The following is a 125,892-nucleotide window of genomic DNA, read 5'->3' as shown; positions in this document are numbered from 1 at the left end:
CGTGTTTCCGAAATGGTAACCGTTCTCATAAAGAGCCTAGGTACATTTATGATTTAATATGTAGCTTATGGCAGACATCCTGCAGAAATACTTATTTTTCAAAGCGGAGTCCATGCGTTTTAGGTGAATATCACACAACGCGAAAAAAGGGCATCGGAAAAATGTTGGCCCGAAGTTCACGCGAGTTCCTAAGCACAGCCTCGAATGTATTTATAATAAATGTTTATTTATAATAAATGTTTATAGTAAATGTTTATAATAAATGTTTATTCAGCACGTGGTGAGTGCTTTGCAGTGAAAAAGCCGGTCGCCAGAGTTTGAGTCCCAGATCTCACTCCACACCCAGTGGCAAGTGATATCTCGACCCAAGGCCGTATTATAATATATATTGGGGGGGGGACGACACCCCCCCCCCATATTGAAATATGCTCAAAATGTCCCTCCCAATATATTGCTATAAAATAGATTTTTGTTTATATGATTGTGATTATGGTTGTACTTTATTAATCCCTAATCTCTGCCATTACATACAATGAAACAAGAAAAGGTAAAAAAGAAAAAACACAGAGCAACATAATACAATACACTATTAGACATTGTTGTAAAAAAATAATAAAAAGTCCATCCTATGTGTTAGTGAAATTTTTCAATATTTTAGGCAGGAAATGGCAGGAAATGAGTTTTCAAATTTACATTTTTTTTCTGGGGGGGGGGGGGCCTCCAGACCCCCTGGAAGATTTGATCCCACCCACAATGTTGACTCCATGGATACGGCCTTGTCTCGACTTATTTTTGGGCCACAGCTTGGTCAACCTAGCCCGGGACTCTGCTTCGTGACGCCGTTATTTGTTAAAGACCCATCTCGTATTCCCGTACATTGCGGCTTTATGAAATATAGAGGGTTTTTTTTACCAAATTTGAAAAAAAAACACAAAGCTGCTCTTCTTGTTATTTTGGTTGCCGATCTCTGACCTAGCCCAAAGTAGAATAGCCAGTGCGGTGTGTAAAGAATCTGCATTGGGGAGACAAAAGTGGTCAGGCTTCGTGCTGACCAAACCACGGCCTCGTGCACAGTGCTTACCCTTTGTTAACAGAACTTTTCTCAAAAGTCTGTAAGGCTTCGAAGCATGTCTCGTGTGCGCGGTTGTGTCACAGTAAGCACGCTGCACTATGAACTCGGCGAGCTGAGTTCCGTTCCCACTCATGGCCAACACCAGTGATGATTATCTGAACCGGTACTGGGACTCCCCTAGGTCGACTCAGCCTCAAACGTGGTGCGGTGTGTAAACATCGCCGCTCGGGAGACAAAGGCGGTCGGGCGTGGTGTTGGCTACCCACCCCCTCGTGTGCCGTCCCAGCCTTCATAGGTGCTGCTCGCGAACAGCACTTGCCCCAACAGTCTGTTAAGGCTATACGGGGATCTTTGTCTTTTGTGTGCGCATCTGCCAAGGCATTTCAGTCAGTCAACCCATGAACACCTGCGGCTTTCCCTTGACCTCCTGCCAGCGAACCTTACACACTTCTCGTGGTCCCAAGGTGCACCCAACCTGGCACAAGCGCCGCGGTGACATCACCACTACTCGTGGCAAACGGTGACCGTTGCGAGTACATCGTTTGACTTTTGCACCTTTGTAACTGTAGCGAAGGTCCTAAACTTTGTGAATTTAATAGATTCACGACCACGTGCTCTCGTCCACGGGCCACATCGGCGCAGCGTAGCCGTGTCACGGGGCAGGGCACGGTTATGAACGTCGGCGGGATGCTCATTACACTTCGGCAATAAATCACCGACGTGAAGTGCTCCCGTTGTCTGTTGCCCCCACAAAGCTTCGGACGGCGTCAATGGAGAATGCCCTCCCCTCCCTTCCCCCCCCGGGAGGAATGGGCGACAGGATAGGGAAAGGCCGCGAGCCCGGAATGCAAACACGTCTTTTTTTTGCCGTGCCAGATATAGTGTTACTCGGTCGCGCTCAGACGGATGGTTGCTGGTGGGCGTTGAAGCCAGGCCCCTTTGTTTTTTTTTATCTCACGGCCCTCTCTGGGCGACACGAGGGATGAGCGAGGATGGGAGCACACCGCATCGCGAAATAGTCGCTGTTTTTTTGCAACCAATTTACGCAGGACGTGGGTCGCGACGCACGTTGTGTGTATCCACAGGGTGCAGAGAACACGTTTCCATGGCATTTGTAATAAATGTAATGGACGGTTGTGAGACCATTCCGGCAAACTTATACAGTTATTCCCACTGAATTCGTTTTTACACACAATGTCTTTCAAATGGCAGTGGCATCTCTAAAAACGTGCATCGCTGTACACTTAAACATGCCGATTTGTAAAGTGTATTTTGTATCTTTGCAATTCAGAAAGCAGGTGTTGATGGTATTTCATGCCGTTTTGTTGCATTCGGATATAAAATCTACGCAATTATAGGGGACAGTTTTACATATTCAAAGCATTAATCGCATTGTTGCCATGAACGTATGGTAATTTCACAAACTTTCCATGTACATTAGTGAATAGAATATCATCAAATGTGACGAACATAAATAGAATAAAATTAGAAAAGATGCGCATTCCTTGTCGTGTAATCGAATACAAACAAATACAACACACAAAGAGGTAAGGGAAGTCAAAGAAGGAAGAGGTCACATAGGAGTAATACATTTTATATTTGTACGTAAAAAAATCGATTCTGCCATAGTGCAATGGTTAGCACGCTGGACTTGCAATTTATAGGTCAACGGTTCAAACGCTCATCGTAGCAGTTAAAACAATCGGCAAATGTCTTCATCCTCTGGTCTCTATCCACCCAGCAGTAGACCTGGGTTTACCACGACGAGTCGATAGGTAGGTTGCTTGGAGCTTCCTGTAGTGAAAGCCCATCCACATGTAGTGCCACGAGCAGGCAATTGCATTGCAATTCCTTACCTCTGAAAAAAAACTGCAATTCGCATATTCTTGGTTCTTTCGCTAAAAGTCACGTAGAAGGGAAACAATAAAATAATAAAAAATACAAAACGATAAAATTCTCACGAAGTTTCGACTGCAACACAAGCAATCATCATCAGGCGACTTTACCGAAAGAACCAAGAATATGAATCCCTGCAGTCACGAAAGCTTTAAATCACAATTACAATTCACGTGTGCAAGCGGAGACATCTCAAGTTCTCCTCGGCAGTCCCAACACCAACAAGAGGGGACAGAAACACATCCCAATAAATACGTAAAAAAAAATACATCTTAATTTAGTAAATTCCCAGGTTTCTCTTACAAAGTAGACACCATTATCTTCTGTCCTGTAAAAGAAAGATCGCTGAGCTGAACGATTCCTTTTTTGTTTAAGCATTCACAACTTGCACACAGCCCTGGAGACTTCTGGGTAGGCGAGATTGAAGCCGGGAGCGGTTTTTTTTGTGTGCCGAATTTGCATGCCAGAGTGAGAAAGAGGACGAGTGTGTGTGAGTAAGCGAGCACGTGGGAGGCTCCCTCAGCTTGACCCCTGCGAGTTTTTGCAGGCCAGACCTGGCGATGATGAAAGGTAAAACCTTCTCAACGCGACGACGAGAAGGAGGAGGAGGAGGAATGACAGCACATATATTGGCTGGGCCCGTGGAAGAAAAGAGGGAGAGAGAGAGAGAGAGAAAAAAAGTCCAATGGCATGCATGTGTCCCGGCATAGCGACAGACAAGGGCACAGACCCACAGGCCAGAGCAAACACACCCAGCCTGGGAATTGTGAAAGCGTGGAGGAAGCCGTGGGCAAGTCGGGCAGCTGCTAAGTTTGTGCAGCGAACTCGGCACGGAGGATTCTGTTGGTGCCGGCTGACGGTGGGGTGGTGGTGGTGGTGGGGGGCGGGGGGGCGGTCAAGGCTGTGGTGCTGCTGGGCTCAACTGTTACCATGAATGGCCCCGTTCATGCATCACGATTAAATCTATTTGCGCTGCTGACAATCTGATACATGGCCTAACACAAGGGGCCCAAAACGCCACCGAGGTCGGGCTCCATCACGAGGTACCCCCCCCAACTGAAAACCGGTGGACGCTTGCCGAATGCTTAAGCAGGAGGCGAGGAGAGTGAATTCGGTGGGGGCTTTCATTTAAATCAAGAAACAAATGTGTTTTGGGCTTAGATCGGCCACCGCAGGCTTGTGATGGATGTTGTTGAGGTCGTGTGGAGGTGTCTTTACGGAGACGGCGCACAACCCGATGTCCACTGTGCGAGAAACCATTAAGCAGAGAAATGCCAATTTCAGCAGCTCTCCACTCCCCAGCCCGTTCGCTTCGCCGTTCAGCCCTTCTTCATAAGGAACCAGATTGTCCGAATATTAGTTTTCTCATCATGCAGCCAAACATTCCGTCTGTCAGTATTCTCGTGGAATATTTGGCTGTGGACGTTGTGTGCCCTTCTCTGGTCTCTTTGTTTGTGAATAGAATAATGCCGTGTTATTGTCCAGGTGGCTCGGTGGTGGTAGAGCAAGCGGATTCGCAATTGAATCAGAATCGGAATCTTTACGTAGACTGGAGGAATCCGATGAGCGATGGAGCTCTTTTTCACGGAATCCCAGGATGGGAGCGGTCGGCAAAGTTGTCAGAAGGTGTCTAGCTCAGATCCTGCTTGGGCGGTTGGCTCAGTCCATCGTTTTTTCGGAGTTGATAAAAATGTGCAACACTCTGTGGGGAAGTCGACAGTGGATGGAAATGCCTCGACCAAGGAATGGGTTATTTCCACCACCGGCTCGTTGGCAGTAAAGAATATAAGGGGTGAGCACCTCCTCAATCCTCATTTGAGCAGCAAATCACGTTGATCTTGACTGGACTTTATTTTCTCGTGACAAACAATGTTAATATAATTGTAAAGTGATTGAAGCATGGTGGTACAGCACGTATATACATTCTTGTGAAAATAACACGAAGGAAGATTATTGAACAAAGTGGAAACGTTGAGAATGTTTCTCCCACACTGTGCTCGAGGAAGTGAGCGAATGTATATGTTGCTCATTCTCATGCAATATGCATCGACAACCACGAGTTTACGTTTCATTGCTCGCAGATAAACCCATTAAATATCTCCCTCGCAAGTCGCTTTGTAAACATGCGCTTTACCTGAATGCGAATTCCACCATGATGAAACTTGGAGAGCTGAATGGAGTTCAAAAAAACTCGCATGCAAACACCTTGTGAGAGACCCCAACGCAGAAGATACAAGGGTTTGATCTTCCACGAAGCTCGTGGTCTACCCTAAATCATATCCGTACAAACCATGGCGGATGCTGATGCACAAATGGAAAATTAAAAACTTTCCAGTGTGCTCATATGGCCATCCAGAACAGACCATACAACATAATGACGCAATGTCCGATCCACAAATACGAAGGAGACGTCACAGGGATTGCACTCCGCTGCTCTTGACGCAGTTATCTGGCTCGAACACCTGCGTGTGAAATGATCGTTGTTGCTCTCCATCTACATCAGCCCGACAGAGGAAGAAAAAAAATAATTGGACTGAGATTGTGTTGGCTCTTTTACCATAATTGTATGCTTCAAATGCTCAAACAAATGCATTCCAGCAACACAAGTACAGTACTACCCATCAATACACACGGATCATATCATGCATTTAATGTTGTTACTTATTGTGCTTTGGCATCTGCCTTCATCGTTAATTGACTGCAGGCACATTTTTTTAAAGTTATTACTTATGGAGGTGGCTCGGCGCTCTGATCTGGCATCTCTGTGGTACAAATCCAGACAGCTACGCGTGGTTAAACTGAGTTCTCAAATATAGCAAAATGATCGTAACCGCCTGGTCACCATTGATCCCCACAACATATACGGTGTTTCAACTGTATTTAGCTTATCCCATTACTTGACAACATGTGTAGGCCTTGTAGCCAACCGTGCTAATCAGAGGTGCGGGGGAAGGATGACAAGCTAAACACACACAAAAAAACGTTCTAGAGAAATGTGTTTTCAAATCTATATTTAAAAGTGCATAGCTCCAATGGCTTCTCAATATCGGAAGGAAGCGCTCGTTTCAGACGCCCGCAGAAGCGCATCTGAAAGCGCCGCGCGATGCGGTGACCGCCTTTGTTCGATGGTGAGCCAAAAGCCGCTACGAGGATGATCGGAGATCGCTTGATGGTTCATGGTCCTTGACGATATCAGCAAGGTATTGTGGTTCATTTGTGGCAAGCAGTGGATAAAGAGGCCTACTGAAGTGGCTACAGAAGTAGCTGTGATATTTCGATTTAAAGCTTTCGTGACTGCAAGGATTCATCTTCTTTGGTTCTTTCGGTAAAGTGACGTAGAATGAGAATTAAATAATAAAATAATAAAAATAAAATAACAGGCCGTTTGTGTTGTGGCCGAAACGTCGTGAGAATTTTATTGTGTTATTTTATTTTATTATTTTATTATTTTATTCTCATTCTACGTGACTTTACCGAAAGAACCAAAGAAGATAGCTGTGATATTTCCTGATGCAGGGTGTTGCACTGCTGGCTTGAAGAGTGCAAAGTGGAAATTCCCTTATCTCATGTGAATTGACTACGAGAGCACGTGGAATTAATTTGAGAAGTTATCATTTTTAACATGTCTATCACCACACACTGGTGATAGACCACATTGGTGATAGCAAATTCTCATTTAATAACAAACAAAAAATCGTTACATTAATACTGGAGTTTCTCATTGACATTTTCATCTGGCAAATGTTCCACCAGATATGCGGGAAAGCGAGCACTCATTTTGTCCTGGCTTGTGTGTGCAAGTACATCTTTTACCAGCCCTGCTTGATTATTCACACAGTGCTACCGAAAATATAGTCCACCTATTGAAAGACCATTTATAAACACACCTAGGCTCACACTGACGCTTCGATAGACGCAACTTGTCCGCAGGCAGACTTCTGACAGCGAGAGCCTGCAGCCCCATGTATGTACTCCTCCTGTACTAGTGGATATATACTTTATATAATGCATCGAATGCTTGAATTTGCATCTGACAATCATATCTCGAAGTCTAAGCCTGGTTATGACAGCGCTCGGATGAGAGACACCGAGTGTTGGAGGCTTTGGGCTACGAAATGGCCAGTAGCTGACAGCGTAGCAGCGAATTCCTGAATCTATGTATATGGAGTTATGGGTGTTCCTCCCTCGTATTAGTTGGATTTTTGTCCGGGCACTCCGTTTCCTCCCACACGCCGTTTGCCCTTAATTTGTTTGGTAAAACATCCCAATGCATGACCCTCCTGACTTAAAAAAATAAAATAAGTCTCGAGGCTCAGTGACCCTTTTCTGAATAAACGAAGATAATGTTGAAGAGAGAAAGCGCCAAGTGCAGTGCGGTAGCGGTTCACATTGTGCATGAGCAAGCAGCCTTGTGACCAACACACATTTCTTGCCATAGAATTAAATCAGGCTTCCCGTGTAAATTGAATAAAAGGGGCTTGGCCTCTCACTAAGTTGACTTGGCATAAAAGAATACTCAGAGCGGTCATGGGGAGACATGTCTAGCCAAGCATGCCATGGTGCTGGTCACAACATTCTCATGTGCGTGTGTCCCCCTCTTAATAGTTTCTTGTTTAACAACGCTAAGCCTAAGCAGAGAGAGAAGCTGGCTTTGTTTTTGTATACACAATGTGCATTTCAATTATCTGTAATGAAAATACCCATTTGGAACATGTCTAACATTTTCAATCTGTTTGAAAGTTCTCCAGTATTGTGATGTCTAGACAGAAAAAAGAACATGATACGACGTTTATGGTAATTTGTGTATATTATGAAAAGAAAACTCTGCCAGGCAGAAATTGCCGTTAATTTTAACATGGGCAAAATGGGGAAATGTACTTATTCACTTTGTAGCCAACATATTTTTTGTAAGCATTCACACATTTGTTTCATATATATAGATATCCCAAGTTCTATTTTAACGTTGGATGAACTGCAATCTGGCAATCCCTAAACATGTTTTTTTTGTAACTACGTGTTTTTTTTTAGATGGGGATGAGGTATCATTGTCACATGTGGGGTAAGTTCGACATGCTGCATTGGCCAGGGATTGACGGTATGCCAAGTAACGGTTGCTGACTGCATGCAGATTGATCAGCAATAATTACAAATGCAGAACCATCCTCAAAATTAATCTCGAGACTGAATTCGTCCCGGACGATTTTATCTCCCCGACGTGATCTCGGCACAACGTCTTGCGCGCTGTTCGGCACGGCAGCTTCTTTAGTCACTTCCTAAAGAAGCTTCCGGCACGTGGGGCGAAACGTCGGACGTCGCGCCGAACAACACCGTGGGTTGCCACCTGAGAGCACGAGCGGAGAGGGCCGCACGGCAGCGCAACCGCGACATCCATCGCAGCGGCGTTCACGGACCACTTTAATAAATTCTCAGCCATCGCCTGCCGCCGCCCTTACTTTGAACGTCTTTCACCCTCGCATGAATGGGCGAGCTCGGGGTAGCTGGGCTACGGTTGCCCTTGCCCCTGCGCTAAACGAATGTTTAAGGAACCCTCCCAAGTCCCCCTCTATGGGCTTGCTTGATCGCCGTCAATGCCTTTATTTGTGTTTGGCTTCGGAGGCTGCCGCAGGCAATGAATGCAAACTCTCTGCTCGGCAAACAGCGCGGTATGAGGGGCTGAGTGATACACACGCCCCGAGCTGGATTTCAGACTTAAACTTTCTCTTTCTTTTGAGCGGTGCTTTTTTTTATTCTCCAAAGCAGCGGCAGCACAGCCACTGTGACTGTCCTTGGTGTGCGGACACCCATCACAAATATATTCAGCTGTGGCTCAGAGACCACCCCCCCCCCCCTCCTTCGTCCGCCAATATTGTGGACAAAAATGATTGTTTTAGATTTGAAGCTTTCGTGACTGCAAGGATCCATACTCTTTGGTTTTATTCGGTAAAGTCACGTAGGTAAAAAAATAAAATAACAAAAAATCACGACGTTTCGGCCACAACACAAGTGGCCTTCATCAGGTGAAGGGACCGGACTGTCCAGACGACAGCGCTTGAGTGAACACAGCCAAGCCCAGACCGCGTCCTTCAAGCTGTGTGGGAGGAAACAGAGCGCCTTGACAAAGGAGTTAGCATAAACATGAGCATGTAATTGGGGGATTAGCTTGGGGAGTTTACATATAAATTAGCATGTAACTGGGGGACAAGCGTAATGTTGGTGTGAAGGGAAAATAAGCAGCTGCGAAAGTTTGGGATACCACTACTTGTATTTTAATCTGCGTCTTTCTCCCTTTAACATGGGTGACATGAATGCTGATCATGCTCGAATATTTAAATACAGAGTAGCACATGGACAGCTGGCTCGGTAGTTAGTAGTTGCGTTGATTTCTTACAATTACACGGCAGTAGGACTGCTTCTTGTCTGTGGCGAACTGGGGAGCCAACTTTGTTGATCCAATTTGAATCCAATAACCAACAAAATAACAGACTCCAGGGGCTGTATACCCCAGTATTAATGCGTAGGACGGATGAAGTGTTCATGTGAATTTCAAACGCATTGGCTATATTTTTGGTTCATATAATTTGCACTTAAAAGACCTGGGAATGGAATGCTTAAGCATTCGCCTCAATGATATTGTTTCAGTCAATTGACCGCCAATGTTTAGATTGTTACACTGTATAAAGAGCTTCAGCCCACATTAATCTGGTGTCTTTTTCGTACTGAATTTTAAATCTTCTACGGCCTTTCTTGTGCACTCATGCACAGCACAATGAGCCTTCACGATCAAATTGGCTTCAGTTAAACATTGTAAGACTTTCATAATGCGAATAAATTAGCATCTTTGTCGAATATCATAAGATGCACTTAAATTTTTTATATGGAAAACTAAACGTAATTGTCAGAATTATTCATTAATATCTATGCAAGAATGACCTTTTGACATTGATTTGTACACAGCGGATGCTCCTGTGGCGTAATGCTTACCACACTCTGCTTCCCAGAAGTCGCCGGTTCAATCGCCCGGTGCGGCAGGTGAAGCCATGGACAGGTTTCTCCACATCCCTCCCCCCACTACTGCCGCCTGTGTCAACTCCACCGTGTCAACGATTCCACCACTGTGAATCGACCGGCAGGTCACGTGTGGCTGGATGTACGTTTGTGGGTACTCCCACGGTGGCGAGATGTTAACTACCTCGCCTCGTATACAGGATGTCGTGGGTTCCATCCCGACCCCGGGGTTGTCTGGTTTTCCCCTCCACGTTAATAAACCTGCTTTTAGAGTATTTTTCTGTTACAAATGTACACGTGATCATCCACTTTGTTGAGCTATCTGGAAAAAAAAAACCCGATATAGCTCGATGAGCCTTATCTGGTAAAATAAAATATATAGCTTCGTTTTAGTTCTTTTGAGATCCCTGGTCCGTGTGGAAGAGTAGGCCAAGTACCCTCTAGAGGAGCTCTCTTTACTTTCTTTTGGTAATGGCCCTCCATCAGCAGTGGCGGCAGTAAGCAATTCGCAGGGCTGTGCGTTTAGCACATTTGTATGCAATACTCTTTTTGGTGATTTATTTTTGAAGTAAGTTGAGCCGGATAAAGTCATGTGGCAGAGTGAACATTCTTAATATTGCTTTAGCTTCAAAATATTTTTTCAATGGTTGACAAGTACCCCCAAAACTCACACGACGCCACAAAGTGGCACATTTTTTTGATCGGTTTTTCACTCCCAATTCCGCTGTTTTCCTGCCAGCCTCCCTGGACCGGCGAGTGCCGATGACACACTCAGCAGTGTGAATTTGCTGGGCACTTTGCCGGAGACAAGTCCGGAGGAGAGATGTGTTAATGAGGGCATTGTGAAGCAAACGCGGTCCCCTCAAACAAAGGCCTGGGCCATTTACAAACAGCTTCCGGATACTCCTAGGAGAGACCACCGGCGGGAAAACACATATCTACCACACTGAGCCATTCTCGGAGCAATTTAATGATACGGGCTTTTATAATAATGACCCTCACTTACGAAAGACCCCCACATATCACTTTGCTATAGAAGCCCGACGGTGTTTTAGGCTGCTTTACGATACTTTTGTTTACGCTCAACACAGCCTCGCAAATAGCGCCGTTAACAACAAAATCCCACCGCAAAGTGCCCATAAACCGCTATTGAAGGTGTTGGGTTTTCTCGAGCTTGGCCCGATAGCCGTGTCCTGATATCGCAACGTCCTCATGCCGGACACTTGTCTTGTCTTGGCAGTGGGGTCTCCCTTATAGCCAACACCCCCAGCCCCCACCCCCCCCCCCCCCCCATACTCCTTTAGAGTGCACATTAAGCGACTGCCAAAGAAGGGAAAAAGGGACGATAAACAGCAAGGACCTGGGTATTCCTGAAGCAAATTGACGCTCGCCACCTTCAACCCTCCCACCAGCAGTTTAAACCTTGCGCAATAATACCCCCCCCGCCCCGCCCCGTCGCAGGAAACCGCTGCCTCTAATGAAGCGTGGGCCCTGGGTCTCCGAGGCAGAAGTCATTCCGCGTCGATTTGGACGGAGACCCTATTGAGCAGATTGCCAAGCAGCTGGCTACGTGCACACACACCACACCCACACATACACAGCACCACACACAACACCACGCTCACACACCACGCACACACTGCACAGCTTGGCAACCCACCCCCCCGCTAAATGTATGCCATCAGCCCAGCGTCTACCGTCAAGGGATCCTCGTGGTTCGGGGCCTCACGCTCCCCGGTGTCCCTGGGCTCCAGTATCTCCGCAACACACGGAGGTCTCGCCACAGGAATTGGTTTTGTTTTTGTCTATTCGCCTCGCCGTTCAATCACGTTCGCGGCTGCCCTGCTGATTTTTGTGTAGGGCTATGGCAATGATTAATTAATATTGCTGGCAGGAAGGAAATATCCAAACATATCAACCTTCCACACAGTGAATTTTCCCTTTTCAGTTTTATCATAGAACGTTAAACAAATACATTCAGGAATGAGCACACATTTTATCTTTACATCTGTGGCCAAGTACAACTCTTAGAGGTCTACTGAATAATTCACAGGCCACTTCGATCAAGATAGCCACGCATCAATAAGAGGCTCTTCAGTCGAACAGTCAATATCTTTCTTTCATTATCAGTGACAGTAAAACACTTTACATATTTTAAATATCTGTAATTCAAGCTTTAGCCTCACTGAATAAACACTGTAACAAATTATTAAAGCTAGGTAGAACTAATCCTCCTATCTGAAATTTAGTCCTTTTGAGTGTGCAACACTGAGACCATCAACCCACTAACACTGAACCCTTTCCCGTTCTGATCACGTCGTATGTCATCAGTTCATCGGTACCGAGGCTCCCACAAGGCAATGCGGGAAGGCGTGTGGCACAGTTTGGCGCAAATTATCAGAGTGTGGTCGTGTCGCTACAGTTCTCTGCGGTGCGTACAATGTCTTTTTTTTTAAAGCTACGCTATGCCTCTCTAAATAAAATGTACGCTAACCGCTTGCGTGTTTCCGAGATGAAGCGGTGAACGGGACCCACCCTGCAATTTGCAGTCGTCTCGGAACGGGAACGGGTTAAGAAGGCAGGTTAATTACAGGCAGCTGCATGGATTCGAACCCAGGACGTCATGAGTGCCAGCTCCTTACTCTGACCTCTGAGCAACCCAGCCACCTCTTGGCTCATATCATTTTAAGCACTGGGGTATGCAATGACTTCCAAAAGAGAGCAACACACGAGGGAGCAACATTTAAATTTGGGAGCGGCACCATCAATTTTAGTTCCTGCAGTCACTACAGTCGTGCAGTCAATTTCGAAGGGGACCTTTCGGGGTAACGATATTTACGTTCACATGAAGTTTGCTCAATAGAATCGTACTTACGTTTCCAACTCACGTACACATTGCAATACAACCCACGAGACATGGGCCTCCCTGTGCCATGCGGGTTGTTGAAATTATTTTAATTACATCTCAGCGCCATGGCCAGTGCAGGCTGGCAAATGCTGGGAGCATAGATGCTGTTGAACTGCCCTCTGCTGCACAGAACACTGCCCAACGATACTGTATATACCAACCCCGTTGTGCATGGCGGTCACCCATGCAAGCAACACCCAAGCTCAAATCCCTGTTTGGCTTCAGAGATCTGACGAAGGAAATCGTTGCATTTTCGTTGATGTGGCCATAATAGGCACCAAGTCTGAATATGACTCCGTTAGAGTTATTCCGGCATGGTGACAAAGCAGTGAAACCAATCGGATAGATGGCGTCCGGTGCATCGTGCAATTCTGCATTGCTGCAAGTGGCTTCGACTCTTTCTTCCTGGCGCTCGCGCGTGCGCCCTCCTGCATAGCTGTTTGACAGATCGATGGCAGAGTCGTGGATTTGTTGCTTGCGGTCAATGCCAGATGGTGTGGTTTTAAAGGCTTAATTTCGATAAAGTCTAGCACGTGGAAATTGATCAACTTTCACGCAAAGTTGGCGAATGGCACTGATCTCGTAATAATTAAAAGTCCTTTTTTTTTTTACATTTTTAGTTTTGCAAAGTCAAAAGTCAATTTGTATTTGGGGAGGTGCTCCTATCAGTTGGTGGCCCGGAGACCGTGGCAAGAGTGCACGCTTCCTTGACAGACGCTTGCCTCTCCACAGCACAACTGCTGTTGAATTCTCACAAAGTGCCGCAGTGGTGAGATGTTCATTACCTCGCCAGGTATACAGGAGGTCGTGGCTTTCGATCCCGAACCTGACGCCTGCATATTTGGAGTTTGCATGTTCTCATCGTAGTCGTGTGGATTTATCTCCGGGTCCTACAGTTTCCCCCTCCACATTTAGAAACGTATGTTTAAGAGTATTTGGCTGTTACAAATATCCACCACGTACGAAGCCACTTTGTTGAGTCTTCACTTGTGGCCAGATAGCTTCTGAAAAAGAGCTAAATATAGCTCAGTGGGCCTTACCTGGTAAAATAAAAATAGTTTTTTTTATTTCTCCCTTAGTTGCATCACACACACACCATATATCTTGTTCTGATGAGGGAAGACATGACAAAGTAAAAAAAAGAAATGATCATTAATGCAAAATAGGAACATGCAGGAACATCAATAGATAGTAACAGGGTTACACACCAGCGTGCGTTTTGCAGCGTGGTACAAAAGCCACATTGAAAGGGGTTGGCTGTGTGTGTATGCATGTGCTGCGTAGGGCAATTCTCTGCCTTAATGCCATTTCATGCTTCAACCGGTGTCTGGGACAGGCGCAAAGAATGCATTGTGCCCCGTAACTGATTGGCAAAGTCTGACAGGGCAATTTGTTACCGCTGGGCATTGCTGTGGGGCTGAGCCGACGGGGGAAGTAGAACGCCCCCGGTACTGATTAAGCGTTCTGCCCGTGGTGTCAGTACAGCCCTGGCCGTGCCCTCGCTGATCAACGCCGATGCCTGGACCCTGTCTTGCACGGCAAGATGTACGCCAATGCACTTAGGCAGGCACACCTGGAATCTAGCGACGAGGAGAGCTTGGTGGATTATTACCGAGAATGTGTTGATTCACCGGAACAAGATGCAGAATTAAAGCCATTTCTTTAGAATTGAAAACATTTCCAGCTTGGTGAGACATGGTACCTTCTAGAAGGGGCTCTCTGGAACGCGCTGTGGTTGGAGGTCTTTCGGCCAACAGTGGCAACGAGCAAATACCTTAACCTTCAACACAAATGAGCATATTTACGTACCATAAGTGAGTCATGATAAATATAATGAATTACTGTCATCATTTCACTCACCCAGAAGTGCATTTATGCAATGAAGTTGAAAATAAACTCGCAGCGCGACGCATCATTGTTTGCAGCCTTTATTAAAACAAGCTGTTGAAATATTTTGTTGCATCTGCCTAAAATGCTTCGAACCCACTGCAGAACAGTACACTACCAAAATTCAAGCCTCGTGTTGATGGCTTTGCACGGGACGAGCCAACTGTAAAGCCAGCGTGATCTCTGCTTTGCCACGTGTGAAAGACCTCTGCTTTGAGGCACGTGGCATATTCAATATTAATGCATGAAAGAGGGGAAAATTGCCCGTGTGAGAGCTGGTGCCTGTCAGTGCGCTGTCCAACCAAACGCGGCAGATGTGTCGGTCAGCACCGATGCTTTTCCCAGAGACGGTGGCTCGCTAAGCCCCCAGCAGAAAGTATTTGTTTCTTATATATATGGCTGCTGAGGAAGAGATGGTGGCCACAATGGAGGCAACAACACCGCAGCCTTTTTTTGGGGCCGACAGAGTGAGCCGAGGGCCTTGGGTCAGCTTTCTGGTGTCCCTGGTTCTTGCTTCGATGTGACGCGGAGCTTCCATGTACTCTCTCCTACTTGGCCGTACATGTTCTTACGTTAGTCTCGGAAAAAGAAAAACATCTCGGAAAAAGAAAAAAAATCTCGGGGAAAAAAAAACAACGGAGTAATTTCCTTCTGAAGATGTGAAACGACGCGTACCTATTGTAAGAAAGATAATGTCTTACTAAAATAATGACAGTTTTGCGTGGTCGAACAGTGGTGCAGTGATTATTGCACTGCGCTACATACCTAGTGCCCGAGTTTGATTCTTGGCTGTGGACAACTTCAGTGGTTAGTGATATGTGTATCCGCCTTTGGCGCATACTTTTAGCAACACCGCACTGGCGAGCATGGTGAAGTATGGTCAAACAACTCCCATTACCGCGACACTGTAGGTTGACAGAATTCTGTGACTTACTATTATTCAGTGCTATGTAACATGTTGTTATGCAATTTATGAATAGATAGTATTTCAGATAGATTAATAAAGTTATTCCATTCAATTAAATATCCTGTTAATTTTTGTCATGCCTTTCAAATGTGTGACCTCAAGGAAACTAAAACATACCTGTTCATATGAACGCAAACTCAATGTAATTTCATTACCACCAACATCAAGATTTGTTTAAATATTTCTGATTGCGATGGAAATACAGTCATCGTAACATATTTAAAATCTGCTGCACACAGAAATGATTACCATCTTGCATTATCACCGTAATTGCCTCCCTCTCAATAAACACACTTTAATTAGCGTCGGGCCCATATCTAAATCAGCCAGGGGCCGAATTGGAAAGCGATAACACTTTAGATCAGACATCAAAAGCGCTGACCTCCGAGAGGAAAGCATGAACCTCTCCTCTTGTTTGGGCGGAGAGGGATGCTGGTGTAAAGAGAGGAGGAAGAGAGGCCCAAGCACAGGACATCTGGGCTCCTGCCAGCAGCCACTGCTGCAGGCTTTGAATGCCCTGGAGGGAGGAGATTGGATTAGTATGGACCGATTAGCCGACCAGATTAGCTGGCCATTCAAGCGGCTGTCTCATGTAATAACATATTTCCTTTTTTTAGGAATAATTTCAGAGCGGTATTTACTTGGCTAATATTTATCATTCGTGCATTTCGTCATGTATGTGTGTGCGTGTTTATTGAATTTGTCCACGTGTATGTCGATATACACTCATACTTACACGTACGCCTATAAACGTAATACAAACATTTTATTTATCAGCAGCAGCAACAACAGCAGCCATTATCAATCCACAGCTGGATGAAGGCCTCGCTAAGCCATCACCACATCTCACAATCCTGCAATGTAATAATCAACCTCGCACCTACACACGAGCTGACTTGATCGCCCATCTCCTCGGTGGGCATCCTGTAAGACATGTCGTAAGTTGTAAACAAATATATAACATTTCTTTTTTATACATCACAGGTAAGATTGTGTGTTAAAACAAGCCAAAGTGGTTTCTAGCTAAAACGAGTGTGGGATGGTGCCCAGCTTCTGGTAACCCAGCAGTGGAAATCCTACGTTCCTATGATGGGAGCAAGCCCAGCCGTAGGACAACTGCTTTTTACAAGCGATAACTCACTGTATTCACCTCGGCAGGATGAAGGGCTGAGCCAAATCCTGGTCAGGATTTTAACTCTCAACTCTCCGATTGTGAGCCACTCACTTTAACCACAGCACCAAGCAAGTGCAAGTATACAGGGTGCCACGGTGGCAAGATGTTAACTACCTCCCCTGGTATACAGGGGGTCGTGGGTTAAATCCTGACCCTGACGCCTGCTTTATATTTGGAGTTTGCATGTTCTCTCAGTGGTCGCGTGGATTTTTCTCCGGGTCCTCCGGTTTTCCCCTCCATATTTATTTAGAGAAACATGCGTTTAGAGTATTTGGCTGCTATAAATGTCCACGCAAAAAAGCCACTTCGTTGAGCTATTATTTGTGGCCAGGTCACTTCTGAAAAATAGCTATATAGCTCAGTGGGACTTATATGGTAAAATAAATGTTTTTATTTTTCAGTAATATAGGCTAATGTGATAGGTACCGCATCATGCAGATGATAAAATTGGTCCATGGCTTAACGAAGCATACTTTTTGCCATGGCAATGGAGGTGGCGACGTTGCTTGTTACCACCATCAGATTACATCTGACCGTGACGCCCACCAACACACAACAGAGCCCTCACTTCTCTGCTACGGAATCTTTGTGATGGCAAATGAATGGGAACTGCACGCTCAGGAATCCCTTTATAAAGGAAGAGACGTGCTCTAAATTTAGTCACGCGGCGTACAAGGCCGGGTAGAAATTGAGTTACAAACCACTGGAAATTAGAAATATTCGGAGATGAGTGTGCTTTGTGAGTTGAGCACTAAAAAACAAACACTCGCCACATTCGTCTATAAGACTGCCCGAAAGAGGAAAAAAAATAACTATTAAATAAGCAATGTTTTGGGTAATGGCCATTTTTCATAGCAGAGAGATGGAGGCCAGAGAGATGCCGTGAATAATAACACTGCAATGACTGATATAATTGTACGAATACCCGACTGATGCACGGTGCATTCCACGTGACATGAAGCATCCGATTGAGTTTGAGCGGAATCTGCTCAAAGAGGTGGCAACGCATCTAAAGCCATAAGTCATTTTGTGAAGAGACGAGAGTAAATGTTACTTTATTTGGAACACGGTCGCAATAAATACGACTGCAAACAGAACAAATGGTCCTGGAGGCCGAGTGGTGGGTGGGGATGTGAAGTAAAAATTGCTGCTGTTCAGCATGACCTTTCTCACAGTGATTGTGCCCACAGGGTAGAGAGGAGACAGACTCAAGTGAAACCTGACCCTTTGGCAGAGTAGGGGGCGGTTGGATGAACTAAAACATTTGGGGGGTGGTGGGGGGGGGGCTGAGGTCCTAGCTAGACCAGATGTAGCAGAACTTCCATGGCAGATGTGGATACTTAATGATGATGATGCACGCATGGAAAATAATTAAATAAAACTATCCGACAATGTGCGAAGACTGTGGTGACCATCTGGAACAGAACCATGGAATATATCACGACTGTCAATGCCCGATTCACAAATGCGGAGGAGGCACCGTCGCGGTGATGCACCACTCCGCGACTCCTGATGCAATTATCTGGCTCGAGCATCTCGATGTAAAATTACCGCTGTTGCTCTGCATCAACATCAGCCATATGAAGAAAATACAGATGCCTGACCACAATATCCATGTAACATCTCAATTCATTGGTAGCAGAAGAACAATTGTATCCATTGCATTTGGACAAATAATTAATCGCACGTGCAGTGTAAATACATTTCGCCGATGGTGGCAAGTGTGTAAAATAAGATGAAATGCCCCTCCAATACCCCGTGCCCTATATCTTGTGGTGCAAGCCGTGTTTGCAAGAAACATATTTTGGATGCAGCCGGGAGCAGCGGTTTATGCCTGTGATGCAGCACTTTGGAGCGAGGCTGCCTTTGGCTCCCCGGTGCAAATGTTCGCACGCGGCACTGTGTATACTCATTGAAGGCTGAGTCAACCTACCAGGGGCCCCGGGACCGGTTCAGCTATTGCTCGCTATCGATGTAAGCCGTGATTGCGTGTTTAAACTCGGGTCGCCGGGTAAAGAGCACGGTGCGTTAACCGCTGCGCCACCACTCCCCAAGGCACGTCCACACATGCACAGACATGCATGGAAAGTCCACTAAACATGTGCATGCTGTTGGTATCCACATGCTTGCGTTAAGATTGGGAGAGGCAGATGGGGTATATGCTGAAGACCATCTGTAGGGATTGAAATTAATAGCTGTGTGACTCTGGATAATCCTGTGTTCACATGGAAAAAAAAAACCCACTATAGGTATACACATATCACCCACCTAATATCGGAGGTGATATGAACACGCCGATGTTGAAATAAAGATGACACGTGGCAACCTTTTTCCTTGAATGCGGTCACAATAATAAGGCACTTAGAGAAAATGAAGGAACATTTAAGCACTCTTACCCCAGGGTGTGTGTGTGTGCGTTTCTTGCGGTGCAATTTGTGGTAAGTTCCACGCAATGTGCCACTCTCCCCCGTGGTCCCCTTCCGCAAGAGAATGGGATCTTGGTGCGGGGGGGGGGGGCGGCGGTGGTAGAGAGGTCCCCTTGGGAGTATAAACTACAGTGTTGGTGTACAATGTGTTCTAACGCTGAGTGGCGTACACAGCGGAGGCGCTTGGCACGCAGGGAGATCACAGCAGAGCCAGACGTCCCATCGTCCAGGAAGTGCGACGATTCCTATGCCACTCCGCAATTGAAGGGGCATTTGTGCGGCTCTAATATCAGGATTCGTCACCCGGCAAAATGTGCTTAAAATTCTTGCTGTGAGCAGTCAATCCTTGCAAGCTGCGTCGAGGCAAGTAAGCTTCCCCGTGTAACTTTATACGGTAATACCGCGGTTAACGTCGGACATGCGTTCCTGAAATGTGCGACGATGAATATCGAAACGATGTAAATCAAAGTGATGTACATGGTCGGTGGAGGCGAAAGCTGAGATGCAACGGACACGCGAAAGGATGGGCAATGCTGTCAGCGACTTTAGCGTGGGTTGAAGCGACGCAAATCAGGTCATGGTATTAGTAATAAAGTGACGCCGTATTTGTGAAATGACTTAAAAGAGGGGCATGTAAATCGGCGTATTACTCTAGTTATAGAAACCCACACATTTCGAATTACCCTCTATACTTTTCAAACGGTGATTGAATGTTGTGAAAACAATGATTCCATATCTTACAGAGGGTTAAAACATACAAGATCATTTGAAGTTAAACGTAATTTAGAGTTTCTACAATTTCTCCTTCTTACTTTTGTGGGCATCTGTAATTATATATGTAATTGGATCACGCTGCATGTTAAATCAATGAATGACACATTTTAATGTACACAAGAAAAAACGCATATGCATGGTTTCTCTAATACTTTCCAACGTGATTGTATTCGGAAGTGCGGTATTTAATTGGCCATAGTGTTCCTTTCAGAGCCACACATCGTGCACGACATCACATGTTGTCTCAAGATGAAGTCATACGTAATAATGCCGTAGGGGGAGAAGTCCAGGTCCAGTTCTGGGCCACCCTTTGATCAATTTGGCCAGTTTTCTACCGGGCAAGTTACCTTCAGTAAGGTGACTTTACAATTAAATTGCCTGTATATTTGATCATCTTTACGAAAGTTGTTGTGACCCCTCTTCTACAGAGAGGAAAAACAGACTGACGGACAGAGCTAGTGCTTCAGTGTTGTTTGCCTTGGTTGGAAGTGTTACATTTGCACTTACGCATGGATAAATCATTTTCATAAGCGCAGCCTCAGTATGAGTAAACGCATTATTTGGTTATATTGTGTTGGCAGGCCTGCACAAGCACAAATACCACACTCGACCAATTCATAAAGATGTATCAATAAAGTTTCTGATTATGAAGATGAGTAATGTGCTATGCAGAAGACCCATGGGCCTGATATGGTCACCTAATATATTTTTCCTGTTAAGGTCATGGTGTCACTGTGGAATGTATAGGTAACTCGTGGGCAGACTGTCCTTTGGACGGGGTGACACAATTTTGACATGTATATTTTAGCATTTGACATATAAACCGAGAGTATAGTTACATTGGTGACAGCATGAATATATAGCCAAGGAATGTAATTTACTGGTGTATGATGGAGTTGTTCTTTTATTAATCAGGGAATTTATAAGGAACATATAGGATAACAATGACCCACATTTGCAGACAAACCCCACCCCCCCCCCCCCCCCCCCCACATATTTGTTCATTTCCACCAAAATAAATGTAAAACATCAGATTTTCCATGAATTTGCTGTATTCTAAAATATAAAATATGTGCAGTCATGGTATATTTACCAGGCATGGCCAATTACAACAAAAGCAGATGTCTCTTATATATGTTTTGAAGTTGGAGCCAAGTTTTTTGGTTCTGGCTGGGCAAAATTATAGAATAAACACACTTCAAAGTGTAACAGATAAGACTGACCAATTAAAATGCTTTTTTTTTTCTAAGAAATATCAAACGAATCCGTGGCATCGAATGTATGACCGCACGCGTTTGTAATGCGTGCAGTAAAGCCTTTCGGTCTCCCTATTATTTTGCAAGGTGACCTTAAAGGCGAGAAATACTTTTATAAGATGTGACCGTTGATTGGAGGACCGTGCAAAGCTGTCGGGAGCGTTTCAACAGTTTCATGGAGTGGCATCGGGAAATCTGCCAGGTTGTGCGGGTAGTCTCGGGATTACTCTGTTCTCTCCTCCAAACGAGACCAAGCCTTGTTCAAGAGATAATCCGTGCTGGAGAGCTGTCACGTGTGCTCTCGTCTCGTGAGTTTAGTCTTCACGTTTGCATCCTTTAAAATTGTAATTGACCAATATTCATTGTAGATTCCATACTTGAATATTTTGTTATACGTGTGCTTAACCATTACTGCGTGTATATATATTTCGTTGTAAGTGCATAAGGCATTGTATGTGTGGTACGTTTGTATATGTTTACATTGTAACGTGAGTCTATTTTGAATTTAAATGAAAACACGTTTGCCACACACCGTGGAGAGAAATGTACTTCGTTCAGAAGGAAATAAAAATAATTCCTATGGGGTGGATAACTGCTCTGGAAAATCTCTCCTGTCTTAAACGTTTGTTTAATAGAGTCAAAATGGGCAATGGAACAGCGCATCAATTTATACTGTTAAAAACTAAATAATAAAGATTTCAGAAATGACCTGGCCACACATGATAGCTTCAACGAACTGGCTTATCGCGTGGAAATGTACAGCAGTCAAATACTCCAAACGCACAATCATCTTCCTGCCAAGTATCCAATTAAAAGAGTTGAAGGTGCAGCCCTGCAACGTCTTGTACTCATGCCTGCTGGTGGAAGAGCCTCCACTAGAGGGAGCCTCTCGAGAGCAGTCCATCTTAACTTTTACTGCAGCCTGCACCCCCCTTTGCTTCAAAATCGTACCTTTTATATCTTACTAAATACATGGGATTGACGAAACAAAGCAGTTGTACTCACGTGCCCGCGCCTAATTTGTGTTTTCGATTATATACCTTCTAAAAAAACAATCTGGCCGTGTCTCGCACCCCCAGAAAAGGCATCTTGTACCTCCCCCACCCGGGAGGATGCAGCGTGCACCCCAGGGTAAGAAGAACCGCTGCTCCGTAGGGAGCTGTGGTCGAGAGCTCATCTCGAAGAGGGTGTTCCTTCCACGCCAGGCAGACGTCTTGGAAGACACGGCACACTTTACCGCACCAGATCCCGATCCTGTGGGCTGTACTCACCTACACTGCTGGGTGGACGCAGGCGGATTTAAGAAACGTGTCCATTTGTTTCAGCTGTCGGGAGCCGAGAGATCAAACGGAACCTCTGTATTCCAGTGTGCCAAAACATTTCAACCTGGCACCATCCCCGCCACCCTCCCCCACCACCAGTTATAACAGCGATCATAACGGAACTACTGTGAACGATCGTGTCCTGTACAATGGAAGCCTTCCTCCGATCAGCCTGCTCCGCAGCTCAACGCGCAAACAATCGGATCGGCGTTTTCATTCACCCGTTTGACGCCTAATCGCTGACGAAGAGACATGCGACACACGTCTCTCCTCCCCCCACGCGAAGCTTCTCCCTGCAGCGGACCAGTGGGGGAGAGCTGGGAAAAAGACCGCCGTTGCGTTGCCAAGTCGGCCGCTCCCACGGTCGTTAGCGGTCGACTTCATCACTGCCACAGGAGCTGTCGCTCGGCAGACTCGGACGTTGACACGCGCGGGTCTCAACCGGTGCCACCCTCGGGGCTGATTTTGTAAGGCGAACCTTCTTCTTCATCTTCTGCTTCATCTTCTCCTTCTTCTTCTCCTTCTTTATCTTCTTCTTTATCTTCTTCTTTATCTTCTTCTTTATCTTCTTCTTCTTTATCTTCTTCTTCTTCATCTTCATCTTCTCCTTCTTCTTTATCTTCTTCTTCATCTTCTTCATCTTCATCTTCTTCATCTTCTTCACCTTCTTCATCTTCATCTTCTTCATCTTCTTCATCTTCTTCATCTTCTTCTTCATCTTCTTCATCTTCATCTTCTTCTTCATCTTCTTCTTCTTCTATAAACTTTGCATTTTTAAGAACGCGTTTAGGATGCGCGTACAAACGAATGTGGCATTTTGTTGATTCAAACAAACAAAAAAGGAGAAAAAGCTTTACCCATCTCTGGCAATAATTCAGGTGTTAAGATGTTCAAACAGGGTTCCCGTAGATAAAGCTGCTTTACAGAGCTTTTAAATCTTTGGCATTTGCATTGCCCTTGGGCTGTTTGGCTTTCGCCTGTCCTTTGCTCTATGCCACAGGTGAGACAAAGCCATAAAATAAGCTGTCTCTAGGTGTAGGCCAATCAATTTCAAGGACGACACATACATTACCACAGCACATGTGTTTCCACGTGTGGTTCGTGCAAATTTGATGCCTTGTACATTAGGGTAGAAGCTCTTATCAAGACAACATCAGCAGCAGTCCACATTAGTAATAAAAAAAACACATCTGTTAAAATTGAGCCCGCATATATGCCGAAAAGTTTGTAAAAGAAAGTTATAAATGATTGTACTGTACTGCACATGTTGTTATTATGAAGCACTGATTTAAGTTATTTATTCATAAGTGTTGCAGTAATGCCACCTACCACTTGCTCTGAGCGTATACGCACTCGTGTTCTCAACCATAATGTAACTATATTGGTAATTTTTTTGGTGAGATTATTTCACTGCGACATCAAATTAATGATTTAAAATACTGTAAAAGTGTTGTTAGTATATATTCAGTGTAGGAGTTACAATATGAACATTTTGAATATAAAACAGTAATCTTATTGGATGGGTTAACATTTTAGTTTCGTGATGCCTAAAAAAATACATTTTAAGACCAAATTAGTTCACACTAAGATAATTATTCATCACAACAACAATACAATTGTGTAAACCTCACCAGAAAAGACGCGCGCACATGCGGTGTGTGTGTGTGTATATATATGGGCCAAGAAACATAAGTGTCAACATTGATCGACAATAATAGTGCCTCTCTGCGTGGTGCTCACAAAATGTTCAGAATTGTTGACGAATGGGACGCTGCCTCAAAAACAACAAAATACGCCGTGGCACGCGTGGAATTTTTTGCGCGCTGAACGCAAACAGCGTACGTCGGCAAATTCATCCTCGCGTTCCGTGACCGGCATTGGGCGCCGGACAACATCGACGCACGCCGCGTGTGCTCCCCATGAACACGTGGCCCGCTCATCGTCACACTTTGCTCTTCATTTTGGCTGCCAAAAGGGAACCCGACGAGAAGTGTGTGTCGTGGTGGTGGTGGGGTGGTTTAAGGTCATTCGGAGTGACTGGAGAATACGTTGTTGGGTTTGCGTTGCTCGCTGGTCGTGCTTCCTCCTGGCAAACACTCCCCCAACCCCACCCCCACCCCTGCTCTTCACCAGACTAGTGATTCGACATTCCCACAGGCAAATATTTTTTTTTTCCTGCGAGGTATCCAGGATATCCTGAATGGTGGACTGGTTACTTGGCAGCTCCGTCCCTACTGCTGCGAGTGGCTTGCTCTGCTTTATGTGTTGTTCGGAGAGGGATGGTTGAGTGACGGGTGGTGGGGGGGGTAGCTTTTAATCAGTACCCCTCCCGGAGCAAAGATTAAGCGGAGTGAATTGTCGCTGCCCGAGCTCTCGATTTGATTAACGTTTCCCAAGCTCTCGATTTAATTAAAATTGCAACGGCGAATAGTGTAAAGCATAAAGGCTTTCTGGTGTTCGGGCTCGGCTGGTGTTTGAGAATATCCTCAACTGAGACATTGGGTGCCTGAGGTCAACCACTGCCAAAGCGTCACACCGCCACCTACTGGCAGGTTTTGTAAGTGACCATCGTGGCGAGAAGAGCCCCGTTGCCAACGAGCATCAGCGATCAATGGACGGTGAGCACGATCGCCTGACTCCTCTGATATGATGAACCCATTGATGGGGAAAACAGTCGGTGGCACAGATTGACACGGGAGCAACGCCGTCTAAAGAATTGGGCCCGATGAAGCCAAACCACCAGATCGCAGTGGGCAACAAGGGACGATCACACTCTGGCAACTCAGCGCGATTCGAAGGAAGTTTCGCATCCAGTACCAGGAACAAAAAAATAGGTGAAGAGATAAGTTTGAATGAAAAACCTGAGAATTTGAAATAGCTGAAATGTTTAACATAACAGGCTTTGGTGCTGAGCGGTGTTGATGATGTGCATTACCTACCAGTGTCAGTTGAGTGTTGCGTGAATTGAATGTTGTTTCTTTGAATGTTTGCGACTCACCGTCTGCATTATTTTTATTCCGTATAAGGCCCTCCGCGGGGTATACTTGTAAAATTAGCTCAGTTGAATCATCTCTCATCTAACTCTAACACAGTATCCGCAACTCTCCTCATTAATAATAATAATTAATGTCCTATTTTTCTCTGAATATTGGTACATCTCTGGGCCATTGCTGAATGACAGGATGCTTAAATGTCACGTGATCAGAAACGTAAAACAAAGATCCAAATGTTATAGGTCTTAGACTTGTTTACGTTCTGAAATTTGCTCTAGATTTTAGCGCTTGATTAATTACAAATTATGTGTGACCAATTCTAGAGATCTCTGTTAAAGGCTATCATGGGATGAGGAGATGGGCACAAAAGGGGAGTTGTTGAGAGGTAGTGATGGGTGAAGAAGGGTGAAGGAAGGAGGGATGTTCCGGGAGGTTAAAGGAGGAAGTGATGGGGGGCATGGGAGATCATTGGGGATTGATGGCTGCAGAGTGAGTGTAAATGGCAGGGCTGTAAATGCCGAGAAAAGCCACTAAAAGGCGCTTATCTGAACTTTCCACTCTAGAACTAGTGTTCTTCCAGCATATAGCCTATCGGAGAGCAAGTAAGATAATGATGGAAGGGGTGCTGATTTGCATTTGATGGAGGTGAAGGGCTGGTGTTTGTGACAGCGGATGATGACTGTAGTCGTCCAGTAATACTCCGATTTACGTCTCCCCCAGCCCCTTTGACGTCGTTTTGCCAAATTCATCGTCACTTTATTTCTTAATGCCACGACTATAACTGGTTTGCGTCGCCTCTCTACCCCACACTCGCCTCGCTGACAGCATAATCATCTGTCCTCTCGCTATCTGTCGCCTCCGCCTACCTTCTAGCCTGTAAATCGCGTTGGTTTGCGTCCGTTCAATATTCGTCGCAAATTTCATGAACGCATGCCCGACGCAAACCGCGGAATTACCGTATAAAGGACATTGTTATACAGATTTTTTTTTTTAATGCTGTTGTTGTGTAGCTTTGAATGCATTATGGTTAAGGTTGAGTTTTACCTGTTAAGCGAAGTTCAATCCCCTGCATTTCCTATGTTGATCCAGGTTTGCGATAAGTTTTAAGTGACCTATTGGGTAATAACTGTTTTAATGGTTTTTATCCATATGAACAGTATGAGTCTAATTCTGAGTACTTTGAACAGGTGTTGTATGAGTTTTGCATGAGATTTTAACCTTCATTTGCTTTAAGCCCAGGTTGACCCCGCATGCTTTTGCACTAAACACAATGTTTTGTATGACAAGGGATTTTAAATTCAACAGCGCCCCCCCTAGTCGTGAGATTATGTAATTTCTTCAACTAAAAAAAATAGAAAAAATATTAATTCACCATTTGTGCAATGTTGTACACTGTATACTAAAATATAATGCAGACTCATGAGTAAATGGGACTACATTACACATCTCCTTTGTGCCAAACACAATGCGGCAAGATGCTCTCATGTTACTGGGGGATGACAGTGGCATTCCGCAAATAATAGTACAATAAATTGCAAAAAACTACAATTAGATTACATGCATTTACTACTTCACACAATTACTTCACATTCAATAAAAATTGCATTATTTACAATTAAGCAAGACGTTTAAAAATCACTGTCGCTTAAACCAAGTTAGTGTCACCATGTAAGAGAGGTGGAAGGCAGGGGTTGACTGGATGTGGGAAGGCTAAATCACAATTTGATACTAAGTCGTCGATGCTTTATAACTTGCGATAGCATGACCGTATATCCTTGTCTGTTAACATATTAGTACACGTCCTATATATGTTTAGTTTTTCTGTAACGTAATTTGCAATTGCACGATACTCAGTCAAAACATGAACTGCCCATGCCAATTAACGCCAGAAGGAAATTAACATTTGCGTAATATTTGAGATTTGTCACGTGACACTTTTTTTTACTCTTGATTACTATTTATTTTAATAATACCGTATTGTTTTGGTTTTGTGAATTTCGTGACCTCAGGTCACCCTTGAAAATAAGATCATTGGGTCTCCTGAGTTCTCACCTGGTTAACTACAATGGTTTGTTAGTGACAGGTCCAAGGAGGTGATTATTATATATCCACAAAGGCTTCAGTGTGCTATGTGTTTTCATGTTTCATGGGAATATAGCAGTGACCTATTTACAAGATGAATTAGACCCAGTCTTGTACAGGAGAACTAAGTGGAACATTCATCACTGCTGCCATGAAGGGCACATAACCACTGCAATAAGAAACATTAAAATGATGCACTCCAAAAAAAATGTTAACCGATAGCCTGTTTATTTACAATATTTTACAGCAAATTAGCAAATATAATCTATAAGCAAAGGCCATTAGATTAACAGAGATAGATGCTTAAATCTGAATATGGTCAGAATATGCTTAGGCTACAATAAACACAGGCAAAACAAATTAAAGTTGATGAACTGAATACATATAAACAGCTAACACTGTCGGCCACCTTTAAAAGGGACTTATTTTCAAACATATTGCTTTAAAGATGCAGAACTAATGCAACGTTATTCAACATTAACCCTGTACATTTAGGCCAACTTACAAAAGCACCTCACGCAAAAAAAATCATTTCAATTCACAATACAGAAACAATCTTGGAAACCAGTTGGGGAAAGCATAAACACGTGCACACAATGCGTGAAACTAGTCTAAACGAGTCATTGTCTAAATCGTACACATTCGAGTTAGCTTTTTTTCCTACACAAAAAGAACAATGATATCTAAAATATTAAAAAAAAAAAACTCAGAAACACTACCAACAAACTATAGCAGGATTCGATTCACTTACTGCTATGGAGCCAAACGCATGTAGCAATGCTCAACTTGACTTCTTGAAGGGTGCAGGAAGTTTAATGCTCATCTGACTAAAACATCAATGGAAATAAAAAGCATAAAATATGATAAATACAGTATTATCAATAATTGTCAGTTTCGACAACTTAGCTGCAAAATAAAATTCACATTCTGGTGACCAATGACGGTCAGTTTTTTTTTTTCTAGAACACGAAAAAAGGACTAAAATGTTGACTCCTCCATTCTCATTTCTACGCAACCACAAGTTTAAATAGCAATGTTCAGCATGGATATATATTTATATATAACTCTAGCGTAAACACAGATTCTGAACGTGAGCATCGACTGCATCAATACCCGGATGAACACAGCACAAGGTGCGTTGCACTGCTAAGACGTTAAGCTTTAGGGCAACAGCATTTTTAAGTCGGAAATCACGCCTGTTTAAATTTGTTCATACGTTTACCGTCAGCGACACCCAAGTGTTCGCCTTTCGTGCTCTATCGCCGCGACAGTTCACTTTACCAGTCGATTTGCATCTGTAAAGAACCTGGTTTAAAATACCCGCATCACCGATTGCTGCACAACGAAATGCGCAGCAATGCAACCGGCCATCACGTGATTTCTTTGTGCCTTAATTTCATCTGCATTCTTAAGTGTATACAAAGTGACATGACGTCATTATGCCAGCTCAATAGAACAAAGTGGAGCCTCATAAAAAATAAATTACAAAACGCAAAAAATCTATAATACAATTGGACGTGTGTTATGCAAGAAACTGGCAACACATTTTGTGACTCGTGATTCTGCAGATCTTACACAAAAAATATGGGGCTGTTCAATTTCTTTCGTATTCCAGAACTGGACTAAACCTTTACTTATCTTGGAATATTTTTTTCATGAAAGTTTATAGAAGTCACAAACTGAGTCATTCTGTAAGAGCCAAAAGAATAATCGTGCACAATGCTTTGCCAACCAATCGATGAAGGCCTCCCCGTGCCCAGCTGTCATAGGAGTTGCTTGACCATAATTCACCATGCTGTTCAGTAAAGGCGGAGGGGGGGGGGGATACAGGACTGGTTCTACAAATTCCCCTCCGATGTTAGCATTGGCTGGGAATCGATCTCAGGTCACTGGGTTCATAACAAAGTTTCACAAACTGCTGTACCACCCCTTAGAGTCGTATCAATTTCAATCAAAAGATGAAATGACCTTTTTGAAAGCAGCATTGTAGTGTTTAGTAAAGGTAGTTTTTTTTCCTGGTACAAATCAGGTGAATGCTTGTTGAGTTTAAAGCTGCCTTAAAAACATACATTCTTTACTTAACCTACTTAAATACGCACTTTACGTTTTTGGATTCAAGGGCCCAGCACCAACTGGTAAAGTAAATCGGCACCTTAGTGACCAATGAGCTTGTGCTACTCTTGAAACAATTGCCACAGCTCAGATGAAATACCTTTTAATTTGCCAGTGATGGCGTAAGAACAATGCGAGGAAAAAAATATAATCTTAGCTGCCCTTATGTAGTTACACAGTGGCTATACACCAGGTGTACCTGTGTGGGATACAAACACAACTTAAATAATGTTTAACAGTGGATGTTTACGATCGATGGCTTTTGAAACCTAAGATATATCAATGAGCTAAGGCATCATCTCAAGCTACGTTACCTGGCATTGGACAACAAAAATGTCAATGCATACGCCAAGTTTGTATGCCTCGCAAAGCCTCGCGTTGAAACTATCCTTTGAGGCGCTTCTGGGACAAAGGGACATTTATCGCTTGTGCGGTCACCTATGTACAAAAAAACAACAACAAATAAAACCATGCTCATTAGGTTTAAACCCTGCCTTCAAAAAAACAAAACAAAAATAAATTAAACATCGTACTTTATCGCACAGCTGTTGTAGCTCGTACATTTTGAACCTGTGATTGGTAAACAGTTTACAAACGGATCCGATTGTATAAGCTACATTGAAAATTATTGCTTGAGTGTCATTTGTTACATGGTACAAAATGTGGACCTGATGGCATAGTCACAGCTTGAGTTTTCATAACATCTTCCTAACTTATTTGTATATCTTATGCTCTAAAATTATTATCAACAAAAGCTTATAATGGCAAGCATAAGCTTCAGCAAATTATTTGTATGTGCTCTATAAAAGTGATTGTAGTATATTTGTTGTAATCATACAATATTGACTCCCACAGTAAACTGGTCTTGTGATAATTTTAAAAGCATTAATTTGCCAGGGCCAGGCTTAGACATGTACTCTGTATTAAAAAGCAGACAATTTGGTTTACTTCTGACTGGCTTGACAAAATCTACAACCCGATACTGTGATTGCAGAATCTGCGTCATTATTATTATTATTATTGAGCAACGCTAAGCAGATGTAAGGGCATGGTGATGGCAATGGGGAAACTGGGGTATCGGCCACTGATTATCACTGGCAAGATTCCTGGAAAGCACGGATCCAAAGTCATTGCAAAAGTTGTAACGCACCAAGCTCCACTATACAGCTGCACCGATCAATCCCACTGCTGCGTCAGTTCACGTGGCAGCACTGATGGCAGTGTGCACCTCTCTGATGTCTAGGCTTAATTGACCACAAGCATCGCATCATAAAAGAGTACCCATCGGTTTTGGGTATGGCCTTTCCTACAACACGCACGCCATTATAAAAACACGGTAAATAGAAACCCATGGGGAAACACACTTCCTTAAGCACAATATTGCTCCTTGTAGGAGAAAGGAACGGCTGCTTGGCAGAGTTCAGTTCAAGTGACCTATGTCTGGTTCTGTCAATGAAAATGTGCAAGTGTTTTTATATGGTTACTAAAAGTCCAGAGGTTGGATTGGTCTCTCTACTTAAGTATATTGGCCAAGGAAATGAAGACGAATTAGGCTAGCACTGAGACTGACAACCGAAGGCAAATGCACACTAAACGTTCACTCGTATACAATTTAATTGTGTATTTCCATAGAACTGCACGAGGACACTGGATTCTGCAGCCTTTGGGTGACTGCCTACGTGAGACGCTTAGAAATATTGTCAAGTTACATCGAGAAACGCAAAAAACCTGTATGTAAAAAGGAGGAAAACTTGTCATCGTTTCAGGTAGTAAATTGTCTCTCTTCTACAGCAAGAAGGCGGTCTCTGCTGGCAAAACGCCTCGGTAAGTCACACTTCAGGTGAATGCATATATCAGGGAGGGTAGCAGCCGGTTTCAACTCCAGTCTCCATTCGCTACGGTTTGGTTACTCTTTTTATTCACTGCTGTGGCCCAAATTCCACAAAACAAGCAACCACTTTTTGCAGACGCACTTTCGTGAAAAAGATTCAGATTTCATTCGTACACCACTTCCTCCAGCTCTTTTCAAAATTACGTATTTGTTTACTTACTTGACGTGTAATATTTAAGAACATTAACGATTATGCACAACAATAATTTACAAAAACTTTTAAAGTATGTACCTGTTAGAAATAAGTGTCATACTGCCTCTATCGTACATGTGTTATGTTCCGAGGAGGGTTTTCAGAAGTACATTTAAATAAGGGTTTTTAAATTTGAGGTTTAAAGCCATGAGGCCTGTAAGACTAAACAAAAGGCAGTTTCTCAAAAGCCACTGTCACTTGATATTTTGCTTACAACCAAAAGTGGCATTTCTCACATGGGTGACATTAACATTATACACACATCATTTTTTAGCAAACAAGCTCCAGTTTTTAAGAGTTCAGATTATTCACGAAGTTAAGAAAAAATTGTGTTTGTGACATCCCAATTACTTCATACAAAGGTAGAAACACAATGGCTATTGTGGCATGGTGATAACTTTTTTTTTAGCTTTGTTTCTACTACAACCATCTATCTGAGTTATGTAAGCCACTGCCATATATTATACAAAAAAAAACCATGTTCACAATAACAAGTTACTACTGCACTGCCAACAGTCACACATCACAAGCTAGCAGAAGCTCCTCTAAGGGCATTAAAGCTCACTGCTATAAAGTGTCTTGCTTTCTGTTTTAAATTCATCAACACCCTTCACTTGCATATACAGTGAGGGAAAAAAAGTATTTGATCTCCTGCTGATTTTGTACGTTTGCCCACTGACAAAGAAATGATGTATATCATTTTAATGGTAGGTTTATTTGAACAGTGAGAGACAGAATAACAACAAAAAAATCCAGAAAAAAGCACGTCAAAAATGTTATAAATTGATTTGCATTTTAATGAGGGAAATAAGTATTTGACCCCTCTGCAAAACATGACTTAGTACTTGGTGGCAAAACCCTTGTTAGCAATCACAGAGGTCAGACATTTCTTGTAGTTGGCCACCAGGTTTGCACACATCTCAGGAGGGATTTTGTCCCACTCCTCTGTGCAGATCTTCTCCAAGTCATTAAGGTTTCGAGGCTGACGTTTGGCAACTCAAACCTTCAGCTCCCTCCACAGATTTTCTATGGGATTAAGGTCTGGAGACTGGCTAGGCCACTCCAGGACCTTAATGTGCTTCTTCTTGAGCCACTTCTTTGTTGCCTTGGCCCTGTGTTTTGGGTCGTTGTCATGCTGGAATACCCATCCACGACCCATTTTCAATGCCCTGGCTGAGGGAAGGAGGTTCTCACCCAACATTTGACAGTATATGGCCCCGTCCATCGGCCCTTTGATGCGGTGAAGTTGTCCTGTCCCGTTAGCAGAAAAACACCCCCAAAGTTTCCACCTCCATGTTTGACGGTGGGGATGGTGTTCTTGGGGTCATAGGCAGCATTCCTCCTCCTCCAAACATGGCGAGTTGAGTTGATGCCAAAGAGCTCCATTTTGGTCTTATCTGACCACAACACTTTCACCTAGTTGTCCTCTGAATTATTCAGATGTTCGTTGGCAAACTTCAGACGGGCATGTATATGTGCTTTCTTGAGCAGGGGGACCTTGCGGGCGCTGCAGGATGTCAGTCCTTCACGGAGTAGTGTGTTACCAATTGTTTTCTTGGTGACGATGGTCCCGGCTCCTTGAGATCATTAACAAGATCCTCCCGTGTAGTTCTGGGCTGATTCCTCACCGTTCTCATGATCATTGCAACTCCACGAGGTGAGATCTTGCATGGAGCCCAGGCCGAGGGAGATTGACAGTTCTTTTGTGTTTCTTCCATTTGCGAATAATCGCACCAACTGTTGTCACCTCACCAAGCTGCTTGGCAATGGTCTTGTAGCCCATTCCAGCCTTGTGTAGGTCTACAATCTTGTCCCTGACATCCTTGGAGAGCTCTTTGGTCTTGGCCATGGTGGAGAGTTTAGAATCTGATTGATTGCTTGCTTCTGTGGACAGGTGTCTTTTATACAGGTAACAAGCTGAGATTAGGAGCACTCCCTTTAAGAGTGTGCTCCTAATCTCAGCTCATTACCTGTATAAAAGACACCTGGGAGCCAGAAATCTTTCTGATTGAGAGGGGGTCAAATACTTATTTCCCTCATTAAAATGCAAATCAATTTATAACATTTTTGACATGCGTTTTTCTGGATTTTTTAGTTGTTATTCTGTCTCTCACTGTTCAAATAAACCTACCATTAAAATTATAGACTGATCATTTCTTTGTCAGTGGGCAAACGTACAAAATCAGCAGGGGATCAAATATTTTTTTCCCTCACTGTATGGCCAGTGGCTACAGGTATCTCGTAACATACATAATTGGAAAGTGTGTTTTATGTCTATTTACAGTTCCTGTCAAATTGCCCTCGCATTCGTTCACAAACTTCAGTTTCTACAAACTTAATCATTAGGTTTTGACTAAGTCTGATAACCAGACTGTGTTAAATAATCTATACACATATAGCTACAGTCTGGCGGTCAGAAAAAAAAGGTACGATTTGTGTAATATCACGTGTCCCATCACACTGAAGTTGAAGACAAACATACAGATTAAAAGATATAACACTTCTGAAGGCATTTTAAGATCCAACTGGTCTTACGTGAGAGCCGGGTCATCTTTGAAAATAAATACGAGTGAAAATTCCATTGAGACAACCTGCAAAGCTGGGATTCCGCATATAAGAACAGGGATGGCCGCGCAGTGGCCCGGGACCTGGTGAACGCTACTCAGTTAGCAGCTGCTGCAGGAGGCTGGATCCTTGAGCCTGAGCAGCAGCCTGGGCCCCCGTCACATTCCCTGCACCAGGCTGCTGCTGCTTCTGGCCCGGTGTCGGCGGTCCTGCCTGACCCAGGTAAGAGTCTCCGCCACTGCCCACCACGTTCACCGTGCATTGCACATCCGCAAACACCTGCACCTGCTGCAATGGCTGCACAGGGTAATATACCCCGACAACAGTCGGGAAACAGGAGGGAGGAGGGAGGGAGGGCGGGGGGAGATAGAGAAGAATGAAATGCAACAGCTGTGGCGGAATCATCTCACAGTCTTGTGCAAACGCCACTTGTAGGAGGGATGGATGATAGTCGTATGCGTGAAATCCAGCACTCGGCAGACACGATTTGGATGATTACAGTTTTGTTAACTCTCAAATCTGCTAGGGTGTTAGGTGGTGAGATGCTATTACAGCAAGTGGGTTCATAAACCCATCGTTTGAACTTTTCAGTGTTATCCTTTCTTATATGCGAGTGCTCAAATTTCCACTGACATGCAAATCACAAAAAAAGAACCATTTTAGTAAGCATCCCAAATCCAGGCCCCTCCTGAAAAAAATCTTGAGACTCAGTGAGTATTCCAGAAGTAGAAACGAAGGGGGTGGGCAGCAGCATTCATGTTTGCAGCCCTAAACAGTTGGTGAACCTCCACATTAATATGGTCGAGGCATTCTACAACTGAGGTTTTCATTTATGTGCAACCATTACGTGAAAATGTCTATAAATTTTGTTCCAATGAATGATCCCCCTTTTATGTCCAGTTATACCATCTTGTCTTCGAGCTTTTCATACCGTGAAGGGCTGTAATTACTAAGAGGGAGATACATGGAATTTACACCAACCAAATACGGATTCCTTTTTTTGTTAGAGATTAACATACTGTACATTGAACTAATATTAGGTATTATATCTATATCGTGTTTTCGTTTAATCTTTACCCCTAAGGGTTACCATTTTCAATTGCCAATTATTAGCCTTTTAGCTACTTTCACACTCCCACTGCTTGCTATAACATCTTCAAATATCTGTGCGATGTGATTTTTTTCCAAAATATCGAGTGACATCTATTCGTGACTCCCCTCTCTTAGCCATAACAAAATAAAGTGTGAGTTGCTTGTTATTTAATACATCGGAGAATTCCCACCTGCGAATTCTCATTCCCAGACTTCATACCGTCAGAAGACCCCAGTCGACTTCTGAACAAGGGGGACGCTTGCATACCTCGATCTATGACCTGCAAAATAAACCGTAACCTCAATGAAAATGTTACCAAAAGTTTCAGCACATTTTTAGTCCATCAAGCAAGATTCTCACTCGCTTGGAGCTCATCTATTTATATTCCTCAGCCAATGGAAAACAAAAGCACATTTTGGTGGTGTCATTTTTACCATATTTGACTCATTACAAAGTGGTATTTATTTTATTGACTCCAGAGGGATGAAGGGCTGAGACGATTATGACCCAGATTTTAAATGACAACTGGACAATTGTGAGCTATTACAAAACTATAGTAACTAAAAGTGCACGATGTTTGAAATGCCAGACATGTTCATGTTATGTACAAAGACGCACATAATACACATCAACATAAGTAACATAGCACAACCACACACAAGCATAGGATATCTACCGCTAACTGCGAATAATATCTTCTAAACATAACATGGGAAATACATTTGCAGCTTTAAACACGTGTACATTTATCGCAGTACCTAGAGGTGATTGATGTGCCTGTGTTTGAGTCAAGAGTACTAATGATTGTTCATATCTCCGGAGCATGTCCTTCTTTTATATAAACATTGTATTCGAGGAATCGTCTTCCTCCCACAGACCAGCAGGGGGTGCATCAGTAAAATTGAGCCCAGTTCCGTGTACACACGTCAAGTAAATTGGATTCTACCACACATTGTATCAGCGTGCTTTCACCAGGATTTCCTTACTGTATGCAAATATTCCCTCGTGGCAGATTTGCCCATAAGGAACTCGTGATAGCTGCTATTACAGGTATGTGGTGTTTTTACAACACCAGGCACTTCCAGAGTGCCTCTCAGCTGGGTACTAAGCGGACGCAGCTATGCTTGGGCGTTGCAGTTCAAGATATCGGGTTCGTTGCCGATGGCATTAGTGTAACATGCAAGTCTACATACAATTCACACACATTGAAGCAAAGAATCAGAGAAAGTAACCGTTAATACACCTACATTAGTGTTACATAGTGGTCCTTATACACGAACCTTTTTGCAACGGTGTACATTTTACAGTCCTATGGCAAGGAGCGGTTTTTACATTTTATGGTGAACTTTATTCGCACCGTACGGATGACTAAATGCGAAGTGGTTATAGTTTTACTGATAATTGGGATAATGTAGGGGGCAGTCAACCCTGGTTTAGACTGGCTACCTACATCATCATTGGGACTTGGCCCAGTCATAATCAATGTTCTAAAAAAAAGTGTGGTGGAACTCCCGTTTAAAGCCCTGAATCAGTGGTGGAAATTACACATTACTACGATGGATGTAATTAATTGTACAGAACAACCACTATTGACTTTCCACAAAGCAGTACTAACTGTGTTAAGCCCAGAAGGATGAAAGGCCAAGTCGACAACTGATCCGTATTTGAACTTGCGGCCTTCCGGTTACGTGGTCTCCTCACTGCATGAACACGCCAATAGCAGTCACACCACTGTGCATATAAATGTGTAGCTGTGGAAAGCGAATGCCGATTTCTCCCACCCTGGACACTCTCTGTTTCAGCTACTCCCCTCCGGCAGAAGGCTTCGGTCCATCAGGACCAAAACCTCACGCCATAAAAACAGGTTCTTCCCATCTGCTGCTGGCCTGTTAAACAAGGCCAAGGGCTAACACTGTTTTTAACATTTTATATACATAACGACACCTTGCCGATATTAACTATGTTACCCTATTTGTATTTTTTATTTTTAAAATTATATCTTAAAGCTATTTTATATTCGATATTTATTTAATTTTATATACTTCAGCCCCTTGGTGTTAGACTGTTAACCCTTATTATAGTAAGACTTGTTTAAAACTTATTTAAGATTTTAGATTCCTATATGTTGAATGTATGCACCATCCTGCCAAAGTAAATTCCGTGTCGGTGTGAACTTACATGGCGAATAAAACCCTTTCTGATTCTGATTCTGATTGATGCGCACCTGCTCAGGAGGCAGCGAGGCTGTGCTGCTCATGGACGAGGTGCCGATGTGCGGGGGTGGCTGCTCCATGCTGCTCGCGCTTGATGTGCTGCAGTCTCCCGGCCCAGTACCCCTCACCGAGCCAACGTACATTCCGGCACCTTCCTGCTGCTGCTGCTGCTGTTGCTGCTGCTGTTGCTGCTGCTGCTGCTGCTGCATGAACTGCTGCGGCGATGCTTGACGGAAGGGACCTCCCCTACGGCACACAGAAAACGAGGGAATAATTATTTTAACACACTTGCCCAATAAAGCCTCACCTGGGTCCTGTTTAAGTAAAGGGGCAGATCTCTTAGAGCTCCCGCTCACTGTTGTTTTTCACAAATTACATTACAGATGAGTTTTTTTCTACGGGCAAGCGAGCTGGCACAGCAATGAGAGTGCACAGTTTTCAGTTTTAAGATTTTGAGTTCAAATTCCAGACTCGGCCCTTCATTCCACTTGAGTCGATGGAATGCCAAAACTCAACAATGTTCACGATTGCAATTGTTTTGCTATGAAATGAAATTGCTAAAAAAAATCATAACGATTACTTCTGACGTTTAAGCAAAACTATATACGTTACATACATTTTTTCAACTGCTGAATGACCATCGGTACGGACATTGCAAACTATATGTAGTGTTTACTCACACCACCCTCAACGTGGAATTGCCTATTCCTTGCGCAACATACCATTTGTACGTACCAGGTTCCGATTCGTGCAACTTTATCCCACATACAACTGTCCAATGGGCAAACGTCACACGCAGCACGCAGCCACCACCGCTCACCTGCTGGAGCCCATGCCGCCAACCATGTTGCTGCCCATGGCTCCCTGAGCCGCTGTGCCAATGGCCCCAGCCATGCTGTTGACCATGCCAGACGCCGAGCTGGGCACCATGTTTCCGGCACCCATGCTGTGACCCACACCGGGACCCATGCCGTGCGACATGCCGGGCCCCATGTTTTGGCCCATGCTGGAAACCATTGTCTGAGCCATGTTTTGCCCCATGCTCGCCGTTATGCTCTGTGCCATGTTTGGCACCATGTTCTGGCCCATGCCGGATCCCATGCCGACTCTCATGTTGGCTGCCACGTTGGGACTGATGCTGTGTGCCATCGTCTGCGGCCACGCGTTCATGTCAGGGTTTGGCGAGTAGCGGGAGCCCCCCTGAGAGGGAGCGACGAGTGGGCTCATGGCTGGGGACAGCAGCGGGCTGTGGGGGTTGCCCAAAACTCCGAAGCCAGGCTCTGCTTGCTGACCCACTCCTGAACACAGACAAACACATACACTTATAAGCTATAAATGTAACTCTTTTATTTGCATAAATCCATCCATATATATTTGTAATGTTAAGCAATATAACAATGTATTATATAAAGATTGTATTTTCTTTATCCAACTGATGAAAATGTTACACTGGGCAAAATTAAACCTATTTAACGCTGGTATAAAAAGAGCACCTTCAGTGCAGGGTTTAACTGCTGAAAGCACCCCTTTTGTATCATTTAATTGGCAGATCACATTTGGTAGCCGGTGGGGAATATGTCACAAGTGAATAATCAATGGCGGCAAAATAAAACAAACATGTAATGCACCAACAGCATCAAATGCGTCACAGCACTCCTACCTGTGGCAGGAAATTGGAACACGTTCTGGCCCATCTGTGGGCTGGCGATGGGCGCGTACTGCCCGCCGGGGTTTCCCATCATGCCGCGGGCTGCCTGCGTCGCGGCCGCCCCTCTCAGAGCGCCGTGACCGCCCGCCTGTGGCGTGGCCGACGGCGACAGCGGAGGGAAGGGGCTCGTGGATGGCGGAGGCACCGGCTGTGGGTTCCCCACGCTGCCAGGCATTCCCCCCCCGGCGCCCGCCACGCCGGCACCCCCCGCGCCGGCCGCGGCCGCCGCTGCCGCCGCGGCCGCGGCGTACGCAGCGGAGTAGGCAAACTGCTGCGAGCTGGGGGGCTGCTGCACGCGGGCCCCCACGTGGCTCGGGATGGCGCCAGGCCCCACGGCGCCAGCGCCCGTGCCCATGCCGCCCATGCCCCCCTGCATGCCCGCCATGCTCCCGGCGGGGCCGGCTATGCTGCCTGGAGGAACACCGAAGCCCTGCTGCCGCAGCATCATGGCGCGCTGCATCAGCTGCTTCTGCCGCAGCTGCTGGTTGAGCAGCTCGCGGCGCCGCTGGGCCACCATCTGGGCGTTCAGCGTCCCCTGCAATCATCCAAGGCGTTTGTTTCATCACTTGCTCATTATGTTTATCCGTACGGAATTCAATTCCAAGCCAGGGATGTTGGCGTAATAATTGTTGATGGATCGTTCAGATTGTGGGTTATGGATGATCCAAAACGCGCTGGGATGCGAGTTGGCCAAAATAATTATCTGTGCTGATTTTTACTTGTTTCTGAATTGTCTCATACAGGGGGTTTACAAGTGGAAAAATGTTCAAATACACGACCCTCCAAAAAGTAACTGAGTGTGGCTGAACTTTGCATGAATGACATGTGGTTGAATTTTTCATGAATGACATTTACATACTTTTCATTTAATATCTTAAAAGATAGAGCAAATGCTATATGCTGAAAATCCATGAAGGGGCTCTGTCTCAAAATACGTTGCACTTACTTGAAGGAAGTTCGACTCAAAGTGCAGTTAGGTGTGGTTTTGTTTACTTATGAATAACATTGACATGGCGTTACGTACGGCTTCATAGATATTTGGCCATGTCACATAGGTACGCAATATTGAATGCATCACAGCATGAGTCAGTGTTAGAGAATGGAAAATCAAGAGTGACCAGCACTTTGAATACATTGTGGACACAGATGTAATTCTTGACATTGAAATGTGATCAACTGTGACACCAGTGAAAAAATAAGTGTATTTGTACATTGTATTCCAAATTAATGTTCATTGCTCATTAAAGTAAATGATGTTCGCGCTAAAAAGTGTTTCACCGAGGGCATTTTTTGCTTTCGGCTTCGAACATAAGGCTGGCTATTGGCTGGAAACCATGGAGTGAGTTATTTCAGGAGCCGTCGTGTTGATCCGGAGGGGTTTGTGAAATGTACGTCTTGTTCCTTTTACCTGTCCTGATTGTGGGGGCATAGCATTCCTCATTGCCGGGTTCATAGCTGCAGCAACACCGTACTGGCTCATCATCGCTTGCCGGTTCTGATTGATGATCTGAAAGACACCATGTACTTACTCGCATCCGTTTCAAAAGTAAATGAGTTCATCGCTGCGGCATCTATCAAAGCTGAATTTATATATTTGTCGTTCACCAAAAAAACCTTCAATACAGCACTTAGAGATTAATAGTAATGCATTCATAAGCACTCTTGAAACAATGTATCATTAACATGTGTATCATACCGTCATTCTGTGAGTACAATAAGGTTGTGGATTTTTTTTTTATCATCACAATTCACATGTGTATTTATTCGCTAGTATTTTCTGTGGGAAAGTTTTGATTCAAACTGGCAAACACTGAACTCCAAGGCACACATACTGCCCATGCACAAACCCATATGCTTGCCAGCATTGGGGTTTGGTTGGTCTGAGTTATGGTCAGGCATCTTCCCTCATGATATACTGCAAAGTAACAAGTGCGATGACAAAGGCTAAACCCCCGCCCCCTTGCCCATCTTTAAAAGAAAACCCTCAAAAGCCAACCTCCAAGCAGCCATATTACATTTACAGTAAACTTTATTCGTTTTGACAATGTAATGGCGTCATTGCAAAGCATGCAATGCATAAAAAAATCCTAAGTGAAACATGTGCGCAGCCTACAAATATATATAAAAAATACATTTACCATTTCAAACCACATAGGATTCATAGCTTACAATTTGTGTTTTGTTATGGACAATTTGAGCGACAGTAAAATTAACTGGCAACGGTGTCCTTTACAACCGGCAAAATTTACGTTCGGTGCAAATCTAATTTGAAATGCTGAAGTTGTGAGCGACACAAGCAGATGTTAACAGTACATCACATGTGCCCTTCTGCTGCGCCTGCAACACCATGGTTTAACACGTTTATTCTAACACCCCAACAGGGTAACTGCATAAACGTACGGGATAACGACATAGGTGGTGACTACCACGAGTAACTCACCCCATAACGGGGTAACTACATAACCGGGTCAGTCAGTAACGCACTGCCTGACCCACGATGTCGAGCGTAAAGACCGAAGAGACGTAGCACAGCGGATTGATTCCAGAAGACCGCCGCTTGGCATTGCTCCGACTTCGGCCACGCCCCCTTCTGGATCTTACCAGAAGGTTCTCGACTGAGCACCATGTGTCCCTCAAGTCACCTTTTGGGCCCCCTCGCTACCCTGTCCCGGTCACGTGCCCTCTCAGGTTTACCCAGACTGTCACATCCTTATTTGCCCTCTCTCTGACCGTCACCAGAACCATTACCCCCTACGGCCCGCTTCCATGCCATACTATTCTGGTGCCAGAGAGAGGCACCACACGCACAGTTCAACTCTTGTGATAGTAGCTGGCGCTAAACGCCATAGTGACTCCAAATACATCACTACACACGTAATGTATAGTACATATGATGCACTGTTAATCCGCACCTCCGATTAGCACGGTTGGCTAAGTACGGTGCGAAGGAAGTTTAACATACATACATAACCCACAATGGTGCAGGCACAATAGTCGCATGGGACGCTATCCTACAAATAGTCACAACTGACGTGCATAATTTTGTTGCGCTGTGTGAATAGATTATTGATATTTTAATCAATATTTGTCCACTAAATAAGTATCGGGCTTATAAAGCACTAGATCGCATACATTGGCACAACACAAGAGACATAAATAGCAGATAAATAGCAGTTTTAATGTGACTCCTTCACACTTAAATAATAAATACATTCATGCAATGTATTAACTTGCTTTGATGTTTATAATCAACTTTCAGGTCACACACATGTTACGGCTATTTTATCAGGACTGACCAGATCAGCTTATGATGCGAGTGAACCCGCCTTGTTCTGGGCTTGACCATCTCTGGAGCCACACTTCCAAGTACACCGCTTGCAGCCAAGCTAGCTTACATCCTTCTGGGAGAACTTGAGATGCACCACCACCCCCCCCTCCCGCCCCCTCCCCCCCCAAATATGAGAAAACCATGAACTCAGCATCAAATTAGCTACTGACATTGCAAGCACAAATGACTGGTGAAAACACGAGGTGTACAAAGAGAACTCTAAATTTTTATTTAAAGCTTTCGTGACTGCAGGGATTCATATTCTTGGTTCTTTCGGTAACGTCACGTAGAAGGGAAACAATAAAATAATAACAATATAAAACAATTAAATTCTCACGACGTTTCGACTGCAACACAAGCAATCATCATCAGGTGTGAAAACCACAACAAGAAAATTTGAAGTGGCGGTTATTTTTTACGTTAGCACCACGGAGGATGCTAACGTTAAAAATAACCGAAAGAACCAATAATATAAAGAGAACTCTGTGAAACTACGAATTTATGGACACCTTATTGGCAAACCTTGAGGTTGTCTAAAAAAGGCCATGACAAGCATGTGCACCTGGTGAGATATCCCAGACAAACAGATGAGTAAGCGATTGGACGTGGATGAAGATAAACGGGGACAGAGTAGAAGTGGAGATGAGGACAATGGCAAGCGCTCGGTACGTACTTGCTGCTGGCCCTGCAGGCGTTGCTGGAGCTGCAGCCGCAGCTGGTTGGGCTGCGGTGGTGCTGCCTGTACAGATGCCATCGCCCGCGGGGGCCTCACCATGGCCACCATGCCCTGCCTAGTTGGCACGGCGCCCATGCGGAGCGGCTGCTGGGCAGGGTAGAGGCCACGCTGCGAGCCCATGGGGCCGTAGGGGCCGCAGGGCTGGCCCGGAACCTGGCCGTAAAGGCCAGGTGAGGGCCCGGGGCCTTGCATTTGGCCGCCGGGGTACGGCTGGCCGTACATCACCTTTTGCTCCATCATCATGCCGACTGGCAGCACGTGCTCTTGGCTCACGAACAGCGACTGCGAGAACGCCAGGGTGCCACTCTGCCAAAGTTTTGACAACCGTGAGGCAATGGTTAGGAAGGGATCACAATTTGTTTTTGTTTTCCATGTGGGCTGACCACTGGCCAGAAAAGCGTGTCATCCACCGCTGTTGACATCAATATCGACTGGCTCAAGACATTTGGCCGGAACAGAAACAGGCGGTGTTCTGATGCTTCATGTTACTGATGTATGGGGAAGCACTTTTGAAAAAGCTCATATGGAAATGAGCAGCAATGGTTATAGGAACACCAGAAGCCATTTAAGTTTGTGCTCTTGGAATAAAAAAAATTGCAATACAGCAGTGCAGCAATCTAGTCTGAACTCTGGTAGCTAATGTGAAATTCTTTATGCGAAAACGGCAGCCGAAGGCACACAATGTTTGCTTACACTCGCACTGTGTCCATTCAATCCACAACAAGGTCTACCCTTCGGCTGAAATTGACTAAACAAGAACATATTTCACTCATACTTGGTTTTGTTTTCCTTTGCAGAACTGTGTTTTTGTTCGATTCTTAAAACTGCTGCAGAGACTTAATAAATGCGTAGCAATGTGCGGCAGGTGACATTACGGAAAGTTAAACAAATATGCCAACCGGCCGAGAATGCTTTCATCTGTAATTCAATCCCAACCAGAGTGCATTTTTTTAAAATAAGTTCTGTAAATATAAATAATGATACATTATTAATCCTTGTACCAACTCAACTAGTTTGTGAATCACCTGGTAAATGTCCGTTTCTGAAGCTGTGTGGATAAAAGTCTCTTTTTTCAATCTCAGGAAAATCTTCATGAAAGGAGCTGCCATATTAAATTATATATCCGTCCTATAGCGTTTAATTTGTGGGAGATTGTAAAACATTGTTCATGGCGGTCTCCTGCTCGCAGGGTGGAACCGCAGCTGCGACACCTGGTACGATCGGCTATACTTCGCTCTATTTGCAGCCAAGTCCAGGTGCCGTGTGCTCGTAATAAAGTAAATTTTTTACTCGGTGGCTGAGCGCCAAACAAACTATGCAGCTCGGCCGCAAAACATCTTTTAACACAATCTATGTTATTACTTTAATAAATGTAATTAAGTTTGAAGCTACCCCTACACTAAGACTTCACACTTAATAATCTACCTACACAGGAGCTCAAACCAGAGCCCTGCACTGCCCTGCCGCGCGAACCCAGAACAGCGCTGAGGAGGATGGGCAGGAAGGTGTGTGGGAAGTTCGGGATCGCCCACTCTGCCCAAAGGGGCGTGGCATGGGCGGTCCATCCCCCCTCCTGCCCATTAAATGGAAGGAATGCCACAAAGTGTTTAAACTTTTAAAAATATTAACACATTAGTGAGTGTCTGGGTTCTGTGCTGCTGCAGAGGAAAAAGTTACGTACGGACTCTGAGCCAGGATGATACACACTACGAAGGTAATACATTCCATACACAGTGATTATGCGAGGTGGGAAGCGAAACGCTTCTCCGTGCGATGCACAGAACAAGTTGCGTGGTGCCACCTTTCGGATTCCTTTGATTAACATTACACGAAGCAATAGGTGAACGATTCAACTCTCATCGAATTATCTACCACACGCGGCTTCCTATAAATGGTTTGCAACGGCAACGCGGTGCAATAGGGGGGGTCCCGCCACTGCCCCAGGTGCATCATCACCTGCACGAGCTTGTCGATGCCCAGTGCCTTATCGAGCTCCGCCAGCTCCTGCTCATCCGTGCTGTTGAGCAGCGAGTCCAGCTGCTCGAGGAGGGCCTTCTCATCGTTCTGAGACTCGGGTCTGACCGGCGTGCACAGCAGCTCGTCCAGAGAACCAAACGCTTGGCTGAAGAGAAACAAGACAAGATTCTGCTGCGTTTCTTCGACTCCACTGAACAGAGAGTTTTGTTGAAGCTGGTTAGACAATACAAATGGTTTCTCTGGTACCAAACAAGGGGTTCTCGTCTCATACTAGAGAATACAACATTTAAATGTTAGTTTTCATGATGGAGATAAACGAAGATAAAAAAAGTAGGTTCTTGCACAGCAAGAATGAATGTTCTAGAATTCAGCCTTCTTCATCAAACCTCCCTTTATCGACAGGGGGATTAATGTCCCAGAGAGCCGGTTTACCAGGGCAAAGAAACTTAAAGCAAGTGGATAGGAACACACGGGTGTGGGAAGTGTTTAGTGTGATACCTGTTGTGGTTTGCAAGGGGAGTGCTGCCCATCATACTGTCCATCCAGGGGCTGTGCGGACCACCTCCAATGGATGCACCTGGGAACTGTGGACTGCCCATGCTCATGTCCATATCAACCGGGCCTGGAAGGCACAACAACAACAACAACCGCCATTTGCCTCTGAGAGGCGGTGACATCATCCCGGCGCTTGTGCCAGGCTATGCACATGTTAAGGCAACGTAAATTGTCAAACGTCCGCTGGCAGGTGGCCACGGGATAAACCCAGGTGCCATGGGTTGACTGAGATGCGCCAACTGTGTCCCCTACTGTGCCAACTTGCTGTGTTTTAGCCACCTGGCGCTCCGCTCGTTGTTGTGAGCATCTCTCCTCTGCCCTTCGTTGTTGGTGGAGGACGACTCCTCGAAATGGCCAGTAGCGTCCTTCACGAGCCTCCTCCACAGAGGCCAATCTTGACACTGCTGGCACCAGTCATTGGCAAGTCCACTCAGCTCCACATCCTCCATGTCTTCTCTAAGCCCGTGCCGTGCCCAGTGGGGACTTTGTCCAGGTCTTTCAAGGATTTGTGAGCTCCTCACACAATGCAGCCTGGCTAAACTGATGGATCGTAGGCAGGCCAGTCTAAATGTTTCTAACCGGTGAAGATGTTCCATTAGGGGGGTCCACGTTTTGCAAGCATAGAGTATAGAGAGCATGACCGTAGCCGAGAAGACTTGAAGCTTCGTGTGGAGCGACAGACCAGGTAGCTTCCACACAGCATTATACAGCCAATGAAAAGATAATGCCGTTCGACTGATTTGGAGTGAGCCGGTCATGAGCATACTGCCCAGGTATGGAAAATTCTCCACTCTCTTCACAACTGCCCCATCACCAATTGGGAGTTGTGGGGGTGGAGTGTCCTATGGTAGAAAATACCCAGGCAAGGTGCTTAAGTTTTGGTAGGGCTGATGGTTAGGCCCCACCTCTTTGTGGCACGCTCCAGGTTCAGCAGTAGCAACTCCAACTCCTCTGAGTGAGCAGCAATCTCCAGATCATTGGCATACATAATAAAGTTGACCAATAGGGAGCCATACCTTGACCACACCAGGGCATCGTTCAACCTACCATTGTATCTGTACCAGATAGAACTACATGGTCGAAATAGATTTATTTAAAATAATGTAGAAGCCAGAGGATATCCCTGTCGCACCCCAAGGTGAACAGGGAATGGCTCTGACTCCTGGCCACGCTTACCATCATGAAGGTCCTTAATGATTGTGAGCAGAGTCTGGGGACTCCAAAAGCACGAATAACAACCCAGAGCCCAGGCCTACTAATGTTATCATAGGCCTTGACTACGTTTATAAAGCAGAGATGTTGGTCCTGAATTCCCTACACCTCTGCTGTAGCAAATTGACATAAAATATGGCATCTGTGCAGGACCGCCCTTTCCTGAAACCACATTGGGGCTCCACAAAAGCCTCTCCTCAGCGTGCCTGGCAAGGCTATGTTGAATAATCCTTACCAGGACCTTTCCCGGCACAGAGGAGTGAGATGCCCCTGTAGATGTTACAGTCTGTGCGGTCCCCCTTCTTAAAAAGGGGGATGACCACGGCATCCTTCCAATCCTGTGCAGACTGTTATTATGATGTCATGTAGGACAGTCTATGCATAAATTCCACCCTCCCTCAGCATCTCTGCCCGGTGCTTTTCCTGGTCTCAGACTCGGGCTCACATTCTGTACTTCCCCAAAAGATGGCACTTCAGCCAGCCACTCACAGGGGGTGACTACTTGTTCCAATATTTGAGGCACGGCAGCACACATTCATACACACAGCGGGGTCTCATCACAAGTGGTCCATTAAGGTCCTGCGATTGAACATTTACGATGAAATGTCGTCATCACGAACAATGTTGGAATGATAATACAAAAAGTCAAAGATGTTTTGTTTGCGCAAGTTTGAGATGTTTTTATATGTTTTAATTGTGATTGCATTCAAGTCAAACCTTACATGCATGATAATTGTGCGGCCTCAAAAGCCTCTCACTCGTTACTAAAAAAATAAAATGTAACTATCTGATTAATTGGAAGGTCGTGCTAGGTGCACAGCAAGCTATGAATTCACACGAGTGCCAATGGAATTCGGAATTAAATGCATGCATGTGGATAAACCTAAACACAGGAGACATCCGTGCCACCTCCTATCGCCAGTGGTGCTCCCTCAACACTTGAGAGTTCAAACACGAGGTGGGCCAACTCCATCCCTTCAAAAGAGCAGCCAGGAAGGGGCATACCAATGTTCATGATGGACTGCTGCTGCTGCTGCTGCTGCTGCAGGATGGTCCTGGGTGTCGGCTGGCTGCTGGGCCGCATGACCAGCGGAGGGGTGGGGTTCCTCACGATGCCGGCCGACAAGGGGCTGTAAGCCGGCCCAGGCTGGGACAGTGCGGGGCTGCTCGAGCCGGCCACAGGGGGGCTCTGTTGGCTCCATGCGTCCTCGGCACGCATCATCCGGTTATCGAGCGCGCCTGCCGGGTGGAAATGGAAACCAGACAAAGAGGCAGGGATAGAAGGATATATTAATTAATAAATTATTCCGCGAGTAATGCAGATGGCAAGTGGTGCTGCTGGCACAGTCGCGGAAAGTGGTTGAAATCTCTGTGCAGAGGGGGGGGGGGGGGGCAATCAATAGAATGCTCTTAGCGAGGAAGTTGGAATGTTAGCTTAACCTGCCAATCATTTCTAACGCAAGGCATTGGCAGCACAGGGTTTCACTTTTAGGTGCTCATCGGGCCCAAGTGGAGTTTGCATCGCGCACCAGCGTGAGGTGGAGCTCAGCGAATGACCAATAATTTGTTTAAACAATTCTGATTTTCTACCGTTGATTTTGTTGTGGACAGCTCTGCCTCAGCCACACTGGCGCTGTGCACAGGCAAATCGGGCAGTGAACACGTGTGAAAGCAAACTTCAATTTTAATTTCATCCACATTGTGAATTCACAGCATGGCTACAGGCTCTCAATGGAAGTTTAGAGGGAAGTTAAAGTGACATGCTGCAAAGTTAAAAAGCACCGAATGCTCTTGGTGTGTCACTTCTGTTTGTATGTATGTATGTCTGAATAGTTCTAAATTCGGCATGACAAAAGATGACACAAATGATTACATTTGTCTCTATATTTTGTGGCCCTGTGGGGGGCTAACAGAAAGACAAAGTAAGTCAAGGATATAAAGCAATGTAACCCTGCCAATAACTCAGGCATATAAATAGATAAGTGAGGAGATAAGATTTATAATATTATATGAGCTCAAATCCAACTCACATTTCCTTTCAGGCAATACACTTCACTGCATTTTCACTTTCACTGCAGGTTTCCACACACATATAAATCTAATCAACATTTTCATTATGGCTAATAGATCCTGATGAGCATAAATAGCTGTGCAGGTTGATCCACTGCACTGGTTGGGGCAGATTATTGTGTTTCAGGGCATTCCCTTCCAGAAGTTTCGGCAATAAATGTCATTTTCTTTCCCTCGCACCGTGCATATTATATGGTTATTCTTCTGTGCCTGCATACCTTAGGATTCATTTTTAAAACTTTGTTAAATCATATCACAAATATAATTTTGTGTGACCATTGTAATTTGCTGTTTGATGTACTTATTCAAACTCAGGAATCTATTGGAGACTTCTTGTCTCAATGGGGTCTCATTTGATCATACATAGGGCATTCCATATCAACCAAATCTGCTGCTCTTATATGATTAATTCATCCCAGATATATATTTTTCATACTCTGTGTTTTAGTGAGTTGAATAGAATCCATGCACGCATATAAAGGCTTATAAACAAATTTAACAAAGCAGAACAAAACTTGGCACATTTATTAATGTGGACATGAAGCCTGACCAATTAAGTTTATATTTGGCTGGGGTCAATTTAAATACTTTCCCACTTGAAGAATTCCATGCCTCAAACTCCCAACAGGTACCAGTGGTATGCATGGCAATACAAGCAGATGATTAGTAACAGATGGGTCTCGACAAAATGAACATAACGCAGAGCGTGTATAGAATCATGTCAGTGAAAATAACTTTAAAAATTAACAGCCGTACATACAAACAACAATATACCTATATATGTTTCCTGAACACTCAACTTAATGCAATATATTATTTTCACAAAAATAGAAATAAATTAATTTGACATTCTACCGTCATATCACACTAGTGGCTCATGAAGAGCACCGAGACAGCTGGAGCAAAATGTACGGAGTGGGAAGAAACTGCTCCAGCGATATTTATTTATTTCACGTGCACTCGAAGCACCGAATGAATATTTGTCATGTGGCATTGGCATCTACGCCTCGACACGAATTCGGCAGTCGAGAGGAGTGCTCATTCGCAGGACCAAATGGGAGATTATGCAACGGAATAAGCGGCAGTAGGATGAGACAACAGCTGCACAAAACCGGGTAGATTAGTGGTATGAGCAAACTGCCATTTAATAAAAAGTAGATTTACTATCTACACAAGGTTATTATTTTCAAATTCATCAAAGGAGTTTACGTCTAAAAAAATATTTGCAGATTGCAGATTCAGAGAGGATATCCTGGTTATACAAAGATGTGTTATTAAACATTAAACTGTTTTCAGTGTGCAAGTTTCAAATGAGAACAACTCTGGTTTAGACTAAGACAAATTGCCTTCTGTTATGAATGAGATCAAAAGGCAATAAATATCAAACATGTATTAGACCTCGCAGGATTCCAGAGTGGCTGTTGCCTGCAAATGGTTGAACATGGCCAGGTTAAGCTCAGTGCCATGCATATTGACCACTAGGGTATCCAGCTGAGGGTGTTCTTCACGATGATGTTGGTGGACAGACTAGCGACAACACATTCCACCCTCACCTGCAGCTGAGGCCAGAGCTACCTGCGCTGACATGGTGGCATGGCCCGATGAGAAGTGAGCGGACCCCTTGCCTCCGTGGGGTGGCAAATTCAGCTCCATTGAGGAATCTCGGCTAAATGGAAGGCGAACATTTGCCAACCCTGGTGACCCAATTAACCCTGCAATGAGGTCAAAGAAAAAAAAAACCTTTATATCAAAGCCACAACAGAGAGAGTTGCATGGCAGGTCTAAGAGGTATGGTCTGCTAACAAATGGGACATTTGTGTTTATCGTAAAATAAAACATGAATGTTAAAATCCAATATAATGATAATCTGCGAGGTTAGCAATGATGAAAAGTAAGGGTCGCTGCTTCCAACAGTGGTGACATCACTGTTTATTGTCAGTGTGGAGCTAACCTACTTAGAAAACATTACAATACCCCTCTATCAATGAACAGTGCAGGACCTTGATTTCAGCCAGGACCAAAGGTGTCTATCGTTACGAGTGAGATGTCAGTGAAGACTGTAACAATACTATAAGCGCCAAGCAAAAAGGGCTGCAGATTTAATCGCTAGATTAGTGTCTGTGAACATGTGCATGCATGTGGAAATATTTAATTTACAGCCCAGACAGTGACATCCGCAACGCATATTGGCCACCAGACGAAGCAACTTGTGTGAGGAAGTGAAAAATCTATGCGGGCAATTTAGAATGTTAATCGCCGAGCTTGGGCGGTAGTAATGAGTGGGTTATGCAGGTGAAAGCTGTGACAGCCTCTGATTAATTCAGCTTCACGTTGCTCTGCCAGGTGCACCACAAACCTTGTGCCACTTTCCTCGAGCCGGGGGAGTTGGCGGACATCGGGAAGGCATCGGTGAGACCGGGTGCTTTGCTGGCATCCCCCGACTCCCACTCGGTCCGCGAGAAGGGGACCTGCAGCCCGGCGTCCTCCAGCGTTTGAAGAATGCTCTCCAGTTGCTCCCGCTCGCTTCCAAACTGCTGCCACAGTTAAAAGAAAATGAGTATCCCAGATAAAAATAAGTCCAAAGCGAAGACGCGACTTTCAGGAGTGCCTCCCTTTTAGTAACGTCACCTTGGACCGACTCGTCGTTTCATTTAAACACGCGCTAGAGGACGCGGACGTACATCTAGGCCACAACACCTGGTGCATGCTGGGAGCCGGGTATATTAAGCCTTTGGAGGTCGGCATATGGCGGGTATTGGTTGAATGAGGTATCAAGGGGTGAATCAAACATTTTATGGTTTATGTCTTTATTTAACAGAGCCGGTTGAGGAGGGATAAGTAGGAGAGGAGGCGGCTTTCGTGGCTGCGTATGCAGTCTGATTTCTCACTCGTTCCTTTAATCTTGCTGTAATATGGATCTCGTTTTAAGCGTGACGTCACCGTGTGAAGATGCAAAGCGTTAATTAGGCTTAGGGGGCACCGTTTACTAGGACAAACATTGGTCACACATTTTAACTGCTCATAGCTGTTAGAGCATAAGGGATCCTCTGCACCGTGACAGATTTGTGGTGAATAAATAAAGATTTCATTACGCTGAGCTACATTAATCTATGTAACTTTTGAAGTAAAGAAATACATTTTTTTACCAACTAATTATTATCCATTTGGCCAGGTGGTTCAGTGATTAGAGCTCATGAATTTACATGTGTAGGTTGTGAGATGAAATCCCAATCAGAGGTCAACTTGGCCGTACATTCCTCTTAGTGCAAACGTTTTTTTTGGGAAATCAGCAGTCGCTGTTTTGGCCCTCTACCATAGCAATGTGGAATTTTTTTCCAATCGCTTCAAACTTTAAAAAAAGATAAGCACCTCCCCCCATATTCACGCTCTGTTTGAATAGGAAACCCACTTTCAACAAGTTATATTCATACAATGGCAACGGTCATATCGGCTGCGCAGTAACACAAGCGATGCTAAATGCACCGTTGAGGGGCGGCTATGACACACTAAAACGTTCTCCGCTTACTTTTGGAGCCGGCTGGGATGGTGACGCAGCACCCCCGGCCTCAGCCATCTCCTTCTCGTCTTTGTCCAAGAGGTACCGCAGGAGCACGTGGTCGTGCTCCTTCTTCTTGCCGTCGCCGTCGCCGCCGCCGCCGCCGCCGGGGATTGAACCGGAGGGCGTGGACGCAGCGGCAGCAGTGGCGGTGGCGGGGGACGTCAGGCCGGGCTCCTGCTTCACGCCGCTCTCCGCCGAGCCGATACTGCCGAGGCCTCCGACCTGCTGTTCGGCGGGCGGCTTGTCTACGCCGCCGCCGCCGCCGCCGCCGCCGCAGCAGCGCTTGTCGCCCAGCTCCGTGGGCGGACTGCTGTCCTGGAGCAGCTTGTGGAGTATCTTGTGTCGCTCCTTCTTGACGTTAGTGGAGCCAGATATATATTAAAAAAAAAACGAACACATGCGCAGACGCACGCGTGTGCAAATCGCAGGACAGCAGAGAATGACTTGCATTCGTCGCTGCTAATGAACGATTTCTGATGGAAATTTCTTCAGATGTCACACAGCGCTGTGCATGTGACGTTGTTTAATTGATGCACCAATGTTTAAAAGATGACTTTAGCTTGAATCAGGAATGTTGCACAGACAGTGTTTTAGCTAATGTGTCTCCGTAAAGTAATACACACGTTTATCATTTAATTTGTTTTAACAGCATTATAAATTAATTTTGAAAGTTTTTAAAGCAAACTGTTAAATTACATATACATTTTTTTGCAAACCATGCAGGATTCATACAATCAACAGACCAGACAAACCAGCAATTACCTTTCCAGCAGCTCATTTTCATTGTTTACCAGTCATTTGAGGGAACATTACTTTACATATGAGACAATATTGAGAGTGAGGAAGCGTGGTTCATGGAGGGAAACAACAACGCAGCTTGATAAATATCAAATTTAAATAATCAAGCATAGGGCAGCGACAAAACAGGAAGGTGCCCTATAAGGCAAGTTAAAATCCGGTGTATAACCTTTAAAGACGAGGCGGCGCTGCTGGATAGAGATGTCGAGGATGCCGTCGCCGCAGGGCAGAATGGTCCCGCCGCCGCTGCACTCTGACTCATATTCGCCAGGAGGCCAGCGGACGCTGCTGTGGTTGGCGAGGTAATCCCAAACAGAGCCTCCTTGCTAGCATCTCCAGCCGCCGATGTGGTGCTCACAAGCTCTCCACCGGAGCCGCCGTTAGTTAGCAGCTGCAGCAGCTGCGTATGCTTCTTGCTGTCCGACGCCCGGCTCGGCTCATCCGGGTCGCCCGCTTGAGTCTCGCCTTTGCCTTCCACCGACATATCTGACGAGCCGTCGGGAGGGTCGACGTGTCCCGACGGTGGGTCTTTGCTCCCATCCGTGCTGCCCCTCCGCTGTGTCGGGGGTATTCTTGGCTGCCCAGGGGAGCACTGGCTGGCTGGGTTCACCATCCATGGCCCTGGGGAATTCTGCGCTTTTGATAGTCTTTGACTAGGTGAGCTCTGTGGGTTCCCCGATCGCTGGCCCGGTGATGTCTGCGGGTTGCCAAACCTCTGTCCACCAGGCGAAGGACTTTGCTGGGAGTGGCTGACCCTCTGCGAGATGCCCGGGCTTGACATTCTCTGAGGAGTTGGCGAGCTCTGCTGAGGGAACTGGGTGGTGCCAGGGCCCCTCTGCTGATTGGAAGGGCTCTGCTGTGATGAGCTGGGTACCTTCTGCTGCTGGCCTGGTGAGCTCTGCTGGTTGATCTGCAGTCTCAGTGCTGGAGAAGTCTGTGGCGTGGACAAGCGTTGCTGCTGCCCGGGTGAGTTTTGACCAGAGCTGCTCGGAAGTCTGTGGCCATGACCAGAGGCCGGAGTGGGTGGAGGGGAAGACAGCGGAGAAAGAACCGAGGGGACGCACGCACCCTCGCTGAGGGCCTGAAGAGCGTTCAAGGAAGAGCTCGCCGAAAAGCCGTGGCTTGTGGCTGGCGACATAGAGCTCGGGTGTTGCTGAGCGGTGGATCCCGGGGAGAAGTGCCCTCCGGTTGGCATTCTAGGACTACCGACCATGACAGGGCTGCCACAGTGGTGCGGTGACATCAGGAAGCCCTGATGGTGGTGCTGCTGGTGCTGAAGCTGCTGTTGCTGAAGTTGCTGCTGCTGAAGTTGCTGCTGCTGAAGTTGCTGCTGCTGTTGTTGAAGTTGCTGCTGTTGTTGAAGTTGCTGCTGTTGTTGAAGTTGCTGCTGTTGTTGAAGTTGCTGCTGTTGTTGAAGTTTCTGCTGTTGCTGCTGTTGAAGCTGTTGCTGTTGAAGCTGCTGCTTCTGTTGAAGCTGCTGTTGTTGTTGAAGCTGCTGTTGTTGATATTGTTGCTGTTGCTGCTGTTGCTGGTGAACAGCTCCACCCATCCCAGGACTGGCCAGGTTGCATGTGACACTGTTAGCCTGCATGCCGGCGGAACCGAACCTGGCTGGGTCCATGGGTGGAACACGAGAAAACTGGAACTGATCCCCCATGGGGTTCACGTTTCCCAGAAAGGGAGGGCACTGCTGTCCCGATCCGCCCTGCTGGGCCATGTCCCTGTGAGTGGCTGGGGACATCATGGTCGGGCCTGCCATTGAATTTGCACTGCTGTGACCCGTCATGTCCGCTTGTTCCCTTGTAAAGAAGAATTGGAAATAGGAAATAAAATGCAATTACGATAAAAATAAATGTAATGTCCAAAATATCTACATGCAACAACATCGAATTATGTTTTATAGCAGTGGGAAATAAGTTTTAGAAAATTGGTTAAATAAATTAAGCTCACGAAGTTTGGTGACAGTCAAAAACATTATTAACTGTTGAGACGAGGATTAGTTAATATAGTATTAAGACTGACAGGCAGTTAATCATATGACAAATAGAAAAGGTACATCTCTTGTATGAACATGAGCGTGACAGAGAGTCAGCAATGCAGAGAATAATACGGCAAAGCAAACAGCAGGGGCAGCACTAAACTCAGACAAGCTTAGTGTTCCCAAGTGAACTTTCACTAAAATTAAACATTTCCAGTCCCTTGACGCCCTCTTTCGATACAGACCATATTAAAAATTGGCAACTGTCTTCATCCGTGTCTCTGTGAGCTAAGTTCAAATTGTATGTTTCCTGCATGGCTGAAATTTGCATTAACTCAGATCCACCTTGGTGTGAACAGGTCTAAATTAACTTGTGGCTCCAATTTATTTTACGATTCTATACAGACCTTCATATGCAAACTACTGCCTTCTGAGAAATATATATATAAATTATATTAAATACTATTGTTCAAACAAGGAACACAGCTTTTATCACCATTACAGAATATAGCAAAAAAGATATTTAATTTTTTACATTCTAATAGATTCTGGGCTGAAATATGATTTGTTCATAAGAGCAGAAGTAAGACATTTAGTACCACCATGCTTTGTCACATTGTTTGCACGCTATGTAAAAACTTCAAGGGCAAATAAGACAATACAGCAGTTCACATGCCAGCCCTAATCATGGCAAAATCAAGCGAAAGCACACTTCAAGTGGTCACAGAAACATTACATCAGTGGTTTCATAACCTGTGAGTCACAAAATCCTTTCAGGCGGCCGGGGGGGGGGGTGTGGGGAGGCATACTTTGGGTATGGATACCGCACAGGAGAAGTTTTGAATGACTGCGGGCAATGTCACCACCATGTTGCAGTGACAAAACCCGCATATACGTAACGTGAAACAAATGCCTCCGACTAACGCTACGTTGACTAGAGGAGTGGACATGTCATTGCTCAGTGCATTGTGACCTTAGGAACCCGAGTTGTGTCTTTGGGTTGTGGGGTCCCAGTTAATCTCGATTGAGGGTGCCTCCGAAGCAAAAAGTTTGAGAACCACAAAATGCATTCCAGCATGTCATGTGTGTGAGGGGGCTTTACCGAATGACGGTATGCATAGACACGACAAAGTGTGGCTGGTTGGTGGCTGGATTGCGCAGAATCTGACTCTTCGTCTGGGCAGAGATGATTGTACCATCTGCCAACATCAACTTGTAGAAGGGGCTGTGAGCAAAGCCAGACTTCAGTACTGTTGGATGAAAAATACAACATGCTTCCTTGTTAGCATTATTATTAAAACCACGTTGTTTAATTGTCGGCTGCCTTAAGGATTTGAATTGATGTTGGAAAAAAGAGTTAAAACATATACCTGTTTTGTTTGCTATAACATGTATGAGCTTACAGAAAATATGTATCTTAGAACAAACGTTAACAATGTTATTCAAATACAACAACTATTCAGCAATTTACATTTGTATCGGCCAATTTTCCACAATGCACTACTGGAAAGGAGCATCTTAATCTGCATTATGACTTTCATATGACATAGGGCATGAAGCCAATGAGCCAATCATATATAATGGAACTTTCGGAACAAATGTGTTTTTATTTAGTCAACTCAATTTATTACTGTGCTCTATCCAGCATCATTCGGCATCGCACGGGGTTCGGAATTGCGTTGAAAATGACCTCTGCAGTCACGAGCGACAGACCTACCTTCCTGGTTGTGTCGTCTGGCAAGTGACATTTCATTGTCACGGGTCTGACAAAAGGTGTGCAGACATCGTCGCACCACCTCCTCCCAGCCTGGCTTCATGTACGCTTGCGCGGCATTTTTGTCAATGAACACAATGTTCCCTGCGCACATGTGGCAGACATAGGTCAACACGTGACATGAACCACTTGTAATTTCCAAAAGGGCCTGCTTCATCATGTGGCTCAAAATATGTTGCATAACCTTATTGCTATCATGAGCAGTGTGTGTTGTCTTTTTGCTTTCAACAACATCCCCCGCCCCCCCCCCCAAAAAAAAGACCAAGTAGTATTATTAACACAACTGGATAACAAAACAATATAGCACAGTAAATTGTTTTAGACAATGGTGTTTCTTCAGAGAAAGAAAAGACAGAGAGAAGACAAAAAAACATTACTTATATGGTTGGAGATCACATTTTACAGTGTCGTGGTAGAAATTTGAAGTTAAGAGCAACATTTTTGAGGTGGGTTACGGTCAGTTTTTAATGATCAGATATTTAATGATGGCAAGGCCCAAAAGCTTAAGATATATATTTTTAGTCATTGGTTAAAGATTTCTGGTTAGGCTCCGTGCACTGTAAGAAGACTGTATTGTAAGGAATGTGCCGATGGACTGTTGTAAGAAAACCCTCAGCTTTTCCACCTTACTCTTAGCATTATGCGTATAGCACAAGTGCGTTAGATAACTAACTAAAGCTACTATAAAAGTGATAACTCTATATGCATTATTAATAAATGTCCGAATTATAAATGGGGAGAATTTTTTGTTTCTAAGTCCAATGCATCACAGCATTGTGCTGTATATCGACACCAGCAGGTATCGAAACATGCTTCAAAAACTGCCGGTAGAGTGTTTATTACATTTTATGGATGGAACAAACAAGAAATAGTGAAATAATATCAGGCTATAAAAATGAAAAGACCCAAAAAAATAACAAGGCATCAAAAGATTTACACTCCGTTGTTGTATCATACATTTAAAAAAACAAATTTAAGCAATCACTCACTCACAAAACAATGCCCCTCATTGCAATATTAAATTTCTAACTAAAACTGCAAAGCATTCAAACGTTCTATGCATGGGAAGACGGTAATGAATGATCTGGATGTGCGATTTTAGTTTTCAAACTCGCCTCTGAGGTCTTGCCTGGTGGTAAATGTTTCATGTGTGGGTTTGGACAGCACTCTGTCCTTGGTCAGAATAGGCCGTGCCACACAAATCAAGCATGACTGCAGATCTGCCAAGAGAGATCCAAGTAAGTTCATCGCAACATTCATTCGTCAACAGCTGCCATTCAATTACACCGTCTGCCATATATAATGGCCATACAATTATTATGCGGGTCATATTTTTTTCCCCCCAGATATGATTTACTGCATTTGTATTGAATTAGTATCGTCATTCATGGAGAATGAATCGCTGCAATATATTTGGTTTTGCTGGATTACCAAAACCTGGGCAAATTTGCTTTCCTTAAGAACATTAGATTATATAGATAATGAGGACAATGAAAGTCAACAAGTCATTAAAAGAACATGATAGCGTTTCCATTATTGACCACGTGGCAAAACAATTGAACTGAAACTTTGTTGAGCAATGTCCAAGTAGGCATAATGTAGAATTTGGCTTTGTACTCGCATTAATGACAGGGTAATGATATTCCTCTTGAAGGCATGGGGTTGGTTTTAGATTTAAATTAAGTTCAGTATAATAATATCACGTTGGTAAATTTAAGTTTGTGTTTATTCTCAAGGTGATAGCAACCATTGGAACTTCAAAGCCAATTCATGTTTACATTTTCCTTGCAGAGCGAAGATACCTCTACCTCGTACAAACTATGCATTTTGGTTAAGCTTAGATTAAGTTCAACAATATCTGACTGCATGCAAACCTTTGAATGTTTCCTTAAACGAGTGCTTCATCAAGTATAAGGTTGGGTGATTAGGCAAGGCAGAATCAGAAAAAATCTAAAACAGTGGTCAATCCTGTTAATTCTTCCCATGTCTCTTATCGTAGAAGGCCCATTGCTGGAATTATTTGAGTTTAATAAGACTTATATACAAGGTTATATTAAATCTCAGTTTGTAAATCCAAATACCATTCCCAAAATCATGGAACTATCACCTCCATCCTCCAGAAATAACCTAAGAAGCTACAGAAGATGTTGCCACGCACATTGGGAGGTCGCTCCTTCTCCACTTCTGCCAACAGGGTCGAGAACATCCCACCTGATAATTATCCGCATGGCAGACTTCCCTTCCCGTGTTTAAGTCTGGATCCAAGTCCTTCCTCTCTGGTCCATCTGCCACTACCTCACCGTGCATGATAGTATTCCTCCGTTCAATTCCCCCCCCATTACCGATTAACCCCACTCATCCAAATGTGTCTCATCTCTTGTGCAGCAACTTGAGATCCGATTACCTCCGATTAGCACGGTTGGCTACGTACGGTGCGAGATAAGTTCAACATACATTTGTACATAAAATGCTTAACAAATCCAGATTCTGTTATTAGAGCGTGGGAATGTTATGTGTAAGGCTCTCGTTTACTATCCAAGTGAAGCTCCTGAATACAAGATGTTGTCCCAGCTTTTACAGTCAGCATTGGCATCTGTCATCCCAAATTGATTCAGCTTTGTATACCACTATTGTATTCATTATCACACCCCTTGGCACTATCACTGTCACGTTTACTGTGTATAGGATGCAGGTGTAAGTATCCGTAGGGATTTCCATTTCTTAAATAAATAATCAAATTGCACTCAGGATTAACAACCTGATAAGCTCTTACCCTCTCCCTCCTCCAGAATGGACTTGGGCTGATAGACGGCAAAGCACTGCATCGTCTCGTACTTCTGCCGCGCCTCCTGGCAGTTGGGGGCTTCGTCGTCAGAGTCGTCCGGGGGGCGTACGAGCATGCGGCAGTTGAAGGTGTGCGAGTTTCTGCGAGTGACGTCATTGGGCCACGGCACGCCATTCACTGTCATGGGCAATGACAAGCAAAAAACAACGTGGACAAACATCAAGCTGATTAATAAGACACGCAGCATGCTATCCGCCATACATGCAACACATTGTGCACATGATAACTGATTATTTACAATTAATGAATATCATACGCGAATGTACTCTTAAGCCAAATGAATAAGACAGAAGATGCAAGACCCGACAGTACAAATAAGACAAAAATTATGATAGGATAAAATCGTGCCCTCTCATCAAGCCAGAAGCATGATTTGTTACATGCCTACGATAAAACATACATAAAATCCCCAATGGTAGTCAAATTAGCCTGTACAAATACAGGTTGTGACAATACCTAGGGTTTTTTTGGTACAATTCTGGAGAAAAAGTACTGCAGAAAAATTCCAGCATACTTACTGGAATGTTATTAATGAGAAAATTCTTCCCATATTACAAGAACATTCAAACAAAATGTAAGGAACATAATTTTACCCATGGATTTCTAATGTCCCTGTCCATTAACTAGTAGCAAGTATGTCAAATTAAGCGGGTTCAGTTGTGATGCACACGTGATAAAAGAGACAAAAAAAACTAAATCAGCAACAGCCCAATCTGGCCTTCAATGGTAACATCATGCTCGGCATTGAATTTACATGCTTTTGAAAAAGCAGTCTCGCTTTATGTTTTCATTTGCTGAACATTTGATGGAAATGAAAAACATTTCAGTGGCCTTCAACATTTAGCAAGTCAGGCAAAATGGTTTTGGCATGAGAGCAATCATTTTCAATCTCTTAAAAAATTATCAACTATCAGATAACTTGACGATGCGGTCAGAGGAGCAGTGATCTTTTAAAACTATGCTTTTTACTATATCCTGGGCATGGTGTGAAAGATCATATCAGAAAGACTAACCAAGAAGCATGTAGTAGAACACAAAATCTAGTAGTGATGAAAGTCGGTATTCTGCTAGCACAAGCCACCAACTCTTCAGACAGCGTTAATGAGGACAAATGAAGTGTTTCTCACTTCTGATAGATAGAACAATGTATGTGCGTATTCTTGTTCTTTCGGTAAAGTCACGTAGAAGGGAAACAATAAAATAACGTTAAGAAAAAAACTCCACTTTTTTCAAATTTTCTTGCTGTGGTTTTCACACCTGATGATGAATGCTTGTGTTGCAGTCGAAACGTCATGAGAATTTTATTGTTTTATATTTGTATTATTTTATTGTTTCCCTTCTACGTGACTTTACCGAAAGAACCAAGAATATGAATCCCTGCAGTCACGAAAGCTTTAAATCAAAATGCATGTGCGTTGAAGAGTATTTGGCTGCTATAAATTTCCAAGTGATAACAAGCCACTTCGTTGAGTTATCATTTGTGGCCAGGTCGCTTCTGAAAAAGAGTAATAGAGCTGTGGACATTACTCGGTAAAATACAAATATTTTCGTTTGCAGTTTAGTTTGATAATGAATTTATTACATCTAAAAGCCACCTATGCACCAAACTTCATATAAAGTTGCCTATTCACGTGCATGATCCTCGCTTTGTGAACAAAAAGAGTTCAGTCATTTCCCACTAAAACAAGCGTGGGCACGCATCTGCAGTTTACGGCCACATTTCCATTGCAGGGGCGAGCATATCCACTCGACACCAAGTGCTGACCTCCCACAAAGTGTTAGCTATTTTATCGAACCAGATGAGTGAAGAGGGGTGAGAAATCTGCAAGCAGAACATTATAACCGATGCGCAATCCAGCTGGATGCCATTGGATATCACCCACAAAAATCACAATGTTACAAAACACATTTGTGCATTTAGTTATGAAGATTGAGGAAAAATAAAATTATTGAATTCAAGATAACAGTATTAAATTGTTCACCGCTATAACAACTCTCTGTTGATGATGAAATATTAGTTTCATGAAGTACTAAAAGAAATATGTAGTTTCATAAAAGTACAATTTAAAAAATTTGAAATGCATAAATGTTGTACTCCATGCCTGAATGGAAAAGCTAATGTTGACTGATGACCATTGTTTTAACAAAGTGATACAGTTAAAAGTGATTAAGAGGAATGTAACTACCGAAAGAACCAAGAAAATGTAACTATAATTACGGTGACATGGTTGATGGTACTAATAGCACGTGCATCTGTGCTGGAATTTACTTAATTATAATATGGACAGCCCCTTTTATAATGTTCATTTTGCTCAATCAATGTACATGTGTAGTGACATTACTAGGTGTGATGCACGAATGCCACTGCTACCTGGATGGAGTGCCAGCCCTGGGATAACAGGGGGCGGAAGAATGCCCGGATCGAGTTGGGCTGTGACACTCAGGTTGAACCCGGGGGGGCTCGTGACCAGAGGAACGGACCCCAGGACCCCCAAGAGGGGGCTGGGGGAATGACGTGTCCACAGCCCAGAGGGGCATGGCTAGGGGCGGGGAAAGCTGGGACTGACTGTGGTGCACTTGAAGACCCCAAGCCGCCACCTGAAGACCTGGAGCCCGAAGACAGGACCCGGACCCTGGCTGGGGTCGGGTCGGAGTTAGCCTCCCCAGTGTGTTCGGGCACGTTAGGCCAGAGGATATACCTCTTGAGAGTATCGGATGGAAGGGGCTGTTACCTCTTCGTGTTAAGGTTTATTATTGTTATAATAAACGTGTTGCCTCCAGTGAAGTCTCGCTCTCCCTTCCTACCCACTGCACATGCAAAGCAAAACATTGTTGGGGAGCTTGAAATGGATACGACCATTCTATGTACAAAATAACCAACTACCAATGGGTTCTATTAGGCCAAAACATCTGCAGGGCAATTACTCTAATTTATTTTAATCTTGAGAATACTGAGCAGACTTGGAAGGAGTTGAGCCGATTTGTGCCAGAGCTTAGTACATCGTCAACAAACCTCATCTAAATGAGGGATTGACTCTAGCAGAACTCATGAAAGTGTGTGTCCACCAGTGAAAATAAAAAATGTTCACAATTTCTAGTCTCCTACTCTCAAAATCACTTTCACATCCACCCATTAATGTCCATATGGTAATATGTAATGGGATTGTTTAAAGGTAAGGATATAAAGCATTTGCATGCCAGTTTATCACATGGGAAGCCTGCCAAAAATACAAACATGCTGATTATAATACGATGCAATTAGCCTCAGTGTTCTTTTTAGGAAATCAAATTGGCTACCAAATTTATTGCCCAAACTTGGCAAGCCAGAGAGGGTAGTAATACAGGTGCTTGCTGGTGCCAAAGCTGCAATGCTGTCTTCAGAGCTATAAAATGCACGAGTAAACAGGAACTAATAAAGCATACGGCACATGCCCTGTGTGAAGGTGGATATTTATCATGTCACTGAAGACCTGTCAAAACGTTAATAGTATTTTTTATAGAGTCAACAGCAAATTAAATATCGCTGTGGTAAACATTCCTCCAATGTATGAGGAAAAACGCTAATTTTAAACAATAATCGAGTAATGTAAGCAAAAACAACTAACTGAAAATAAAAATAGAATACAATGGAAACAAGTGTGCATGGTAGGGGGATGTGAGTGAACTGGTAGTATAAAACAAACACAAAGCAATTAAAATGTATTAGTACAAAACAAATAAAACTTTACAAAATGATCAAAATAACAATAATACTCGTGTATTTCCTTTGAACTGTATAGATAACACAATTATGAGCTATAAATAAAACTGTTATGGGCATTTTTTTAAGTGTGGAATTGTAGTTGCCATTGCAATTCAGACATATGAATCATTTGGCGGGACCCAAATGAGACCAATAATTATTATTTTTCAGTCCGCTCGCCAAGAAGTACTTTTCGATCCCCGCCGATTGCCTCGACTACTATCCAGCCATCCTGCCCAATCTCGTCGCCGAGTTGGACGACGACGGCAACGCGTCGCCCGCCCAGACTCGCGCCAACAAGCGCCAGCAGCAGCAGGCGGCGATCGACACGATGGGCGCCACCCCATCGGCCAAACGCAAGCCCGGGGGGCGTCCGCCGCAGTCGCGCGCAGCGACAACGCCCTCCGGTCAGCCGTCGATCCTCAGCTTCTTTGCCAAGGCGAGCCCGCCCCCCAGGCAGTGAATTTAACGTGTTAATGTAAATTTTCAACTTTTTACGAAACTAAGTGCCCCGAGTAGCTCTCGACGAGGCCAATCGATTGACCACTAGTTTTGTTGTCGGTAAGGCAACAAGACTCGTGTTGCTACGCGGTTTTTCCCACCCCGGGGCAGTGATGGGACCCCGGGGTCCCGCCAATTGCTTCATATCTACATCACACTAACTACATGGATTACGGAAGGGCATGAGGCACAAGAGCAAAACCAAGGAAAAGTCTCACATTACACGAGCTAGCAATATATACACACAAACCTGCATGCCCAGTACATGACGATTGCCCTCACGGAATGAGCCCTTAAGAACTTGGGAACTGGCCTAGTTTTCAACTTGCAACAAACCTGGATGAACTCAATGCTTGCAACACTACTATTCTAGTCTTACAGGCACGTTTGTCCCTGACACTCAGGGCTATACAGCATTCAGTTTTTTTCAGTTTATTTATTTTGATATAGCCCTGTGAGCCATTCGGCTCTTGAATCGGGTGCAACCACAACAAACAAAAAAACAAAAACACGAACAAGAAAAACATCTTAAAGTGACTATGTGTGACTGTGCAAACAGAAAAGCCATGAAAAAAACAGCTAAAATATTCCTGAAAAAAGCACCGTACACCAACGCTGTGTGCAAAAAAATCGCAGTGGGATGCAAGTCAAACAACAACAACAACAACCACAAGAAAACTGAGATTAAGGCTATCAGTCTAACTCCGTACTACAACAAAACAAACATGTCCAAACCAAAAAACTTTTCGAAATCACCAAAAAATAAAGCCATAATTGCAATGTAACAGTGATCACAGGGACTGTGAGCGAATTTTTACAATAAACTACATAAATAACATGTAACACCAAATCCTAGAACATACAAAGAAACACAATATTTTTCCTGTCTATATAGTAGTGGAGAAACCTCAGCATGTCCAGCAAACTTAGTCATGCCTGGTTGATTTTACAATGTAGAGCCTGACATGCTGTACACCAACGGGGATTATCAAAAGCCCGCAGGAATGATATGCACCACTCAGTGAGGATCAGAAGCCCTGAGCAGTCAGCAGGAAATTCGTAAAAAAGTAACTTCCCACCTTTCTGAATTCCTACAATAATTAAGCAGGATTTAAATAACGGCAACTAAGTTTTTTTTTAAGATACCTTTGCCAATAAACATGGCTCTTTGGTGTGGAGAAATTAATATCAGGTACCCTCACACCCAAGAATCTTTAGAAAACGTTCTCAAATAAACATTATTCTTCGTATTTCATAATGTGTTCAAATGCACTGCTATGATCTAAGTAGTTAGTGTAATGTGACATTGTCTATATTCGTATAGTATAAACACATCCCCATAAAGATGTGACTAACACCGAACCATATTCCTGAATCCTGATCAATTCAAAGGCAGTTACAAGCGTCAGGCACTGATTTATCTTTCTCCAATGTAAATGACACTCACCTAGAGATTTGGGTAAAAGATTCCTGATGAACTCCGAGTGGTCTCCCAGGTGCAAGATGTTGTAGACCCTGGTGTTCATGAGCTCCTCCTGATTGTAGTGCAAGTATTGACTCACATTCTCCGAAACAAAAACAATGTTGCCTTCCCGGTTGACCACGAAGAAGAATCCGTCCAGGGCCTATGTGGGGGGAGGCAGGTGTATAGCATCCGAGTCAAAACAAGATTTCTTTAACCCATTAATCAAATATGATTTTAAAGTATTTGACATGGGGGCTTCACCCTCGGATATAAAGTGATGGGGCAATTTTCCAGAAATAAAATTAGCACTATCAAATATCACGGTGTACCAGCGTCCAGTTTAATGAATAAGTCAATGTTAATACTGGTAGGAAACGTAGTGGACTGGAAGCCCAACCGGGATTAATTCACAGGAGGCAGGGGATTAATTGTGTATGTCTGTGGATGTCTGCCCACGTGTATCCGGACACCCGGATATATAACAGATGCGCTCCTAGTGGGCATTACTGGTAGGAAACGAAGTGAACTGGAAGCCCAACCAGGATTAATTCTCACAGGAGGCAGGGGATTAATTGTGTATGTCTGTGGATGTCTGTCCACGTATATCCGGACACCCAGATATATAAAAACATTGCCACCTAGCACCCATTATTACTGGTACTGGTAGGAAACGTAGTGGACTGGAAGCCCAACGGGGATTAATTCTCACAGGAGGCAGGGGATTTATTGTGTATGTCTGTGGATGTCGGTCCACGTGTATCCGGACATTCGGATATAAAAAATGGGAGGGGTGGGGCTGGGTGGAGAGGGAAGGGTAGGGAGGTGCTGGGTGGGGAGGGGCTGGGTGGGGAGGGGAGGGTGGGGAGGGTGGGGCTGGGTGGGGGGTGGGAGGGGTGGGGCTGGGTGGGGTGGGGCTGGGTGGGGAGGGGTTGATCACCCCGTGGTGCCCTTATAAAACTCAACATTTAACCTACTCACGCCGGCTTGTGCCCGCCCTCACAGTCGGGCACATTTGCGGAATACACCACGTGGTGCCGCCGTTGACCCTGGCCATTGACCGAGCAACCCAACGTTCCTACCAGCCCCCTCCGCAGGAATGCGTTAATTTTGAGCTGCATAACGTGGTAACATATTTGTCCTGGACACACATTTTAAAAAATGTAAGCGCCTGTGTGGCAAAATTGGAAAATAAATGAAAACAACACAATCAAGAGGGCACAGTTTCCAAAGTAAGATAAATATTTTTGCTCATTGCATAAAAAAAAAATTCTGCTTTTGTGGCGATTAGAGTGGACTACTTGACAGGTTATGGGAACATGTAATCACAAGAGCTCACCTCGAGTAGGAGAGGTCCCAGCTTGTGTTTGTCAATCACTCCTTTCCCAGTGGACGACACATCGGACTGCTGCACCTCCTCACTGCTAGGCATGACTTTTTCTGTCAACGCCATGGCCGGAAAAAAAACAAGCATTCACAGTTGAGTACATTCGATTGGGTCATTCCATGTCAATCCAACCAAATCCAGGGAGATACAAACCCTCAAAATTAAGATTTTGCTAATATTTTGTGGAGTGAAAGATAAAGATCACAAACAGAACAGATGGGAAAGTAGTATTACGGTGATTTGGAGGTCTCAATATTGACAATAGGAGATGATATTTACACATCTTCATTATGATATATCACAGGGGGGTTTACATATTTTTGAAATGAGTGCTGGGTTGACTAAAATGATAAGACCTGTGGGTCACGTACAAATAATGTATAAATGAAAAAGAGATGAATGAGAAAAAGAACGACATAGTCTGGAGATATATATGAATGGTAGGTGAGAAATGTATTCGGAACAAATGAACAATTTGGCGGGACAATAATTATTATTTTTCAGTCCGCCCACTCGTGATCCCGACAGCAACGCGCCGCCCGGCCAGACTCGCGCCAACAAGCGCCAGCAGGCGGCGATCAACACGATGGGCGCCACCCCACCGGCCAAACGGGAGCCCCGGGGGGCGTCCGCCGCAGTCGCGCGCGGCGACAACGCCCTCCGGTCAGCCGTCGATCCTCAGCTTCTTTGCCAAGGCGAGCCCGCCCCCGCAGTGAATTTAACGTGTTTATGTAATTTTCCAACTTTTTACGAAACTTAGTGCCCCGAGTAGCTCTCGACGAGGCCAATCGATTGACACTAGTTTTGTTGTCGGTAAGGCAAGACTCGTGTCGCTACGTGGTTTTTCCCACCCCGGGGCAGTGATGGAACAACGGGGTCCCGCCAATTGCTTCAAATATCGATTTAAAATAATATTCTTTGGGTCATTCGGTAAAGTCACGTAGATAGATGTTTCGATCGCAACACAAGAACATAGAATTGTACTCAGAAGATGAGAGATACAGTAAATGCATAAGAAGATAAAAGGGATAGCACAATATCTATTCGGGAGAGAAATGTAAGCGATAAGAGAGATGTCTATGCACACGAGGGATAAAAGAGTGAGAGACAGGAAGGCGTTGCATTCAGCAGTGATAAAAGCCTTGGCTAGTTTTTTTCAACAATAGGCTTGGATGACACCAAGGCCCACATTAAATGTGGGCCATGGTTTGGATGGTCCCAGTCTAGTATATGCAAATATTGTATTTTAGAGAAGGAACTCGCAATGCAAAACATGGATTAATTCCATCTATCCTGGCAGATACACATCCAAAAGCCAATTTAAATATATGTGGATATCAAGACACTTTTGACATGCTGCCGGTAAAACAAAACACCGGCTGTAGTCAGTTGCTCTGGGCAACAACAGTCTGCTGGAAGCAACATGGAAAGTCAGAGCTGTATTATTGTCTATATCTATGGAATTAAAGATCCACTTAGACGCTGACCAGCAGGATATTAAGCTGACATCATGCCAAAGAAATTACTCTCGTAGCACATCATTGAACACACCTTCAACTAAGTTACCGCTTTTAAAAATGCACCAATTTTAAGGTGGAGGATATACAAATACTTAGATTGGACCAATAACCGATATATTAAAACAACATACACATCCAGTAGATGCATGGGTGTCTGCATATGAGCGCATGTGAGAGGCAAATACACCTTAACAATTGCTAGGAAAAAGTCATTAGGCTCCTTCGGCGAATGGTTTGCCTTTCTGTATTCCCCCAATCTAAAATCCCACATTGGCTTGGCAGAAAATGACCAAAGTGAAAAATGTAAAAGTAATTGAAACATTGGACAGGGTGAAAACCAAGCACCCAGTTATGAAAAATAACATCCTCCATGTACTCGTTGACCTCAAACAATGACTCATTTCAAGAGTGATATCAAGAGCTCAACTGCTTCATCAAAACACTGCATTTTTTTTAAATTGAGTAGTTGAATTCAAACTGATTCATTTCATAGTGCCAATCATAACACTGGAAAAAGTCTGTCGTTTTTACTTCCTTTTGCAATAACCACATCTATTCTGTGAATATTAATTAAGATGTTATACTTACATGCATTGAGCATTTATTAAACAATGCTCTAATTAATACTCTTGTGATGAGATGGTGGTAATTGTATGGTATTTGAACATCTAGGCCAATCCACTCGTATATTACACCAAGGCTATTCGACTGAGTGCCACCGTCGGTGTGGTTAATGAAGAGCCCTCATGATTTTCTGTCTCCATCTTGACACTCCTAGGCCACTGACCACTCAGACCCACTTGAAGAGCTTCAAAACGAATAAAACATCTCTGGCACTTTTCTCCTGGTTTTGCTAATAATTCTTTAATTATTTATACATTGAGGGGTGCTGACCATGGCCCAGGCCCGAGCGTGAGTGTCGCTTGTTTAAGAGGTTCATGGTTCGAATCCAGCAGCCGCCCGTGTTATTACTGCGGATGCATTAGCCGTAAAAATTCGCCCACCCCCCCCCCCCCTTACCCCCAGCTTCACAAGTAAATGTTAATGATCGCGTCAAGTTAATCACAAGAGAAAGCCATTAGGTACTGGTATCATGGTACAAATAAATAAAAAAAATACCCACAATTTATTCAAATGGAATTATAATTAGCATTTCATAAATGTAACATGTATTGTACATTTTGATTTAAAGCTTTCGTGACTGCAGTAATTCATATTCTTAGTTCTTTCGGTAAAGTCACGTTGAAAGGACACAACAAAATAATAAAATATATATAAAACAATAAAAATTCTCACGACGTTTCGACCATAACACAAACGGTCGTCTTCAGGTGTCTGAAATATATGTTTTATATATATTTCATTATTTTGTTGTTTCCCTTCAACGTGGGACTTTACCGAAAGAACTAAGAATATGTATTGTACAGTAAAACGTCTTCATTCGATTATTGCAATTTGGCCAAATTTTATTGTTCGCGATTTCATATTTGCATACGAGTTTCGGCTTTGCACCCTTTTCCTTTTGACTGTTCGTGATTTGGCAGCATGGCACGATGGCGGAATGGGGTACTTTTATAGACACTGTGGACCCCCGTGTGCGCGTGAACCCAAGACATGTTGCCAGCGGTACCGTGATCCACATGCAACGACGAGAGCCCCCCTTGCCTTTTGTGCTATTTCTGCCATGTTTATAGTGGGGGGGGGGGGGGGGTTTTCTTCCGATCACGGGGTTTTAAACGTCGAGTGAGTGGAAGACGCGAGAGCAAGAGTAAAGGCAGAACAAAGTGATGAGTTTAGCTCGAAAAGGAGAGTTGCTGGTGATTGTGCATCCACTATTGGCTGCAATTAAATGGTAAATGAGGAGTCATCACTTTGACTTCCGCTCCAACAACACAATCGCCATCATCATTTACACCCCCCCATCTGCAAAGGTAAATAAACTTGCAAATTTACAGTATATTTATTGATGTTTTATTTATGTTGTATTCTTGCACTTTCATTAAGTATATGGATGTTATTTACGTGTACAGTAGAGGATTCATGTTATGAAACATTTTCATTTTCTCCTGTATGCTCAGTCAGAAACAATAACTTAACCCCCCCCCCCCCCCCATATAAACATAGGATCTACATCCGCGAATTCTACTTTCGGATGTCAAGGCATTACTGTACTTATTTGAAAAGTACCTTATTACTTCAGATAAAGGTGTAAGGTCCAAAATGCAATAGTTTATTAATGCGAGATCCACTAAGGACAAGGAATGATTTATAGAAAAAGCAATATTTTAGTTCAGCCAAAGGAGCAAACAACAGTGGGAAATGGGTTGTAAGAGTGAATGTGATTTCTCATTCCGAGACCCTACTGAGACCAGGGGAATGTTAACATTACATGTAAGTATAGCATTATAAAATTTCGAATTGTTAGCCATTGCAGAATGCATGTTTCCCTCTATTCTCTTAAGCCCAGGATTACAGCAGCCATGCAATGATTGCTTTGCTATGCTGCAATAATGTTCAAGGGCTTTCCAAGACCCTGAATTATTCATGTAGTTTGCTATGCAGATTCCCACTAGGATTGAAGCAGAGGCATTTCTAGGGCCATTATTAAGCATGCAATGCGCCCATCATTTTTCATTTCATGCAGACACAGTGGCCTATAGAGGAGCCAGCTGGTATCATCACAATTAGAGGCGTCCACTGGGACTATCCAGTCCAATAACTAGGCCCTTATTCAGGTCAAGTCTGAAATGTTTTTTCTTCTTCCAGAAATGGATTACAGTGATTCCACAGACATATAAAGTCTGAATAATAACCTGCCTAATATTTAAACACTACCTTGTCAAACATTATAGTTTCAATAATGCAATAACATCATAGACAATATTTTATATTATTTTTGAAGTAAATACCCTGAAAGGTCACTTTTTAGAGATGTGAAACCAAGAATACATTTTAACGTGATCTCTAACTTAATTTAAATGAAAATCAATTCACAATATCGAATGTTAATTTACATCCCAGAAGGATTTAGCTACTACTAGATACAAATCCAACATGAAATCACCATCTCTTCTGAGAATCATGGGCAGATACCACTGTATTATTTATTTTATTCTGCAGGCCATAAGACAAATGTCAGGAAACCATGGAGTAATTTTCTAAGGTATGGTTTGAGAATTGGGTATTAAAATATTTAGCTATTCACTTGCAACAACAAATAAGGGAAAAAAAAAACAAATGAGGCTTGGAATATCCGATTCATTAATTGCTGAAGCACTAGCAAGGTGCTCTACCACGTTCGGTGAGCGAGACAAACACCTTTCCCCTTAATCACCAGTGGCCCTGCCGTGCCAAACATCTGCAACACAACTTTGCCAGCAAATAAATGACTACCAGGCGCTGTGCCAGTCAGGTTATCACAGGCACGAGCAAATCACGATGTGCAATAAACACCTGTGAGCGTCCTGTCTCACAGCACGCAAGGTGAGCCGGTTGTGCCTCCCTCCGTTGGCATCTCTACTTTGCAGAAATGCTTCCGTTGAAAATGGCATTCCATATGGCCACCTGTGGTCACATTTTTTTTTAAATAAAATTTACATCTCGCTTTTATGAAAGAATGTATTTTTAAGATGTGAATATTACCTGCAGGTTTATACATCTGCATTGAAATATATTTTCTATCTTTATTTCCTATTCACACTGCATTGTTGCTGTGTTTAAGTTAGGCAACTCATCGGTATTAGCTTGATATACACACCGGTACACATTTACTCATAACGTTACATGAAAAACATTGTGAAAAACGCTGCCAAAGTAAAACAAAACATAACCTTACTAGGGCAGTTTTGCTTCGCAAACCACAACCCGAAAATATAAAAGAGCAGGCAAACAAGAAATCCATTGCAAATGCAAATATTAAAAGACAACCTGCTACAAAGAGAACATCCTGTCCCCACAATAATCTTGCCTTTGGCTAAACATGTGTTTGTACAAAGGTATGGGGCTGAGTTGTAGGAAATACATCCTGCTAAAGCTGGAAAACTATTTCACATTTCACTACTGTGCAATAAATGTATGGCCATCGGTATACCAGTACTGAGCAGCATATAGCAGTAAAAAAAATGTTTCTTATAGTTTATCACATTTTCTTGGTTCTTTCGGTAGTCACGTAGAATGAGAATAAAATAATAAAAATAAAACAATAAAATTCTCACGACGTTTCGGCCACAACACAAGTAGCCTTCTTCAGGTGAAGGAACAGAACTGTCGGAAGCGCTTTAAGTTGAAGCACTGTCGTCCCGACAGTTCTGTTCCTTCACCTGAAGAAGCTACTTGTGTTGTGGCCGAAACGTCGTGAGAATTTTATTATGTTTTATTTTTATAATTTTATTTCCATTCTACGTGACTTTACCGAAAGAACCAAGAAGATGAATCCCTGCAGTCACGAAAGCTTTAAATCGAAGTTTATCACATTGTGATGAAAATAATTCACTGAAACATATAAAAATATGTATCAACTGGAGGGACTATATTCATATTTTTATAGTACCTGTGTGCTCTGGTTTAATCAGCTGAATTAACGAAAATAACCATGCCATCAAAGAAACAATTGAAATAAAACGAATAGGTGTCACTAAATGACAGCAAACTACATTGCTAAAAACAAAGGTATACCCGTTACAAGCAAGATCAATGTTATTTAGTATTACAATGAAAAGGAACCATTACATTACAGCTCCAACTTATGAAACCCAAATTATAAATGTTGTAAATGTAACATGTACATGTGTATGCCTGCCACATTTTGACTTGCTTTTCAGTGAGAAGACATTACACATTTTATGATAATAGCAAACTTGGCAGATAAAAAAAGGTGAAAGCATTGCCATATACTGTATATTAATTTCTTAACCTGTGAAGCACTTCATTATTCAGAGCACCTGAATATTGTGCCAAGCGAGCTGGAGGTGGCCTCATTAAAGCAGCCAGAGCACAGGTGCATGGAGACATGTTGGCCCAAGGTACTACTTTGGGATGTGTACACAGCTAATAATGTAAACAACCCCTTTTACATAAGTTATTATAACTACCAATTACATTCAATTACACGTATCATAAAATGTTGCAGCTTCACTGCCCACTATTCCAAGAGCATTTTTTTGACTATGTCAACGGATTTTGCTTTACCAGTCTGTGTAGTTGCATTGGCCTACAGTATAAAAACGTTACATTTATAAAGGACCACTCATTCATGCAATTTCAGAGCATTTTTACATTGGCTTCAGACTACAGCTGTACCACGATGATGGATTCTACATGTTGAAATGTGTGATTTAGTGTTGTTACCCATATGCATACATTTGAATGGTGCATTTGAACAAATTACAATATTAATCAAATTTAACAGCGTAATGCATTTAGGCATGATTCCTGGAACAGTAAATTGCAAGGCATAGGTTAGCTTGTTCAGAAACTGAAGCTGAGAGTTCCAAAGAGTAAAACAGTCTTTTGTGCAATGGGACACCAGCAAAAAAGTTATAAATGTAAGAGAAAGGAAAACATAGATCTGTTTTTGAGAATAGTCCGACATATATCATGCGAATGTGGAATTTCCACCACTGACTCAAAACTGGAAATAGGAAATGTTGGGTGGAAAACCATTTTTTATTATTATACTGAAATATGTTTTTGTCTCCTGCCCAGTGAGAGGTCTTTTAGTACCTAAAATGTATATTAGCCTGATTACACAATACAGCATGCCCAATATGAAAAAATAACTGCTTGACACCAAGTGTGCTGGTGGGATGGCTCGGAAGATCCCAAGTGGGGAAACGCTGCCCAGAAAATATAAGCCACGCAGACAAGAAGCTTCGAGGGCCAGCGGCGGAAACAGCCGCACAAGCCATCGCAAGCATTGTGCCTTCTTTTGGACAAGGCCCTTCTGACAGGTGCGATGCAGAGATGTCAAGAGAACAACCCCATGCCAACCTGTATTGTTACAGCCCCTCAAAGACACTAGATCCCCAGGTCATACAGGGCCATGCTGGACTGTGCCAGAAAAACCGCTGCACCCACTAATACCGAGGTATAACTGCCACCACATGCTGATAGATTTCAGACCCAACATATGTCCGACTCATGTATGCTCTCTCATCAGAGTGACTACATTCAAGACATTAGAGGAAACCATAAACTATCTTTCTCAATGGTCCGGTCATTAAATATTATGTTTTTAAACGTATGTTTGCTTCTAACAATCTTGGCGTTGTCGCGTGAATTTGCAAAATAACACATGGAAAGGAAGTAATCTGGGAAATGTGGATAAAGGGACTCGTTTATAATTGTAGGACCCCTGATGTAATGAATTACAAAAGTAGAGATGACACCATATACAAGAGATTAGAAGTGGTTGCTTTAGTCATAGCTTTACCCAACCACCACAACCACCACATCATAGCATGAGTTATCAAGGAAACGATGGCAAGGTCAGCAGCATCGACAGCATTGGCCAAGTTCACTTCTAGAGCTTGTGTTCAATTTCTATTCATTCCACACGACAGATCAGCATGTGGTTCTTTGTCAGCCCACAAATGCACGTCAATTGTATTTATTGCAATGACCAGTGGCAGCATCTTACACTTCCCTGTATTTTGCAAGAGCATTGCCTACCAGCTTAACTAGTCTGGGTTCTAGTGAGGGTTGTTTGGTCAATTTCCATACTCATTTACTTCAGGTAAACTTGCCCGCAAACCCTGAATTCTGGCTTACTCGAGTCCAGCTTTGAGACGTTTTACTATGCTGTTATATTACCAGAGGAGGGACAGGGGTCTGACCCTCCTGAAGAGTATGATAACGTGTCGTGACTCCTCACTCATTCCTAGAATAGTAATATTTGCAGTGGCTTCTGCACTGTGAAATAGAGTGCCCTAATAACAAATGGTATACATAAAAACACAATTCTCAGCTCAGTGTGCTGATAAACATATGGAAACTTAAAAAAACAGTAAATCATTTAAAATGAGGTTAAGAGGAAAGGTGAAACTTGAACAGAGAGCACATATGCAAGGCCTTCCACACCAAGCATGTCTGCAAAAGGCTCTCTAAATGATCGATTGTGGCAGGGCTTTGCTTCCATCCCGTCGATAGCAGTGACAGCTACTTAATGATGCTTTCCCAAAGTGCAACATGCTGAGGACTTCGACTATCACTTCGCTGTACCGAGCCGCTATTTTGCAGAATATTTAACCAGTGATCACCTCTTTACATTTCCAAAAAGAATGTACAATTGCTAAATAGAGGTTAATTATTATTATTTTTACATTATAGTATTCACATGAAGTGACTGTAATTTATTATTGTTATTTTAGAATACAACTTAAAAGTAACTTTATTATTTTGTAACATCCAATTTATATAAAGCAGCATAAGTATGATTCTGATTACAAGTGATGGGGAACATTCTGTATATTGACTCAAAACAAAAATGCTCATTCTAATTGCAAGCTGCCATTTGTCATGTGATTTTGAATTAACTTTCAGGCTTTGCCAACAAAGGACAAATTAAACAGAAAAAAAACACTGCTTATTTACATATCCATTTCAAAATATTTATGTCTTCAGTTCATTTAACCCTGGCCCCATTAACACCGAGCTAGCCAACTGGATCAACATTAAATAAACTTTTAGTTACATTCCCCAGTGGGAATCCATCGATCTCGGCTGCCCAATCATTCCCAAAGGTCAGCCAATCACCACAGCAGACCGGAAATGGGTAAAGCAATGGATTGTCATATGGGCACAATATTGAGTGTTCATTGTCAGATGACTAAATGCCTGTGAGAAATAACTCAATGGGCTCTCGGCACTATGTACTGCACTTAGGCAGTGGCCGCGTGTTAATGGGTGAAGATAGGTTAATGGATTATGATTTATAATATTAATCAATGAAACAGTTGAATCACAATGGTAAAGTGTAGGCATAAATCTATTTTTTTAAAGGACAAAGGAATGAGGTAGGTTCAGACCAAGGCCGTAGCCATGGAGTCAACATTGGGGGGGGACCAAATCTTCCAGGTCTGGGGGTCCCCCCCCCAGAAAAAAATCTTAATTTGAAAACGAATTTCCTGCCATTTCCTGCCAAAAAAAATAAAAAAAATTCACTAACACATAGGATGGACTTTTTATTTATTTTTTACAATAATGTCTAAGAGTGTATTGTATTACATTGCTCTGTTTTTTTCATTTTTACCTTTTCTTATTTCATTGTATGTAATGGCAGAGATTAGGGATGAATAAACCATAACCACAATCATATAAACAGATATCTATTTTATAGCAATATATTGGGGGGGACATTTTGAACATATTTGAATATTGGGGGGGGGGGGGATGTGTCCCCCCCAATATATTATAATTACGGCCTTGGTTCAGACACACATTTTAAAATCGTAATTTACGCTTGTTTTCAAAAAGTGCGACGTAAATGGATAATGGTAGGTCGGCTAATGCATGTACATAGTGCCCTGTTATAAAATTAGCTTTAGTTACATCCACACTTGAAAATTTGTCAAAAACATGCAATGAGGTTTCAGCTCAAGCTGACCAGTTCTGGTGAACATGGAATAGCACTCTTTGTCGATTTAAAATCGAGACATTGGGAAAGGGATGAGAGGTACGCAGAAATAATCCAGTTCTACATTCGCAGGAAGGATAGCTGCGATCCTCTAAAATAATGGAAAACAAGTTTATGATCATGTTGAAACAAACCAGAGTTTAGGAAAAATCCTTGGCTAGGCCGCCAGGTTATGCTATAGGGAATATAATTTTAATAAAAATGTCATCTATTACAATGTTTACAAAAGAGTACTTGGTGACAAGAAGTGAACATTTTTGGTTATTCATGTTGAGGGATTGGGAACAGAAATGAAAACAAGAAATTGTACACCTTTTTCATTTAGTGAACTTGCCTGCCATGTTTTGGAAATCAAATAGGTTGTGCAGTTATTTTACAAGAAAAATCGTCCAGGTCATGGTCACCTTCTACCACCGTGATCCTATGTCAACATTTTTGATGTAAGAAGTTCCACTTCCAAAAGTTTGTGACACTTGTTTAAGACTCTGCTTTAAAATTTTCCAACGATGCAGTGAAAACTATGGCCATCGAGCCTATATTTAAACAAATACTGGGGATAAAATGCCAATGGCACTGTATAAAGCATATCTTGAGTTTCCCTGAAAATACATGTGTGCACTGTGTTCAGTCTGATGTCAGGAATAACATTATCTGTTGCCACTGGCAAGAGTCACATTAGATAGACTTTTCTTCATTGGTCACCGTACTTTATTATCATGTAAAATTTAATTTAAGGAAGTAAAGCTGGACGCGGACTATAAGATTATTTAAGTAATGGATTACTCTACCTGTTATCGGTTTGATTATGAAAATAGTTGGAGAATTACAAGTCTTAACTGTGTCCATGTGTGCTACTGGATAGGAGATAAAGGGAAGGACTTAATGACTCCATCAGCATCATCAGCCATGCCATGCTGGTTGTGGCTTGTCATGACAGTCGATATTTTGAAAGGGGTCAGAGCTTAAACGACAACAATAAAGTAGCCGATTAGAAATTTTAGTGGACTTGATATGCCAATTATTCCAGCTCTGACTGAAACATTCCATGACACAAATCTTTTTGCAAAACACACACACTTTGCTACCAATTAAGATACAATATATTTGTTAATTTCATTCACATGAATGTTTTTGAATAAAAGGCATCTAAAGAAGATGCTTGATAATTCATGTAGACATGCTGTACACCAGGGCGAACATCTGCATAATATATACACATGACAACCACATTAACTGAATGTGACCGTTTGATGAATTCATGAAACATACTTTTAATATTCAGCGTTACAACACCGGACTTGACTATAATTATGCTGTCAGAATTCAGCACTAAGCAATCTATTCCAACACTGAGTAACGTTGTAGCTTTACAATAGCTTAATAATATTGTACTCAAAATCAGACACAATCTGACAAATTCTAAGAACACATTCAAAGACAAGCTGATAGTGTTCATAAAAATGCACACTCGCATATGCATGCATCTTTATTGCCACACTTAGGCACATGTACATGTTGTGTGTATGTATGTTGAACTTCTTTCGCACCGTACACAGCCAACCGTGATAATCAGGTGCGTTGTGATCCAGCACTGGATAACAATTGACAATTACCTAGCTCCTAGCATCCTGCGCTGTTCAGTGTAAAGCACACGTTTTCGGATTGTACCGTGTGGTGTTTTTTTCGATACGATGTCCGACGTTTCACCCCACATGCCGGTGAGCTATTGAAACGTTTTTGCTCCACGTGCTGGGAGCGCATCCATCGGACATCGTGCTGAACAACAACAACAATCGACAAAACCCGAAGAAAAAAAACCATCCGAGAGCTCTTAACTGCAAAACCACACAGAGCTATCTATTAGCATACACGAGTGTATACCATGTGTCCAACTGTGCCTGCTTTGAGGGCAATATGAGTAAGCGATTTGAAGCTGGAACAGGAGTGATCGACAGCGGCGCACCTTCCGTCGTGGTCACCATAACTGTTCTAAGCGTGCACTGCTTCTGAGCGGCTCATGGGCCACACGTACCCAACTCCTGCCGCTTGATCTGGCGGATCTGGTTGACGGTCTCCTTGAGGATGGCGCACTTGTCTGGTTTCACGTTGAGGTTGTCGATGTCGCTGATGTTGGCCGAGATGAGCTCTGCAAGCTCTTCAATGTATTTGTTTTCCTGCTCGCGACGTAGCTTTTCCGCCGTGCATTTCGCACTGCGAACACAGAGAGAGAGAGAGAAAAAAAACAAAGCAGGTAAGGTCAACACTGCGGTGGCAATATATTATCTCCCTCGCCTGGTTTGCAGGTCGTGGATTCGATCCCAACCCTGACGCCTGCTGTATATTTGGAGTTTGCATGTTCTCCCTGTGGCCGTGTGGAGTTGATTTCTATTTTAAAATTGTATTTGTATTTTTTTCTTCTATCTACGTGAGTTTACCGAAAGAACCAAAGAATATACATAATGTTCTCTGATTTATGGTTGCATGCACACAAAGATGTTCACTCATGGATGTGTGTATATACTTAAATGAACGTGAGAATCAGCAATATAATTGTGATTCCTGCAGGATTCATGTACGCATGTCGAACTTCTTTCGCACTGTACACAAGCAACCACCAGTTTGTCCTTCCCCCACACCTCCGATTAGCACGGCTGGCTACGTAAGGTGCAAAAGAAGTTCAACATACATACATAGCACTAGTTGCAATCGTAAATACAAATCTGACACAAATAGATTCGTGTCCTTGGCAAGGCTTGCAGGAGACAATTCACCAAAAGCCCCTTTACAAGTCTGTTAAATTATTCTGGCAGTGGACAGCTGAGTAAAGGCCTCTTGACAAGGCAAAGTGATAGAAATGGTTACAATGTACCAAACAAAAATCAAAACATGCAATTAATGTTCAACATTGAGGTGTTCAACCAAATAGAACAGCAATACCATACATTCAACCATCCACAATTTGAAAGGGAAAAAAAAATAGTCCATCAGGTTTCATTAGGAAACAGAAAAACATGGCCACATTTATATTCCTAACATGATAATATAGACATTCTTTGGGTCTTTCGGTAAAAAGTCACGTAGATAGGTTCAAAGAAAACAATAAAAATAACAACAAACTAAGACGTTTCGATTTCAACGCAGGCGGTCGTCATCAGGCTGAAAAAAAGGGAGGAAAGCTGCCGAGACAGCCTGTTTCAAGGATTTGAAATGGTTGTAGCACAAGGGTCATAAACGAAGTGGGCGGGGCTATTTATGTTAATGTGAGAGTAATTAGCATGCTAATGTAAGATCGCACAGCCGCAGCCACGTCTGCGCATGAGGTGGCTGAGACATTTAACCTGGTAATGTAAAATCAGAGCTGCAAATAACAACTAACATCGGAAGGTAGGATGGAAACATCACAGCCAGTTGTGACTTAAACTGGTTAATAACGTCCTTTCACTGATTGCTCAGTTTTTACCCATCTTCTCGGTTGAAATTGTGTCTGTGCCTATATATCTGGATGGCTTAATGAACGAATCTCTGTTGATAGCCAGTGGGTTTAAAAAGTACCATCGTCTTGGAGAAATCAATTTCGTGAGACCACCGCATTAAAACAATGATCAGCCACGGCCGAGGTGTTGGTCCTACTGTGTACATTCAGACAAACAACGCTTTATAAATACTAAGGCTTAAACTTTCTACCCAAGTGCAAGACAAATTCATGGTTCAGCTGATGAAGTGTATGGCCAGTCTGACAATCCAATGTATAGAGACCAGGTTAAATGCTGATGCATAAAAGACCAGATATATGTGTATCAGAGAGCCTGGCTATCACTGCACCCACCAAGCTTCTGCCTTAGCCATACGATTTAAACATTATAAATTTTCCTACATTTGAACACAACTCATCAGACTATATCACAGCCCTTGGGCTGTGGCACATGAAGACAATCATCTCTGTAAATTAAAAACAGCGGTTGATCGCTACGGCCACTGTCACATTTACCCGCGACCGATGGGGCTCGCTTTAAATTGACCAAAGCGTGAGGATCCAATATGGTAGCCATGGTAACGATGGGAAGGCAACTGTACATCTCACTTAGTACCTGCGCTGCAGTCACGACCGATGCAAATGCCGACGTAAATGCAAGCTGAAAAGTTCAGTTGCCCAGCAGTCTTTTCGTGGTTTGGCACTGCAAGTCGGAAGGTCAATCATGCGGCTCTTTGTTTTTTGTCGCCACCACCGGAGGATTGTGGCGAATAGGCAAGGCAGTAAAGTGCACAAGGTGCAATAATTCACAGCTTTCAATTTGTGTATATACACGAGAGGCAACTATGTGCACCTATAAGAACCCGTCAAGACGAATGCAGTTGTTCATCATCATAGTTTATGGATGCACACAATCTTTTTATTCTTAGATGACATTGAAACATGGGCTGTTTGGCACGTCGGGACTTACATTGCCAATTTGATAGTCTACATACATTTTGCCCGACAAGATTCATGAATGAATTTGTGAATTTGGAAATTACAGCTATGCTGCATTAAAATATGAGCTGGGTTTAATCGAGGCAGTGTTACAAATTAAAGTAGCAAGAGAAATGAAAATACTTTTGCGAACCTATGTGGAGTGTTATTCTTCAGCAGAACATTTCAGAATCTATGACACCACCATGAAAGAAACTGCAATAATTCACAGAACTGTACTATAAAGTGTATTCATTTAGTTTGAAGACCCTTTGTATCCCACTTGTGCTTCTAATATAATGGAATGCACGAATTACAATGATCACTTTCAACCAGAGGCAAACATGGGGGTAGATAATGTGGATGAGTAGAATATGCTGCTGAATGAATTATAGAGAACCTTAAACATTTGGAAAATTATATTTGTATACCACATGTACCACCGCCACATTTGACAAATAAGGGGACTCCCGTTTCGTTGCACTACCAGCCAGATCTCATCAAATCATATTTTTATTTAATCAACAGCCTCCTGCAGAGATTATATACTGTGGGAGAGGACACTTCTATTCGACTCTACCAATAACCCCAAGCCAGTGCATGCATGCACGAGGGCACTAGCAGTTGGTGTAGTCCATTACCCCCCCCCCCCCACTTCACGCTATGCTAATAATGGTACAGTCCTAAACCACAGAATCTCTCCACTGGTTGCATCCAGGTTAGTCATCCTTTTCCAAGTAACATCCAAAGAGATTAAAACCAACCCATGACCCGAGCAGCTCCCGCCTGCCAAATGGAGAACCTTAAAAGTTTTTCTTCACTGTACCAACAAGCAATAATGAGGCCATGCTGAGCCAGACTAGTGTGGCTCAAGATGCAGCGGGTTGTTTATGCACTGAAAAACCCGAGCCACTGACGTCATCGGGCTACTGATGTTATGCGCAATGAACACATCATAAGTGCCACCCCTGGCCCTGCCTGCCACCGAGCCAGATTCAGACTTCTTATGCGACCAGAGTGCCATGGTTTGGTCACAGCTCGGCACAGAAATTAGCCAGTGGAAAAGCTCAAACAATGAGGGCTCGGTGCTTGATCAGCTCGCATGTGTCCGTGGAAAAAGGACAATGAAGTCAACATGGCCCGAACCTTACAAGTAGATCTCCTCGGAGAGGTGAACGGGATAGAAGGGTGGCAGTGGCACATTCCCAAGGCAGCATGCACGGTGGAGATGGAGCAAATAAACCAACTCATGTGCGGGAGCCAGATCGATTGTTGCATCACAATGTGACATATGGCTTGGGGAGGCCCGCAACGAGCAGTGGATAGATCATGACTGTTGCTGCTGCTGATGGAAGGAATCCTTCATTTTAAAACTTCACATTTGGGTATGCCTTGTCTATATAAACCAAATTAATGATTAACCTCACCCCAAAATTCTAGCAACTGTGAATGATTTCATGGAAGAGATGACATGAAAAGATTGCCCCATGATAATGGAAATGCGATGACGGGACTTATGGGACGCAGTAAGAAACATCCCATTTTCTTGACATCCATTACTTACACTAATATAGGTCATGCACACGTGAAGCTTGGTTTATACTGTATGTTATTCTCCTTTGGCCTTTGAGAAAACGTGTTTGAGCTTGAAATCTGTGTATACCCTCCTGGTTTAATTATGGCTACAAGCGGTTTTTGACTGCATAGACACAATCATTGGTGTGCAAGTTCTATTAGAAACCTGACGGGACCCACCACAATTCTCAAAAGAAGATCCCCCACCCCCCATCCCCAACTCTTGAATTCATCCCAGATGAATTAAAAGTTGGAGAAAGTAAATGCACGCATGGCAAGCATTACATATAAATAAAAATGCTCCACATGTGGATTCATTTATGTTGTAGTAGAGCTATAGATGCTTTGAACTTGCCAGTAAACACTGGAAACTCAAAATTACGTGCTATAACAAAAAAAAAGTACTGCTTCGTTGGCATTTTCCATTAGTTATAAGATCCGGGGTCAACTCTTGTCAACACCACATCCATTATGCATTCCTTGCCTTTGTCGACGTTTAAACCAAAACTTTAAGCTTTCATCCAGCAAAATAAGTCACCAATATTCCAGATAGCTTGCTTTTTCTCCAACTCGCTGAGTTGGAACACCTTCAATCAGGGACTCGTCATATTTGGAGTGCCCATATGCTCATGGACTAACAGTGCACTATTGCTCTCTTTGTAATAAACGCTAACATTACGATGTAATTTTTTTAAAGTCATTATTTGTCCTTGCAAATGGCACAAATAAACTAAAATATAAGAATTCTGCAGTATCATATGAATAGGTACAAGATGGTACTAATCATTAGACTTTTACATGGGTGGCACAATTCATTTTCTAAGAACTTACAACTCGCTTGGTAACTTTGAAAAATTGTTGAAAGGGCAAATAATGAGGTGCTATTGTGCGTGGATGCATTGTGTCCATTGGCCTGGACAAGCTGCTCATTTGTCTTGCTGTAGGAAGGAGGTCATTTATCTTTCTTTGGCCACAACTGTCCACGGCCTGCCAAGCATCTTTTCCTGAAGCCATGTGTGGCAAGGGTCAGACCGCCGATCATCTAGACTTACTGTTTGTGCTATGGGGTCCCGAGCCAACCCAATGTGAAGTTAGCTCACGCCGACACCCTCTTTTAATGAAGAGGCAGAGCCATTTACGGGCTCCCCTTTTGATAACAACCAACAGGAGAGATGCGTGGGTAAGAAGGAAGTACCATCACCTGCCACGCCATGATTGCTGCCGAGTAATGGCGTATCTCACAAATTGACAAATGTATTCATGAGAGAGGGTAAAAGGAGTCGTGTTGGGAGAAAAATAAACATTTAAAGCAAATAGCTTGGCAGTGTACATTTAAAGCAGGGTTTGTTCCCTTCATAAACCTTCATCGAGTTGCAAGTGTCCACTTTAAAGGAAAACATTAAAGAATAGTCACAAAGGGCAATCCTTTATTTTCCTCTGGACCAAACAACATCAAAAGGTTTCAATCCAGCCTTCTTCACAGCATCGCTCATACAGCATGTTGCTTTGCAAAAAAAAGTGAAAAAATGAGGCCAGGATTGCCATATTCAGAATTCCACCCTTGAAATCAAAACAGCTTCAAGGCACAAGCTACATACCCTGCCAAAATTCATGACTAATGGAATCAGCTTGCAAGAGAGACTACGCCATGAGTTTTGTGACAAATGTAATGCACTTTTGTTTGGTGTGTATTTGTTATTACAATTATCGCTGCACATTCTCTTGTAAGTGTATTTTAGTTTATGTGCATGTATAATTAGTGAATATAATTACATGACTGGGGAAACATTGAATACGTATAGAATTTTAGAGAATATATATTTTTCGTCATCACAAATTTCAGTATATGCATAAAGAAGCAAAGTTTGATCTTTTGCATTATTTCCCAAACATACAATCAAATCAATGATGCAGAATAATGAATGAGGGGCAGCCAAGGAATTAAACGCATCTTGAGGATGCCCAACAAGGAGATGGTGCAATGAAATCAGCTCGTTGGTAACTGCTAGGTGAATTTTTACTTCTCAGGATCAATGAAAACAATACACTATGCAAGTTTATAATTTCATGCGATTAGACCATTTTCTGAATACATGCAATTATATATTACAATCCTCTCCCTGTCGAGCAAATGTGTTTTAAGCAAATAAGGTTGACAGTCCTCAAGCACCTTTATGAAGGAACCGCATCAATGTGTAAAAAGTTGCACCGGCGATGAGGAGCACTGTCCACAAATTTACAACGGCAAACATTGTTTTTTGGCAAATGTCACACACATTTTCAATGCAATGGACCCCCGTACCTCGTCTTGAGTGGATCCGACGAGGACGAGGACTTGCGCTTGCGCGACTCGGAGAGGCCGGGATCCACGGCGCTTTCCCTGAGAGCACTCATCGTGTGCGAGGCAAATCCTGCAACGGGGACAACACATTGACCACTGAGAACAGCCGTGTACATCTATATATGCAGGGGGATCCCCATGCCTCAGCTTTTGACTCCAACAGGTAGAGCGTTATTTATTGTGTTCATCTCAAAATGCAAACACATTACATAAATTTCATTACATTTCATCTCCAATAATGGACAATGAAAATGCATTCCAGTTAGGGAATTATAGACATACATTTAATGCATGTTTTTTGTGCCTAAAATTACCACCACATATACAGAACATTTAAAAGACAGGGTAACTGTTAATTAGCACTTTGTGCATTATGCCAGATTACCCATGTACAAGACCCCATAATTCGTGTAAATTTTAAAACTCTCAAACAAATGCATTACGAGTTCCTCAAATTTTGTTAAAAGATTGCACTGTATTAATGTGTATAAAAACACGAGCGAAGGCACATTGAAATTGATGAACATGATGGGCTGCACACTCAATCCCCAGTGCATGCATTAATAAAGTACTTTGTTGCCAACCAAAATTGTATAGATCTAGGCACTGGTATTGTGTGATTTATTTATTAACAGATTACAATTATTTGCACATAAAAGTCTCAATGACTCTTTCTCAGGAGCATCCTGTCTGGTTCTCATCCCGAGTAATTTGAAGGAAATGTTCAACGTTGGGAAGTTGTCTAAGGAAAAGTTACATTGTATGTTAGTTTTAGCGATAGAGTTAACCAGAGAACCCAGAGGAAACCCATGAGAACAAAGGGAGAACATACAAACTTCACACAGAAAGGCACCGGAGTCAGGAATTGAACCTAGGTACGTCCTGCTGTGAGGCTCAAGTGTTACCACTGCACCACCGTGCCACCCCCCTTTTGGCGGTAAACTTGGGAGTGAATTGGTCTATGGGTTTAGTTGTTTTTTCTTGATAACATGTGAAGTGGTCTTGGTCTAAAGCACAGAACAACATAACCTCACCCAAGAGGTCTAACTAATCATGTCCACCACTCAACGAATGCATGCCAGTCAATGTTTGTATATATAAAGCTAAACAGGGCAGAGGAATGAAGTTTCAAAAGCAATGGCTAGAAGTAAATACAGATGGAAATCAAGGGGGGTAACTGTGGACTGTAGGCACACATTGGCGTGCACTCTATGTCTTGACACACTTGATTTCAGCTGCAAACCTTCTAGCTACACATTCTTTAAAAACAGCGCCAAGAGAGATATGCCTTTAGCAAGAAAAAGTACGTAACTTATGGAAGTAGAGGAATCCACAACGATAGAAAAAAAATACACGACACTTCAAAGAAACTCCCCTCCTCTGCAGCCCTTTTAAAAAGTCGCCATGAAGTAATCTTGTTGAGGATTACTTTATATGCATTTGTTCTTGGAAAAGTCACCCAGAAGTGGCGGAAATGTCATAAATATATCCACTCATAAGAGTTTCCCACTAGTGGTCTACCAGTATTCCTCAAGTCATCATAATATAGTCACTTACACGTGGTGGCAAATTCACATTATCCACTTTTTGAGCAACTCGGCAGTGGTCTCCCAGACACTTTATGTGAAATCGATAAAATTACCGTATTTTCCCGCACATAACCCGCGGGGTATGCCACTTTTTACAAACAAAACAAGACCCTGTGGGTATATGGAGGTGCGGGCTATCCCAAAATATTTTACACATGTGACATGTCATAACTCATTTAATGTTTTCATGGTAGGACTATACACTACGCAACACTTACCTTTGACTAAAGCACTGCTGAATAAACCATTCACACTAAAATTGCACGTGAGCACGTTTTAAATTATTCGAATTGTGTGTACAATAAAACGACAATGTTTGAAGTGGGCGCACTTTGTTTACCGTAATACTTTCAGTGGCTGTAGAGGGGTGCGAAAGTTTCAGCTGAGGCTATGGATTGCACAATGGGAAGGGTCTTAACAAGCGTCTACCAGACGCGGAATCATAATTGCTGAGTCCCTTAGGCCGCTGCTATTGGCTGAGCACTATACAGTCGTGACCATGAGCTTTGTTTCAAACTTCCAAAGGCTTTGTTGCCAGGAGGCAATGGAGTTACCGTAGTGCTGCTATCGTCTGCGCAGTGCTCAATCTACCAGTGCTAAAACTGTACAGGGGTAACTACCGGTCCGGTAGCTGTAATATGATGAGGTCGAATGCTGGTAAGCCTAACAGTACGCTTACTTACGATACTTATCTACCAGTATGTTTAACTTATTTATTGGATATTTACTTTTGTTATTTACTGTTTTACGTTCACTCGTTTCCGGTTAGTGTTTTCTTTGTGCACGTTATGATTTTAATGCTAACAATTGATAGTGGAATGTATTACAAATGTAAACTTTGTATTAATATGATGGAATTAAGCTGCGGTAACGATGTTAAAGATATGAATGCATGCGGGGTATATGGAGGTGCGGGCTATCTGAAATTTGTTTTACACAAAACGCTATTTTTGCGGGCTATATGCGTATGCGGGCTATATGCGGGAAAATAGGTACATCAATTCATTTAGCCAAAAATTAGAGCTCTACTTGCTGTGTATGTGTCATGCGCAAAACAAAATAGTAACCCTTCACCGACTCACATGACCACACTATGCGTGGCTAGGTGTGCGAATTTAAGAGCATTAAAATGTTAGTAATTTTCACAAATGGTATAACACGAAAAGTAAATTCTTCAAGTTACTTAGACACACGGGCGCCTAAATAAATAACATTTTACAGATACAAGGAATCACCCACAAGTTCCAAAAAAAATATTCCTATTATCCACATATATACAGCGATAAAAAGCACAAAACATAGTTATGTTCGTGGACACGTAAAGATAATATGAACCACAAATGGCATCCCCAAAAATCAATGCGGTTAATGGAAACTTATTATTTGTATTTAAACTAATATATTAGTTATCCCTGGAGAAAGTGCTTCCTATGTATTATTACTACAAATCATTATTGTAAAAATAGATTTCATAGTTGTGAAAGGCACGAATATTTTGCCAAAGAAAATCTAATTGGTAACATGAATGTACACACAAAACACCATTATTCAAAGTAGCATCGTAACCATGCTACTTGGCCAATAATGTACATTGAGGTCATAGTGACCATACACATCACAATGAGAACACAGGGTACTGTTCGCAGAATGTGTAAGGTGGGATCCAATTCTGGATAATGGAGCACCTCAGTTAGTGTGGCCACCAAAAGAAAATAAAGAAACACCTCGGTTGAAACCTCCACCCTCTGAGGGGGCACTATGCACACATGGTAATCAACCATTCTACCAAAGATGCACAGTAGACTTGTAATCGAGAAAAGTGCTTTCGTGAAACAGCCAGGCTGCCTTCATCAACAAAGTGCAATTGCACATCGAAAGGCCAAAGAGTAGGACAGCTGGCAGTATTTGCTTAAGACTTTTACAACACACTGGTGTGCTGTACTAGCGACGAATTGGCATCTTCTGTTTACGTGACAAACCCTTACTAGTTGGCTGTGTCGGGTGGTGGCGGGTTTAAACGACACATTTATATATTTACGCGATCTAACCCAAAAAAACCTCTATTATGGACTTTTACAGCCATATGACATTCATCATGTCCAGCATCATGAAGGACTTCAAAATCTCAGTTGTCAATTTACAAATACATTGGGTTAACATCAACAGGGTTAACCTTAAAGTGAGTATTCCATTATGGATTTTAAGCGATGCATTATGGGAAATGAAAATTTATCTTTGCCAAAGAAGTAAAAACAGCTAATGGGAAAAGCGCTGGACTTTAATTTTTAAAAGATTGTTGCCTGTACAGTAAAGATGGTGGCTCTACAATTCAAAGGGCTACTAAAAATATTTATAGAAAAATTGTTTATTGCTAAATGGGATACATTCTATTCTCCGATTAGCATGGTTGGCTACGTACGGTGCAAAATAAGTTCAACATACATACATACTTGGGTATTGCAATATGTTCAGGAGCTAAATGTCAATGTTCGAGGTCTGCTATCCAAAACAGGGCTTCAGGAAAGTTGTGTAGTTTTGCTATTCCTCCAAGGAGCCCAGACTACAGTGGTGTACTAAATGGTCTATTAGCTTGGGTTGCGTGGCCAGTCGCATTGTGGCTTGTCTTTAATTTTACATTTATCAAGAAGATGTGCACATCGACTGATTTTTTTCATGCAGTTGATGGCACTAGTGTCTTTGAGGAATTTTAAAGCCAGGTGGTCGCTGTTTGGGTCTAGAGTGAGGTGTTTATTCTGGACATTGGCATTGTCCCAATGTTTGCCAGCTTTCTTATGGATCTGGGTGAGATTCTAGGATGGTGACAGCACGATCCCAGAAGGGAGATCGGAACATTGTTGAGGTTTCGCTTGACGGGTAGGTTGCCATTGGCAATAATACGTGTAAACTCTTTGTCTCCGTGGATATTTGGTGGCAGAATGGGATTGGTGTCGATTTCAGAATCCCTGTTATGATGTACATCGTGTTATTGAATTGTGCATTTAGCCGTATTGTGTACAAGCTCCCGGACCAGGCTGAAGCACAACACTCTACAATTGAATAGATCAGTGAGAAAGCAGCAGTTTGCAGCACATCAGCTGAGGCGCCCAAGGTGATTCCTGCAGGCTTCTTGTGGGGTGGAGGCAATAGGGCCTCTCAACCCACCTCGTTCAGCAATGAAGAGGGGGAGCCGAGGGTCTGCTGATCCCGGCGACCAAGAGACTGGAGGGAACACCTGACTCCATTCGCCTCAGTCTGGGAGAGAACCACTCGCGACGAGTGGGTCCGAAGTGCTGCCACCATCGGCTACAGGTTGAAATTCACGGGACATGCCTCAGGACCAATTTGGAAAGAATCACACCTTCTGCTGGAACAGAGTATAAAGGTAGCCTTGTTAGCATAGTTGTTGAAGCTCCTGGAAATAGGGGCTAAGTCTCAAGGGGCAGTGGGAGTCGAGTTTCTACTCATTTCTTTATGGCCCCCAAAAGCATCTGGGGTTACAGGGCGATTCTGGATCAAAGACGGCTAAAAAGACACCATATTTGCTGGCATCGGTCAAAAAAGCCCTGAAGCCAGGCGACTAGTTGGTGTCAGTGGACCCGAATGGCGCATACCTTCACGTGCCAATTTTCAGAAATCAGCACAAGTTCTTGTGTTTCAGCTTGAGGGAGACACTGGGAGTTCCAATTTTCTGCATTCAAACTATAGGTCTCCCCAAGTTTTTTACCAAGGTGTCGGTTGTGGTCATCTCCCACCTGCGGAAGGGTGGCAACCATGTGTATCTATACCTGGATGACCTCTTGATGAGAGCAGAGTCCGAGCGGGCTCTGTAGAGGTCTGTGGCCAAGGTGGTGCGGACCTTGCAGGTGCACAGGCTCGTCGTGAATGCCCCCAAGTGCAGTATGCGGCCAGTAAGGAGGCATAAACACTATCGGGCCATCATCCATACCATCCAAAGAAGGGTTTTTCGCCACAGAAAAGGTCAGATGAGTCAGGGCAGATGTGGTTAGTTTGGTGAACAATAATGGTGGAGCGGGGAAGACACTTCCATGGTAGTCTTGGGTGATATGGCGACGTTGGACATGGTCCCTTGGACCAGGGTCCATATGACGGCACTGCCATGGTGCCTCCTAGCCACTCAGGACCCCTGTGTAGGTGACATACAGCAATCTGTGAAGTTCTCAGTCAGCTAGGCAGGACCTACTGTGATGGCTCAAGTCTCCTTGGTGGACAGAAGGCATTCGCTTGGGTTTCTTCAGGGCGCAGGTAAAGGTGGAGGGCATGCTGCCAGAGTAGCATTGCAAGTCAAATGATGAGCATCAATCTCCTCGAGCTCAGGGAAATGAGGATGCTGTTGGAGCAAGTGATAAGAAAAGATGTCTTGGTTAGATGCAACAACATGACGGCAGTTACCATGGTGAACCGAAAGGACTCTCCATGATTTGACGAGCTGATGCGTGAGTCAGCCCACCTCCTGACAAGGAAGGTGGAGAAGAGGGGGTGGTAACTGCTAGCTCGTCGCCTCTCCGAGGTTGACAACCAATCAGAGGGTTGGTTGAGTCACGAGACTCTGAACCCGGGCGAGTGGCCGTTGCATTCCAGGGTTTTTCAGCTAGTCGTCAGGAGATTCGGGGTCCACCGGATGGACTGGTTTGTGTCCAAGGAAAATGAAAAGTGAGGCAATCCGCATCAACAGCAGGAAGCTATGGTCATGGATGTGATGTCCATTTGTTGGTCGGGGAGACTGGGATACTTCTTCCCCCCATTCCCATTAGTCCCAAAGGTTTTGGAAATATTGCGAGGTAAGGAGTTCAGGCAATTCTGATTGCCTGAAATGGCCAAGGAGCTCCTGGTTCTCAGACCTGATGTCCATGATGGTAAGCGAACAATGGCAGCTCCAGCCAAGACCAGACCTGCTCTCACAGAAGGGAGTTCGGTTTCAAGGGCCTGCAGGCTTTAAACGTGATGGCATGGAAATTGAGGGCAAGGTTCTCCAGATTTGGTCTGGACAAAGGGATGCAAGATTTACTTCCGAAATCCAGTCGACAGTCTACTTGGCGGGTGTATACTTTCCACTGGGAAGATTTTCGAACATGAGGCCAAGCAAAGGGTCTGAACCCAGTATCGTGCAGGGTAGCAGAGATTGTAGAATTATTAGTGGAGGCCTTCGATAAAAGGCTATTTGTTGGTGGCCTTAAGGGTCCGAGTGGCGACTAGCGACCATCGCTATGGCAAAAAAGCAAATTAATGCAGGTGGTGTTGAGCCTCACATGTGGAACCCACGCATAAACAAAAGATGAGAGGGCATGACCCATAGGCAACTTTAAGGGGGGACTAGGCCACGCCTAGGATAGGGGTGGAGCCTTGGCAGAAACAAACTGCAAGGTGAATCGCGATGTGTACGAGTGAACCGATTGAAAATGCCTTTTCATAGGTTACAAAAGACAGACAAAATGATGACATTTGTCTTTTCATTTGATCAAATCAGAAAAATAATCAGCTTCAAAACACAACTGAGGTTTGAATCAAACATAACGAACAAGTTTACGAGCAATTTACAACACGAACTCTAGTTTTTCACATCACTTTTCATCTTCCCGTGGCTTCCGAGACCACAGCTTAAGCACGGATTGGATAAAGTGCCCAGTGTGAACAGGGATGAGAGCCGAGGGGACCGGATAACCGTGGCAGCTCCTGTCCCTTGCCGACTCACTCCCTATAGTGCAGAGCAGAGTTTCCATGGGCACGGCAGTCTGTTTCTCTAGCAACACCGCTGTTGCCACGGACACATCCAAAAAAACAAGCCTGAGTGTTTTGCTCTGGTGCAATTCTCCTGGCTCTCCAGCAAGCAAGTGTTAACTAGCTAACTCACAAATGCAGAATTGTTTTGGTGGAGGGCAAATCAGATGTGTTGAGCTAATACTTCAATCCAAATGCATTTCACGTCTCATCTCCTAAGAGGACGCATTTTTCCGTTGACATTAAAAAAATATATAAATGTACGCATACATTTTGTAAAGAAATCATGTTTGCTGATTGGCGAATGGTTGCGCTGTGAATGCCAAAAACAAATACTGTCACAGCAAATGCATCACATGTAAACAATGTGCTCATTGGCTTTCCTGCTTCAAGGTTAGCATTGCATGTATGTTGAACTTCTTTCGCACCATACATAGCCAACCGTGCGAATCGGAACATTGCATAGAATGCAGTCTTACAAGCCACACCCTCTTCATGTGACGTGGCAAATTAAGATTCACTGGACCTATTTGATATTGCCACAACAGATTACTTAATCATAGATGGCTACAAAAACACATTAAGCTGTTGCATGTGGCACACTGCGGTTGCATTCACCTGAAACCTCATTTTGTAGGGCAATCGTATGCATGTTATGTTATACCTAACATAAAAGACTAATAACTTAACAAGATGAGTGTCACTCTACCGGAGCCCTACGTCATATCTATCAATGTGAAATGACACCTCAGGAAGACATTGGTGACAAATATAACTAAAAAGTTTAACAATACTATGAGTTAAATGAAAACCACTCTACAATTGACTACAGTACTATGGTGTCCCAGTCCAAAGACCAAGTTTCCTTATTTCAACTACCCACTGGACTCAATCTGACCTTATTCTACTGGAGAAGGGTGGAAGCAGAAAATGCGAACAGTTGCCGTAAAAATAAAAAAAAATCATATCAGGTCCAATGCTCTTTGTTTAAATAAACATTGCCCAGTAGACCAACAACAGCAATTTTGTCAAAAAGCAATCCATGACGAGTCTAGTCTGAAGTGACGTGCTGACGTTAAAAGAAGCGACCGCGACCCAGAAGGCAATGTAATGCAACAAAGAAACTGTCGTGCTCGACGCAAATAATGACAACGGTGAGAATCTTGAGGCTGCAGAGAAGTGCGACGAACCGTCCACCAATGCGGACGAGTCGGCTTGACCTTGTGTCGCGGGTCTTCATGCCGCTGCACCCTTGGCGAACCAAGCAAGCACGTCAATGACAAATGTATCCATCTCACTTAGGCAATGACTGTATTCTCATGATGAAAGAGAACAGGCTACAACATGCAGTGAAGCCGCATAAGCTGTGTCATCAACATAGGAAACAAGAATAAGAGCAAACTGCTCGGAAGATATTGTCTCAATCGGTTACACTACTTGATGAGCTGGAAGCCAAAGCTATTAAGAGTAAAAAAACCGAAAAAAAACATGTTGAAGGGCACTTCACTACCAAGCATCAGCCACTTAAGTGAATGCTTATGTAACCTTCGTCTCCTCCTGTTGTGCATTGTATTTTTTGCATTAGTTCGTTGGGTTTTACTTAAACTTTGTATTGCAACAAGTATATTACAGAGTATCAATCTGTAGTACTGCTAAACATTCAAATTTTAACATGCTAAAATGTACGGATAAAAACAATTATCTGGTTACCTGATAATTATTTTGGTGTCCATGTAATTCATACGATTGCTGGCGTATCTATGAATTTGGAAAGGTCTTTGATCAATCTCGAGACAATAATAATTAAGAAATATGTGACAAGACCCACCTACGCAACAACACACAAGGGCCAACCAAACAGCTTCAGGTGAGAGTGAGCCCACCAGTATAAGTGTGGTCAGTATATTGAATTTGACCATAGCACAATAGGCTGTCATATTCTTCTTCGTGCATCCAGTAATGATGTATTAAACACGACTTTTGCTTCCATTTTTTTTATTTACTGGCACTTCACCTTACGTACTGATTTTCTCCTTCACACACAGGATTGTCCCCTATTTAAGCTGTCACTTTTGCTGACTTTTCACTGTCCTTTTAAGCTGCCCTATAATCCATCCATCTACAAAATAAATGTCGTATTTCCTCTGCATGCCGGCAAGGTGGCGTGGAGGTAAGGTGCATTATTCAAAAAGCTCTAGTTTCAAATAAAGCACCAAGAATAAGCAGAGTGAGCAATAACTAATTTCACTAATTAACTTACCAGGACCTCAATACACTTCCATTTAAAGTAAAAAACGTTTTCCAATCATAGGCCACCACATTGTATTACTGCTTGTGATTACATATAAGGTGCTGGGTAGACTCCACCTTGTGTTCAGAATTCAGCTTCTAGAGTCCTTAAGTGCACACCGTGCCGTGAACACACCACACCTGCTCACCTCTGCATTGGCTAACAGTCAAGTATCGAGTGGACTATAATATCCTGCTGCTGACCTAAAAGGCTATAAAAGGGTTAGCCCCACAATATTTGCAGGAACTGATCCATGCTTACACTCCAAAGCGGTCCCCGGCCTCTTCGGAACGCCTTATTCTAAGTACTCCGAGGTCAGGGCTCTATTCCCGGGGCGATCGGGCTTTTGCCAGTGCAGCTCCCAGACTATGGAAAGCTTTGCCTTTGGTAATAAGGCAATCAGTCGTGAGAGCTCTTCAAGTCTGTCTTGAAAGCTCACCTCTTTAAATTGGCCTTTACCCGCACTAGTTCTGGCCGTTTGCCCTGGTTCTGCTTATTTCCTGATTTCCATACATAGCAAAATGGGCTCTACGGATGAAATGTCAATTATTATTAAATAGCAGAGTACAGTAGAATGTTGTGGGAGGGGGGGAGGCACGTGTGCTCTCAACCAAGTTGGCAAACAATAAATCCATCACAGGATATAAAGTTTGCCGTCAGGAGATGTACTCGGTTCTGCCGGGTGTATGCTGCACTCAAAATTGCCCTCTTGTCATTGCATTCAGACAATGTACTTGTTTCCCCTTCAATTCATGTCAAAACATAGCTCTCTGCAGTAAACCTTCACATGTGCAGACTGCAAATGGAATGTCCACAGAGCCACTGCCATATTGTGAACATTATTTACATTGACCATTGTTCCATTAAGTAGCCACTTTGCAAATGAACAAGATGTCATATTCAGAAACGGTTGCGTCATATCTAACCATCCCTAAATATGCGCCATTAGGCTTACTTAACTATCTCACTAAACTAAGGCTGCTTAACTGAATCCTAACAACGTGCTCTATTCATTATTGCTCTATTCATGTGCATTAAACATGTGTGATGATATATAAGGGTTAATCCAGTGTTGCATTTAGCCAAGCAGAGATCTACACAATTGACCTGACAGCCAAGCAATGTTGGTTAATTAGAAACAAAATCAATGTTGATATTAAAGCAACCAATAAGTGGATCAAGTCAAATAATTATGCTGACATGCATGTTTGAATGCATTCATTTTGCTTGTGCATATAAAAAATGTTAATCGAATGTAAGCTGCTCGTGGGTGGGCTTCCTGGGGCAAACGGTTCTAATTATGTATCTCATGGGTGGACACAGTGTGCCTTAAAGTTATTTATTGAAAATTTAAAGGCCAATTGCTTTGCAGCTCTTGGAGCTAACAGCTGTATTCAGGCAGTCTAAAGAACAGTTAAGTGTAAATGTTACGTACAGGAGGAAATAAATGCATTGGACCCAATTCAGGGGCAACATTTACATAGCACGATGACCTAAATTCATAGCCCTAGCACTAAAAGCCCATCAAACTGACAGTCAGGGAATGGAAAATTCGTAGTAACGAATTTTCCATTCCATGACAGCACTAACAAAGTCAGTGGTCAGGCACACGTACAGTGGCTGCAACCCCCCAGCATTCAAAACAACAGCTTTCACTCCCTACAATCAACGTAACAAGTGAGTTACATAACGTACAGAAACTATTCACCGTAGTGACTGAATGCCGAGGCTGTCAAATCACAAAAAATGCAATCGGCTGGAGGTAAGTCTAACGAATAGTTCTCCATTGCAAGACGTCCTATTATTCCTCCTTACCTTTTAATAAAACTACGTATTATTAATGATAGTTGAACAATTTATTAGTATCTTATGTTAAAACAGTTTGCTATCTGACAAATGGTGTGCAAATAAAGCACTTTAATTATATGAATAAAACGTATTTTAAACATGTGCTTCACCCTGGTACTTTACACCGAACCTGTTTATACAAATTGCAGAGACATGAACAAATTAAATGTAATTATAGACATTTTGTACATTTTGACTTAAAACTTTCGTGACTGCAGGAATTCATATTCTACGGTTCTTTCGGTAAAGTCACGTAGATAGAACCATCACCCTGCCATACATAGCAGGGGTAACCAAAAAGATTTCCAAAATAATGAACACAAGATCCAGGTCCGATTTAACACAGTACATAAAATTCGTGATCTGATCCCATCTGTGAAAGGCAAGATTCCTGACATGCAATATCCCGGCATCTACAAACTAAGCTGTATCTGCGGCAGCAGTTACATTGGGGAAACTAAGTGACATGTCTCGGACCGTGTCCGGGAACATAAGGCAGATTTGAAACATGATAGGACAAATACTTCTGCAATGGCTGATCATTATTTTAATGTGGCTGGCTCACACGAAATTGATTTCTCTAAGATGATGGTACTTTGCAAGCCAACTGGCTATCAACAAAGATTCGTTCATCAAGCCATCCATATATACAGACACAGAGACAATTTCAACCGAGAGGAAGGTAAAAGACTCAGCAATCATTGGAAAGATGTCATCAACCACTTTGGGTCATGACTTGATTTGTATTTTCTTGTCAACCTTCACCGTCAGCAGTGTGGGTGTGTGGAGCGAGGTGCAATGCTTTGATTGGGTGTAGACCTACTGCTGGTGTCGGAGCCCTCTCCTACATTAACATTAGCTGCCCCGCCCATCTCTAAACCTTTATAAACAGCTTGCCCTCAGAGGCTAATATCCCTGGTTCCTGATGATGACCGATTTTGCTGCGATCGAAACGTCGTGATATTTTTATTCACTTTCTTTTCATTATTTTATTGTTAAATATATTTTTTTAATCTCGTGGCTTTACCAAAAGAACCATAGAATGACATTGTGTACAGTCCTGGTTTATGTTATCTCACCAACACTATGCTGCACATCATATGATCAGAATATGTATTAATACTGGAGGAATCCCATGAGCTATGAAGCTCTTTATCACAGACGTCCAGTGGGGGCAGGTAAGAACATTACCACAACAAACAATACAAAAACATGATAGGAGTGCAAAGTACAAGGTAAACAAATAACCCAAACACATACAAATATAACTAAACCACCCCCATCCTACGAGACAAAACCCACCGAGGCATGAACTTATTTTTCAAAAGCAAACTGGCCACAAATGCTCAACAAAGTGGTTTATCATTTAGAAATTTCTAGCAGCAAAATAATCTAAGTAGCATAAACGCATGTTTCCAAATTATTAAATGGGAGACCGTTTACAAATGTTCTGCCTATCACTGGAAAACATGCAAAAAACAACTTTGGATGGAATACCAACACATACTTTGGATAGAATGTACTTTAAAGGATAAAGTATTAACAACGTTCATATTATTGCTGTTAATTACACCCCACCCCCCTCAACAGGCCATTGTACAAAGTTACAGCCTCAAACGCGAGTCAGACAAACAATACTCATTTTTAAAAGTTTTTAAAAAACAACGGTTTTATTAACAACTTCGTTTAACTCACGGTCGAGGAGTACGTCAATGGCACCTGAGACACGCGGCGCCTGCTTTTTGTGTAAGCCGATTCCACAATTTAGGGTCCACGGCGTTTTTGACCTACACAAATATATATAAGACGTCCATACAAAATGTAAATTGCTATAAAGTAGCGAATTAATTGATTAATTGATGCCGATTTTGATACAGGAATGCATTGTCACGGGATCTGAGTACGTCTGCAAAATGTGGAATTGCGACAACGGGAAGTGGACGAAATTTTTATTACAAGATTTTACCACGACAAACAGAGGAATCAAGTAAAACCGTTGAAAAACAGAGCACCGTGAGAGTGGCAGTAAACTACTGGCTATTAAAATGCTATAGTTTGTAATTTGAATTATTCGGAATGCCCTGGTAGCAAGATATCAGAGTTGAGGATTCAAGTTTACTCAGCATTCAAGGCTAATAACTGTGTTGCAGAAATAGAATTAAATAAACTTGAAGTCTTCTAAAATGTGTTGGTTTAAAAATCACCTGGACAGTATTTTTCAGAATGCCAATGTGTGTTGTCAGGACACCAAAAACCTAGCCTATACTTTGTAAAGAGTACTTATATAGATGAGGACATTTATGATTGATGGTGATATATAATTACTGCTGATAAATTCCATTACGTCCCTTGCCCAAAATAATTAAGCAAGTCTTGTAATTCAATATCATTCCTAATTGGATCATGAGATACAGTATAGTCTATGGGGAATTTCCAGTGTGTTCTCCGGAAATCTCTTAATTTTCCACCAGAATATCAAGTAATTGCATGATGCAAGTGTAGTGACATAGAATGGGTCATTCGGACACATAGCGCTGGTTGCTGGCAGTGAGGGGATCTGAGGGTGCAGCAGCCCAGTCTGCTAGCAGGGCACGTGATAGGCCGGAGAAAGGGATGTAGGGCAAAGGTGACAGAGGGCACACGTGAGGTGAAGCCCAGAACCTTCTGGTAGGTTCCGGAAGGGGGCGTGGCCGAGGGCGGAGCCAGGCCATGCTGGGGGGATAAAAGGGACGCCCCGACTCTGGGTCTGGGCTGTCGTCTGGAATGGAACTCGTTGTGCTACGTCCTCGTCTTCACCTCTTCGGTGTTGTTGGTCAGGCAGTGTTCCGGCTGTCCTGGCCAAGTATATAGTTATCCCCAAACGAGAGTGCCTCCTACTACTAGTGTCTCCGAAGTGATTCACTACACATGAATCACCATTGGAACAAAGAGATCGACCAACTTAGGATTCATCAATAGAACCCCCATTTATATAATTGTCAAATCTTGCATTCCCATTCAAATAAAAACATATTTTCTGAGATGATCTTAAGGCTAATACTCATTTAAATTAATGTAGATGCAGGGATTCTATTTAAATCAATTGGGATTTTTTTTGACACCCTAGGAATCGTCTATTAAATCCCTATTCATTAAAATGGAATTTCGTCAATATTAAATATAATCACTGATTCTCATGGTTAATCTAAGTATCGTATTAACAAATGCCAATCCTGTTAGAATCCCATTAAAGTGAATGTATAATTTAACATGGGATGTAACCATAAGTCAATTGTGATTTCTGCAGGAATTGTTCACAGTTGAATTGTGGGATTCGAAAATAATTGCTAGATGAATTATCTCGCAATAGTGAATATGGTAAAGAGTAATGATAATAATAATGGTTCTGGTTTCATGAAGGGAAATTTGTAGCCCTAGATACTGATGTTTGGTCACACTCATTACATAAAGTGCTTGCCACAAATAAACCACAGTACCTTGCTGATCTCACCAAGGCGCAAAAACCATCACGCAAACTACGGTCATCCTCGCAGCAGCTTTTGGCTAACCATTGAACAGACTGCATCGTGCACTTTCAGATGCGCTTCTGTAGCCATCTGGAACACTCTTCCTTCCGATATTAGGAAGCCACTGGAGCTGTGCACTTTAAAATCTAAATTGGAAACTAATTTATTTACAACTCCTTATTGTGTTTAGTTTGTTGTCCTTCCCTCGCATCTCTGATTAGCAAGGTTGGCTACATATGGTAAGAAATTAGTTCTACATACATGCAAGCAATGCTTAATGTTCACAGTATCATCATTTTCAGTCTTTCCCCGTGAAGAGTATGTGTACACTATCACCACATTCTCATGAGTGGTGCAATGCAGGCTAATTAGGTTCACGCACTGGACAAGTGGGTTCAGTGGGTCCAGACTGGATTCCCACGGCAGCCTTATTGGGCTAAGCCAGCACTAACAAAGTCGTGTGACTGGCTTTTAGTGGGCTTCGTAGTGTCTGTTCCTTCGGGAACTATACACTTTCACCCATGCTTTCATCAAGACTTAATTGTGACCTCACAGGGTCAACTTGGAAGTGAGAAGCATAGTCAATGGCATATCCGACTTCAGTCAATTTCATTGTGGAATTTTATGAAGTAAAACATTGTAGAAAAAAACCATACAAAATATGTTTAGCTTGGGATAGCATAACCTAACCCAAGTGAACTCTAAACCTAGTATTATTTTTAAGGTAGGAGCCAAGTCGATGGAGCAGCGCGGCTCTTAAAACGTTGGGAGAAGAAGATGCGGCTAGCTGGGCCACTCCAGTGGTCATGGATGTATATAGCACGAGGATTATATTTGGAGGAATGTGTGATAAATAATGTGGGTGGGAATAGGGTCTAATATATCCTTGAATACTATCACATGTCAAGGCTTCAAGAGATGGCCACATATGGCAACTTTAATCAATAACCAATAACAGCACTAAATCGCTAAACACATTCCTGCGGAGGGAGCTGGTAAGAACGTTGGGTTGCTCGGTCAATGGCCAGGGTCAACGGCGGCACCACGTGGTGTATTCCGCAAATATGCCCGACTGTGAGGGTGGGCACAAGCCGGCGTGAGTAGGTGAAACGTTGAGTTTTACAAGGGCACCACGGGGTGACCAGCCCCACCCCCCACCCAGCCCCTCCCCTCCCCACCCAGCCCCTCCCCACCCTCCCCTCTCCACCCAGCCCCACCCCTCCCATTTTTGGATGCACGACGGACGGACACAATAATCCCCTGTAGGCTGGTGTAACCAGGAGGTTTCTACCAGTATTAAACTACTTTAAAGGTAACAGACGTGAAATCGGAATAGCGCTGGCTCACCACGGGGCTTATGGCGTGCTAGCTGGGTACTTTTTTGAAACATAAACCCCACGGATCGCGAGCAAAACCCCTCGCAAGTGTCGGCCACACACGGACAAAAAAAATTCCTTTTATAGGTTAGAGAAAAATACATAGTTTTGGTGATGCGTCTAACACCTGACACTCTGTGCGTAACGCTGGGTATGCTACGTGGATTTTCACGCAATTTTTTTTAGTTTTTCATGAAATGCTTAGTCAAATTGTTACTAATTATTAGTTTTTTACAAGAATAATCAATTATCTCCAAAAATATACCAGCACCGCTTTTGATAAAAGTCAAGTGCGCCCCTGTTTTTGTATTTTGTGTGACAACAGTTGTTTTTGGACAGCGAATATGAATTTGAATCAAGAAGCAGAATCACTTTTAATTTGAATTCAGCAGAGATTCACTTTGATCTCTTTAGCTCACAGGGTGAACATTTGTGAACATTTGTGAAAATTAGTGAACATTGACCTCTCCCCTTCCTATAAATAATAGTAACTTTTTTCTAATTCATATGAATTCAAAAACCAATAAGTTATTGTTATCGAGTGCAAATTCATTTTGGCAAAAGCGACCTTCTCACATTTTTTGCAAAAATTTGTGAAAATTAGTGAACAACCTGTCATTTCAGTTTATAGATAGTTTATTGTTTTTGTATTCACATCAATACAGAATCCAGTAAGTCGATATTTTCCTACAACAATTGCATATTTGCAACAAACATAACTCGAGAAACAACTGTTTCAATTTTTTTATTCACTCTCACAGTTGAGGAAATATTTAAGTTTGGAAACAATTTTTTTTTATTGAAACATTTCGTTTACTTTCTTCCTGATAGAAAGGTAAATCAAACAGTTATTCTAACGCAATGATAAAGGTGATTTACAGATACAATTCGATTAAATAAATTCAATACAATCTTTATTTTTTTTGTCTTTTTCAATAAATGAAATTTTATGAACCCGTCATATGACGGGCAATTACACTAGTATTGTAATATTTTCCACATGGACCAGTCTCAGAGGGCAGCCTGTCCAATTAAAGCCCTTTTCAAATTGTGCATTGCACGAATTAAGCTATGGATTAGAGCCCAATGAACCCGAACAGAACATGTTCATTTCATGTTGCGATTTGTGTTTGTCTTAGTACAACTTTGGGATGAGTCTCTACAGTATGTAAGTTGAAGATTTAATATACTTTCTAAGTTGATGATGTTGAATGCCAGTGTCAATGCAAAGTAGTTAAAAGGGTTAATTGAATCAGAGGAATACAATAAAGTGTTCATCATTGAAACATGCTCAAATAATCGTATTCATATACAGTGAAACCTTGGATTGCGAGTAACTTGGTCTGCGAGTGTTTTGCAAAATGAGCAAAATTTTTCAATAAATAATAATTTGATAAACGAGCGATGTCTTGCAATACGAGCAGTACGTACAGTATACGCTTTGTCTGCCGAGCGTCACGTGATCACAACTGAGCCAATGGTTCTTCTCTCTCTCTCGCTGTGGGATTGTGGGTAATCATCTCCCATGCTCGGTCTCAGTCGGCGTGCCTCACTCGTATAGTCAACATCCGTGCGAGTGTATACTGCTTACTACAGTACTATAGTGTTGAACACGTGTATACTGTTTACTACAGTATAGTGTTGTGACCACGTGTGTGTGCGTAAAGCATTTTTTTGACTGTTCTTTAGTAACTGTACTGCAAGTGAAAGTCGTCCTACACAATAACCCTCCTTCTCCTCTCTCTCGTCTCCCTCACACCAGCCACAATTAAATGTAATTAATAAATTTGATTACTTTATATTAAATTTAAATAATAAAAATATAAAAAGGTATTTTGTATTAATAATTTTTATATGAATACAGTAGTTTTAGGTTGTGGAACGAATCATTATTATTTCTTATGGGGAAATTCGCTTTGATATACGCGTGCTTTGGATTACGAGCACGTTTCCGGAACGAATAATGCTCGCAATCCAAGGTTTCACTGTATTTATGACGGTGTTGAGAACATCCCCATAAAGCAGCTGGGTTGATAGAAAATGTACGGAAAAAAATAAATCGGTCATAGGTGCAGTCGGAAGCAGATGTTGTTGCCTTCATTATGGTGGATAATTGGGAGTTGTAAAACGGATGCTTATTTTGGTCAGTGGATGGAAAATTAGCCACATGCAATTCACCAATGTAAAGATAAAATTTCAAAGAAAGCCTAAAGGCAATTACATATCAAAAGACAACAAACAATTATGTGCAAATAGAAACAAATAATTGTTATAAAATGTTCAAGTGATATCCACTTTTCATGAATTACATCACGTGGTCACAACATTCCTGTGTGAGCATTAACTTTCTTCATTGTAAACAGACGAATGCCAAAACAAAAAATGCTTCAACAATCTTTGGCACCAATCAAATATATCCACACAAATTATCTGATGATGCTTTGGCAGTGGTGCACAAGCAAAATAAACAAAAACAAAACATCAATATAGTTGAGAATGCTCTTTTTCGATCTACCCATTGTTATTTTAGCAGGCAATATACAATTAGATAATACAATGTTAATGTTACAGCACGTGTGTAATGTTAAACAGCACGTGATTCCCTATGCAAACACTCTGCATTCAGTTGGGCTGCAATACTGAAGGGCAGTCAGTGAATGAACACAATGAAGCTCATTCACTATATGAAGCTGACAATGCAACTATACAAAAATAAAGCATTCTTCACACTTAAGCCCCCAACGTAAATGAAATTTGGTGGGATAAATTAATCATCCAAAAATACCAGACATTTGGACAGTTCAGCACATGTTGAGGGAACCTTTATTTTATTTACAAAAAGTCAATCTCTGGATAACCCAAGCTAACATGCATTTGGAGACATACAGGGCCAATGACACAAAGGATTAATTGCATATTAAGCGATCTTCTGCTGGCACTTTTATGCCATAAATAAATAAAAACTGCATCCCAATGCTTGTTGGCGTGACCTGTGGCAGAGAGCAAAAGGCCCCCACGCGAACGCAAAATAATTATCTAAAGACCCCGACTCATTAGCGCCACACCTCCCGCTCACCTCTACTTCGTAGAACCTGCTGGTCGCATGGGGCTGACGTGCCAGCAGGTGAGTTGGGAGAAGAGGCCCCTAACAACTCTCAGAAGCCAGAGGGCTGCGCGCCTGTCGCTCGGATGGCCCCAGCAGCAGACGGCCCTGCAGCAGTCATTAGATTCCTCGCAAGAGCCAAACCTGGCAGGAGGGAAGACCAAACAACAAGCGGGGCCTGTTACACAACCGTAGAGGCTCTTAATTAGCCGGACTTCATTGCCGTTTAGTTCGTGGCAGGGTTGCGTGCTTGCGTCGCGTGACACATGCACCTTAAGTAATGAAGCCTTCGTAAGCTGCTGTTTATCAGATATGTAGTGGAAATAGGGCCACGGGGCTGCAAGCAAATTCACACGAGGCGCTGCGCATCAGTCGCAGGTTGACGTGACGCACCTATTTAACGACAAATTAAAATTGTCCTGTTGCGGCAATATACACTCAATTTCTAATTACCTAACATAAGAACACATACCCAGAAGATATTAATAAAACTATTTATATTTTAAAAAACAAGTAAAGTTCAACAACGCATGGACAGCTATGATGGATGGTGTTCGTTTACATGATATACGAGTTCATTAATCCATTCGTTCCATTCATTAATTTGTTTATTTAATATATTTGGCCAAGACGTACGACTGGATGACGTGCCTTGCTTTAAACACGGTCACTGCCTGCAAGGTCATCTACAACTCTCAACTAGTGTTGCATGGAGACACTTAAATAGTATGGATAGATAATATTGGCTTCATAGTAGTTTCTGATTGAAATCTATGTTGTTGGCATGAGATTCAACAAAAAACATGACGTAAGAACAAAGGTTTGGGCCAATAACATAAAACATGAAAAAATCATTAAACTAGTTAACGCCTGAAAAAATGCATGATATGTATGCACATTACAATATAAATTATTCAGCAGATGAAACAAAAAGGCCAAATAATGCGTACATAAAAGCTGGAATAACACTGTGAAATTAGCACATTCATTATGTACTAGTCTGTAGACTATGCCCTTTGCAAATGGCTTTTGAAAATCGAGCGCTACACAATGTCAAGTTGAGATGTTGAGTGTGATGAATGCATTTAATTAATCAATTTCACGAGGACTTTAGAGAAATCTACCCAGCAGCCTATTGCAATTTAGCCTCCCTGAAAAGCCTGCATGCATATCACCCATTGTGATGTTGTCTAGAATGTTCACCAGGCATGAAGGGGAGTAACCCAGGGATGACATGGATAATTAGCCACCATTAGCATTCTTTTTGAGTAATTATATAATGCTTCAGGGAGTGCTTGGCTACTGAATGAATATTTGCTATATCACGATGGCAAGCAACTATTTTCCCCAACTTTGTAATTGTATGTCATGCATTAGAAGCCAAAACCATCACCTCCACACCTTTCTACAAGTGTGAAAAAATACTGCATTAATTTAAATCAATAAATAACAGCCATACGTGGACAAAAAACATGAGTGAATTTTGTTATCATTTCACACCTACGGTAAGTCCTCGCTTAACGTGTTTTCATACGACACATTTTCACTATAACACGGTTCCTCAATTAGGAAACACTTCACACAACGACGTTTCTGTGTGATTGACTTACTTTAAGCTGCGCAGCCGAGTGATCACACAGTACGCAAAACGATACAGTACACGGTGTACCCTAATCTGTTCTTTATCCTGCCATGGGATGGCTGCAGGCTGATTTGATAGTGCAAATGCGATTCAATAGAGTAATTCTTTGTTTTTCGCAGTTTTGCGCCAAAACGCAGTACTTTCAGGAACGTATCAACCGCATTAAATGAGGTATGACTGTAAATGCGTATATGATCACAAACAATGCTGTTTAAAATTGCTTGTACTGAAATATATTTTTTAGGTTAAATCAGTACCATACAATAAGTTAAAGCTAAATAAAGGATTATAAAACATCTAGTTGAAACATCGAGTCAAAATTGACAAAAAGGTATATGTACATTCCTACAAGCATTCAAAATAATATACTTGGGTAGTGACTGTGAATGTCACTGTGTGGTGCCGGGCTTATGAAACCACGTCGGATAATGTCTTGTCATTATGTGTAGCATGCTTACTGGGCGTAGTACCAGCCCTAGCGGGACTTGGGTGAGCGCTGGTCAGCACGGAGGCACCACGTACAGTGTGCGGTGCGGGCTCCCGGTGAGGGAGCGAGGGAGTGTCAGCCAGCCAGGGTTACGTTGGGACATGATACGCTGGTTGACCTGCCGACACGTGACCGAGGTGTTGGTCCTACCGTGTTTCAGGTCTGCTTTGTGTTCACAAATGCGGTCCTAGACATGTCGTGGCAGATCACTGTTATAATTCAGTAGGTTCACATGACATTGACATCTCCAAGACAGAGGTTCTTTGCAAGCCATCCGGCTACCATGAGAGATTCGTTCATGAGGCTATCCACATATACAAACACACACAATTTCAACCGAGAGGATGGATTCTGGCTTAGCAATCATTGGAAGGATTTGATAAACCATTTCGGGTCTTAATTGATTGATCACGCTTAAGGTGGCTTTCAGACCGCATCCATTTTTCGTCTCCCCCCTCCTCTTTTCCGAACATAGATGGACTCGTCCATTTGAACAAACTGTCAAATCGCTATCCGTGATGCTAACGTTAATAAAACCGCCACTTTTTTCAAATTTTCTTGTTGTGGTTTTCACACCTGATGATGATTGCTTGTGTTGCAGTCGAAACGTCGTGAAAATTTTATTGTTTTATGTTTTTATTATTTTATTGTTTCCCTTCTACGTGACTTTACCGAAAGAACCCAGAATATGAATTCCTGCAGTCACGAAAGCTTTAACTCAAAATAGCAAAACATGTTCAAAAAAATATTTAGTTTGAGCAGGTTTTATGGCCACAGGAATAACATCAATTAAAAAAATAAAACCTACTTTAAAAAAGTAACTAAGTAAAAAATTATCATTTTTTATGTAACAGTATCATATTTATCAATGTGTACAGTTAAGTTTTCATCTACTTTATGGAAAATGTAAGACATTGAAAAGTGTTCTACCTGAAAAATCATATTAACCATTTATACCGACATTTTATTTGCCAAATTGACTGTACATGGTCAAATAAATCTTGACTTAAAGCTTTTGTGACTGCAGGAATTCATATTCTTGGGTCTTTCGGTAAAGTCTTTACCAAAAGACCCAAGAATATGGTCAAATAAATAACAGCTTCCGAAAGCAATGATGAGACACCAATTGTGTTATTTTATTTTAGGAGGCAAAGCACAGTACATTATTCAATACAACTTTCTGATTTCGACTAAAATCACAAGAAGTTAAACATTACCTTACAATATAAATTAATAATCATGATTTGACTTGGCAAGTACCATTCCAGAGATTAAACAGAAGCAATTTTAATAGTTTCTTAAACAATACATTTATTCATGTGATTCTTGTACAATGAGTAAGCTTTCAATAAATTTAACATTGTAGACATTAATGGCCATTACTTATTCTTAAGAACGCCATTTAAGGATAGGCCCCTTGCGAACATCTCACTGCCTCTACTTTTCCTTCACATTTCAGACAGCCTACATTAATATTAGATTCACAATTAATATTTTATTGCGAATATGCATGTTTTGTAGAAGAAACATGTTCGAGTTGTTATATTATGTGCTTAGTTCACCAAAAAGTCTTGAGAGGTTTTTTTTTGCATGAATCTAAAACTACAATGCTTTTTTCTTGGTATATCCACGAGAGATACTTATGAGATAACGTGTGGTTTTTAATAGCTTTATACAACAGTTTAATCGGTTCAAATTGCTTGTGGCATTTATTTATACGTTCCCCATATAAAGTGTATGCAATATGGACATCACAACAGTCTACCTTTTGTTGTGTAAATCATTTAAATTATAAAGGTGAGGAACATCACATGATTCCAATTGTCAGCAAATAAAATATAAAGAAAAAATGTTTAATTTGGCAAACCATCATCATGACAAACATGCAACTTTAGTTTAAAATATAGATGATGGAATGCATTAAAAAGGCAATAGAAATGTCCACAAATGCATTGCTCTAAAACAGAGTTTATGCATTGCTGCCTGTGGTAAGGAAGGTGGCTTCAATTAATCCTGTGAGCACTCACCCATACACTTAACATAATTGGGTACCATCTGTTTTCATGTTAAGCAATCGGTGCTGATGCGTGGAAGTTGTGGGCCGGAACTGTGGGCTGGTTATGCGAGTCAGGTGAGAGCCTTCATTCTTTGCAAACAGGGAGAGGAGATTGGAATGTTTTTGGTATATTTTATGTCTATACATGGGTTAAAGAAGAAGAAAAAGTTAAAGAGGTAAGAACCTTTAATGTCAATGGGAGTACTACATTGCATGTAGTTCTCCAGAAGGGCTCTGCTTGGGTTTAATCTATCAGTACGATCAGATAGGTGCCATCTGTCCAGCAAGGAAAGCCCACATCCTTGCCTGTCTGCCCCTGGAATTGTTTAAAAGGGACAGCCATGTCAAACACAATGGAGGCTACACGCTCCTCATGGATTCAATGCAAATCTGCTGACTATAAACAATACACATTATGCAATGAATAATCAAAGCACATTGTTTATATTTTTAGTACACTGGATGAAGGCATGCGTAATCGGAAGTGTCACTATTATACACTACAAGTCAACTTTGCGTTGACCTTTCCTGCACGAATCTTCCAACCAGTCTAAGTACATTATGTGTGTGTATATACATACATACAGTTGACGAAATACTCAAATGGTATTGTACAGTACTTCATATATAGCTTCTAACAGCCTTCGTAATAACATGAGCACTAAAATCAAGACACGATTCCATACCCAGGTATAATCAGAAGACAACAAAAAAAAACGCAGGCAGTAAGGCCATGCGTTTTTGACTGAACAATTCTGCTCGACCTCGGGACTGCTGCTGTATAAAGATCCCCACTGAAGCCCAACATAACAACCTAAGGTAGAACTAATAAAACAAATGTTGAGTGCAGCCTGCTCTCAGCTTCTGCTCTCTATACACGACAATAAAAGACTGAAGGACATATGGACAGGAGCCGAGATAACGTGCTTCCAGTCACAGAGCAGCCCACGCGGTTCAAAGTTGTGTGAGTTGATAATGGCAGCAGTACAAGTGATCCCAGGCAGTGGCGGTGTAGGGGTGTTCTTTCTTGAACATTTTTTTTGTCAATTACAAGTAAAAAATGTGTATGGATTAATAATTATCAAAGCATTTCCGAATTTCCTGTGATCAAACACTATTGCGATATAGGAAGTATTGTACACTGAGAGTTAGTATGTATATTTAGAACAAATTTACCAATAACAATAAACAGTTTGGGGTCAAATCAGCCCATCATCTGGCTGGGTTGCAGAGGTCAATGTAGGCTGGTTTATGGGGATATTAGCAACAGCCAAACATATATTGAATCACAAAAACGGTCAAAGACATGTACTGCCAAGTTCCTTTCAACAGGAACAGGATGTACTGCATAGTAGCCTCAATTAGGTTCGTTTCAAAGGGTTAATGGAGTGCGTACTATTTATGGTTTGTCCCACAGTTCGTTCAAACAGACAAAAGAAGAAGCACTCCACTGCAACCAGTGCATACACAGTTCAAGGGAGTTCAAAAAATAGGACAATACGGTATTTTGTCAAGTACCAAGCAATTTTTTTTGTTTGGGAGTAATTAATTAAACAATAACTGCCAACTAAACTGATTGGTCCGTGTAGATTATTTAAACTGCAGTGTTTATGAAATTATCGTGTTGAGTAAAGAAAGAGAAAGAACTGCCACATTGTCTTTGAGCATGCTTCATGGGAATTGTTTAAAATTAGAGTAAGATGTCACTGTTAATTGTTTGGGACAGTTTGCCTATTGTTGCCCAGGATACCAACACAACACACAAGAATCGCCACACTAAATTCATAAAAACAAAGCAGCTTTGTGTTCATTGATGTCGAACAACACCGTGGTAACTGGATATGTTGTTGTATTATTATATGCTTGCAAAATACATGCAAACTCCTGGCTATGCCACTCTTGAAACTTGCTTAAACAATGTTTGGAATTTACAGTAAAAAATACAATTTCTTAATGTGCTTCATTTGAACTTATTTTGCATTGAGCATTACAAATTAAACCAAAAAATTCTGACAGTACCTTAGTCTGGCTGTTTGTTTCATTGCCGTATCAATTACTTTGCAGGTGCCCGAGTCCATCTGATACAAACACCTTAACAGTGGAACCTTAGTTCCAAAGGTGCCTTTTTCTGGCTCTGAGGGTCATGCAAACAGAACTCTTAAAATCCTAAAGATACCAAATATGACTTTCTGAGCAACAGAATAAACCCAGGAAATTATGTTTACCAGTCCAATATTGTGTGGTACTGTTAATTTGGTATATACCCAGCTACTGGGAATGCCCAGTTTTAAAAAAAATTCAACTCATCATGGACAAATAAATAAACTGTTCACACATGTATCTCTACTACTGACATATACTTAATTCCCACTCACCGGTTATTCAAAATCTATACTACTGACATATACTTAATTCCCACTCACCTGTTATTCAAAATCCACCACTCAACACAAGCTACAATGACAGGAGTTGAAGCATCCACTGAAGAGCCAGTCCTATTGTCATCACAAACATGTCCAGACTGCAACTGTCGCCATGATTCATACAGTTGTCAGTATACTGCAGTTTCACTCGTCGAAACATATATTTTTTTATCTTTACACTGTAAGGACAAATAACATCAATCAACAGTTCACTGTTCATCCAATGTGCAGTTGTGCAAGGGCACCGCCAAAATGTATATGTGATACATCTGCCATCAGGTGGAAAACTCTGGAAAAAAATATTGCACAAGAGTGCCAAGGTTATGCCCCATGAACGATGCAATTTTTAGCTAAATCAAACCGAAATTGGTAATCAGGATGTCACACGGGTTGACAGAAAATTAAATATGTGGATACTGAGAATTTGCCTCAACTTTCCTATGACATCCACACATTTCTATAAAAAAGGCATGCGAGGAAGTCAATAATTAGACAAAAAGCCAGCAAAAACCCTATCTTAAAGCCAATTGAATTTAATATCATAAAAGAAAATAGCTTCACAATGTTGCACTGTTATTATTCGGTTTCATAAAAAAGCCGTATTGTAACTTACATAATTTTTAATTGAACATAAACATCTCAGTTGATGCCGCAGACATTTTTTCTATTCGTAAATAACTTGATGGCATTATGCTGTGGTGCAATGGTTACACCAATGGACTTGCAATTCAGAGCTAGACCGGTCGATTCGATCTTCCTGTGCAGAAGCTAAAACAACGGAGCAAGTTTTTTTAAATCCCCCCGAAACCTCTATCCACCCAGAAATATAAATGGGTACATCAGTCGGTTGGTCAGCAGGTCATATGTCGTTGGGTCAAGTATGGGTGTACCGACCTCTTCCAAGATGTCTGGCCAGCATCGAAGAGAAGACCAGAGCCACTAAATAAATCTCTAGAGCTCCCTCCAGTGGAGACATCCATCCATCAAGTGGTGTGAGCAAGTAATTGCAGGACTTCGGTTACCTTTACATAATTAACTCAACAATGTTCAACTACTCCACTGTATTTTCATTACATAGTGTGTTGATCAAGAGTGCTAGCGCTTTGATCAACTGTTTTGGCTGTAGAGCGGTGAAGTATGCACACGAATAATATGAGTCAACCAAAACCTATGCAACTCTACCGATTTGAACCCTCGGATTCTGAAAATGTGACAAGCCAATAACCAAAACAGACCAGATGGCAATGTTCATTCACATTAAAATTATTGGATATAATTCTGTAATGCACGATATTGAACAACAAAAGCACAACCATAATAGAAGTACGCCACCGTTTAAATCATGTATTATTTGATGATTCGCTTCCACGCATCACTAAGCAGGTAGCTATCCGAACGGTTAAAGTTATTTTGATTTCTTTCAATTAGTGCTGTGTGGAAGCGAATCATCAAATAATACATTATTGAAATGCATGCCTACAAACGGCAGTGTACTTCAATAAGGGATTACCGTTGGTAGAGCTATTTTAATAAACACAACAGACAGGAAGGACAAATTCAAAGGGCTCGCATAATGCACATGCATAATGTACGTTGCCTCAGTAATCCCGCCCCCCCCCCATCCCCATCAATGTGCAAGAGCACAGAAGGGTGGTCACCACATCTACGCCTCTATATAAGGAACGAAACAGGAAGACTTCTCCACAAATCTGCCTGTCGCCTGATGAAGCTCGTGGTAATTACTGGCGAAACGTCGTACTCAGATTGTAAATGTTGTCGCTTGGCTCGCCAACACACCGGTGTGCTGTACTAGTGACGAATTGGCCACGTTCTGTTTACGTGACAACCCTTACTCGTTGGCTGTGTCGGGTGGTGGCGGGTTTTAACGACACATTTATATATTTATGCGATCTAACCCAAAAAACCTCTATTAGGGATATTGGTCGCGAAAGCCGACGTGTTAAACTGACAAAAGCACAGTATGTACATCAAATCTACGAACAAAATAAATTTAAAACAAAGTAGAAATAAAACACTGAAAGCAAAACTAGAGACATGTAAAAATTGTGTAACACACCCACATCAAAAAGTGGGCATTGCTCAGTAGGCCATGGTAATGAACACTATAAATTAGCTTCATATGACACTATACAGTATGAAACATAGCAAATGCAAAGTGGGGTATTGCCATGGAGAAAGCAGCTGTTATACAACCCAGGAAAGTTGTCATTAATCCATTTATGGACACCCATTTAGCGCCAGTGATGTACAAACCATTATTAACAATGACATGCTCACAATTAAAAGGGCATTTTGAATGAGTAACAGAAAAATAAAATCGTGCAATAATCAATTCTGAGGCAACATTAGTTTTAATAAGTGTATGCTGTCCCATACACACTAAAATGTGTTGCTAATTATTTGTCACATGATAAGACGGTAATGGTGCAATTGCAATGCGTGGTGTAATGTCCTTCTTTCTTGTGAACTGATAAAGTTTTGATCTGAGAACGGAATCTACAATATAATTTCTGCCGTGTTGAACATTGTAGAACACACTATACTAGAAGTCCTGTTATCCAGAAAGCATAGCACTATCAATATGTAATAAACATACTTCAATCAGAATTGCATTTGTGTTCGCAAAAATAAATGTATTTAAAAAAACATACGTTAAAGTTAATGTGGATTTCTAAGAATAGTAAAATGAATTAAGATGTTTTTGGGCACTAACAAAAATGCCACGTTAGAAAAACTGCATTTTAAACACACATCGGACGTATTTACTACGTAATGTTTAGCCCAAGGTAAATGTCACTTTACAGTGTCAGTGGCATAAGGCATGTCTCACCAGTGTCAACAACCAAACTCATTTTGGGACATCTCCATTTTGGCTTTTAATTGGCCCAATTTCTTATTTACATAAGAGGGTGAATTAGAGTGCATCGTATTTAATTACGAGGCTTATATGAGCCTAAACCTAACAATAGCCTAATTAAGGTTAAATATTTGAATAAACGAGTGCAGCATGTTGTATTTTCCAAGAAGTAACCTTAGAATGTGATTTTCTGCCACATGCTAAATACATTTGAACCCAAATTACATACATGAGAAAAAATCCGAGCGTGTATTTACCTTGTGCTCCAATACTCGAGAAAAATATATATTATTTATTGTTTAAGCACTGAATAGTATCAAAATATTAGAAAATAAAAACAGCGCGAGGTAAATAATGTTGTTGTCCACGTAATGCTTAGCCATATGTAAATAAATAACTGCAAGTACTCTAATACGATGATAGTGACTCTCCCACAATCTGCATAAACAGATGTATGCACTTTTGATTTATATTTTACATTTATATAAAATTCATTTTTTGACAAAAAGTGCACATAAGGTCAGCAATGGCTTATCACTGTTCTGACCCGTTAAATGTTATGTTTCCATGAGTCTTAAAGAGTACCCGGAACAGTGAAGAGCTCAGCCCATCATGTTGCCACAAATTACAGATCCTAGTTCCAGTGGTTCAACCTATCTACCCATTATGCAAACTCTGGTCATCGTCACAGCAGCAGCTTTTGGCTAACCATCAAACAAAGCTGGTCACTGTATTACGTGCTTTAAGATGCGCTTCTACGGCCGTCTAGAACGCTCTTCCTTCCGATATTAGGAAGCCACTGAAGCTATGGACTTTTTAATTTAGATTGAAAACTAATTTCTTTACAAATGCTTTTTTTGGATTTAGGTTGTTGTCCTTTCTCACACCTCCAATTCGCATGGCTGGCTGCGCATGATGCGAAATAAGTTCAAAATACCCAAAAGCCATCGTCACTCTCACCCACTGTCCATACCCAATGTGGCCTAGTGTCTGGCCAAAACAGGCACTTTCATTGGGAATTTATATAGGTGAGGCTGAGTGGTGGGGAGTGGTGTTAATGAAACATCTATTTAGCTCGTGTATTACTGTGTACTTTGCAAATAGGATGCAGAGAAAGCTCATTGCAACATATCTGAGGGGACCCTGTACTTCTACAATGAAACATACTTTAACCTTAAATTTGAATCACAAAAAATACAAGAAAATTATACATAAATCTTTGTACGTTAACCTGTCACTGTGGTTGTCATCTATTCTAACTTGTCATCTGCTTTTCCTTAAATTATAGGTTTCCACTGCTTACTTCCCCATGCCATGTGGTTTGTGAGGGTTACATAACCATACTTCACACTTCTGGCCAGTGCAGGTTGAAGGTGTTCTACACGACATCTATGAAAAAGAGCTTCATAGCTCATCGGATTCCTCCAGTAAAAATGAAGAATCTGATTATGAATTTTTGTTGCACTACTCATAATATAGCGTAGCCCTAAAACAACCTGCTATTCATGGTGATCACCAGTACATTATGGAATACAAATAAAACAATATGTACAGTACAAGGCATCAATCTTGGAGCGTCATTTGCTCGGACAATAGCCGTCCTTGGATAATTAATAATTTTAATACACTTTACATTTTTTGAATGTGAAGAGAAAAAAATGTATATTTCTACCTTCTATCAATAATCTAAGGTGATTACGCTTGGGGAAAAAAAAAGTACGTGCATTTACCTTAACGTGAGATGACAATGTGTACAGTGAAGCAACCTTTCCTAACCCCTTTTGAAGAACACGTGGCGCAAACTGGCCCGATCCTCACGGAGCCGTACAATCCAGAACACATCACGCTACGGAGCGTGCACGCTGCCACCTCGGGAGCTGACGTCGTAGCACGCAAAGCGTTGTCATTGTTTACCGCATTCCGTGGCCTGCATGCATTCACCATGCAAAGTATAAACGCTGCCAGAGAACTTTGAAATTATTGCGTAAATTTTAAATGTAAATTAATTGCAGGCACGGTGCAATGCTTTTTTTTTACATTTTTAAAGTTATTTACAGAGAAAATCTGCGCAGGAGATTTTTCTTACCAAGTGTAATTGTGAGGACACTTTGATAATACGTGGGACATCATAATGCGCTTGCGCTCTATCATGTTTTGGTTTAGCGAATTATGGTCACGGGGGTCACAATAATAGCATGACCGTTTCTGGAGAAGACGTGGATAAATGGGTACCAGGGGTCTTGGCCTGGATCCACCAATTATACCATGGGCCTTCCTTATTGAGCCAAGGGAATGGCAGAACACGGGCATGAAACAAGCACAGAAAGGATAAACCAAACATATAACTTGTTGTGAAAACAAGACACCTCTAAACAAGCTCCTCACGACCAGTACGGGCCAGTGGTACTGTACAAACGCTGACAAGCACCACCACCAAGATATGTGCATAGGCACTGCATGTAAATGATACGCGAGTGATTCCATGTGAATGATTTCATGAACCGTACAAGTGATTGAACGTGACCTGAACGAAATGAAAATAGATTAAATGTGACATGCCTTTGCCGTATAAATGTATTGTGAATTTAAACATTTGACAAGCAGTTTTACATGTTAAAATCAATACCTATTCAGTGAAATTATTTTTTCCATCATGAATAAAAATAAATAAATGAAATTAGTCATACAATAAAAAATTCAAGATAGACATGTAAACAATGAATACTTGCTAATTAGAAAATGTGATTTTTTAATTCAAATGGTATAATTTGAATGAACTGTTAATATAAGTGGAAGTGATGTGACAAGTATGGTTTGTTATTCAAGTAAAAAACAAGCAAGCACATAGTCTTTCAGTACTGTACTAAAATAATCTGCACTTACTGTATTTACAATAGCCTACAATTTAACACGTAGGCTTTCGCGACCAATATCATCCATGATAGGGGTTTTTGGGTTAGATCACGTAAATATATAAATGTGTCGTTAAAACCCACCACCACGTGACACAGCCAACTAGTAAGGGTTGTCACGTTAACAGAACGTGGCCAATTCAACACTAATACAGCACACCAGTGTGTTGGAGAGCCACGCCACAACATTTACAATCTGAGTACTAGAATAAATAGCCTACAATACACAATAGAGTAATGTTACCAATAATAACATATGCTGTTTTAACACCACATTTTAAGTTACAGCATGAGAAAACAATTACGATCGAAAAACCAATAGAGAGCCCGTTACCGTATTCTGCAATGGAAATTAAGAAATAGCTATAATTTTAACTTTTCTCACAATTCTGCACTCGGGAAGCTAAACGTAATCTGCTTTTTATGTAATAGATAGAATGGCAAGGGCATGTATTGAGGTTTTTTTGTTATTATATTCTCTAGAGTTTACGTAATATTATGGCTAAATAATTACATTAATAGCAGCACAAATTGAAAACTGAGATCAATTTTAAATAAGCAGTGTCTGTCTTCTTAATTCATTACACCCACCTCTTCAGTGTCGCTATCCATTCTTTAGAACGTTCAATTCAATGTTACGTGGAAAATTCGTTTAGCCAGTTACCCAGTTAGTTTCGGTGACAAAGGCCCGCAGTCACTAACAACAGAGTTACTGTTGGGGTGGAGAGGAGCCGAGCCAGCAAGCCACTCGAGGCGTCGATTATTTTTTAATAGTACACGTTTCCCTCGCTTTATGCGGGGTCGGTTTGATTTCACTCATATGCGGTCATGTGATCGGACGTGGTAAACATTGTTTGTGTATTGTGTGCGCAACTCGCCAAGGTAGTAGTCTCGTGTGATTTCGCTTTGCGCCTTTTTTTGGAACGCATCTTCCGCATAAAACGAGTGAAGCCTATGCAGTATAATAATGGAAGGCATACTGAATGTTTACTGTGGTTAACATAGAGACATGCGTTAAATAGTGCATACTATTACTATCAAATTCAATACATTATTCTAGAGTACTGTATTTTTAACTATCTGTGGAATAGTTTATATTTATTGTATGTATAATACATAAGCAGTTATCCATGATTCACAGTATTAAGATTGGTAACATTACTAAATAACTGTAGAAGTATTTCTTTTTATATAAAACGTTTACCATGTCCAATAAATAATAAAAAAATAACTTACGTCGTCGAAATTATGAGTGACAAAATTGCGAAGACAATACATCCGTCTCCCCACGTAAAAATGAACAGGAATATATTGTTTTACACAAATCAACGGCCCCACGGACTTGTGCATCATTTCAGAGGCATTGACCCAATACACACGAAAGAGACAATATTAAGTTGCCCGCTCAACTATTTTGTTACTCATATGCTCCACAACGACGCCGATGAGTGTGTGGTAGTATTATATGTTTTGCGTCGGAATAGGACCCATGCCCTTGCCTATCATATTTGGCAGTTCACCAGCATTAATTCAAGCAAGCCTGACTTTTCTGTTGAGACGTTACGTTGCAAGCGGTTCAGTTTGCTTGTATTTAGTCAATGTTGCCGGAATTATGCAACTCCAGAAGGCCAATGGGGTCGTTGGGTTGTGTAAAACACTTACATTCTTCATGTGGAGAGAGAGAGAGACATTGTCTACTTTTCTATTCCATTATGTTTCATCGTACGACTACAGCATGCTGTGCTCCATAGCTAGTGTAGAGCATTACCACTGTTTATAAATGTAGTCATCCACCGCTGGATGAGGGGTCTCCCCAAGCCGTCCGTGTCGTAGTGATTATTTGGCCATACTTCACCACGCCGGTCAGTTGATTAAAGTAGGGACCCATTAACACGATCGCTTCGAAGTACAGTACAGAATAGCAATGCGTTCTGCTGGATTGCCCTCTGCTACCCAACCACGTAGCCTCGTAGCCTTTAAAACTTGCTTTGCACGGTGGACTCCCCATCGCAGCACTAACCAGGCTCAAACCGGCTTAGCTTTCGAGATCTGACATCGGGTGAAGTATGGCCAAATAACCACCACGACGCGTACAGTGCGGGCGGGGGGTCTTCATCCAACAGTGGACTGACACAGGGGATGCACATGTGTGTAATACGCACGGGACTGCACGAACAGTGGATGATCTGTGCTCTATTAGCACCATAACACAACACTGTACCATATCAACACCGCTTACAGTACGCGTACGAACACGTAGCACGCTGCTTATACGTGAACGGTACCAACGTTAAACACTGCAGCCTCTGCGTAATAGGCAGGGCGACAGCACAGTTAACTTGTCACTACACTCACGTTACGTTGCGTATTTTACTGCGCGTAAGAGAATAATAACAACAGCAGAAGCAGCAGCAGCAACAGAGGCCAAGCGGCGCCTGACCCCCAGCCCCCTCTGCATCTCCTCACCTCTCGCTCCTCACTGCTACTCGTCGCTCCTGCGGATGCTCGCAAGGCACGAGAGCGCCACCACCGACGCCGCTCTCTGCTCCGCGTGTTGTTTATATTTTGTATCTCTCTCTCTCTGCTCAAGCCTAGCTCGCTCGCTCGCACCTCACAGCCACTCCGAGCAGCCGCTGTGGTCGCGCAGCCTCAGCCGCCTCCTCCTGCCAGGAGCCGCCATCTCGCCTCTCCCGGCCGGGCCGACTCCCGGCGTGCATCGCGGCGCGTGTACGCAGTTACTTCCGGCAAAACTCTTATTTCCAACGTTGAGCACGTCCGGTGGCCATACTCGTAAGGGATGTAAAACAACAAAAAAAACATTAACCGTGTTGTAGCACGGGATTGAACGTTAAATTATATTGTACGCACGTCGTTTTTTAAATTATATTTCATCGATATTTTGGCACGTAAGAAAATTGTACTATTTATTCCAGTGAGTTCCGGCGGCCATCTTTCTAAGGGGTGACATGGACTCAATAGCTGCATTGCGTTTGTTGATCGTACACTTGCACGCCCCTTTTGATACGTTTTAACTGTTAAATCGACGATCTTGTGACATGCGGAGGAGGGGTGACTTTTCATGTATTTATTGACGTATGGTTCGGTCTCCAATAGAACTGTGGGTCTCCCCTACCAATGATGGCGCTCGTACAGACGCCGCATGGGGTGGCAACGGTGGGGCTGGTGGGGGGGGGGATTACGGACGCCGTACTCCGCGACGCGATTGGCTTGTTTCAAGCACGTGGTGCCGGGCCCGATTCGGCCCCTACCATTGGTTCACTGTGAGCCCGATTGAAGTCTATGCGAGGGGCGGGGGGTGAGTGGCGAGGGGCGGGGAGCGAGGAGGGCGCGCGCCCGTGCTTAAGCGCGCTAGGAATTCCAATCTCAAGCTCCCCCTTCGGACTCACGCCCAAGCGCTGAGAGGAGAAGGCTCGTTATTGTATTTCGTACAACGATTAAGCAATCCCGGGTGACCTCAAGTGCCGCAACGCGTGTTTCGCGTAGCGCCGTATAACCTTGTTCGCAATGTCCCCTTACGTATTGTCTTTTTACGTGAATAAAAAAATATCGCTTTAATTTCGCAACCAAAGTAGTTAACGTGGAACACATTATTTGGTGGTGATTGCTGCTACGTTGGCAGTAGTTGAAGAGCACAATAAACAAAACACTCGAACACAGTCACCAATAACAACACTGTTTGGCCTTGACATGACAAATACCATAACGGGCAACGTATCGGAAAATTGTCCTTTTCATAGCACGTCAAATGAAGGGTCATTGCCCGAATCGTCGGCTATTATATCTATTTATTTTACCAGGTAAGGCCCACTGAGCTACATAGCTCTCTTTCAGAAGCCAACGTGGTCACAAATGATGGCTCAACGAAGTGGCTTATCACGTAGAAATGTACAGCAGCCAAATACTCTAAACGTGGAGGGAAAAACCGGAGGACCCAGAGAAAAATCCACACGACCACGGGGAGAACGTGCAAACTCCAAATACACAGAAGGCGTCAGGGTCGGAATTGAACCCCAGACCTCCTGTATACCAGGCGAGGTAGTTAACATCTCGCCAAAGGCCATTTATTTAGAAAAAGTAAAAGCAGTTTCATAGTCCTTTGGTGGTAGTTTAGCTTGAACATACAGTGAGGGAAAAAAGTATTTGATCCCCTGCTGATTTTGTACGTTTGCCCACTGACAAAGAAATTATCAGTCTAAAATTTTAATGGTAGGTTTATTTGAACAGTGAGAGACAGAATAACAACAACAAAATCCAGAAAAACGCATGTCAAAAATGTTATAAATTGATTTGCATTATAATGAGGGAAATAAGTATTTGACCCCCTCTTAATCAGAAAGATTTCTGGCTCCCAGATGTCTTTTATACAGGTAACGAGCTGAGATTAGGAGCACACTCTTAAAGGGAGTGCTCCTAATCTCAGCTTGTTACCTGTATAAAAGACACCTTTCCACAGAAGCAATCAATCAATCATATTCCAAACTCTCCACCATGGCCAAGACCAAAGAGCTCTCCAAGGATGTCAGGGACAAGATTGTAGACCAACACAAGGCTGGAATGGGCTACAAGACCATTGCCAAGCAGCTTGGTGAGAAGGTGACAACAGTTGGTGCGATTATTCGCAAATGGAAGAAACACAAAATAACTTTCAATCTCCCTCGGCCTGGGGCTCCATGCAAGATCTCACCTCGTGGAGTTGCAATGGTCATGAGAACGGTGAGGAATCAGCCCAGAACTACACGGGAGGATCTTGTCAATGATCTCAAGGCAGCTGGGACCATAGTCACCAAGAAAACAATTGGTAACACACTACGCCGTGAAGGACTGAAATCCTGCAGCGCCCGCAAGGTCCCCCTGCTCAAGAAAACACATATCCATGTCCGTCTGAAGTTTTCCAATGAACATCTGAATGATTCAGAGCAGGGGCGGAGCCAGGGGGGGTGACAGGGGTGATATTCTGCGTATAAGTGTACAACACTCGGTCTGGCGGACTCCGTGCAACTGCATTGTCAGAGTGTGTCGCCAACCGATGGCGTCAAGTTCAACAGCCTGACTCTCTAATCATTCTTGAAATTAAAATTTGTTGAATGTCACCCCGGCCTGAAATCCTGGCTCCGCCCCTGATTCAGAGGACAACTGGGTGAAAGTGTTGTGGTCAAATGAGACCAAAATGGAGCTCTTTGGCATCAACTCAACTCGCCGTGTTTGGAGGAGGAGGAATGCTGCCTATGACCCCAAGAACACCATCCCCACCGTCAAACATGGAGGTGGAAACATTATGCTTTGGGGGTGTTTTTCTGCTAAGGGGACAGGACAACTTCACCGCATCAAAGGGACGATGGACAGGGCCATGTACCGTCAAATCTTGGGTGAGAACCTCCTTCCCTCAGCCAGGGCATTGAAAATGGGTCGTGGATGGGTATTCCAGCATGACAGTGACCCAAAACACACGGCCAAGGCAACAAAGGAGTGGCTCAAGAAGAAGCACATTAAGGTCCTGGAGTGGCCTAGCCAGTCTCCAGACCTTAATCCCATTGAAAATCTGTGGAGGGAGCTGAAGGTTCGAGTTGCCAACGGTAGCCTCGAAACCTTAATGACTTGGAGAAGATCTGCAAAGAGGAGTGGGACAAAATCCCTCCTGAGATGTGTGCAAACCTGGTGGCCAACTACAAGAAACGTCTGACCTCTGTGATTGCCAACAAGGGTTTTGCCACCAAGTACTAAGTCATGTTTTGCAGAGGGGTCAAATACTTATTTCCCTCATTAAAATGTAAATCAAGTTATAACATTTTTAACATGCGTTTTTCTGCATTTTTTTGTTGTTATTCTGTCTCTCACAGTTCAAATGAACCTACCATTACAATTATAGACTGATCATTTCTTTGTCAGTGGGCAAACGTACAAAATCAGCAGGGGATCAAATACTTTTTCCCCTCACTGTACCCCCGTTCTGAGTTCCCACATTCAACATGCTTTAATGGTTTTCCACACAAAAATCCAGTTGCATTTAAGCAAATCGAACTAGATGGGATCTTTGGGGTCTCGTCAGCATTGTTCGTGCTTAATCAGATGTTATAGGCAAGATAACTCCATATAAAACACTATGCTCTTCCCAATATATCTAGTAATCAAGAGTTTGCTTGCTTAAACACATTTTTCAAGTATAAAATGTGTTCAGAAATAGATAATGGCATTTTTTATTTTGTAGAGAAAATAATTCTGCTCATATTTGATGCCACCCATAATTATACATGCCAATGTATAATGTATGTGAATGGTATCCATTGAAAATACAGTTTCAGTGCGCTCAATATGCTTCCAAATGTTTTAAATAAGCATTTACATTGTATTCATATAAGGAACGAAACAGTAAGACCTCTCCACAAATCTGGCTGTCGCCTGATGAAGCTAGTTGTAATTTCTGGCGAAACGTCGTACTCAGTTTGTGAATGTTATGGCTTGGCTCTCCAACACACCGGTGTGCTGTACTAACTGGCTGGCTGTGTTGGGTGGTGGTGGATTTTAACGGCACATTTATATATTTACGCGATCTAACCAAAAAAACCTCTTATGGAAGCAAAGTTACTGTTGTTTCAATTGTCAATTGAGTACTTGATGGCCTCGGGTTCACGCCCAGATTAAGGTTAAACAAAAACGGCAGTATATTTTAAGATGGTAAAACCAACATATACCAATTTTTTCTTGGTTCTATGCCGCGGGTCAAGTTCCTAGAGCCAATAGACATCCATGATCCCATTATTTAATCAGTTATGGAAACGTGATAAGATTATGACAGTCTATTCGTTTTCCAAATCTGTTTAACTTTTTAAAATTGTTATTCAAATTCATTTCATAGCCAATTAATGCAAGGCAAAATTATATGTATTCATATTTTTCCATAATCGAATTGTAGGTGGTCGATGGTCGAAAAATCTGTTTCTACGTGTCTTGGAGGTTAAACACGTGGTGAGAAGACTGCCCCACTTTTACATAGCTACCCCACACATTCACAGTGGCCTCACTGAAGTTGCCACTGTTCATCACTCCTCAATGTCCTAGCCTCGCCCTCTGCCAACTACATCCATTACTCACGTTATCGAAATGTATGAATATTGCATGAAGAAAGTAGAAAAACACACATTCAATTTTTTTCCAAAAATGTTTTTTAATGTTTTTTATATTATCTGCTCTGATATGGATCATAATTATGGAAATTCATAATGGGACAAAATCTGAAAAGTGTGCAAAAGAATATGCAAAGTGATTATACTTGGACAGAAAAAGGAACACATCGGTCAGATAGCAGATTGAAGTTTGACATAACAATGTTCATAAAAGTGGACTTTGGCAGGAAACATGACGATAAGGGATAATGGTCAATATTCTAGATGAATGATAGAGTGGCAAGACATTGATCAATGAGATCAGTTTTTGTGAAATTGTTGCATTGGTGGACCGAGATCGCACTCTGTTGTTTTTTACTGCACTACTGTTTTCTATTGAAAACCCAAAAAGAAAAAATCACAGTGCATGTTTGCTGATGATGATATGTATAAAGTGGCTTCCTCTCACAGACAATATCACGAGGTCTTTATTCACTTTTCAGCAAACCTCAATTCTCTAGAGATCACAGGGCAGCTATAAGGAGAATTTGCTGGCTCAGTGGAGAATACAGATTGCTCAGCTATCCAGCCTGATTTAGGACCAATCAAGGTAGCAGATGGCAGATGTTAACATGGGCAGCATTTATTGACAAAAGGTGCATTGTGGCTTCTGCTACTTTATAAAATTAACCATACGTGTCTTGTTAAATGGGTTTTTACTGCAGAGCCATTAACCTACTCACAACGTATGCTGTTTCCGTTTTCTGTGGATCTTTCATTGGTTGAGCCCTTATGGAAATCAATAAGGAAACGTAATTAGTACAATACTGTAATTTAGAACATTACTGTGCACGAAAACCATAAGGATCAGGCATTGCAAAAGAATGTTTACATTTACATCTGAAAAGGCTGCCACAGTGGCCACAAGTTACTTTCCTTGCCAAGA

The 125,892-nt window shown here is 42.6% G+C and overlaps 1 protein-coding gene across 6 annotated transcripts; it reads right to left on the bottom strand.

The window, feature by feature from the left end:
• Window positions 1–27,973: 27,973 nt before the first annotated feature.
• On the bottom strand, window positions 27,974–120,571 carry LOC116941772 (nuclear receptor coactivator 2-like). 6 transcript variants are annotated; one of them, XM_076066603.1, is made up of 24 exons: window positions 120,292–120,570; window positions 105,401–105,571; window positions 85,941–86,049; window positions 79,646–79,824; window positions 67,414–67,514; window positions 66,060–66,237; window positions 60,298–60,486; window positions 58,640–58,744; window positions 57,468–57,608; window positions 56,853–57,000; window positions 53,942–55,571; window positions 52,942–53,325; window positions 51,772–51,949; window positions 50,969–51,127; window positions 48,351–48,584; window positions 46,077–46,200; window positions 45,558–45,723; window positions 43,539–43,907; window positions 40,946–41,044; window positions 39,490–40,072; window positions 38,650–39,127; window positions 37,841–38,075; window positions 35,807–35,896; window positions 27,974–34,820 (listed from the first exon to the last, which is right to left on the bottom strand). In XM_076066603.1, exons 3-24 carry the CDS (start codon window positions 86,030–86,032, stop codon window positions 34,617–34,619), a joined length of 6,066 nt encoding a protein of 2,021 aa, XP_075922718.1. In that variant the 5' UTR covers window positions 86,033–86,049; window positions 105,401–105,571; window positions 120,292–120,570; the 3' UTR covers window positions 27,974–34,616. The 6 variants fall into 6 exon arrangements, with proteins under 6 accessions (XP_075922718.1, XP_075922723.1, XP_075922721.1 ...); XM_076066608.1 differs by having other exon boundaries at window positions 51,772–51,946; XM_076066606.1 differs by having other exon boundaries at window positions 52,942–53,322; window positions 120,292–120,569.
• Window positions 120,572–125,892: the final 5,321 nt, after the last annotated feature.

This window comes from Petromyzon marinus, chromosome 12 (genome assembly GCF_048934315.1).
Source record: "Petromyzon marinus isolate PM22_M1 ecotype Great Lakes invasive population chromosome 12, UKy_Petmar_22M1.pri1.0, whole genome shotgun sequence".
NCBI lineage: Eukaryota > Metazoa > Chordata > Hyperoartia > Petromyzontiformes > Petromyzontidae > Petromyzon > Petromyzon marinus.
Note: the sequence above shows the minus strand (reverse complement) of the source record. Positions and strands in the feature narration are given on the sequence as shown.

Bases quoted from the DNA above. Each gene is read 5' to 3' on its own strand.
- LOC116941772 (XM_076066605.1), bottom strand. From the start codon at position 86,032: ATGAGTGCTCTCAGGGAAAGCGCCGTGGATCCCGGCCTCTCCGAGTCG. The intron at 79,825-85,940 runs GTACGGGGGTCC...CTGTGTTCGCAG, and splicing joins TCGGATCCACTCAAGACGAG to TGCGAAATGCACGGCGGAAA. The intron at 48,585-50,968 runs GTGAGGGTGGAA...TCCACCCGGCAG, and splicing joins AGCTCTGGCCTCAGCTGCAG to GCGCGCTCGATAACCGGATG.